The following is a 144,179-nucleotide window of genomic DNA, read 5'->3' on the forward strand; positions in this document are numbered from 1 at the left end:
ATCTGGCTACTCATCAACCAGTGTTTTGTTTATCAGCCAATAAGAGAAACATATAATGACAGTATACAGAAGGACATGCCCTTCAAAAATCCATGGAGACAGACTTCTTTCCCAAACCCCTAACCTATAGGTGTACTTGCATACGTGCACATGAACATACACCCCAACCCACTTACCTAGTTTTATATATGCAAAATTATCCTATAAAATTATGCAAACTAAAAATGTTTTCTAATAAAATTTAATCATCACAACTTTAGTGTTATCATAACAACATGGAAAAGACGTAAATAGTTTTGCTGAACACAAGACACAAATAATTCTCATTGGTAAGTTTTTGTATTTTATGTGACATGGAATGATACTAACTCAAGACAGATGAAAAGTTAAGGAAAAACATAAATGTGAAACAGTACTACAAAATTAATTTAAAGTTAATAAAATTCTTTATAGCAGCTAGAATTCTAAAACTAGCCTATTTTTCTTAAAAATAAATATAAACAAATTCCACCAAGAACCAAGCACGAGTGGGGAAAATTTATTGAAATGATTCCTGATTATATTCATCTATATTCATATATTGGCTCCTAGATCAGTTGTCATTAAATAGGCCTCTTTTCAAAGCTAATGCGAGTGGATACAGAGACCCAGCATTAGGAAGAGAGGGAATCCAGGAGATGGTCTTCATCAGTTCCCTCTTCTAGGAGCTCAGGGAACCCCACAGAAGTGGTGGAGACAGAATTGTGGAAATCAAGGAGAACTAGAAGTGCAAGGTCCACAGAATCATTAAAGCAGGGCACACTGGGTATAGCAGGGACTGAAGAGGCAATCATGCAGACTGCATGGGTCTGCACTAGGTCCTCAACATGTATGCAATGATTGTTGTCTTGGTGTTTGGGTGACTACTGGCAGTGGGAGTGGGGCTGTCTCTAACTTTTTTGTCTCCTTTTAGGACTCTTTTCCTCCTATTGGGTTACCTTGCCCAACTCAGATAAGAAGGCTCGTGCCTAGTATTATTGTATCTTGTTACATCCTGTTTGGTTGAAATCCCTGGGTAGTCTGCTCTTTTTCAGAAGGGTAATGGAAGAACAGTGGATCTTGGGGAGATCAAGATGGGAAAGGAGACTGGGAAAAGTGGAACAGGGGAAAATGTAATTGGGATATATTGTATGTCAGAGGATTAATTTTAAAATAAATAAGTGAAAGGTATTGTATTTTAAAATAGAAGACAACATGAAGGACTAGCTAAATTGAAATATATAAATAACAGTAGAATATAACAGTAGAAAATAAATAACAGTAGAATATTTGCCAATAACAATGCTTTGCAGAATGAAAGGGAGAAAGGATAGAAGGAAGGGGTAGAGGAAGGGAAGGGATTCATAAATATCTGTGAAAGATATTTTAAATAATATTCAATTATGTGAATCTAAGGAGTCATTCTTATTGAAACCACCACAGGTATTAATGGCTTTTGCATTTTAAATGGCTAGAATTAATTTAAAAAAAACCAACAATGATGCATGAAGTTAACACAAAAGCATAAAATGTCAACATGCAGATTTATAAATAAAATTTTACTGAAATATAGGAGAGTGAAAATAATAATTAAAAAATGTCACTCTAACATTAAACAAAGCCAAGAAAAGTATGGTTATAGTAGCATAAGTTAAATCAGAATTTACTGAAACAAATGCTGAAATTGAGCCTGACATTTTGTTATGCCTTACAGAAAATCTCTTCTAAATTATTAGGATAAGAAAATATTTTCATTATGGTCCATGGTAATAGCCAGCCATTTTGTAGGTAAAAACTTGCAGATGGAGATTACACAACAGAATTAGTAAGAGGAGTGAAGTGATTAGCCAGGCTACTCATGTGGATATAATTTGGGAGGCTGTGATATAAGGAGATAAGTGGTTTCTACCTACACAGTTTCTTCAGCTTTGCAAAGATGAGACTTAAAAGTGTTTTATAAATTAAGGGAATTAACTACAGAACTACTAAACTGAAGGTACCACCTACACTACTTGAACACTTTTCTATTAATAGTGCTTGAAGCATTAGCTGCCAAGGCCCTAGAATAAATTATTATGGAATTAGAGTTTGCAGAGATGAGTTATTGCCTCTCACATGCACATTTCTCATAGCAAGAAAATGCCATATTTGGAGTCAATCTCTTGTAAAGTCCAAAAGCTATGAACAGTTACAATGACATAAGAGCTTAGACTTAAAGGCTTATTAATGTTTTATAGAAACCAGGTAGAGGAGATGAAATGGATAATAATTTAAATGAAGGTGAGATAATTCTTCAATGCCTCTTGATCCCGTTTTGATCTCACATGAACTTTTAAGAGTTCAAACAGACAATTCCTGGCTGTATGAGATTCATTATTCTATGGCATTTCTTATTAAGGATGGTGATTATATCTAGAAAACTTTTCAGATAGAGTCACTAAATTTTAATACACATCTGTAATATTGCATAAAAATATGTTTAAGGTCAAGATCATCAAGCCACAACTTGTATAAAAAGTTTAAAATTTACAAGTATCAAACTCATAACAATCCATTTAATCTAAAAGGAAAAGTTATCATCAGACTACAATACAAGAAAAATTCATAGTTCCAAAGGCCTTGTGGACAGTCTAGGAAAATTAAATGAGATCAGTAGTGCAATGATCATCTATCATTGCTTTGGTTGGCTTCCTTGTTCAGACATGCAACTGACCCAGTTCTTCTCATAGCCGAGAAAGACACTTTGGATTTCATGTTGAGACTCCTCACTATCAAAATAAAGACCAAATGCTTAGAATCCAATTAAAGGATCTGTTTGGTACAGCTTATGTCAATTGGGCATCATTATTGTCTAACCACAGTAGATATTTTTACTGTGCTCAGTGCAAGGTCTGTCTCTTTCTACTTCACAGTTACCTGCCAACTGGGCTATGAAATGTGATAAGAAATATCTCAGATAATATCAGAAGTCTAAAAGAAGATGCTCCTCATCTACTAAAACAATATTTTTATTAAATCATTGTAAAATAATCAATATGCCCTGTCTTCATTTATTTAATGATTCTAGAACAATAAAATATGAGAGAGATTAACCTGCCTTATAACATGTACATACAATAAAAGAACTGCTTTTTTTCTTATTACAATACCTTTTCTGCATTGCTTAATTTATATTTTAACTGATATATATATATATATATATGTATATATATATATTCTAGTTTTGTTGTTTATAGTAAAGGGTGTTATATAATATAATATGCTGGCTTAACAAATTCATGCATCATTAAATGTTTGACTCAATCAAGTTAAACATGTTTTTACAAAATATTTACTTTCATTATTATGTGCATTAGTGTATTTTCTTTATTTGGAATTTTCCCCATGTGTGCAGGTCTGTGAGAAGTCTATAAGAGAGTGCTTGATTCCGTGGAACTGATATTTAAGGCCACAGCAAGCAACCCTAGGAGTGTTGTGAACTCAGTTTATTCAGGAACAGCCCGGGTTCTTAATTACTAAGTCAATTTCTCAAGAGCAATTTAGGCCCATTGATCAACCTTCTTTCTACTTCTTTCTGTTTTCTGTCATCTGGTACTCTATCCTTAACTTATATGAATCAACATTTTTTTTCTATTTTTGAGAGATGTGTTAAAGTCTTCACACCCCTCTCAACACATGCACATACAATGATGTTGAGTACAAAGATTCAATGGGAATTTTGATGGTGACAAATGAAGTAAATGTACTCACTTCTTCCTCCAGTGCATGGTATGGAAGAAAACTGAAGGAAACAAAGATTAAAATGAAAGACTTACTGTGTTTTCATAATAGATGACAATAAGGCTTATCTCTTCTTTTGATAGTCTTTCTGATAGTGGAACCAGAACAATACTTTTGTCCTAACATTTTATCTTTGATCCTCATTTCTGACACAAAGATTCTAAAACACTAGAATTAACCTGGCTAATAGGACATCTTTTGTTCTAATGAAGCACGTTTTATTGAATTCTTAGACAAGCACTTAGACAAGTGCTTGATGACTTAGACAAGTCATCAAAAACACTGGACTGTGACTACAAGCTAGGGACTATTTATCTCCAAAATTCTCTGGAGAGGAGAAGGATCAGAAATGAAGTTATCAATCAATGGAAGTTGTAAGATAAGGCCTTGGTGAAATGTACAAATTATGATTGTTGAGAAGCTTCTTGGTAGAAATTGCTTAAGTACTCTGGGAGATGTTGCATCTTCAAACTGCATGGCAAAAGCCTCTATTCCTGTCAGAACCTTGTGCTATGAACCACATTATCAAATGTTATTATAATCTTTTATTAATAATTCAGTAAATGTATTTAATGTCTTCTGTAAGCATTCTCAAGGCATCAATACAGAAAAATATGTTTTTTTCATTACCTTTAGGATAGTACTTCATGTTATTTTAACATCTTCACATTTATAGTGTCTACATCAATGTGGATTTGCTCACTGAGTATGCTATGCCATCTTAGATATTTCAGTGTTTTAATTCCACAGTGAATAGTGAGAGTACATTCATTTTAGAAATATTAAAACAAAATTTCAAAATACAAACTGCTTGCATTCTCATCACAGGAAAACATCAACTGTGCATTCTTCAGTGATTTAGTATCTGTTCTTTTCAAAGTTCAAGAGGGTAGTACAAGTACACACCAGAAGTGTGTGTTATACTTTTTATTTAATTGATGTTGTCAGAAAATCTGCTTTTTAAAATACAAATTTATCATTTTCCTCCTAAATTGTATCATGACAAATATTTGTTTTTCTACTTCAGAGTTTTCATTGACCTAATCCATGGGTATTTTATGTTCTATTGATTGCCTCAGCTAGTGCAGTATTGTACACATAGTTCATAATACAATATTATTGAATTGTACTGTCTCTATAGCCCAGGGAATTAGATGTTCATCAAGCACTGTTTAATGGGCCCTACTAGGAATAGTGCCACAAAAATGATAGAAAGGAAATGAAACTTCTTTTTAAGAAAATTTAAGTAGGCTTTCTTGCTGAAGTGATACAATGTATAACTTATCTGAGCCCCAGTTTTATTAAGGCAATAGCCTAAAATTATTAAAATAAAACAAGTGTGGCATCTCATAAACTCACAGCATATTCCATAAAACCTACATGACAATTTGTATTAGTATAACACTTTTCTTTGTGCTTTACTAGGATATTGTCAAACTTTAATCTCCTTAACTCTCCTTCTCTTTCTCAAAAGAACATTCAACAAATTTTCCTCTAATAATTTTTACACTTAGTATAATTAACATATTTTAGTTATATGTTTGTTTTCCTTGTACATATATATGTGAATCACATGCATGTCCGAGGCTGCTAGGAGCTATATAACAGTGTCAGATACTTTTTAACCAGCATTATCTGCAGTTGCATCAAAAAGTTGGTGCTAAAAACTGAACCCACATTCTCTTCAAGAGCAACTAATTTTCTTAACCATTGATTCATTTCTCCATATCTTGACTTGGTTCAATTTTAGTAAATAGTTTCATTGATTGTGTTTCTATTAAAAGGAAGAATGAAAGGAAGGAAAGAAGGAAGGAAGGAAGAAAGGAAGGAAGGAAGGAAGGAAGGAAGGGGAAGGGGAAGGGAACAGATGGGAAGAGAAGGGATGGGAAGGGAAAAGAAGGAAAAACCTGGGTCAGGGGTCAAGTTTCTACTCAATGAGACTTATTATTTTAAAATTTTAAAAACTTTCTTTGGTAGGGCAACCACTCTTTCATATCTTTATGGGACTTTGAAAGATTTTGTTAGGATTTGGAAGTCCTATTCTGTAAATGAGATATTAAAATCATTTAGTCTTAATTCAAGTTTAGTTTTAATACTTTGCTGAACATTTTTAACTTTTGCCATGTAATAGTCATTATCATTCCTTATTCATTTGTACAATTATTATTTACCAAAATGTTTACTGTATATTTGTAAACTACAGAGAGCAAATGATGCATTAACTTTGCTGCCCTCCTTCTCTAGGGCAATTTCCCTAGACATGTGGCAAGGACCAGCCTCACAGATGAATCAATGATGGCAATCACACAATTTCTAGGTTTTGCAACACAGGTGCTTAGATTGGTGTTGCTTGTCTTCCAGCTATATACAGAATTTTGGCAGATACTGCATGTAAAGAGAAGCGGGGTGGGGGGTGCACATCATCATTCAGCTGACACAAACCTTCTCAGCAATGGGTCTACAGCTTAGCCAGAAATAGTGTTTTCAATGCATCTTAGTTCTGAACAGTGGCCAGGTTCTTAACTCATCTACAAGTTAGAAGTAAACCATTTTGATTAAATTATAGATTCATAAGCTTAATGTGGCAACCTTATACCCCTTGATACAATGTCTTCAACTAACAGAGGAGTGAGAAAACTTGAAGAAATTTTTAAAGTAAAAGTGAAAAAAAAAATAAAACAGAAATACAAACACAAACTGAAGGCAGAGATAGAATTTCCTCCTAGGTTTTGATTCCTTTTAGACTTGAGTGAGGAATCCGTTCCCAAAGAAGCAAAACAAAACGAACAAACCAACAATCAAAAACAGCTTCTAAATAACTATTTCAATTTCAACTAAAATTTAATTATACCTGCCCTCAGGAACATTTCATGACCCCTACATACATCCTCCATGTAAGAGTGATGACAGTAATCTATAAATTAAAAACCTTTTTTTTTTTTTTGGTATTTGGAAATAGAAATTAAAAAAAAAAAAAAAAAAGACAACCAGAATGTAAAACAAGGCTTTCTCTATTTAAAGATGTCTTTCTGTACACCAACTACAACAACGAAAAATTCTGTAATAGCTTACATATAAGCTGTACTTATTTATTGAGAAACCATGGAGGCCAGAATGATAATTCTGCAGTGAGAAAAATACATCTTGACCAGACACAAATGTGTAACTGATGAAGAAATTTCAATATATTTTAACCCTACTCACTATTGCACATATTTTGCCAGTAAAGAAAATGTGGCAAAGGTAAATGTAAAATGAAGAGTAAAGTCACATTGGCTTCTTGTCATCATAATTTCTAGTGCTTCTTTATTTTATGAAAGAGACATACTCATAAACTTAGGTCAGTCCTATTATAATTTTAGGATAGTCAGATATTAAGTGAGGCAAATGACAAAGGAACTTTTAAATATTATACAACTAAGTGAATATAAGTTTTGATTTACTTCAGTGAGTCCTACTGGCTGTTTTCTTTCCTGTACACAATCCTTGGTTGTGATCCCAGAGGTATATACCAGTAAGCATGTGAAAGCTATTTGAGAATGGAACTGATAGAAGCAGGTGTTGCCTCATATTAAAGAACTTCAGAAGAAATCTCTCTAAATGTTCAATTTTTAATAGCATGGTCTTCATATGTCCTTCAGAAGTAGTTGGCTACCCATTTTTTCTGAGCATCAGTGTGAGTATTGAGAGATGAGGAAAATCTTGGGTGCAGCTTTTTAGAATAATCTATTTCATTCATCTTGGTGCTAAGTAATACTTGCAAAACCTATACCACTAGCATTTAGTTATTATGAAAATTTTCATAAGAATAATCAAACAAGTTTGGGTACTATGTAGTGAGATAGTTCTGTGGCACTGACCACGCCCATTGGGGGGGTGGAGCCATGGGCGGGGTGATGGGTGGAAGGAGGTCGGAGGGGGCCAGGAAAGGCGCTCTCTTTCTGGCGTGACTCGGACAGGAGAGGATTGGGTTGAATTTCCTGGTGTTCATCTGTCTAGGTTGTAAGTTATTTCTCCCTGAATAAACATCTATTCGGCATATTTGTTTATCCTGATCCTTATTTACCGCGATATCTGGTGTCAGAAGCAGATTTACCTGGGTTTCCTCCCCAGGCAGCAGAAGCCGCCCCCCCTCCCCTACCTTCCCCAATGGGCAGGGTTTAACCAGGTGGACTCACCACAGCTTTGGGATATTTGCCTCTTCCTTACTGCAAAGGAGATCTTTGCCGCTAAAGCAGACCTGAGAAGGCACTTACGGCTTAACATTTTTTGCCCATTTCCACACGGGACTTTGCATTTGCGCAGAGCCTCTTGGCGGCACCTGCCCGGCTTGCATGGAATTACAAGTAACTCCAAAAGTCCCCTTTTAGCAAAATTCTGCTTGTCATAGTTTGTTAAGAGCCATTTTACAGGGACCAGAATCAGAAGGATCGTCTGCTGCCAGACAATATTTGGCTGCATACTTCTAGGTTGCAGAACCGGGATCAGATGAGCCTCGCCTTGGCAGCTAGGTGCTATTTGGTGACACACCTACAGGCGTAATTACGACAAGCTGAGATATACAACTAAAAGCATCAAAGTTCCAGGACAGCAGAATTACACCTAAGGTAATTGTAAAATTCTTTGCAATTTAAGCTGATATAAAATCTGAGATAAATTGTTCCATAACTATGGCAGATATTTTTACTACGCAGAACTTTAGGAATTATTTTACTTCATATGTAGAAGGGATTTTAGCAGAAGAAACTTATGACTGGACCAATATATACTTTTATTTTGTAATAGCAATGGGTTTCATATTAACATGATATTCTTAAAGAAATGGTTTGAGATTACAGCAAACAATAAGGAACTTGTGCAAACCATAGGAGACTTAGTAACAAGGATTCGAAACATTGAAAATGATAGAATTCAAAGCATAGAGACAAAGATTCGAAACATTGAAAATGATAGAATTCAAAGCATAGAAAGTATAGAAAGAAAGGTTCAGAATATTGAAGATGGCATTGGCGAGCTGAAAGGTATAATTTTTTCATGTCAGATACCTCAATAACCAGAACAGAAACAATGCAATGCATTAACAAACTAGCAGAAACAGCTCGCTCCTGGTCGGAGGAAGCTACTAATATGTTTAAAAAACTGGAACATCAGATAGAAAGACTAGATGACAGAATCTCTTCCATGTCTGAGGATAATGGCAACTAGCAGATAGAACATTGTTTCTGGAAGGCAGTTTACACGCCATTCAGATAATATCTAAGGATGATATGATTAAAAACATGGAATCATTTGTAGTTGGAGAAAGTAAGAAACTGACTGATGCAGTGAAGTCTCTAGAAAGTTATTTGATTCAAGAAGTTCAGACACTCAAAGAAACAATGGTGAATAGATTTCAGGCTTTAGAAGACCTTCAGTCTGATACATCAGAAGAAGAACTACAGGTAACAGGGCATGAAAAAGATTTAAAATTTTCGACACCATTTAGGGTCAGGGGAGCTTTCCCTGTATCTATTCATGAAAAGCCAGCAATGAAGAAACATCCAAAAGGTGTCGTTGCATATCAGTGGGAACCAATACATATGAAAGATTTAAAAGGTATAAAGGATGCAGTAGTCTCTTATGGCATGCACTTACCTTATGTGAAGCAATTAGTAGAATCATGGGCATGGAATAACAAGGTAACCCCTAAGGATTGGGATCAATTAATATCAGCTGTCCTTGAGAGCTCCTCTCAATTAGTGGAGGGCTTCATGGAGAGAGGAAGCAAAAGCTCTTGAACTTCAGGGCTTAAAGAAAGGTTATAAAGCTCCCCAAGATAAAATTCTTGGTGAGGGTCTCTATGCTGACCCAGAAACCCTAGCTGCCTATGATGAACACATCTTGTCTCTATGCAGTACAGCAGCTTTGAATGCTTGGGATAAGGTTCATGAATTAGGAGAGAGGATAGAACCCTATACCAAGATAAAGCAAGAACCTAGAGAACGGTTTAGTATTTTTCTAGAAAGATTATCTAGGGCAGTACAATTAGAGATAGCAGACAAAAATGCTAGGCGAATACTCATAGAATCTTTAGCTTATGCGAATGCAAATCCTCAATGCAAACAGATGCTTTGGCCTTTAAAAATGAGATCAGCACCCTTGGATGAATGAGTTCTATATACAGGCAACATTGAGTATAATGACAATAAGACTGAAGCATGGGTAGGAGAAGCCATATCCAAATGTCAGAGAAGATATCGAGATAACAGAGTTCCTTACTATGGTGACTTAGAAGCTTGGGTAGGAGAAGCCATCACCAAAGGTTTGAAGAGATATCAACATGTCCGATGTTATAACTGAAGTAAGATAGGACATCTAAAAAGAAATTGTAGGCAAAGCTTCCCTAGAAATAACACCCCCAGGAATGAATCAAACAGAAGGCCTCAGCCTCCTGGGTTATGTAGAAGGTTTGGCAAAGGCAGACACTGGACAAATGAGTGTAGATCCACCAGAGACAAGCAAGGAAACCCTTTACCATCGGGAAACTCCTTGGGGGGCCTCTCGAAGGCCCTCACGTCACAGGTGGTTCGAACATTCCCAGTCACAGTGGAAGACAATCTCCCACAGGAGAATTAGAAAATTCTGTGCCTATTATAAAAACTCATACTGCTCATACAAACTAGTGACGGAAGTTGAATCAAATGTGACAGAAGGAAATGAAAAATGTATATTTTGGCAAACCGCTATAAATAGTCATAGGCCTAGATTGATAGTTAAGATGAATAATAGACTGTTTGAGGGTCTCCTGGACACTAAGGCTGATGTAACTATCATATCTAATAAATCTTGGCCTCAAAGATGGCCCCTGCATGAGGTAAATGTTCAATTCTTAGGGATTGGAACCCTGTCTCAGGTAAAACAAAGCACAAGATGGATTGAATGTATAGGACCAGAAGGACAGAGAGGGAGGTTGAGACCATATATGGCTGATGTAGTGATAAATTTATGGGGTCATGATCTATTACAGCAATGGAATAAACAGATTAACATTCCTCCAGTATTAGATAGGAACCATAGACGACCTCATGATTGTGGAAAGAATACTGTTAAGTACTATATCCAGGCAGTACAAAAACAAAATACAAATTCTGAACAAACAGAGGAACCAAAAGCCTTACCTTTAAAATGGCTAACAGAGGAACCTGTCTGTGTAAGACAATGGCCTATGACCTCTGAGAAGTTAGAAGCTTTAGAAAGCCTGGTTCAGGAACAGCTAAATGCTGGACATATTGAGGAATCAACCAGCCCTTGGAATTCTCCTGTATTTGTGATCAAAAAGAAATCTGGTAAATGGAGAATGCTTACAGACCAGAGAGCCATCAATAAAGTTATCCAGCCAATGGGCTCTCTACAGCCTGGAATGCCCTTGCCTTCTTTGATACCCAAAGAATGGCTTATTATAGTTATTGATTTAAAGGATTGCTTCTTCACTATACGTTTACAAGAACAAGACAAAGAGAAATTTGCCTTCACGGTACCTAATTATAATAATTCTCAACTGGTGAAGAGATATTAATGGAAGGTTTTGCCACAGGGAATGCTAAATAGCCCCACCCTGTGCCAATATTTTGTACAAAAACCGTTAGAAATAATTCGTAAACAGTTTCAATAATCCATAATCTATCATTACATGGATGATATATTGTTAGCTGATTCTAAAGGAGAAATACTAGAAAAACTGTTTGAGAAAGTAAAGGAAGTTTTACCTCGCTGGGGATTACAAATTGCACCTGAAAAAATACAAAAAGGAGAATCTATCAACTACTTAGGATATAAAATAGGTCTACAGAAAATTAGACCACAAAAAGTTCAGATAAGAAGAGATCGCTACCAGACTCTTAATGATCTTCAAAAATTACTAGGAGAGATTTCTCAACTGCAAACCATAATTGGAGTAGAAGGGCATGATTTGAAAAACTTGAAAATGGCCCTAAAAGGAGATAAGGACTTGAATAGTCCACGAATACTATCAGTGGAAGCTGAGAAGGAATTAGAATGGGTAGAAAAGAGGATACTAGAAGAACATGTGGACCGTGTGGATCCAAACCTAGACTGTATTCTGGTTATATTACCATCTAGAGAATATCCTTCAGGGATTTTGATGCAGAGAGAAGATATCATATTAGAATGGATATTCCTACCACATAAACAGAATAAAAAACTGAAAACATATATAGAAAAGATCTCTGACTTGATTATAAAAGGTAAATTAAGACTTCGTCAGCTAATAGGAAGGGACCCAGCAGAAATTATAGTACCTTTAACTAATGAGGAAATTTCTTCCTTATGGAAAGATAACGAATATTGGCAGAGAGCTTGCAGTAACTTTTTGGGAACAATTAGCAACAACTATCCCAAAACTGAGAGAATCAAATTCATAAAGAAAACGATTTGGATTCTTCCACGCATTGTAAGAAAAACACCTATTTCTGGAGTTCATACATTCTACACTGATGCAAACAAATCAGGTAAGGCAGGATATAAGTCAGGGAAAATTAGCAAAGTGGTTCAAAGCCCTTACAATTCTGTACAAAAGGCAGAATTGTATGCCATTCTCATGGTACTTATGGATTTTAAAGAACCCCTCAATATAGTTACTGACTCTCAATATGCAGAGAGAGTCGTTTTACACATTGAGACTGCAGAATTTATTCCTGACAATACAGAATTAACTTCATTGTTTATACAGTTACAAGATACTATCAGAAAGAGGACTCATCCTATATATATAACACACATCAGATCCCATACGGGTCTGCCAGGTCCTCTAGCACAAGGCAATGATGAAATTGATCGGTTATTGATAGGAAGTGTGCTAGAAGCCTCAGAGTTTCATAAGAAAAACCACGTGAACAGCAAAGGTTTAAAAAAGGATTATTCTATCACTTGGGAACAAGCCAAGGAAATAGTAAGGAAATGTCCTATTTGCTCATTCTATAACCAAACTCCTTTACCACCAGGCAGTAACCCTAAAGGTATAAATAACAATGAAATATGGCAAATGGATGTGTTTCATTTTGCAGAATTTGGAAAATTAAAATATGTACATCACACTATAGATACATTTTCAGGGTTTCAATGGGCTACTGCTCTGAACTCTGAAAAGGCTGATTCTGTTATAACACACATATTAGAGGTAATGGCCATTATGGGCATACCTGCAAAAATAAAATCTGACAATGCTCCAGCATATGTCTCCAGCAAATTGAAACAGTTTTTTGAGTATTACAAGATAAAGCACATAACTGGTATACCACACAATCCTACAGGACAAGCAGTGTTTGAGAGATCCAATCATACTTTAAAAGAAATGCTCCATAAACAGGCAGGAGGAACCAAAACAGCCAAACACAGATTATATAATGCTTTATTAACATTAAACTTTCTTAATGCTGATGAAAAAGGAAAAACAGCTGCAGAAAGACACTGGACAATAGAAAAAACTTCTGAACTAAATAAGACAGTGTACTTCAAGGATGTACTGACCTCAGAATGGAAAGCAGGATATGTGTTACGTTGGGGTAGGGGTTTTGCATTTGTATCTACAGGAGAAGAAAAACTATGGATACCATCTAAATTAATCAAGATTCGAGTTGAACAAGAGAAACATCTTGATGAAGAGAAATGACAAGTCATCCAACAAATTAGGTCCCATGAGATGTGCGGAGGCCTCTCAAAGGTAGGGGAAGTGTTCTGTTCTTGTTTTTACAGGAAAACAGAGAAAACCTATCTTCAAACAGCCAAAAGACACTGAACATGTAGGTGCCTACAGAAGAGAAGACAGCTCTTCAGAAACAATCACTTAAGGAAGCAGAATCTGATATATGGTAAAAAAAAATATTTAATTGTAGTAAACTATTTCTATATAGAAATCTACTTCTCTCTACTATCTAGTATTCCTGAAGTCCCAATTTTTGTAAACCAATGCTGGCTTTGGAGTTGGATTTGGCTTTCCTTTTCTAAATTCAAGCATGTTGTTAAGATTAAATTCATGGTTTCTTCCTTAAATCAAGAAGCCAATTGGTGTAAGGCAGAAGAAAGCAAAATCTGGGGACTCATTTCTTATGTGCAATTTTCTCTCTGAAATCCTAATTTTCTCACATACTTTTAATGCTTATTGTTGTCTCTCCCTAATGTATACCTTAAAACTTGAAAATTTTACTTTAATATTGATGTGTAACTTTTCCACAAGGAATAATAACAATTCCTAACAACAGTCTTTGAACTCTCCGGAAAGAAGATGGGGCCCCACATCATCGTTTCCACTTGACTCAACCTGATGCATCTGAACTACAAACATCACCCTAAAACTGGTTTGAGACTCTTTTGCTCGAGACAACTCATGACTAGCTAGCTGTAATTGTGCACCTTCTTATTACACCCTGGCCAGAGTTTCAAATAGAACTATAGTCAAGAATTTTCTGCCACACAGTGACTAGCTACATATGTCACAGCCAGTTCTGTTGAGAAATTTGGTTGCTAAAAATTTTCTTCCTACAGGATCCATTGGAGCAATCATCGTCCCATTTCAGCAGGAAGTAATCTTAAGATAACGACGCCCCCTTTCCCTACCCTTGGAATTTTGGGATTATAGTCATCGTCTTTGTGTTGGTTTTAGTTATTTGGGATTGTGTGATGCTTACACTCGGGTTTATCTTTTAGACTTGAATAGGGAATGGTTGGGAAAGGTATGGTTTAGATGGGATATAGGTAGATTAGCCTATTTTCTTGAGAATTTGTGTAAGAATGAGATAGTATTTTACAGCTTACATTGTTGTGTATTCTTATGTGGTAAGCTATGTAAAATTAAGTTTATATTTTGTTATATTGTGTTAAATCTTTCCACTTACAATGTTTTATGCACATTATATTTTACCATATTCTATGTATGTATACTTTTCTTGTATTCAAGATATTTTGTATATTGATACAATTTGGGATATTTATCTTGCTGCCATTTATAGTTCTATCTTTTGTCTTGACATTTATACTCTACCTCTATGTTAGGGATTTACATGTATGTATATGTAAATAGTTATATTGTTTAAGTATTTGTTCCTGCTTTACTCAGGGAAGTTTTAATCAGTCTTTTTAGCTAAATTCCAGAGTATTACAGATTATCTTCACTCACATTTCCTGTACCTATGAGATTAGTCAGATATAGATGCTTAATCTTCAATAACTTCATAGACATGCAGAACATGGCATTTAAATGTTTTAATATTAGTACTCCATTGACATGAGACACTGTTGCTCCTGACAGCACGGTGTACTTTCCCGAAGATATGTTGGACACTGTTGTTGCTCCTGCTGGAGTTCAATCTTGCCTCAGCTAATGGCCTGTTTGGCATAGAATTGCCCCCACCTTGACCACTGATTTGGACATGCAGTCCTATGTGCTTGCAGGAGACAAATATAGAAGACTGCTTTACCTTGCCAAGTCAGGGTAGGACAGCCATTCTACCTCCCTGCTGTTGTTGTGGTCTGTTAAGTTCTCTTGGCCTTAGCCAAATCTGGGTGTACCAACGTCGCTGTGAGACCTAGGGTGACTGTTCAGGTGGCTTGCTGTTTCTGTCCTTGCTGCACCTTTTGGAAGTTGTCCATCCGCATTTCCTGTCTACTCTAGTATTGTTAATTTCCTTCTCAGGTCTTGATGAGGTTGAAGATTAAACTATCACAACTATTATTCTCTCTTCCTAGTTAGATATATTAGGTACTAGACTTACATTTTCCAGCTTAGGACAACTCTATTGTAAACTCCATTATGCCCTCACCCTAGGACTAGATATGTAGGTCATTTTGTTCTCGATTTTCCTTTAATTAGAGCACACTTGTTATTCACTGTTTTGTATAAGTTTTGTATTAAGCCTAAATCTTTTCTTTAGACTAAAAGGGGAATTGTAGTGAGATAGTTCTGTGGCACTGACCACGCCCATTGGGGGTGGAGCCATGGGCAGAGTGACCAGTGGAAGGAGGTCGGAGGGGGCCAGGAAAGGCGCTCTCTTTCTGGCGTGACTCGGACAGGAGAGGATCGGGTTGAATTTCCTGGTGTTCATCTGTCTAGGTTGTAAGTTATTTCTCCCTATTTGTTTATCCTGATCCTTATTTACCGCGTTAGGTACTATAGAAATTAATTTTGTTATAAATAATGAATATATGAAAATAATACATAAAAATTAAAACTACACATAAGATAGGAGAAATGTTTCAAAATTATACTGTGTACCATAGCCACTAAGATAGAACTAACAATTGTTACATTTTAGGATAAATTACTCAGAGACTGGGTGTGCACAAGCAGTATAGAAACCATTCACATTACTTTTAAGTGAAATTCCTAAAACACAATATTTATTTTTAAATTAATTTTTATTTAAATTTCAAAATCTTAATTTGGATGCACTTATGATAGTTCTACATTGAGTTTTCCTTTTTAAATTAAGACAGGGTAGAAGACTTTCCAGATCCTTTTACAAGAGTTCTCTGAATACTAGTTATCTAACTATTGGACGGTGTCTGTCCTAGATTACAGATGACCCAGATTAACATCTTTTCTTCTCAGGTAGTGCACATTTTAGGTTCTTTTTTTTATATCTTCCTAATCAATCAAAAAAATCAATACAGTCTATTAGAATTCATAGAATATGTGCATTACACTATCACTTTCTCCTGATAAACAATATTACTTCTGAAAGTTGAAGTTAATATATGTTTTCCTTGACTTACATTTAATTAGTTACATATATGATTTTGGACTATTAAAATTGTAGTATAATGTTAAACTGTACTTTTGGAAAAACTAATATGTTACCTTTATCTATCCTTTATAATTTTCCTCTGTTTCATTTTATCTATTTGTATATTTTTAGGTGTGTGCATTTGTGTATGTATGTGTTGAGATTGAACATGAGTACAGTTCCTTTACAGGTACTTAGTGAGGCCTTGAATCTGGAGATGTAAGGTGATGGATAGTGTGGGTGTTTGTCAAAACTAAAATATTTTTCAAGAGTTTTACATGTACTTAACAGCTCAACCATCATTGTAATCACATTATTTAATTTATTTTTATGTCTAACATACTTTTGCTATTTCAATATATTATTTTGGTCACTTATTCGGAACCTAATATGGGTTTCACAACAGAGAACTGAAAGCACTTTTAACATATATATTTCTTGTGCACTGCTGTCTGTTTCTGATGTCCTTCTGAATTTTCATAGTATGTTTCAAACAACCAATAGATAAGCCATTTTTTGTTTTGTTCTTAATATGCTCTTTTTAATAGTAATAAACAATAAAATTGATCACAATATACTTTTTTTCTTTTATCTTTGTTTTCAAGGTCTGAGAGCATAGCTTCATTCATTCTCGTAGGCAAATACTCTATCACTGAGAGACATCTAGCCCTTTTGTTGTGTTTTTAACCAGCATTTCTCACTCATTAAGGTGTTCAGATTTAAGCAGAACTTGTGATCTTGTTCTCCACACATTCAAGACCACAGATCTGTGCTATCATGCCTGGAATTGTCTCAACTTATATTGTTTGTCTAAATAATTTTTATTTTCCAGTTATTGTTTGGTGTTTCTTCTATAATATTTCATTTTTTCCTTTGTCTACTCTTTGTATTTTCCTACAAATGCTATGCTAAATAATAAAAGACTTTTGAACACTGCTAAAAATATAAATGTAACAGTAACATTGGAGATCCATTAAGGAAATGTTACTTCCTTTCCATTATAAAACCTGATCTACTTCAGTGTGGAGACATGACATTATGTACTTCCTTAAATATTAATATAGATGGAATAACCAATCACTTGGTTAAGTCACCACCAATCAGCAATGCTGACTCACTTTAAATAAACAATAAAGAGATGAGAGAGGTAATTTATGATTAATTAAATAGTGTGTGAGTGTGTGTGTGTGTGTGTGTGTGTGTGTGTGTTCTCAAGGCTGTTGTAATAGAACAAATTTGGACTTAAAATTATTTCCTCATATTTCACTATATCAAACCAAATTTTAAGATGAGCATCCTATCTCTGTTTTCTTTGGGCTCTAGTGGAAAATAAATTTGTTCGGTTTTTGTTTGTTTGTTTGTTTTTTGTTTTTTTCTGTTCACACTCTTAGCTTGGAGTCATATGGCTCCTTTCTCTGGTAGTAGCCATTGATTTCCCCCAATTAAGCCATTTTCTGGATTTCTTTAAGAGTTTGTTTCATTTCCATTATAAGGAACTCTATCATCTTAATAGGCATGTTTTTAACATTGTTTTCTTGTGCTATAGCTGCATTGTAATATTCAGGTCTTGCTGTCATAGGATAAATGGGCTCTGGTGGTGATAGATTGCCCTGACTGGTGTTGATTGTATTTTTACACAGGTAGTTAGGTGTCTGGATTTGGGATGATTGGTTCTAGTGCCTAATTGCTGAATTTGTCTTGGTTGGATGTGTGTTCAGTTCCTTGGTTTCTCTTTCCGTTTTGTTTTTCTAGTCTTTGTGCGCTGAATTTCAATTGACTGGCATGACATCTTGTCTCTTTGAGAACATCTAAGTTGGTAGTTGACCTTCTGGCACTTGGCTTGACTTTTTTTGAGTAGGGTTTTTCCACCTGCTGCCTAGTCTTGTCCTGCAGCTGTACCAGCCCCAAATAACACACAGAGACTCTGTGTTTGATATGATGATGTTGGCCAGGTACTAGTTTCTTATCAGCTAGCTCTGTCTTAATTATTAACCCATTTCTGCTGATCTATGTATTTCTCTTACCAGGGAGCCAGCCAGCATTCTGCTTTCTCCAGACTCTCCATCTTGACTCCTCCTTCCTCCAATCCTCCTTGTTTCATAGTCCCTCCTATCTTCCTTACCTATTGGCCAACAGTGCTTTATTCATTAACTAGGATGAGAAACACATATACATAATGGCACTCCCATCATCTCCTCTTTTCTGTCTAAAATAAAAAGAAGGGTTTTAACCTTAACATAGCAAAATATATAACACAACAGTTATCAAATAAGAATCAGTTAACAATATTTAGTCCATTAACATTTAGTAAGATTTAAGAAAATATTCCATCATCTATCCTACCTTTGTGTCTAAAGTCTAAGTAACTTATCTTTAATACTAAGGAAAACTATAACCATAACTGTCTTCAACTCCCTCAAAGACCACAGAAGGATAGTATATAAACTCTAGAAATGACAGAGACAACTCACTGCCTGGTCACCTGAAGTTCTTTTGTAATCTTCCAACTTCAGCCCATAGGCCATAGTGTGTCTGGTAGACTCTTCAGCAATGCAGGAAACTTTAATCTGTCTTCTTGTATTGGCAGTTTGTCAGTCACTTTTCTCTGTGTCCTGCAGAATGTCTGGCAGACTCTTCCATGAAGCAGGAACTCTATAGCAATGTCCATCTTGAATCAGCAGTCACTTTTCTGTGGGTCCTGCATGTCCAATTTATACATAATAAAGTCAAACAGTCCAGACAAGAGCATTATCTTGTCCAAATGGCTAGTCTTGCCATATTGAAAGTAAACTCCATAACGAGTTTCTTTGATGTCCATCTTCCTTTCTGATGCAGGTGGTGTTGCCAGAAGCATTTGTGCCTCACTGTTAAGAAAACTCCTAAACCATTTTAAATGCCATATTCTGTAGGTCTTTGAAAGGTTTGAGGAATGTCTGGTGTGGCTTGCAGTTTCTGGCTAGTGTGGCATGCTCCAGAGTAGGAAAGTCCACTTGGGGCTGGGCCCAGCAGTATGGCTGACAAGGAGCTGACATGGGAAATAAGAAAGGTTCTAGGGAACAGCTCTAGCTAATTCAAGCCATGCTCTTTATGTGATAATTCTTGGCTCTTACTATACTAATCTATGATAAGCATAAAGGTATTTAAATCAGCATCTTCTGTATAATAGCTTTTACTATATAATAGAGAAGTGTTCAGAAATTAGGATGTCCTTATCTTTCTGAGCCCACAGGTATGCATGTATTTGCATATGTTCGTATGTTTTTTCTGAGTCCCCCAAAAGAGGGTGTGTATTGTATGTACAAACCCCAAAATCACATTTACATTTATTTTGTAAAGAATTTGATGTAATTCAGAGAAATATATATTAATAGTACTGTTATAAATTCAATCATGTATTCACTTGCTTAAGAAAGCAACTAAAAGATTTTCTTAGCAGTTAAAAGAATGGCTTCACTTTCATGAAGGAAATATATTTTTTTTTAATGTCTGGCAAACTTTGGGTGTGCTATCTTGAGTAACTCAATATAACAGGTGTTTTAGCCAGGACTGGAAATAATCAGTGAAACTTAAAAGGGCATAACAACTAATGGTGTCTTAGTGCTAAGCCCCAGATCTGTTTAAACTGCATCTACATTAAGTCCCAGCAGAAATGCTGTTTGTCTTGGCTGTACTTTCTAACTACAGGCCAAATTTCCTAATTAATATCCATGATTAAATCATATGTCTAATCTTATAATCCCCACAGTCTACTCTCTCTTAACCAAGAATATTCTTGGAGTCTTTCTGGAATGTTTACCTAGCACCTGATACTTAAGAAGATCTAATCCAAATTCTCATTTATCTTAAGAACTGCTGAACCAGTAGACTTGTATTTCTCATATTATACCACCATTCAACCAGTTAACTTAGGTGGAGACCACTGCATTCATTTTCTATGCCCACTGTCTTGGCAAATCCTGTTATCATTAGCTTAGAGATACAGATAACATAGCACCTCTAACTCCTTTAAAGTCCACTACAAGTTGTAGCTACTATCCTTTCTTGCCTGAATTGGTCAAAAGTTTCCTCAACACCCATATTAATCCTCCTGTAGTCTAGACCCTCAAAATCTAGTGTCATACTTTTAAAATACATAATCTTACTTATGTGTTCAAAACTTGAGTGCCTTCCAATCTACATTCCTGTCCTTCTGAGATCATCTTTTACCATCATATCTTGCTTCTCCCAGGAGGCCTCAATTGCCATTTCATCCCTTCCTTTAAAAATTAGTACCTGGGGCCCCTGATCCTGCTGCTCCTGTCTCCGGTCCCCTTTGAGAGCACCCTTGGAGCTCTGATACACCCCCACCCATCCCAACCTCCAGCCTACCCCCCCTACCCTGTGCCCTACCCCACCTACGGTCCTGCCTCTCTGGTTGAGCACTGGGACAGAGGGTGGAGCCAACAGTCCACCCTACTTCGGAGACCTCTCAGAGCAACTCCGAACAAAGGAGACCTGACTATCCACGTGGGACCACCTGTAATTTCCACCGGCTTGGTCCCTGACCCCGCCTCCAGTCCTCTGCTGGAGTCCCAGGCCCCTCCCAGAGATCCCCCTATCTCTGCGGGTCCACTTGGAGTTCCTGCAGGCAAGATCCTTGACCCCCAAATCCGGGCCCCTGCCAAAGAACGAGGTCTCAGCTGGAGAGCGCCAGTTTCCAGTGAGATCCCACTACCCTGCAAAACCTTCTCAAGTTCCAGCCCAGCCCTCGTCCTCTTCTGCCGGCTATTGGCCAGAGAGAAGCCTCCTAGAGAGCCTGGACCACAGAGAGATACAGACATTGAATCTTTGATCCACATAAGCACATCTGGGAAGGACCAAAGAGAGGGGAAAAAACAACCCCCAAACACACAAAAAAAAAAACGGGGGAAAAAAGCAAAAAAAAAAAAAAACCAAAAAAAAAAAAAAAAAAATCCCCCCACCAAAAACCCTAGGGAATCTACACCAACTAGAATGGAACACAACAACAAAGCAGAGGAAGCAGAAGGGTACGACTTAAAAATCACCATCATAAAAATGATAGAGGCCCTCAAAGAAGATATGAGAAAATCCCTTAAAGAAATGGAGGAAAAAACAAACAAAAAAGTGGAAGAAATGAACAAATTCCTTAAGGAAAGTACAGAAAGCCAAGAAAAAACAATTAACCAGGTGAAGGAAACGGTTCAAGATTTGAAAACCGAAATTGAGAAAATAAAGGCAACACAAATGGAAGGAAAGCTGGAAATTGAAAAGCTGGGCAAAAAATCGGAAACCACGGACACAAGCATAACCAATAGAATTCAAGAGATGGAAGAGAGAATCTCAGGCGCAGAAGATAAACTAGAAGAAATAGATTCATCGACCAAAGAAAACCATAAATCCAACAAATCCTTAACACACAATATCCAGGAAATGTGGGACACCATGAAAAGGCCAAACCTAAGAATAATAGGCATAGAGGAAGGTGAGGAAGCCCAGCTCAAAGGTGCTGAAAACATATTCAACAAAATCATTGAGGAAAACTTTCCAAATCTGAAGAAGGACATGCCCATGAAAGTACAAGAAGCATACCGAACCCCAAATAGGCTGGACCAAAGAAAAAAAGACCCCTCGACATATAATAATCAAAACACCTAGCATACAGAATAAAGAAAGAATATTAAGAGCAGCGAAGGAAAAAGGACAGGTAACATATAAAGGCAGACCTATCAAAATTACACCTGACTTCTCCATGGAAACACTCAAGGCCAGAAGGTCCTGGATAAATGTTCTAAAAGTATTAAGAGAACACGGATGCCAGCCTAGGCTACTATATCCAGCAAAACTCTCAGTCAATATAGATGGAGAGAACAAGATATTCAATGACAAAACCAGATTTTCCCAATATGTATCTACAAATCCAGCCCTACAGAAAGTATTGGAAGGAAAATTCCAACCCAAGGAGGGTAACTACGCCCACAAAAATGTAGGCAACAGATAATCCAACTACACCAGAAACCTAGGGTGAAGCAGAACAAATATATTCACAATACCACTGCCAACAACAAACCTAAATCAAACAAGCATCAACAATCAATGGTCCTTACTCACCCTCAACATTAATGGTCTTAACTCACCTATAAAAAGACACAGATTAACAGAATGGATACGAAGACAGAATCCGTCCTTCTGCTGCATACAAGAAACACATCTTAGCTCCAAAGATAGACATTACCTCAGGGTAAAGGGTTGGGAAAAGATTTTCCAATCAAATGGAAATAAGAAGCAAGCAGGCGTAGCTATCCTAATATCTAACAAGCTAGACTTCAAACCAAAACTAGTCAAAAGAGATGAAGACGGTCATTTCATATTCATCTCAGGAGAAATCCATCAACACAAAGTCTCAATTCTGAACATCTATGCCCCTAATACAAAGCCACCCACATTCGTAAAAGAAACACTACTAAAACTCAAAGCTCATATAAAACCTCACACACTTATAGTGGGAGACTTCAATACACCACTCTCAACACTAGACAGGACCACAAATCAGAAACTCAACAAAGAAACAAAAGAATTAACAGAAGTTATGTCTCAACTGGGGCTATCAGACATCTATAGAACATTCTATCCAAAGACAAAAGAATATACCTTCTTCTCTGCTCCACATGGAACCTTCTCTAAAATCGACCACATACTAGGAGACATAACAAACCTCAACAGATACAAGAGAATAGAAATAGTCCCGTGTATCTTATCGGACCACCATGCTTTAAAATTGGAATTCAACAACAATACAAATAGCAGAAAACCTGCAAACTCATGGAAACTTAACAATGTGCAATTGCACCACTCCTGGGTCAAAGAAGAAATAAAGAAAGAAATTAAAGACTTTCTAATATTCAACGAGAATGAGGAAACAACATACCCGAACTTATGGGACACCTTGAAAGCAGTGCTACGAGGGAAGTTCATTGCACTAAGTGCCCATATGAAGAAAACAGAGGATAGTCACATAAATGAATTAACAGCGCAACTGAAAACCTTAGAACAGAGAGAAGCGAATTCACCCGCAGGAGCAGACGCCAGGAAATAATCAACTTGAGGGCTGAAATCAACAAAATAGAAACCAGGAAAACAATACAAAAAATCAATGCAACAAAGAGTTGGTTTTTTGAGAAAATCAACAAGATTGATAAACCTTTATCCAAATTAACGAAAAAGCAGAGACAGAACATGCAAATTAACAAAATCAGAAACGAAATGGGGAACATAACAACAGACACAGAGGAAATCCAGACAATTTTCAGGTCATACTTCGAAAATCTGTATTCCACAAAAATTGAAAATTCAAAGGAAATGGACAAGTTTCTGGATAACTATCACTTACCAAAATTAAATCAAGAACAGACAAACAACTTAAATAGACCTATAACCCGAAATGAAATAGAAGCAGTCATCGAAAGCCTTCCAACGAAAAAAAGTCCAGGGCCAGATGGATTCAGTGCAGAATTCTACCAGACATTCAAGGAAGAACTAATACCACTACTCCTCAAACTGTTCCACAAGATAGAAACAGAAGGTTTATTGCCAATCTCTTTTTATGAGGCCACAATAACTTTGGTACCCAAACCTCACAAAGACACAACTAAGAAAGAAAACTACAGACCAATATCCCTGATGAACATCGATGCAAAAATACTCAATAAAATAATGGCAAACCGAATTCAAAAATACATCAGAGAAATCATCCACCATGATCAAGTAGGCTTCATACCTGGATTGCAGGGATGGTTTAACATACGAAAATCTATCAACGTGATCCACCATATAAACAAACTGAAAAAGAAAAACCATATGATTATCTCCCTAGATGCAGAAAAAGCCTTCGATAAAATTCAACACCCTTTCATGATAAAGGTATTAGAGAGGTCAGGGATAACAGGAACATACCTAAACATAATAAGAGCAATATACAGCAAACCAACTGCCAACATCAAACTGAATGGAGAGAAACTTAAGCCAATTCCTCTAAAATCAGGAACAAGACAAGGCTGTCCTCTCTCTCTATATCTCTTCAATATCGTACTAGAAGTTCTAGCTAATGCTATAAGACAACAAAAGGAGATCAAGGGCATCCAAATTGGAAAGGAAGAAGTCAAACTGTCTGTATTTGCAGATGATATGATAGTTTACATAAGCGACCCAATAAACTCTACCAGGGAACTCCTACAGCTGATAAACACCTTCAGCAAACTAGCAGGATACAAGATAAACTCAAAAAAATCAGTAGCCCTATTTTTTTCAGACGACAAAGAGGCAGAGAAAGAAATCAGAGAAACATCACCCTTTACAATAGCCACAAGCAACATAAAGTATCTTGGTGTAACGCTTACCAAACAAGTAAAAGATCTATATAATAAGAACTTTGTGACTCTAAAGAAAGAAATTAAAGAAGATACCAGAAAATGGAAAGACCTCCCATGCTCTTGGATAGGTAGGATAAACATAGTAAAAATGGCAATCTTACCAAAAGCAATCTACAGATTCAATGCAATCCCCATTAAAATCCCACCACAATTCTTCACCGACCTTGAAAGGATAATAATCAACTTTATATGGAAAAACAAAAGACCCAGGATAGCCAAAACAACCCTATACAATAAAAGAACATCAGGAGGCATCACCATTCCTGACTTTAAGCTCTACTACAGAGCTATAGTTCTGAAAACAGCCTGGTATTGGCATAAAAATAGACAGGTAGACCAATGGAATCGAATTGAAAATCCTGATATTAAACCACGCACCTATGAACACCTGATTTTCGACAAAACAGCTAAAATTATACAATGGGGCAAAGACGGCATCTTCAACAAATGGTGCTGGCACAATTGGATGAGGGTGTGTAGAAGACTGCAGATATACCCATGTCTGTTGCCATGCACAAAACTCAAGTCCAAATGGATCAAAGACCTCAACATCAATCCAACCACATTGAAACTCTTAGAAGAGAAAGTAGGAGGTACCCTTGAACAAATTGGTATAGGAGACCGCTTCTTGAACATAACTCCAGGGGCACAGACACTGAAAGAAACAATTAATAAATGGGACCTCTTCAAACTTAGAAGCTTCTTTAAGGCAAAGGACACAGTTGACAAGACCAAACGGCAGCCCACTGACTGGGAAAAGATTTTCACCAATCCTATTTCCGACAAAGGGCTGATCTCCAAAATATACAAAGAACTCAAGAAACTAGTCAACAAAACACCAAATAACCCTATTAAAAAATGGGGTACAGAACTGAAGAAAGAATTCTCAATGGAGGAAATCAAAAAGGCTGAAAGACACTTAAGAAAATGCTCCACATCCTTAGCTATCAGGGAAATGCAAATCAAACCAACTTTGAGATACCATCTTACCCCTGCCAGAATGGCTAAAATTAGAAACACCAGTGATGACTTATGTTGGAGAGGATGTGGAGAAAGTGGAACACTCCTCCACTGCTGGTGGGAGTGCAAACTCATACAGCCACTTTGGAGATCAGTATGGCGGTTCCTCAGGAAAATGGGAATTAGTTTACCACAGGACCCGGCAATCCCCCTCTTAGGCATATACCCAAAGGATTCACATCAATGCAACAAAGACATCTGTTCAACTATGTTCATAGCAGCACTATTTGTAATAGCAAGAACCTGGAAGCAACCTAGATGCCCTTCAATTGAAGAATGGTTAATGAAGATGTGGCACATCTACACAATGGAATACTACTCTGCAGAAAAAAATAATGGTATCTTGAAATTCGCAGGCAAGTGGATGGCACTTGAAGAAACCATACTGAATGAGGTAACCCAGTCACAAAAAGAGGAACACAGTATGTACTCACTCATATATGGATTTTAGACCTAGATCAAATGATCACCAGCCTATAATTCACATCACCAGAGGAACTAGGATACAAGTTGTATTCTAAGAGATTCATATAAAGTCCCTCACAGAACTGGGAAGGGACAAGTCCCCCAGACCTCAGGTATAGTGGGGGAGGACAGCTAATGGAGAGAGAAGTAGGAGAAAATGAGAGGGAGGAGAGGAAGGCATGTGCGACCAGGAGGATTGAGCCTGGTTAGGAATGGAAAATAGGAAAGAGAGAGAGAGAGACAGAGACAGAGAGAGAGAACATAAAAGAGGGAGCCAATATTGGTTTGAAGATAAAGTTGAGCACAAAGAAAGGTCGAGGGAACTACAAGGCTACTCCCAACTAACAATCTCAGCTTCCGTGGAAAGGCTATCATAAATGCCCTTCCCGGAGAGTGAGATCAACTACTAACTTCTCCATGGATTCCTCAACTAATGCCTGTTGAAAACAGGAGCAAACACCCATACATAAACACTGAGTCAAACTAGAACCCAGAAGCAGATGGAGAGGACAAGACCATGCAATAGAAGTACATAGAGACAGCTTACCTGAACAAGGAGGAGCTAAGGGCCACTAGACTGATAGCTGGGAAGCCAACAGGGGATTAACTCGGACCCCCCTGAATATGGGTCTCAGCCAGAAGGTCTGAGCAGTCTAAGAGACCTCAGACAGTGGAGCCAGGATGTATCCCTGGTGCACAAAAGGACTTTGCAAACATATCCCCCATGGAGGGATAACTGCCTTATTCTAGAGATAGGAGAGAAGCCCTAGTCCCTACTTCACAGGACCTGTCAGATCTACATGACCCCAACTGGATGGCATTCCCCTACATATTGTATTGTGGTGGGGGGTTGGGAGGGGAGGGTGTTTAGAGTGCATGGGAGAGGGTAGAGAGGGCAAAAGGGAGGGAAGGAGGGAGGGAGGGCTTGGGGGGAGGGAGGGAGGGAGGGAGAGGGAACTGGGATCGACATGTAAAATAATAAATTAAAAAAAAAAAAAAAACGCTTTGACTCCAAAATATAAGTTGAAGAACAAGTTACTGGGGAAAAGTATTTCTATTTTTGTTTCCACAGAAAATGAAAAGATGTGGATTCCTCCCAGACTAATGTGGTTTGGTCCCCCCGGGCCGCCTGAAAGGGGGGAGAGGGGGACCTTCAATCCCAAAAAGCGGGGGAAAAAGGCCCCCCAGCAAAAGCCAGGGAATTTGGAATTTTTCTTGACCCCCCCGGGGGGGGGCCCCCCCCGCGGGGGGGGGAGGGGGGGGGGAGGGGGGGGAAACCCAAAAAAAAAGAATAAAAAATTGTTTTTTTTTATTAAATTATATTATAAAAAAAAAAAAAAAAAAAAAATAAAAAAAAAAGAAAAACATATTAAAAAAAAAATTAGTACCTGAATTAACCATTATCTGACCGACAAGTCATTTAATTTATCATACACATCTTGCCCAACTACAAATCTCTATTTGCAGTTAGCCAAAACTATATTTAGTCATTGTTTTAGTTTTATATATTAATAAAATATTTTCAAAGCTCTATGTTTTATATTTATGTATCTCACACCACTAAAATATTGGTATTAAGACTGAAAAAACGCTTTTTATCTATAAACATTGGGTGGGGTAAGTGCCTAAAATACGAGAAGAAAAAAGTTGACCCAAAGGATGTGCAATGCCAAGGGTGGTTATTTTCAAAATTATATAATCTACTAAGGTAATGTGAGATTTTCAAAGTTTAATTTTGGCTTGTTCATTTTTGGATGCGGAGATGGGAACACTCCATTTCAGAGTCATGATTTCCATGACCTTGAGAAAGACAATATTTGCAGAGTGGCAAAACTGAGAAACAGTTAAGAGAAAATGTGAACAATTCTGTATGAGGTCAGCAGAAGTTTTGAAACAATTTTTCCTCAATTAATTTATGAATAAAACACTCAATAGCATTAACATGTGTTGATGACACATCACACTACTACTATTGCCATATCTGGTTCTAATGTAACATATATCAGAAGAGGTAAGTAAATTTCTATTTTATAACTATATGAATATATAATGAATATATATTCCATTTATAAAATATACTACATCATTTACATTAATTACAATGCTTACTTAGATGATTACCATATGATCTCCATATTCTTTATCTCACTTTCTATTTTCTACCATATGTAGACATTTTGTAAATATCTTTGTTTTACTTCAATGATGGAAATTAAGAAAATCTTTGTATCAATGAATGACACAGTACTTTTCCTTTGCTGTAATAAAGTACCATGATTGCCATGCATTGATGGTGCATGCCTTTAATCTGAGCACTTGGGAGGCATAGGTAGGCCAGCCTGGTCTACAGTGAGTGTTTTAGGACAGGTTCCACAGCAATACAGAGAAACCTTATCTCAAAAAACTGAAATAAATAAATAAATGAATGAATAAATAAATAAATAAATAAATAAATAAATAAATAAATAAATAAGAAAAGAAAGTACCGTGACCAAGGGAACTTGTAGAAGGACGCATTTATTAGAGCTTATGTTTTGAGAGGCATACCAGTACCCAGTTAGAAACATGGTATCAAGTAGCAAACATGGTGTCTGTAACAAGATATTGAGAGTTTACATCTTTAAACACAAGCACAAAGAAGAAAGGTTGAACAAGAAATATTATGAGGCTATATAATCTCAAAGCCTATCCACAATGACACACTTCCTCCAGCAAGGTTATACTTCTTAAACCTCCCAAACAACAATTGAGGATCAAGTTTTCAAACATCTGAGCCTGGGAAAGGGGCAGAGCATTCTCATTCAAATAACTATATTTTCTTACCAGAAAAGGTAGTCTCCCCATTTGTAGCAGAGTGTGCATCTCAAACATATCCCTCCCAGTATTGTTCTTTCCATCGTTGCCTGAGAAAATTGACCCAATATTGTTTACTTCACTCAAAATTACTTTCCCTAAAGGAAATACTAGGAAAGACAACACAGATGTACATTGGTGCATACTAAGTGTAGTCTGTAGACCTTTAAGGAGACTTAGCAGGCCTCTAGGAATGATGTCTATGAGGTGCTCTATATTATTAAAGAATTAAATGAGCTTTCTAATTCATTCAAATATAGGTCCAGGGAATATCCATGGGAATGGATCTGAATGGTGTGGGATAGTGGTGGAAGGAACATAAAACTGGATCAGGGTGAGATTACTGATATTGACCCAGTGAGTGCTGATTTCAGGTTTAATATGGAAGCTTTCGCAGTTAAAAAAAAAAAAAAAAAAAAAAAAAAAAGAATACCAAAGGTTTATATGGTAGACAGGCTGTTGTATTTCTCAAATGATATTCTACATAGATGGTATTGGACATACCTGCTTTATTTTGGCATATTGTTGATGATGGGATTTTTAAACTCAAAGATTTACAATACTGGAGTAGATAAACTGTGTAAACTCTAATCCCTCTAATCTCACATTGTGAGAGCCAGGAATATATACCCTTTTCCTTGTGTCAGATTTTAGGATGGAAAACACTGCTGTTCAGTGGATAAACTATTTGTAATGGGTTTAATTGGGCCCCTGTGATGCAGAGGTCAAGTTACATCACTGAACTGTCAAAGGCAAGACAAAGCATAGGTACTTGAATGGGCAGCACAGACAAAGCAATGTATGTAAAGTTCTGACACATAGGTACACATAGTAATGAAACATGGTATTACTAAAGAAAAAATATATGGAATCCTGTTAAGTGTTTGTTTCATCTATAGAAGGAGAAAAATCTCTAAAAAAAAAAAAAAAAAAAAGGCAAAAAGGATAAATCGGATTGTTGAAGTAAGGAATCTCTCCCTGCCTGCCAATTTTCAGATTTGAGCAAGTTAGTAGATCAAGAATTCTATGAAGGTGAGGGAAGGCCATACAGGACCCCCTGAGTTACGATTAGTTTAACATACTGAAGAGTTTTATTATTAGCTTTTGTCCTGTCCTTTTCCAGAAAAACCTATGGCTTTTTATTAGAATAACTATGCTTGAGGAAAAATACAATCAGATTTGCATGGTCTATTGAATACTGATTTTTAATTGAAATAGATCCCAGGAAACCCACAAAAGTAGGCTCCTTGCTAATGGTGGAGGAAATTATAAAATGGCTAGCACAGAAATGTAGTCATAAATACTGACCAGGATCAGTTTCAGAAATGATTGTAATTGATATGAGTTCCTGTCTTATTATCTTGTGTACACAGATATTTGTGCTTTCTTTCCTCTATTTCTTTATCATGCCCTGTAACCTTTATTGAGATAATGCCATCGGTTAAGTGTTGTAAATATGTATTATTTTATTTAAATTTAAAGACACTAAATGTCTAAGCATTCTTCAAGGGACTTAGCTAACTATTCTAAAATAGATAATACATTTACAGTTGTGCATGGGATGGTATTAGAATGTTAATTATGACATGATTATTGGTTTATTTGGAAATGAGCAAACTAAAGGTAATGCATCTATATGCCATGTAGACAAGGGGTGTATTGGTAATGATTAATACTCATCTCAAATTTATGGTATCAGGAGTCAGCTGATTTGAAAGCATCAGGAAGCTTCTGTGAGTGATTTTTCTCAATCAGGTAATTTGAAACAGGAAGACCATCTTAAATGTGTGATGCATGTTATGGTGGTAGCATAGATCAAAGGACATGGAAAGACATTTTATATTTTACCAACTGGCCTAATACTTGAAGGTAAATTTTTCTATCCTGCTGATCTGACTTTTCTTCACTAATATTTACTAGAATCTACTTTGAGATATCAAGGTTGACTCAAGACCAGAAGTTTTGTAGGATTTTCCAGGCTTCTAGAGCCTAATTACAAAAACTGAGACTTCCAATTTTGTATATTGAACAATATTCATATTCTAGGCCTCTCCATTGTGAGACAGCCATTATTTAACTACTAATATATATGCCCTAAGCCACTCATATAAATTCCTTTCCATTATATGCATTCATTCTGTCTATTCTGTTTCTGTAAAGACCCCTAGTACATATGCACTTTGTCTCCTAATGAACTTTTCTTTTTTGTTTGGCAGTGTGAAAGGATGATAATTAATATGTTACATTCAGTATATTTAGGCAAAGCCCTTTTCATCCTACAAATCTTTCTTTTCAAACAATTTTGCAAGGAGAATTAGTCCTGTTGAGTATAGTTTTGACAATCATGCAATGAAATTTCACTGTTGATTTTTTTCTTCCTCAGGAATGTGTAGATTGTCCTATTTATTAGGCATTTGACTAACTGTGTCATAATTAAAATTATATTAATAATTATCAAGTATATTATCATATTGACAAAAATTAATTGCTATACATTTTTAAAATTATCCTGTCATTATAGCCATTGGCGTATTATTTTTCAAAAATCAGAAAATAAAACAAGTGTATTTTTAAAGAAAAAATATTTATTGCTTTAGTTCTTGTATCTCCATATTTGACCATTAATCCACTAAAAACAGCATTTTGCAGTATATAAGTAATTGATAAAAATAATGTTCTAAACTGCCTGGATTATCTATACTTACTCTTTTATAATGTAAGACATAATTCCTTGTCATATTTTGAGACATAAATAAAAAAAATCTGTCTAAAATAGGCAACAGCTCTATGGTTTTGTTTAATGATATAGAAATAGTTCTTCATGTATTAACCCTACAGAGACTAATGTGATATGTAATTTAGATTTACATACCTTCAACTTGTGATTAATTTAAATCAAACATTTGTTTCACCTGTGAATCTGTACAAAGTGCAATATGCAAGAGTTCCTATACATGGATTTCTGCTGTCTCTCCCCCTCCCCACACACACACATGCGCACACACACATACACCACAGTGTGAAGGCAAAGGATTTTCTCTTAGAAATCCCATGGTTTCTTTGGCTATGGAATTATTGGACGGGACTGTTTCATGTGAAAAGTTATATTCAGGATGATGCCTGAAGCATGTTTTCTTATGCGTGATAGTCATATTTTATTTCACTATAATCTTTCCCAGACACTATGGCTCTTATTTTTCTTATTCTTTCTTGCCTCTTTTTATATTAGTAGCAATTATTTTGTTGTTTTAGTATTTCATATTAACAGTAGTTTTATAAATAAATTGTAGGAAACACTGTATAAAATATGACATCCAGTGTTTCAAAATCCCATTCAGTTTTTCAAAGTACTTTTATATATGTGGTTCTGAATATATGGGAGTGAATAAAACCATAGTATGTAACAGTTAGTAAAAACTGTAAAGTTATTCAGGATAATAAGATCAGAGCAGCACATTGTATTAATATACACATAATTAATTCTCAAAGTTCATATTCTGTGAATTAATAAAACAACTTCTAGTGATTCGGTTCTGAAACATTAGGTAAAATACAAAGTGAAAGATGTGAGGAATCGATATTGTCCTCTGGCATTTCTCTCTCTGCTGTATAATAGCACTCTTGGTTTATGTGGAAAGAGCTACTGGTATTTTGCCTTCATCTACAGGAAAACGAACGTTCTATAAAGGGTAAATCTATTAATTAGAGACCCATACAACTCTCTTTCTTGCTAGTATAATCGTTAAATTGATTTTTCCAGTCCATCATGTAATTGCTCCAACGATGGAATCCTGCTTTCCACTTCTGTTCTGTTTCATCAATATTTCCTGTAAAACATGTAATACATTGCATTAATCTAAAGTTTAATCTGTGTTTACATGTCCTGAAAAATAATTCTAATTATAGATGATATTTTCTTCAATTATATGGTATATCAGGGTTTTATTTTTCATTATTTATTATCAACTTCTCTTACTACTTTTATTAATGACCTCTTTAAGGATTACAAAAACTTCATAATACTAAATGTACATACAGAAAGGCATTGGGATATTATTCTTAGTCAAAGTGCTTATATGTAAATATCTGCTAATCTATAAAGAGAATATTGTAGTTATCACTCCATTCAGATTTTTATAATCACTAAAATATACTTTCATTCCATATGATGCTCAATTGTTTACTCTGTTGACCATGAGAAGGCAACTTAATATTTCTTTTGTAAAACAAAAAGGTAGATAAGAAAATATTGGCCTTTAAGTAGCGTGTGAGATTCATCTGATGATTACACCATTAATCATTATTCTACAAGTATAAATTTATTAGTGTGAAAGGGAAAAAATGAAAGATGGAATGGCTAGCACTATAAATTGTGACCATTTAGAAAAGTAAAAAAAGAAAGTAGGAGGTTGTTCTTAAATTTATAATAAATATTGGTAAGTATCATTAAATATTGATTTTCTTCAATAAAAATTTATCTATGTATGTCTTACATTTATTTTTAGAAAATATTCTAACTTAGAGATATAATTATAAATAATAACACAATTTTCCTCATTTTTTGTTAAGGTGGCCATACTATATGATATGGACATTGTGTTGAGAAAGAGCATCATAATATAATATATAGAATAACTACTTTTTGTAAAGAAGTTAAGTCTATTGAAGAGCCTTCCCTAGAGTTTTGTGTAGAGTATTTGTAAGGATCCTCTACTCATGCCCTATAATGTTCACTAAATAAAGTATATGTGGGAAAATAAACTTGTTTCTTTTGTGACATGAAGCACGGTGAAACAAAGCATACTCCCTCATTCTCTTCAGTTTGTCACTTTCAATAATATACATAAAGTAAAGAAATGCAGAAAAGTAAAAAAAAAAACTTACATGAATATGCAACATATTAAAGGGAAAAAAATCTTACAGATGTGAGTAACAACCATAGAACTAATTAGGGACAAGAACTTTGCAACAGTTCACTACGAATAAGATAAAAGTCATCAATATCCATAAAATTAACAGTACTCATGTTTTTTTTTTTTCCAGGAAAGATCACATTGAATAAGTGATATTAAGTGGAAACATCAAATGCAGAATTTTAGGCATCTGTATTATTTCTTGAATAGCAAAATGCCAAATGCCAATCAGAGGCAAATTTAACATTAAATATTTTTATACTAAAGAAAAATGTGTTTGAAATACAGTTTAAAATTGAGTGTAAATGAAACATAAAGTACAAATAAAATGAAAATAGCAAAGTTGGCATGTTGTTGATAGGAACCAGCAAACAGAAGCAGCACAGCCTGAGTATTGGAGAGACTGTGGGGATGTGTCATAATGCAGCTACAGGGGAACCTTGCATGCAGTGAAATCTAATACACCCAGGAATCAACTACCAGGACCTGTCAGACCTCCACTTGAAATTACTAAGCAGCTGTGCTTAAGTTAGAATTTAAATTCCTTAGCATGTTGTATAGGACACTTTGTCCTGTGTCTATGGTTATCAGGCTCCTCTCTCCAGGATGCCTTCCTATTAAGATTCAGTGCAGGTGTCTTCTTTTAATAGCTTTTCATGATCCTGGACTGTGCCTCTGCCAATTCACTGTGAGTGAGCTTGCATCATTCTTATGAGGGGCTTTATGGAGAGCACAGTCCCTTCCTAGGTTACTAGAACAGAGCACACTCTCTGTAAACAGTTATCATATTAACAGAGTAAAATGAAAAGAAGGGAAATCATATTTCTATCCAGTTATACTAATCAAAATTGTGCAACAATTTGTTAAATGCAAACCATGTAGAAATAGTAATCTACTTAAACATACTACTTATTTAGAAATTTATCTCTTTCCAACTTTTAACATTTTATGCATAATTGATCATGTGATTTTTTTGTTTTGAATATAAAAATGTATATTTTGTATTAGTCAATGTTTTTAAATCCACTATCTTCTTGAAAATTATTTTTATTTTTAAGGTTATAATGAAAACACACAATTTCACCCTTCCCTTCCCTTTCTCCAAATACTCACAAAAGCTTTTCCTTGCTAGTTTTCAAATTCATGGCCTCTTTTTTCATTAAATGTTATATACAAGTATTTATGTTCTGCTAGATGCCACCCAGATACCCACCAAATAAAGCATCCTGTTCTGTTTTTTAGCAAGAATGTTAGGTGATACTCTGAAAAGAGTGCTACACTGGAATTAATCATACCAATATACAATTGAACAATATTGATATCTTCAAATGTACATAAAAACATTTTATACTAAACTGGAAAAAAATTACTCATAAATTCTAATTAGAAATGAATGACCAAAATTAAATTCAATGAAGTTAAAACTGTTCTTATGCAATACGACAACAAATAATTCCATATTTATTTTCTAGACATTAGATGCCTAATAATAGCATTAAAAAAGCAAAGAAAACTTGAAGTTATCATAGAATTTGCATAAATAAATTCAAATTAAGTGATAGTTTTGACCTGATCATTTCTTAAAACCAGAAAAGTTCTTTATAAATAAGTTAACAATTTCCATATTAATTTTTGAGGTATACTAATAGGACATAAATATATATAATGTGAATTTACATGTATAAATATAAATCAGCTTAATTGTTTATGTACCTTGATACTTAACCTATTAATTTGCTACCTAATACTAAAACATTTATCTATGCATTTATTTATAAATGTGTTTTAATTTTTTAAAAATTATGTACATTGATTGTAGGTCTTTGTGCTGTGACTGGAGTACAAGTAGCAAACAGAAGCCAGTATCCAGTCTCTTGGATCAGGAGTACCAGGCAACTGTGAATTTTCCAACACAGGTGATGGAATCTACATAGGGTCCTTTGCAAGAATAGCATACTCTCACCTGCTGGGTCCACTCTCTAGCCCTTAATTTAATTATTATAGAATTTTGTTTTCTGAGTGATTTATCTAATTTTAATTTGCTTCAAATAACACAAATATTTTTCTAGATATAGAACAGGAACATCTTGCTTTATTGGTGTACTTGGGGCCTGTGGATGGGTTGGAAGATATAAATGAATAATGTTTTTTATTTATTTGATGTTTCACAGAGGGGGTGGGTGGAAAAAGAGAAGCAGAAGCAGGTATTCATGGGAAGCTGTATGGAAATCAACTTTTTTTCAATTTACTTTTCATTATCGTTGTTTCTTCCCACATTTTTGTCTCATCTGAAAGTACCAGGTTCTCTTTTCTATGAAGGGGAACAGTCCTCTTTGTCTTAAAAAAGAAACCATGGAGGGATACTCCCTTAAACTAGAGAGAAGCTGAAGGGCCTAGTCCCTTCTTCAAATGACTTGACAGATTTTGTTGATCCCTACTGGAAGGCATCACCCTCCCTGGGGAGTGGGGAGGGGATGGGATGGGATGGGAGGGTGGTTGGTGCCACTAGAGGGAGGAGGGATGGGTGGGGGAATGGGGATTGATATGCAAAATAAGAAAAAAAAAACAAAAACAAAACAAACAAAAAAAGAAGCAGAATGAGGAAATCTAAAACAAAACTGAAATTCTTTTGTTTAGACAAAGGAAAGGGTTAGTGTTTTGTGTCCCTTGGGATATAGTACTCTAATACAATTGAAACTTATATCCTGTATTTCTGAGGGAAAAACCAAAGCTTTGTTCACAAGAGCTTTGCTGAGGATTTTGTTCCTAGTCATAAGTCACAGTCTCATCATTGTGTTCTCATACATATAGAAACTGAGAAATTATGTCAGGCTTTTATTTTTTTATTTTGTTTATTGTGTTTAATAAGAACACTCACTAATCCCACAGATGAAGGATCCATGCTCCCAATCTCATGAGTTCTGAAGGAGCCCTCTTCTAGTTCCATCACCCATAGAATTAGGATTTCAATACATGAGTTCAGTATCCAAATATTCAGCCTACTGTCGGGAATGAAAAATGGGTGAACTGTCCCAAATTTCTAGTAGAAACAAAGCAGAGGAATTCAAGTTGACAGACAATGCCTTTGCTGCTTAAAAACAGCAGTCCATGAATTCAACAGAGGCTCACTGAAAGGCTACCAAGCCTATTGCTGCCTTCCCTAAGTTTAAAAAGTTACAGACAGTATTAAAATAATAGATAATTCTTTATGTGGTAGCTGTAAGAATTATGTTTTTCTGTCATAATTTGGGTGTTGAATGAGATGCCAGAGTGAGTCCTATGAGAATGGGGTTGGGCATTGTGAAAATTACTATGGTAGGAAGTTAATCATGATAAAGGTTAATCATGAAGTAAACTTTTGTTTACTTATTTTTGTTAATGATAATAAATACAAATTTTGATAATGAAACTATTGTGGTATTTTTTTTTTCTGCATCACCTTTCCATGGTCTAATCTTTAGTTGTTAGTCTTACTAAATTGGAACTATCAACTAAGTTAAAGATTGAGCTATTTAGGGTTTTTCTTCCATTTTCATACGTGTGTGTGTGTGTGTGTGTGTGTGTGATATTTTTCAAACCACCAGTGTAGCTCTCCCGCCTGTTCTGGGGATCCCCTGCCTCCACCTTCCTGTACTGTAGTTATACTTACATGGGTTTAGGGAATCAAAACACTAAACAGTTCATCTTTTCCACAGACCTCTAGTGCATTTAAATGTATATGGGCAAAGGAACATGCTCCATGGCTAGTCAATCATTAGTCAAGAAATCACTGTATCTAATGTGTTTCCCTAGTGAGATAATGTATTTTTCTTTTAAATATTATCTTATATTTTTAATAAGAGACTATTTCTGTCATTGATAACAAGGAAAGCATAATTTCTGTCTCCTTTTAAAAATAGGTATGGGGTACTATAATATTCTCAGGAAAAATATGAACCTGAAAATTTTGATACAAACACTGAACATTTTATTTCTTGCACATGCATCCAATAATGGCCAGGCATAGACTGAGAATAGACTAGAAGTGAAGTGCTGGATTCTATGTGTTTAAACAAGTGTTAAGAATCACTGAATTTGAGAACATTTATTGCTCTAATGTAAACTAGGGCTGAAGTGGTACTTAGAAAGGTTTAATGACTTTCCATGTGATATAAAGTAAGTATTTCTTATTTCAAGAAAGGCTGTCAGTAGTAATTCTGAGAAATTTACTTTGGTTTGTAGATCTAACTTTGAAAAAATTAAATTCAGCCCAAACCTTTACAAATTTTAACACCTGAAAAATATGAAGTATGGCTTGAATATGATCTTACATACAAAATCATCCAAACATTACCTATTTATAGAACTCCAATATTGTAACCTCAAACTTGGCTAAATCTGACAATTTTAAATTAATACATTATTCCAAAATGATGTAATTTGTGTTACTTAAACTTCAAAATATGTGTGCAGATTCACTGTTAATTTCTCTGTCTCTGTATGTCTCTCTGTCTGCATCTCTGACTCTCTGTCTCTCTATGTATAGGTAAATATGAGTGGATACATTTCTATGCCTCATTAATTGAGTATGAACAGAGGAAGGTCATATGTCATATGTCATATATAGATTGATGTGGGGGTGCCTTCTTAAAACCTTCAATCACTTCCTTTATATAAATAAATACAAACATACAGCCACACACACACACACACACACACACACACACACACACATATATGACACAAAACCACTCATTCAAATATGAGGTTGTTGTTTCAGTTTCTGTTAAGCTCAATGCCCAAAGAATCCCCCATCTCAATCTACTTGTCTCTGACCCCATTGCTCAGTGATAGGGTGGAAGTTATCATCCTCAGCTTTTCAGTCCTCCAACTTTGTCTTCCCTTATTTCTTAGTTTGTTTCTATTATTCAAAATTAATTTTATTTACTTCTTTTGGGAGCATGAGGCAGTTAAGGCAGAGAATCCAAACTCAGGTCTCCCTGCTTTTGCAGCGAGTATTTTACCCAATGACTCTTCTTTTCAGCCTCAAAAATATATATATTTAACCTGAAGACATTTTTAGTGATATTCAGAATGCATTAGAAATATAAAACTTAAGTAAAAAATTATATTTCAAGATGTACTAAATCTATCCTAAGGCAAATTAAGATGTGTTGCACAGTTTTGCTTAAATTGTAGAGATGCTTTCTGCTTTTGGAAACAGCCTCAGTTGAAAAGAAAGTTTTTCACATAGACATTTTTTGCATCCTACTTTCCAAATTGTTGGTACTCCAATTATGGCACATTAGTAAGTAAATTACCATGGATTCCTTGTGTTTAAATAATAACTGTACTGCCTTTTAATAACCATATCACTTAAATTTATATCCTCGCTCTCTCATTAATTTTTTTCAACATAGAATGCAACCTTCGTATTTAAACTAATCTTTTGTAGAGATTAGAATATGTGGATTGTGGTATGTTCAATCTGTTTGGGTTTCTTGGCAGATTAAGTGAGTTACCTCATTGTTACTCACACCCGGGGAACACAAGGACAGCACTGTTGCTCAGCCAAGGGACACAGAAACTCATCTCTGGATATATATTATGTCACAGAACATTTAGTCACACTCAGAGCACAGATATATCATTAATAGATGAAGTACACAATTATAAGTGTGATAATCAATGTCTGATAATCAAAGAGCATATTAAATATCCTAACATATCTCTGAGATGTTTAAATTTTTTAAACTAACCCAAATTCTCTGAAAAAGAATTCAACAATGTGCATTACTTTTTCATATCTAACACTTACTTTGACAATGCAATTTGTAGACATGGCCTGCCATGTGATGGCTAGCTAAAATCACTGTTTTTAATTAATAAAAGGTGTCCTCTTTTCTATTATACACAAATCATTTAAGATATTTATTTATATTACATGATTATTAAGTTACAATTCTACACATTTTCAAATTAATTCTCACCAAAAAACATATTTAGGTGGCCAAATAAAACTGAATAGTTTAAAATTAAAATTGACAATGTTATCTTCATTTTTTAATTAATTAATGTTCTGTAGCTACACAAGAACAGTAAATTAAGTTTAAAACAAAATAATGTCTATAAAATGAGTGCAAAATCACGAAAATATTAAACTTAGCATTCATAAAGAATATACACTACAGAACTAGAATGGTACTCTATAGCATTCTCTTTGATATGTAGTAATAAAAAAAGTAAAAACATAATTATAATTTCTGGAGACAATTAATGATCTAGGCTGACAAATATACCTAGTTAATAAAGCATTTTGGAAATATAAATACTAAATACTTTCAAAGACTAAAATTAGTGATTATACTTAGATAACTAAGTCAATAACTCCTTCACATTTAATTTTAACTTCATTTGAGAAAGTATACATAGTTTTTTCTTTGTGTTATGGGTATGGTTTAATGTGAGAAAACACTGTACTCTTTGAGTTAGGTTCTCCCACTAGACCTGGAGGTGACTGACTCTAATCTACTAGTTTAGACTAGCTGAATTTGTTCCAAAGATGTTCTCTCTTGGATTCAGAGAACTGCTATTACAGATACACCATTACCACAGCCCAGGTGTTATGTGGTGCTAGAAACAAAATACAAGTTCCCATGTTTGCATAGTAAGCACTACACAGGTTATAAATCTTTAATTTTTGAAAATATTTTATTCATATTCATATACTATATTGTGACCAAAGATTATATCGTTAATCTCCTCTCACAACCTTCCCTCTTCCCAACCAATGCAAATGTAGCATTTTGTTTCCCTCTTTCTGTTGAGAAACTATCACCTAAAACACAGCATTTGAGCAAAGATCAAGTAAAGAGTATCTCAAAATTGAATAGTCCAGTTTTCCTTAATTTTTCACAACCCACAATAAATTAAATAAGCAAATGGAAGAAGCACATACCTGTCATTTCCACAACTTTAGGAAAAAATAGATTCCAAAATTGGCATTGTGGAGCACGAAGTTTAGAATTTATTCTTGATTTTTCTGTGTTCAAGGCTAGGTATTTTTGTTCAGTACTTGTGAAGACAGGCCACATTGTGGTATTGTTCTGGGTCCCATTGGGATGTCTAGATAATTAAAGAGAGATTGATAATTTTTATTATTTATTTATTTATTGATTGATTTTTTGAGGGTGAGATGCTTTAATTTCTTTGAATTTCCAGGAACTACTGACAGTGTCTAATAGATGTCACCACTGTCTTTTTGACAGAAACCAGGTGAAGGTTGTAAAATACTACTTTTTTTTTTTTTTTAATTTTACGTGTTGATCCAAGTTCCCTCTCCCGCCTTCACTCCCTTCCTCTTACCCTCTCTGCCCCCTCACATGCACCATGACCACCCTCCCCTCCCATCCCCCCACCCCAATTCCAAATGTAGGGCAATGCCATCCAGGTGGAGTCATATAGATCTATCAAGTCATTTGAAGTAGAGACTTGGAATTCTCTCCTGTCTCTAGGTTAAGGCAGTATCCCTCCATGTGGGATGTGTCTGCAAGGTCCTTTATTGCACTAGAAATACATCCTGGTTCCACTGTCTGAGTTCCCTTAGACTGCTCAGTCCTTCTGGCTGAGATCCATATTCAGGAGGGCCTGAGTAAGTCCTATGCTGGATTCCCAGCTATCAATCTGGGGGCCCTGCTATCTCCTCCTTGTTCTGGTCAGCTGTTTCTATGTGTTTCTGTAACTTGGTCTTGTCCTCTCCCTCTGCATCTGGATTATAGTTCAACTCAGTGTTTAGGTATGGGTGTTTGCTTCTGTTTCCAACAGTTACTAGATTAGGGCTTCATGATGGTGGATAAGTTAGTTGTTGAACTCACTATCAGGGAAGGGCATTTATGGTAGCCTTTCCACAGTTGCTCAAATTGTTGGCAGCAGTATTGTAGGTCTCTCTCTCTCTCTCTCTCTCTCTCTCTCTCTCTCTCTTTCTCTTTCTCTCTCTCTTTTTCTCTGTCTCTCTCATTCTCTCCTTAGTCTTCTATTCCTACCCTGACTCAATCTTCCTAGTTGCACATGCTTTCCTTTCCTCCCCCTCTCTCCTACTTCTCTCTCCATTCACTGCGCCCCCCCCCACTTCCCCTGTGTTGTGGGGGACTTGTCCTTTCCCACTTCTGTGAGCGACTTTATATGAATATCTTAGAATACACCTTATAACCTAGTTCCTCTGGTGGTGTGAATTATAGGCTGGTGATTCTTTCCTCTAGGTCTGAAATCCGTATATGAGCGAGTACATACCATGTTCCTCTTTTTGTGACTGGGTTACTATGTTCATAGCAGCATAATTTGTAATAGCAAGTACATGGAAACAACCAAGATGCCCCTCAACTGAAGAATGGATAAAGAGTATGTGGCATATCTACACAATGGAATACTACTCTGCAGAAAAAAATAATGAAATCTTGGAATTCGCAGGCAAGTGGATGGCACTTGAAGAAACCATCCTGAATATTCATTGTTATTAAATCATTGTTAGAATAAAATGTTTCTTTAAAATTGCTAACAAATTTCAAACAATATTTGAAAATAAAGCTGAGGCCATATTTTGATGATGTCAAGAAGAAATTAACAGGGTTTTAAGATGTCATGCATGAATTTCATTTTTAGTATCTTCATTAACAATATTAATGAAAGCTACAAAAACTGAAATTCAGTACGTGCACTTATGTGATTCATAGAAAATATTTTAAGTCTTGCAAAATATTTCTTTTTTAAGCATATCATTTTTTACTAACTTTTTGGGAATTTAATACAATGTACTCAGATCACACTTGCTTTCCATTCCTCCTGGCAATGAGATTTTGGGCAAGTTAAGAAAAGTAAATAATAATAAAAATAATAATAATAATAATAATAAACCTAAGCCACTAAGACACGTGGGAAAGTAAGAGAAGTAATAGAGTTAATATAAAAAGTGTATATTGAATCTGTTACTTAGTCCAAATAATAATAAACAGTGCCTTCGAGGTTCAGAGCAAAGAAGCTAGTTTAAAGTTAGGATATTAGTGTTGTCACATTTATATATGACAGCCTAAGAAAACAGTGGGATTGTGCCTGTATAAGTTTACTGTTCTTCAAAGGATTTGTGGCCTCATTTTTGATGTGGTAATGAGAATACTATGTAAACCTAAGTGGTACATGCTTTTATTCCTATAATAAAGAGAGGATTCAAGTGATAGAAATAAAAAATCCTTCCTTCTCCCAGCTTTATTCTATGCAAAATTACTGAAGAAAATTTCTAGTTGAACTTTCTACAAATAGTAAGCAAGGCTCCATCATTCATATAGCAATTGTAAATGGTTGTTAGATAGGAATTACAAAACTTTGACATTGAGAGGAAATTATGATAAGAAAGTTTGGAAGAATAGCTGGTGTTCATCCAAAATAGTTATCTAGAGGCAGATTGCATCAAGAACTTGTGTTGAATAGACATCACAAATGCACATTTCATCCCAGGCACAGGCATACTCAAGCATGAATTTAGAAGCATCAGCAAGAAATAGCTTCCCGATGGCCTAGTTGATTTTGTGTAGAAATTGGATGATTTAGAAAGGATTATTAATAACCAGAGTTATTTAAGCTAAACCAGTATCATCCTTAGATTGAAACTCCAGCTTGAGGGTATTATTTGAAGGAGGTCAAGGGGAAAATGTGGTTTGATCACAGATGGCACACAGCCTGGGAGAATCATGGGATCCTTTACCTTTCTCTAAATGCTGTAGAAACTAACAGGTCCAGCTGCTGGAGGCTGGATGTTAAATGAGAGGAACCAGTGGTGCGATGCAGAATGGCAAATTTGTGTTGCTAAACTGCTCACTTTCCCTCTAATTCCTCTCTAATTAACTTATGGCAATGTGTTAACCACACACTCCTTCCTGGCTGATACAATTGGTGGCTGAGACAGAACTGACTTGTTTAGGGGTTCAAAAGCAGGACACTAATGGTACCATCAGAGTGCGTTTAGCAAACTTTGTCCTTTGACGTGACTTATGATGTCTCACATTATAACTTAGGGGTAATAGATTCGTTGTGCTTATGGATGCAGATATGATTTTCAAAAACATGATTGAAGCAGCTATTCAAGCAACAGACTATTTTACACCGTAGTTTGAAGAAATCTCCCAAGAATTGAAACTTGAAAAGAATACAATTTCTTCTTATCTTTATCAATTAAAAACTTGTGAAATGCAGTGTATTTCCCAGACACCCGTTTCTGAAACAGGATGTAATTCAGATCTCACTTATAAAACACATTTCAATATCTTGAGTCTGCTATTTCTATAAAACATTTTCTTCCTTTGTCATAAAACAAAGAGTGTAAAGCGATTTTAACATATAAAAAATCCAGAATCTTCTCCTACATTCTTATTGCCAGATCTTTTTCACTTTGAGATATACAAAATGTTTTAAAGCTTATTTATCACATTCTTCCTACGATGTAGGTCTGAAAGATTATGTGACAAATTTTTTCAAGTCTATGGTATAGAAACATACCCAGATTTTTATAAATATCTGGGCAGATATTTCCTGACTTCTTTATGAAATACATTAAGGAAACAACATGTATTAACTTAATCTATCCTGGTAAGAAATAGTGGAAATATAGTTTCCTCTTGCTGTTTCTTAAAAATACGATACTAATCTTTCTTATTTTAACAAAGGAAATTAAGGTATATAAGTTATTGTGTAGGGAAATGATTCCTAGTACAATGCTCATTCCACAAACACAACAAGCTGAATTTATACCCCATGTCTATGTAAAAGCTAGTTGTAGTTGTAGCAGCTCTTTTGTAACTTCCAGTGCTGAGAGGCAGGAGAGAGAAGCCTGCAGCACATTGCCGAGGAGTCTAGCTGAATCAGCTAATTTCAGGTTCACTAAGAGATCTGTATTGAAATAATGTGGAACTTGACTTTGGAGGATACTTAACCCATATGAGAACATGTATGCATGCACATATGCACATACCTGTATATAAAACATTCAGAATACTAATTAGCATATTTTAAACTAGACTGGGTAGCTAACTTTAGGGAGAAAAGTTTGGAATGTGCTTTACTATCGCTGAAATGTAATCATTGTTATGAAATCATAGTTATGAAATGAAGAGCAATTTGAAATATTTAGTTAGATACTGGTTAAATATTTGTAAGGCAAAAGTGCCAATTATTTATGTCTTCATATTTCAAAAACATAACTAAGCACAGTTCTTTCTTAAAAACTAGAGGATCTATTAGAGATTTTGAGTCCATTCAGTCATTCAAACAAATATTTTATTAATTCTAATCATTCACTGTGTCAAATATTACTTTAATCATTGGATATTGAACAAAACAAAATAAGAAGTACTGAATTTCATAAGAAATAGAGACAATATGATACATAAATAAAATACATTGTATATTAGACATGTCTTAGATATGACTATAAATGGAGACTGGAAGTTACAGAAAAGAGTTTTGGAGTAGTAGGAGGCAATGTAAAATAAAGACTGAACTACTTGTTCTAAGTTTAAACTGACATAGATATATAAATTTCTTCATATTATACATCGCCATTTCTTCAAACACTTATCATTTACACAATTAAAATCTTGCTAACTACTTAAAATCCATAGTGCATTAATTTTATTTGTAGTTACCTTATATTTTTGGACTCTCCTGCTATATCTGATACTTTATACTTATGACTAATGTGTAAGTAATCATATTCAGGTGATAATTTTGGTTAATAGAGTGACTACCTGTGAGGCTAGCCATAGTGATAATTGGAGATTTGGAATTGATTGTGAAAAAAAATAGTTACTCATTTAAAGAGCTGATACTACCACTCATGTGACAATCAGATTCTTAATGAAAGGAATGGGTCCAGCAACATGAGCAAAGACAACATCAAAAATTTCTGTACAATGAAAGGGAACACGACACTGTGATTCCCAAGCTTAAGAAAGATTCCGTGGTTGTTAGTTGCTTCTGTCCATATTTCCATAATTTAAGTGTGAATAATGCATCTCTGAAGACAGTTTGACCTGTTGGCACATCTGAACAGATAATCATGACAGTCTTATTCATGTAGGAAGACTTAGCCTGAAATTGTCCAGCATCATTATCTAGTTGGGCCCTGGACAGTATAAGAGTAAGAAAAACTGGTTGGGTTCTAAGTTGGGTTTATTTCTGTTTACTTCTTACCACATTTGAGCTTGGGTTTGAGAGAACTATCAGTGTCAAGCTTCTATGACAATAACTTCCCCTTGAATTGGAAGATAATTGGTCTACCCCTGTAATCAGATTTATTAATACCCCATCTATCATCATAGAGCCCTCATGCAGTAATTGATGGAACAAGACACAGAGATCCACAACCAAGAACCAGGTTGAGCCTTAGGGAACAGAATCCAGTTGAAGAGAGTGAGAGGGGAACATATGAGCAAAGTAGGTCAATATAATGATGGAGAAATCTACAGAGATAGCTGATCCAAGCTTAGAAACTCATGAACTATAGACTGACAACAGTAGAGAATATAGGGGACAGAACTAGGCCTTACATAGGTAGGAGGCATTTGTGAAGCTTAGATTATCTGAGGGGCTCCCAGCAGTAGGACCATGATACATGTTGGAGCCCATTCCCTGTGGTTGGATGCCATGCTCAGCCTTCATGCATGGGAGAGGAGCTTGGCCCTGCCTTGACCTATTGGGCCAGACTTTGCTGACTTCTCATGGGAGCATTTATCCATGAGGAAGAGTGGACTATGGGTGGGATGAAGGGGAGGAAAGGAGGGTCAAGAGAAAGCATGGGAGGGAGACCTGTGGTTGTAATATAAAATGAAATTAAAAGGAATAAATATTTTCAAAAAGTTGCTTTTGTCAGAATATTTTGTCACAACAACTGAAATTAAGCTAACACATTTAGAAATAGAAACAATATAAACTCTCATTTATAGAAGAATGAATAAAACAAATATTTCATATATATGTATATACTTTTATATATATATATATATATATATATATATATATATGGAAATTTTGTTTTAACATTAAAAGAAAGATATTCTATTAATTCTCAAAAATGGAAGGAGGTGGAAGATACTACATTATGTAAAATAATTCAGACACCAGAAGATAAGTGTGTTATATTCTTTCTTGCATGAGCATTCAACTATAGTATGATATCAATATAGAGTTACTATGTAGAACTAAGGGTTGGTTTGAGCAGTAGAGAGTCACTAGAGGAAGGTTTGAAAATAAGTGTATAGAAGAGCAAGCGTGAGGACTACGCCTTGCTGTTCTACAGTGAGGCAAGGTGACCATTGCTTACATACTACAGAGGCTATCAATACCTACAAGTGTAAAGCTAAGGATACCTGAATACCCTAACTGCCTCTACATGTGCACAGATTCATCACAATGCCACTCTTATATTAGCTTTAAGTTTAAATCATTGGAATAATAGTGTCCATTATTTAATCATTATTTTATGTTTCTTGAGTTATAATATAGTATCCTAATATGCATAACTTAAATGATAACAAATTTAAAAATATCAAATGGCAGCAAAGATTTACATGCTATGGTTACTTGTTTATGAGATAATTCTGTATTAAATTTGAAATCCAAATGGAGATGGTATTTATGTAGGTAAATTTTAGTGATTAACCTTTATTTACTGACAGAACCTTTACATTCCAAATGATTCCCATTGTATTTAATATAGAAATTTCCTAGAAACACCCAATAAGTCAATGTGTTAATTGAACACAGGCACTGTATTTAACAATGCACATTTTGTAGTTTGCACAGTCTCTGTTTTCTTCAGGTCATTTTTCAAATCTTTCCATCTCAGATCCTCAGGGAGTCCTTCCCTAATAATCACACTGACACAGCCACTTTTATCATTTCATATTGTTTTATTCTATGTTCCCCCTCCCTTCTTCTGCTGTCCCGTGGCTTTCACCTCTGCAGTGTTTCTCCTTTTCTTTCTCCCTCCTCATCTTGCTCTGTTTCTCTTTTTTTTCCCTCTCCTTGAAGCCCAAGTCTTATTCAAGACATCATTTGATTTTCTTAATTCCAGAATGAAGCTATTCCTGAATCATATGAAGGGAGGAAGTAAGAATAGGTTATTTATATATGAAAAGCTCAGAGCAGTTACTTTAATCAACACCTTTTAACAGATTTCAAGTGTAAATGATCTCATATAAAAACTACAAACAGAAATCTTCATTCCAAACAAGATAATTTCTCTGTAGAAAGGTTCCAGTTCAAATAGAGAATTCTTTTTCATAAAACTGTGGCTTCAGATAGCCTTAAAATATTTCCCATGATAATTTTATATTTACATAAGAATAATTGATAACAGAAGATAAAGTATGTCTAAACTCTCACCTTTACAAAGTGATACACTGAATTTCATGCCGTCAGGAATAATTAGAGTCTAATTGAGCAAAGTGAGCATGAGAAAATAAGGTATTCATTTCTCGATTAGCAGAGTTGCCAGCTAATGAAAACGTTCACACGTTGTTTCTGTTATTTTGACATGTTTATATAATGAGCCAGCAAAACAATTTTCACATAGTAAATAAACTCATGTTCTATTTTTAAACACATGGCAAAAATAAACACATAGTATAATCTGCTTCAGGAACAGAGACCCCAGTCCTAGTTTTCTAGAACTACACCTGAGTAAAACAAAGGAAGGAGGAAAGATTTATTTGAACTCATGGCTTTGAAGGTTTCATCTTATGACCAACTGGATCCATTGTTTTGAAACTGGTCCATGGTAGAAGACAACTGTTTTGAAATCAGGCGGAGTATGTGACAGTGAATACCTTGAATCAAAAAGAGTGTGGACCAATAGCAAAGGATGGTCTCTCAGGTCACATTAACTAGACTATTTCTCCAGTGCATCTTCTTCGTATTTCTTCATATCATTCTCTTTCCCCACTGCAGTTACTTGACCAGTCATGAATGGATTAATCCACAGATGAGGTCAGAAACCTCCTGATCCAATCCCAACATGAAATCCAAACAGTGAGTAAGACAAAAACTTTATGAAGACTTTTGTGCTCTAAACATGAGTGAAACACTAAAGGATAAACCATAGAGAAGAAGAAATAAAAATTTAATTTTCTTCAAGACCATATCCTAGGCTTCATTTTGCATTAGCATAATACCTTATGTTACATTCGATCATCAAGTGAACTTTAAATTCTTTCTAGGAAAATATTTTCTTCCTGTGATATCTTTATAAATTCGATCAGGTTTTATCATTGTTTTCATATAATGAATTGTTCTAAAACATTTTAAATGCCTAAAATATGTCAAAAATTTCTTTTTTTTTCAACTTAGTGAACTGTTACAATTATTTTAATTACATACTCCACTAAAAAATGTTTAACACCCTGAATCCTTTTAGCACAATTTATAAAATTAACCCGTAAATGAATCACCCATAGTTGAGAAATGACCTTTCCATTTTAGTCCATATCAGTGTCATAGTCTTGACATTTTTTGTATTTTGATCTAATGGCATTTCCAAACTTACTTTTAAAGCATCTAGAATGATTCTAATTCTTTATTTTTTTGTACATACAAATGTACACCAATAATTAGTTTGTTCATACTGCACAGCAACCAAGTATCACAAGTATGAAGCCTAGAAATGTTAGATCAAGGAAGTGGCAGATATACTGTTCTTCATTACTCAAAATCTGGCTCATATTCATTTTCTGGCTGTTTTTCCCACGGTACATAGGAAGGGGTGCTGGTCTTTCTATGGCACAAAGAAATCAATTCTATTCATGAGAATTTGGTCTACTCTGCCTAGCACAGTTCCATGGGCAATTAGATTCTGACATGTGAGTTTAGGAGAGGAAACATATCTTTCAGTGTATAGTAAGGAAAAAGCCATAATTACAGACTGTCTTATACATTTATGGATGTGCTCACTCTGAAGTTGAGTATTAGATATATAAAATGTAAAATAGTGTGTAACGTTTAATTAACATTTATCAGATTAGTGAAGTACAATGCTACAATGGACAATTAAGTAAATAACAATTATGTTTTGAGATTTAGAGCAAATCACATCTTACTTTCTTGTGTATGCTCAGTGCCTGTCACATGTCTAGGCAGAAAATACTAATCAGAGGCTTTTTGCCATAAGATCTGAGAGACTGACCCGCAAACTTTAGCACTATTTTTAGTCCATTCAGCATCATTCACCAAACAAAATAGTTTTTAGAAAATGGAAATGAAACATCCCTTTATTCTCCATGTTTGAGTGGTGTGTTAGAAATATACTATTCTAAAATTAATTAAAAATAAAATGGAATCCTTAAATAAGTCTTGATATCTGCATTATTTATGTTGTAAAATACATTGTTTCCTATGTCACATATGTGTTTTAATCTTGTTCATTCTTTTTTAAATGTATTATTATTATTATTATTACCTATCAATCCCAGTTTCCTCTTCGTCACTTCCTCCCTCCTACCTCTTTCCCACCCTCCTATGCACCCAGACCATCCTGCCCTCTCAACCCCCCCACTCTAAATGTAGGGTGATGCCTTCCAGGAGGGGTCATTCAAATCTGGACTAGGCCTTCTTTCCTGCCTCTAGGTTAAGGGAGTATCCCTCCATGTGCTATGTGCTCCCAAAATCCTTTAGTGTACCAGGGATATATCCTAGTCCACTGACCGAGGTCCCTTAAGACTGCCCAGTCCTTCTAGCTAAGACCCTTGTTCATGGGGTTGAGGCTGTCTCACGCTGGATTCCCAGCTATCAATCTGGAGGTTCATTAGCTCTACCTCGTTCAGGTCAGCTGTCTCTATGTGTTTCTATAGCCTGGACTTGTCCTACTTTTGCATTTGGATTCCAGTTCGGCTCACTGTTTAGTTGTGGGTGTTTGCTTCTGTTTCCATCAGCTACTAGATGAGGGCTCTATGATGGTGGATAAGTTAGTCCTCAATCCCATTATTAGGGAAGGATATTTATGGTAGCCTTTCCATTGTTGTTCGAATTGTCTGTTATGGTCAGTCTTGTAGGTTTCTGGACATTTCTCTAGATTCAGTTTTCTTTTCAATCCTATAATGGCTCCCTCTGTTATGCCCTCTCTCTCTTCCTCTCTCTCTCTCTCTCTCTCTCTCTCTCTCTCTCTGTCTGTATGTCTCTGTCTTCTCATCTACTCCTCCCTTGGCTCAATCTTCATCATCTCCCCTTCTTTTAAAGAAATATTATTGACATTTATTTATGTATTCATTTATGTATTAGTGTGTGTCACACCACAATGTGTGGATATCAGAAGATAGCTTATAGGAGACATGTATCTCCTTCAAAGGCTTTAGCACAGGGATTGAACTCATTCTGGTAGATTTGTCTTTCAGGTACCTTTCTTGTCTAAGCCTTATAACATCGTTTTCAAATGAAAACTTGATTCAGTTTTTTTCAATGCCTGTTTACATTCCACTATCTTTGCTCACTATACTATATACAGCAGAATTGATGACTGGAAATATTTCCTTCTTGGTGTGATAATGACAAAATTATTAGTTAAAAATAATATCTAGATTGCATAACAATGCATGGGTTCATGGGAATTTTGGCAGGTTAAAAACTAGCAAACTAGATTATAGTTCATAGGAATATCTACACCTAGCTCAATTACTGGCAACATAGATTATAGTTAATAGACATATAAACACTAAGCTCATTCTAAGTATTTTTGCCTTTATATATCCATGTATACCTATTGCAAATTGTGGGAACAAGAGAGAAAATTATTGAAAACAACTACCTAAATTCATTAACCTGTTAGGTTCTTTTTTAGTTAAACATTATGGGTTGTTCTAGTCAACAATCTCATTTCTCAAAAGAAAAGAATTGTAACATTAAAACCTTACCAACTTGCCAGTCCAAAATTCACTAATAGTTACTTTTGCAGTCTAATTATATTACGAATAGAGCTCACCTTTATATTGTTTATATTTTTTTGCAGTGGGTTCCCATAAGATGGCTCAGTAGTTAAAGGTACTCTATGATGAGCCCCAAAACCTGAGTTTGATCTTAAGAATTCACATGGTAGAGGATAGGAACAATTCTCCATGTTGTCCTCTCACCTCTGTATGTGTGGTGTGAAACAGGTGTATAGGCCCACACACATTAATAGAGCAGTGAATAAATGTAATGAGACTTTTTAAAATTATTGGATGTTATTCCTAAAACATTTTAAAATTCAATGATGAATTAAAATACTGACATTTAAAAGCAAGAGAAAGAAAGAGAGTGGAAACAAGTGGGGAGTGCAGTAAAGAAAGATGCAGAAAATGTCAAATAAAAAAAATTAACTATTATAATCCAGTTAAATAACATTATCAAAACACAGGGATCATCAACCTGCCAAACATTCTAAGGAAGGAAAATGAGGATTCATTCCATTGACTTTACTAAGAAAGAACAGGTTCTGTTAAATTAAATGTGTACTAGAAAAAATGTTTCTTTAGCTGCACATTGCCTTTGAGTTTGAAGGGAATTAATAGCTACAGATACTGATTGCATAAAAAACATCAAATTAAGTTTTATTGCTGACCATAAGCAAACAACTAAGCATTCACCCATCAAGAGTGCAGAGTTGCTCATCTCTACTATGAAGCTCCTTACCTGACTATATTCATGTTTTCTTTTTTCCTTGAAGCTACCAGTAAAGTCTCACATGGATTGTTAATTACTGTTGTCTAAATCAATCTTGTTTCAGAAAATCCACTCCCTTCAACAAGAATAACACATTTCTCTTTATAGTTCAAGATAAAATCTACACAAAACTCTGACCCTTCCCAAGTACTATTTTCATCTCAAGTATGTATCTGGAGATCACATGCCCATTTTAAAATACATTTTCTCTATTTTGTGAGAATATATAAACCTTAACTGGCATTGGAAGCCATTTATATAAGTATTTTACTGACCAAAATATTCAGCTAAAGTAGCTGAGTTACAAGCATCCTGAAAACAAACTGATGTCTATGGCTTATTGGTATTCACTTAATATTGGGATGTCTTTACAATTGAGATTTGCTCATCAGCTGAATGGACAAAGCCACAGATCTCAAGGATCTTTACTGTATTATTCGAATAGTGGTTGCACACATACTATGGCCTGTAAATTATTGTTTTTGCTCTTTTTGTCTATACTGCTTTGGAAAGAGTTAGTTTTATTAGCTGGACAGTTAAAAGGAGAGTTAAAAAGGAGTATTAGGCAGTTTAGCCACTCAGACTCTCCAGATAAATTGGACTGAATACTAGATCAACTAGAAAATAAGCAAAATTCTTCTCTACTTTCTTCTCCCCTACCATTTTCCTTCTTCCTTTCTCTTCCTCCTTCATTCCTTTCTTTCCCTAGTCCTTTCCTACATTCTCTTTCTTCTTCACCATTTCCTTCCCTTTTCAATAACTTGTCAAGTATATCCAGATTAATTAGCTACTTTCTGAAAGTAAAAATGCATGGCTTTGGTGTCCACTGAAGTTTTCCAGCGAAAGCAAAGAAAATGTCAACATCTGGATGTAATTCCATGCTCCAAATGAACTCCAGTCCAGTGATTGACAGTGTTCTAATGCCACTTTTACTTAACAGCACCAGGGCACTTATTTAATAATAGGGGAGACTTTGCATTAAATTTAGATAAGAAAACAACTGCACACTGAAACTGGCTCCTCTTCAGAGTCTCCTGGTTCTTTCAGATTTGCTTTCCATGTCTCTTTGTTCTAGTCTGTGCCCTAAAAGTGATAGCAGTTTCAGGAACAAGTTGAGAAACTGCCAGGAATATATCCTGGAAATTTTGTCCTAGAGTTGGAGATTATCATTCTAAATGAATGCTGGAACATTCTGAAGTATTATGGGAAACTGAATTCTTTCAGAAGAGATCCAAATGAAAATATGCTTTAAATGAGAATTTGGGCATATTATATCATTTATTTTGAAACAAAAAAAAATTATCTGTTTGTTTATCTTTCCTATCCTTTCTCCTTTTCTTCCCTCCTCCCTTACATCTCTCTCTCTCTCTCTCTCTCTCTCTCTCTCTCTCTCTCTCTCTCTTTGTGTGTGTCTTTGTGTGTGTGTGTATATGAGAGAGAGAGAGAAAGAGAGAGAGGGACCGTGTGAATATGTGTATGCCTGTGTGCATGGTGTGTGTGCACTTTAATTAGTGGAAGGACATTATAATAATCTGATCAACTTTTCTAGACAATAAAAGGGGCAAAAGCAGTTATTATATTTCATTTGTTCTTGTGTTCGTGTCCTAGAACAGTTAATGCTCAATACTAGGCTGCTTCACACAAATTTTATTGGCCATCATACTTGTGTAAGTAAATAGGCCATGAGATTTACTGTTTTGAAAAGAACTTCAAAGTCTTGGATTATATTAAATAACATCATGAACCAGAAAGGAGGTAACAGTGCTTGAAACTAAGCCTAAAACCACGAGTTCTATCAAAGAGAACAATGTGGAAAGAATCTACTCCTGCAATTTGTTCTCTGACCTACATGTCTTCAGAGTGGAATGTGCACAAAAGAATGTACACATGTACACATGGAATAAAAGCACTATAAATTATTTATACATTATAAAATCTAACATTTACACTCTGTTTATTCCAAGGTGAAAAACTATTTTTCTCTCAAACAACTGACATTTTTCCTGAATATGGTGTACTTTGAAGATATGTGAGGTCTACATAAAAAGTGTATAAATGAATAAGAATGGTGTACTTCAACATCTAGATTTGAATTTTTATATTTTAGAAATTTGTCTATGAATTTTTATTTAAAAAACATTTTTTTAAATTTTTGAGATTCTTTTGTATGACAAATCTCTCCCTCTCCTTTCCTTTTGCTCCCTTCAAGTCCTTCCATATACACCACCCCTTTTTCCTTCATGGGCTGAACTATTTTTTTACTAGTTGTTATTTGTGTGCGTGTGTGTGTGTGTGTGACTGTGAGTGTATGTGTATGTGTTACATTCATTCCTTACAATATTACTTGTATGTTTGTTTTTAGGGCTGACCTTTTGACAGTAGACAAACACCTGGCACACTCATCCCTAGGGAAAAACACATCTTTCACTCTCAGCTTTCTTTATTTGCCTATCGTTCTTTGTGTGTGGTTGAGGCATCATAGGCTTATCCTTATCCACTTTTGTTTGTCCATTAATGCAATCTTTGTTCACCTTACATTTGGGCAGTCATATTGGTAAGAGTTAATGGATGTAGCTTCTGACTTTACTTGGAGACACAATCTCACAGCAACATCCCTGATCCTCTGGCTCTAACAGTTTTCTATCCCTCCTTCTGTAATGTTCCCTGAGTTTTTGATCTCAGAGTATTTTGTAGAGGTATTTAATGGGAAAAGGCTTGACAATTCTGAATTTTGATTGGTTGTGGTTTTATGTAGAGGTCTTCATTTGTTGCAAGGAGATGTCTCCTTAGTAAGGGTAAACACTACATTTATATGTGGATATAAGTACAAATGTTTATTGATTGTTGTTAGGAATTACACTGGTTTAGTAAATTAGTGGCCATAGATTCTCTTCTAACAACCATAAACTGCATTGAGTAGTTAACTAGGTGTCCAGTACTAGGCATAATTTCTCTCTTGTTGAGAGAGTCCCAAGTCTAATTAGAGAGATATTGGTAACCACCAATGTATGCATTATGCTGCCAACATGTTTAGTGCTATTGTAGCATCGTGGCCATTGATGTGGTCATAGGCATCAATGATAATTTTAGAGAAGCTGCTATGCATTCTATACAGAATGTTATTTTTCAATTATTTTTCTAATCTACAGATAATTGTCTTACTAATTAACTAATGCTAATTAGTTAACTGAAAGTTAATTGATCTCCATCACATCCTATTGAAACTTTGACATTCCATTTTAGATTTGTTATTTCCCAACAAACCTGTTTTTATTCATATATACTCTAAATATTTAAAAAAAATTAAAAGCCTTGTTGTTTAGATTTTTTGAACTCTAACGATAATATTTCTTGTATCTTTTTGTGAGATGAAAATACTGTACTTTTGCTCAAAAAGAGGTTAAAACCTTTCCAAAACATTAGCAGTTTCCTTGAATGAATATATCTAAATATACTACCCAGTGTTTCATTCTCTTTACAATATCATCATAAAGTTTCTAGTTTCAGTTAGCTCATTATCCATAGTGAGATGTATATAAGTTGACAGAATTGCTCTAACCATGAGCAAATACATTCATTGCATATTTATACTCTACTAGAAATTTATGCACCAAAGGGTTGCAGTTGTTATAGTATTTTTTTTCCTGATAGATTTTAAAAAAAAAAAAATAATAATAATTAGCTCAAACTCTCTACTGATCCTGACAAGCAGGTCTAACTTGTCATTGATGATATAATTGTAACAGATCTACCTGGTATTAGGAGCACAACCAAATACCTTTACAATTGAAAAAAGATACTGAGTCATAGGCAATAATCGTACCCCTAATAAGAAGAGGACACTGTAAGAGTTCACCTTTGTTGCTGGTTTTGGCTACAGCTTCTTGCCTGCTCCACTGAAATATGAGAAGATGAACACACTGGACTTGCTTCCTCACACATACTAAATACAGCTCAGATAGCCCCTCCCAGGGTCTTCTTTAGAGACAGTATTCAGTTGATTTCTGACTAACTTGCTAATTAAAGTTTGCTAGTAAAGTCTACCTCACATGTTTATGTCAAATAAAATTACCAAAATACTGTTTTCTTGTGTTCAAGGCAAATATATCATAAAAAGAACTGTAACTATAATTCTTTTGTAAAAGTATTATTTGACAACGTATGGATTTAAAGACAGTGTATCTTAGAAACTAGCCATGAAATGTATGCAAAATTATCTAGGGAAATGGCAAAGAAATAAAAACATATTTGCAATTAAATTTTTATTGTTTTATGATTAAAGCTATATAAATATTCTTGCAGCTAGGCAATCCCCAACATATTCTAAACATAGTGATAGAACATGAATAAAACATGAGTCATAAAATATAAATAAAGAGTATCTTTTTCATTGGAAAACTTAAATTAGCTTTTAGTGTGAGACATGATATTGGAGACAGAGCTTTAGTAATTTCTGGTAACAGCATATGTATCCAGTGTTTAAGTTCCATTCAGATTAAATAAGACCTAGTGTGTTCCTGAAGAATTACTTAATTTATATGTACGAATATGCTGCTTGCATGTAGGTACATGCAACACAGGCCCATGGTAATCAAAAGTTGTTGACCCCTCTGAAACTTGAGTTAGAGATGAATATGAGCCACCATGTGAGTGCTAGGAATTAAAGTCAGGTCCTCTGCAAGAACAATCCATGCTCTGAAAAACCTAGCCATTTCCCTAGGTCCTGGAATGTTATTTTATGACACAGCAGATTAGATGCAATTTTTAACTGAGTTGAAGTCGTATTTATTTCAAATTAAATTCATTACATATCTTTTAAAATTTAAATAGACTATTAATCTGTAGTTTTATTTGTAAAGCAACATATATTAATAATTTTATAGAACAATTACAAAGAAATAATTTTTAACTTATTTTTTTAATTTAGAAAAATAATTATATTTTGCATATCAATCCCAGTTCCTTCTCCCGCCCATCCTCCCATATCCCCCACTGACCCCCCATCCTATCCCACATCTCCCCAGGGAGGGTGAGGCCTTTCATGGGGGATCCTCAATGTCTGTCACATTTGGGGGAGGCACTAGGCCCTCCTCCTTGTATCTGGGCTGAGAGATTATCCTTCCATTGAGAATGGGCTTCCAAACTTGATTTGTGCACTAGAGACAAATACTGGTTCCACTGTCAGAAGGCTGGAGAGACGGATCAGTTGTTAAAGAAGTGACTTTATTTGCCAAATATTTAGAGCTTTTTATGAACTTCCAAATAGTTGATAAGTGTACTTTATAATGATGAATGTAAAGAAGTTGGAGATCAGAAGCATTTAAATAACCATGGCTATCAATCCTGCACCCCACAGTTATGATAGCAATTGCTTGCAGACTTTCATGCACATACTCACAACTGTATGCATCTCCATGATATCAAGACACTTCCACGAAAACATGTGATGTAGATGTTATAGCATGCACAGATATAGGATTAGTGTGCTTTGCAAATGTGGTAATAATGTCTTTCAAAGTGTTTCTTTGTCTAATTCCATGCTGTCCCCAATTGAGATGGAAATAGGAGCAATAAATGTATACATAAATTGTGCTTAGATCTTCTCTATCAGTGTGAATGACTTCAATGCTACTGGGATTAAACACTACCAAAAATCAAGTATCACTATGTTAAAAGTTTATTGAATTATATATGCTATTTTGATTCAGTCCTTCAATCATTCAACTACAATTGAATCATCTCATTTTTTTATTTTTTGTACAGAAATAGACATGGTAGATTTTAATTAAATCATATTTTTATCTTTATGCTCCTTTTTTACTTTTATTGTTTTATCCCATGTTGTTAATCACTTTTGATTGGGTAATTAATGTGGTGATATATTACCTATGATTTCATAAAGCTTGCTTGTGGATTGAAGATACAAAGCCTCTCACATGCTGTAGAAGTCAGGCAACAGGGATATATACATTTAATCCCAGAAGACATACTAGCTAGTCATAGAATCCAGGCCTTGGTGGCACACACTTTTAATCCCAGGACTGCTGAGACAAAAACAGATGGATGTCTATGAATTCCAGACCACCCTGGCCTATACAAGAGTGAACAGTCTAAAAGAGATTTATAGGAGCCTAGTGTCTCTGGATACATTCTGATGATATTTTTTTTTCTCCTGTCACGTTGAGGAGGGGCAGCAGTCTGAAGTTTGGTGGAAAACTATTGAAGCAGGAGCAACCCTTTCAGCCTGAAGTAGAGGTAAGAGATAGTGCCTTGGATGCTCTGCTTTTCTGATTTTGAACCCCAATATCTGTCTCTAGAAATTTTATTTTTAGTGTTACAAATTAAAACACATTTTTATTATATTTCTACTTCTTATGCAGATGACCATTATTCTAAGACGATTTCTATACTTCTAGTTCCTAGGTACAAGAAAACAAACAAACAAAAAGAATGTAATTAAGTAGGAAAACAAATTAGCGAGTTAGTACTTTTGTCAAAAGAACAACTATGCTTCAGACTTTTCCAGAAGTCTGACTGACTGCCTCTAAGATCTTGTTCAAAACTGATCAAATGATTTCTGCATATCATCCTTTACTAAACCTATGAAAACCCACTGTGTTCTCTGCTCATGCTATGTTACCAGATTACTGAACTGTTCTTCTTGCAAACCAACCATGTGCATTTGTTTTCACTACTGAATAATATCAATGGAGAAGGAAATAGGAATGGTAAATAAGTGATAACTAACAGCCATGCAGAAATTTCTGACTAAATTAGTTCCAGAACTTTGTATTTTTCCCTTACTGTAGTGATAGACATTGAGGAGTGAATCCATTATAGACATTTAAAACTTTAAGAATAACTGGAGATTTTGGATAACAGGAACATAAAAGTTATTCAAAATCAGTGTCACATATCCTGTTCCAGTGTTCCACAAATAATACCTTGGTATGGAAGTGTTGTAATGAACAGCTATGCTAAAACTATTTCTTTTCTTATATGCCCACTATCTTAAAAAGCTTATCATTTCTAGTTTTAATTATTTGTCAGTGGGAGTTCACATGACTCCACAGTATTTCTTGCAAAACACTTTGAAGCCTCTAGTCATGAACTTATAACTATTACATTTAGCTGTTTTCTTCTACACTATTGATACACTCTCACCATTCTGATACATATGAAACATGTGTGTTCTTCAATGTTATCAATGCCTTCAACTTCTTCTTCAAATCATATTGCCACCCAGGTATGAGGGGTTATGAGACATACTGTTCAGAATCACAGGCATGGCCACAATACTGTTAATTAAAATTGAACTTGCATGATTGATTCAACTTCTCATCACCTACATATTTTAATTTTCATTTAGTAATATAATGGAGTAAGATTGCAGGAAAGTGATGAACAAAGGGAAAATCGTCCCAAGCAATGCATATAGGCATTTATTAAATACACAATGAAATGTAACAGGAAAATTATTATATAGGAAGTAATATATTTGGTTTAATATTTAAAAATATAACCTCAATAACAAAGAGTAGCAAGAGTGAGAAAAGAGAGGCTGACCCTATTCCAGGTAAAACTGTAATATACCACATAAAATTGTAGATTGCCTTTAAAATAAGCCAGGTGACTGTGAGTAGAGTGAGGCGTAAATTATTTTGCTATGCATTTTGGAGGCAGAACTGATAACATTTGCTGATATTTTTATAGGAAAGGATTAAAACACAGCAAATATTGAGTTGTAAGCTACTAGTAAATGAGACATTTACACAGCAATGGATAAATTTATGAGTTTACATATGATGTTTTATGCCATTGCAATAAAGGTTACTTAAGAGAGAATACAGTGGAAAAAATCTGAAAAGGACACACTGAGAAGAATAGGAAATCAGAATCTATCAATTTTTAAAATTATTTTTCAATAACTACTCTTTACATACATATATTGTAAATATTGTAAAGCGGTACACACACACACACACACACACACACACACACACACACACACAGGAATTAAAATATAAAAGCAAAACAACAGCAAGAAGATAAGAATGTGGTGCTTTTAGAGTCCGTAATAGATCACAGGATTTCCTGCAGCTGGCCTTTTAGGCATCTGTAAACCATGCTAGTAAATGAAGTCTTCAAGAGCTACAAGTTCTCTTAACCTCCAAGCCACCTATATCTCCAGCAGCTGAGAATGTAAATGCTAAGTATGTAGAAAGTTACAATAAAGTCTTACAATTCATTACATTTGTTTTATACTATATTAAGAGACTCTAGCATATGCATTAAATACAAGCATTTGGGAGGCATAGGCAGGCAGATCTCTATGAGTTCAAGGCCAGCCTGGTCTACAAAGCTACACAAAGAAAGATTGTCTCAAATTTTAAAATAGAAAGAAAAGGAAAAAAGTGCAGTATTATTATATATTCCAACATTTATTTCCCAAAATGAGAAAATTATTCCTACTTAGATATACAACATCGCCACATCTGATAAACTGTAAACTCTTAAATTTGTGTAACAGCCAGACTATACTATAATATATGCAGGGAATACCAAAACTATAAGCATGCTGTTTTGAGGAGTTGTCATTTTAAAAGCCAAGTAAGCATAATTTACTGAAAACCTTGCTTGCTGTAGAAATAGATAAATTGGATCATCAATGCTCATTCTTATATTCTTGCTGTTGCTTTGCTTTTGTATTTTAACTCCTGTGTGTGTGTGTGTGTGTTAGTGTGTGTATGTGTATGTGTGTGTGTGTGTATACAGCTTAGAAGAAATATTGTGGTAGTTATCCTTCTTATGCCACACTGTGTATCCCAGAAATTGGACTCAGGTAATCATGCTTGGTAGCTGGAAGCTTTATACAGTAAGACTTCTACTGGCCCTTGGTTTATGCATAAGGAAGTAAAAGAATAGAGTTGCTTATGAGATAAGGAAGACATATTAAAAGTATGTTTTAGATATATAAAGTTTGACACATTTTTTAAAAATGTTTATAACTCCTGGGTTTCAGAAAGAAATCCAAGCTGTGCTATAACTGTAAATATCATCAGTACTTACATTGATAATAGTGAAGTTGAAATACCTTTCCTTTTAAATAAACATGTAAATAAATAACAAGGAAAATGTCTAAGGAATGAACTTGACTTTGTACATATTAGAGATGAGAGGAAGGCAAGAATGGTAAAGGAAAGATTTTTAAATGACTTATTTTTTATTTGTGTGTGTGTGTGTGTGTGTATGTGGTGTTTGTGTGTGTTCACATGCACATGCTTTGTACATTTTAGAGATGAGAAGAAGGCAAGAATGGTAAAGGAAAGATTTTTAAATGACTTATTTTTTATTTGTGTGTGTGTGTGTGTGTGTGTGTGTGTGTGTGTGTGTGTGTGTGTACAGCTGCCCACAGAGTTCAGAAGAAGGTTATCAAGAACCTGTCACTAAAGTTACAGATGGTTATGAACCACCTGTTCTGAACTGCGAATCAAACTCAGGTCCTCTGGTAGAGCAGCATCCTAGTACTGGAATGTTAAGCTGATGGGAGATGTCATTCTGTAAATATGTTTCTAATACTAGTTAATGAATAAAGACCTGTTGGCCAATAAGAAAGCTAGATAGGTGGGACTAGGAGACGAGGAGGAAAGAGGAAGTAGTGAGGAGAAGTCAACATGGAGAGTCGAGAGAGCAGGACACTGGCTCTCAGTAAAATGAGACCACGTGGAAATACATAGATCAGCAGAAATGGGTTAATACTTAAGACAGAGCTAGCCGATAAGCAACTAGTAACTGGCTAACAGCATTATATCAAATACAAATTCTCAGTGTGTTATTTGGGGCTGGCATGGTGGCAGGACAAGACCAGCAGCGGGAGGAAAAACCATACTCCTTACATTAAGCAGAAATGGAATGTGAGCCTGGTGACTTGGGATGGGTTCTGTATCTACTTTGTAGAAAATGATTCAGGCAGTAAGTATGAGTGTGCCAGAATTGAACACTGCTGATAACCAAGAACCTGAATAAGTAAGATGACTGGTCAAGTGATTGGTAATGAAGAAATGACTCAACACTATGAGACTGTGTTACATTAGGTGACTGGGTTAGTGGACTAGTTAAAAGGCAGAACAAGAAGACAAATACAGGTAATGGGGGTGTGATACTGAATTTTCAAATTTTATTGTCAAGAAGTAAAGAGAAATGGGGAATGAGAAAGAAAATTATAGAGTTTTCATATAGTCTTGGGAGATAGGGCTCCACAGAATCCTACCTGAATGTAGATATGGAGAGAAAAGAATAGGGTCAAGAGAACTTGAAACTAGAGTGATGTAGAGATTTGTACATTTGTACATTTTTTTTGTTTGTTTATTTGTTTGAGGTAAGATTTCATACAGAAAAAAATATCTGACTTCAAATTATCAATGCAGCTGAGGATGATCTTGAACTTCTGTTCTTCCTGAATTCAAGTGCTAGAATTATAGGTCTCTATATCATGCCTGGTTCTGGATAAAATATGGGTTGGTTTATTTGTTAAAGTAGTTGATTCCTAGATGTTATTTTGGATGTTAATATTGGCTTATTGTTGTGTCTTTGAGTAGTAGTAGTAGTAGTAGTAGTAGTAGTAGTAGTAGTAGTGTGTGTGTGTGTGTGTGTGTGTGTGTGTGTGTGTGTGTGTAGTACATTACAAAGGTTAGTAGAGAGCGTGACAAACTGACATACACTGGGACTTGAGTTACAGGTTTAAACAATCTCACATGAGTGCTAGGATTGAACTCAGGCTTTCCTGCCAAGAAACAAAAACTTATCATCACAGCACATCACTCCAGTCTGGTTTGACTTTCATATAAGAAGTAGGTTGTTAATTAAAAATGTGACTCGAGGAAGAATTTATGTACTATGAAAAGTGGTTATTAATATTTTTTAGTATACTTTAGAAAAGATAAAAAATTGAATTGAGTAGGAACCTTTGTGAGAGTGACATTAGAATTACTTGCCCCAACCCCTTCTCTCTGTTTGTATCCCCCCACACCACCGTGTGTGTGTGTGTGTGTGTGTGTGTGTGTGTGTGTGTTTGATATCAGACAAATTGGTGATTTCATATTTAGATTTCTTTCTATTGTGGTTCCTTGGTTTAAAAAAAATGATAAAAGAGATCTACGCTTTGGATAGTTTATTGCATGAACTATAAAATAAGTTCCTACATGATTACAGGAGATAGCAGAGAGAAGGATGCTGGATAGTAGCATTCTGCAATGAATGAGATATGTAGAAGTAAATGGTGCAGTCACATAAAATTAAAGAAAGATAGGAACTGTATTTTAGGAATAGGAACATTCCTTCAGGAATGGGAACATTACTTCAGACATATATAACCATGAAGTCATGTGCAAGTGAAGGAATAAAGTCAGCTAGAAGAACATGAAAGAAAGCCTTCAGGAAAAGCCAGGTTGGGTAAAATTGAAGCTTAAATTTTTTTTTTTAAATATTTCACTAGAGTGAATATTTCTGCTATAGTAGGAAATTTTTCCTAGAGGAAATCAATGAGAGTTTTTTTTGAAAGTTTAGAAAATATATTTAATTAGTTCATAATTTGGTATTAGATTTTTAAAACAATAAGCATATCTTTCCAAAAAGATTTTATTATTTTTCTTAATCACATTCCTTGTGGCCTAAGATGTTTGTCACACAATATGCATAAGTGATATGAAGTTTGTGCATTCATACATATTTGCAGATGTATAAATATTTCTCACCATAGGAGTTGCCAAATTTTAAAATAGAGCTAGCCAAATTGGCAACCGTGACCTTAATCAAACATATTCAATGGGTTTACAGTTCTAACATTTCCAATATATTAAATTTCTTTTTGAGGAACTTATGTTAATTGTCTTCAAAAATGCATGCATTATCATCATCATCATCATCATCTTCCACTTTACTTCCTATTCATATTTTCAGTACTCCAGATTTTCTTAAGTCATTAAAACGTACTGACTTGCTGAGTCATATTTTAGAATACACTCTGTGGTCCTCCTTTCCTCTTACTGTCTCTCTGCTTACCTAAGGAATTCAAAAGCCCCATGAACTGCATTCTGTGAGGCACTCCAAACCATGCTTGTCTTGCCTTTGCACTCTGAGTATGCCCTTCACCACAGAACATTATCATTGATGTCCCGAGTCAGGCAAGAAGTCTCCAAGTCACTGCCTCTTCCACTTCAATTGTTGTGTTTTCTAGGAAATTCCCTCTTTGGCAGACAAATTATTTTTATCTGTTCTGCAATTGAATTTGTCAGCATTTCTTTTTAACAATAACTAACAAAAAATTGTTTCTACATGGCATCCTTGATAGGAAATTTTAAACTAGCAAAGTTTATATATCCAAGGTATGCTTTCTTTGTAGTTATCCAGATTTGTGTTTCCACATGCCATGCCTGCCTTATAATATTTTCTTCCTCTATCTTTTCTACCACTTCATGAAATTGCATGTACAGTTTCATCTTCAGAAGGGTTTTTCTTTTGATCTTCCTAAAAAAGTTTCTCCAGCTTCCAAGTCTACGTCAATGTTGCTCATTTTTTTTGTGTGTGTGTGTGTTTCTGTAGTTTGCCCAAGAACAATCCTTAGTACACTGGCAAACTGCTCATTCACCACTATATTTATGCACACAGCATGCCATGCAGCTAAGTACATGACTTATAAATGACACTCTCTAAATATTTGCTAAATTAATTAAATTATAAAATATTATGCAGATGTGACATAAGATTTAATATGAAATTGCTTTATAAATGTATTTGTATTCACGATGTTGGATAAAACAAAGAGACTACAACCAGATGCCCAAATAATGATATAATTACATCTTTATTATAATAATTATGTACTTCATTTTAGTGTGTTTGAATAATAGTCAAAATGGAAAAAATATTGTTCTGATCATATTAATTACCAAAATGGGTCCCTTTAATGTTAGAGTTGATTGATTATGCAAAATTCCATTATTTAATTAGGAAGGGAAGAATAGCATGAGTAGAAATCTGTAATTTAAATAAGCAACTATAAATAATGCCCTGTCACTGAGCTCATATGGTAAATAAATAGAATAAAATCCTCCATATTTTAAATAACTGTTTTCCTTTAAGTCTTTTTTCTTTCTCTCACTCTCTCATTTTCTTGTGATGAAGAATGGAGAATAAAACTTTGTTAATAAACTGAATTGAAAGGTGACAGAATGAAATAAATGTGAGACTATATGAGGTCATTAGGTATCAGATGGTAATTAAAAGCATCCACTATCTGGAATATTTTGCAAATTTATAGAAAAGCCTAAGTTCTTGAGTTAAATAGTTGTGATACATTGTCTGCATAATTTTGCACATTACACATATAATTTCGTCCTGCAGTCTCTCATGATAAATACCACCTTGCTCTCATGTTTTCCTGAATTTTTTGTCTAATATGAAATGTATTTCAGTAATCTCCATGTGTAGAACAAATGCATTTGAATATATTAAAATGTATTTTAGCTGTTTGTAAACTTAGCTGATGGTGCTGGAAAGATGACTCAACAGTTAAAACTCTTCCTCAGGACCTGGGTGTAGTCCTCTCTGCAGGACAGACTGAAAGCAGAAGTGAAAACCCTGATATTAGAGCGAAGAGATCTCAGTGATATAATAGAATCAGCTAGGACATGGTTTCTATGTCATGTTAAATAATTTGACCTTAGCCAATTTAAGTGTGTATGTGTGTGTTAATTTATAAATCATATTTAATTCTGAAATTAAATAGGTGAAGACATTTTCTTCAGGACTAGATATTTGCTTAAGATCAGTTTGCTTCTCCCTCTTCTTTCCTTCCTTTCTCATTTCATCTCTAGCACTTCCTTTTAAAGTATTAACTTCAGTGGTTTAGAGTTTCTGCAAGTGGATCCTACACACTGTGAACACAGATTTCAGGAAGAGACAAAGAATTCTGTCTTGGGAAAATAGCCCTGCATTTAATAACAATGACTATTTTAGCTTCCAACGTGGACCGAAGAATTTTTACTTAAAACTTGATGAAAGCTTAAAAAGGGGTTTTAAAAACAAAAGAACAGAGAAAAGCAAGGCTTCTTGGTAACAGCATTTTTCTCAGCTGGGCTCTGTTTTGCAAGAGACAAGCACAGATTTGCATGGCTCCTTTAAGGGAGATTTCCTGACTCAGCACAAGCAGAAAAAAAAAAAAAAACCCACAAGGCTTTTAAAGAGCTCTGCTAACAACTTAATGGTATGTATGAGAGCTGGCAATGGCAGTGACCACATCTACAAACTGGCAGCATGCTGCTGGATGGCAGCTTAGACCAAAGCAGTGAGCACAGATCTCAGTTCTGGTGGTAAAATACCTTCCACCATCCATGATAGACATCGGCTAATATAGATGTGGCTTTTATTTTAGCAATGTTGTTTACCAGATAAGAGGCTTATAGCCAGAAAGAGATAAAAATTTACAATAAAGACAGATTCTAAGAAAAACCTCTAAAGGTTTACAGTATGTTTTAAAATATACGTAGGCTTGAAAGAGAAAAAGAAACACAATGAAATGGTTTTTAAAAAAGAATAATAAAAAGGCAGAGAGTAGCTGAGTGTGGTGGCACACACCTTTAATTTCAGCACACACCTTTAATTCCAGCACTGGGGAGACAGAGGCAAGCAGATCTCTGTGATTTCAAAGTTAACCTGATATACAGAGTTAAGTCCAGGACTGATAAAAGTTACACAGAGAAATCCTGTCTCAAAACATGAAAAAATAGAAGTAGAAGAAATAGTGCAATAAAAAAAGCCATGTAAAGATAAAAAGCATAAAGAGAATCTGGACACTGTATGGTATTAAATTGTCTTTGTATCATTGACTTCTGAGGAAGTAACAAGAACTGTTAAAAGAAATGCTGCTGGATTAATTAAATTTATATATTTTAAAAAATGCTTTGACTCCAAAATTTAAGTTCAAAGACAGGGTACTGGAGAAAAAGATTTCTATTTTTGTTTCCACAGAAAATGAATAGCTGTGGATTCCTTCCAGACTAACATGATTTGATCAAGCCAGACCCCCTGAAACAGCATCCCAGGTGATCCAACATTCAAAATACTTGGGATGAAGCAGCCTTGCAGACCACTACAGCCAGGATTTCTGTGTCTCCTAAGATCCCCATGACAGTGCCCCTACCAACAGAAAGCAGGTTTGAAAGAATGAAGCCCAAATTCCCAAATATTGGTTTTAAATGTTTATTTTCATTTAAATGGGGTTGGTTTTAAATGGTTAATGACTACAGCCAATGTCTTTAAAGGTAAAAAGGGGATTATGGTATAGATATAAATACTTTCTTTTGGAATAGATTTTCTTTTACTGATACAAACTTAAGGTCAATTTTATGATATGTATATTTCTACTCTTGTTTAGGTATTGTGTTTATACAGCTCATTTGAAAATGTAGTATATAATTTAGTACAGATTATAGATAGCTACATATAATAGTCAAAACTTACAGTTAGGTGAGTTAGGATTTCAAGATATACAGAGATGTATTTGTGATAGATAAGCATTTTTCAAACCATTCAAAGATCTACAGAATATTTAAAATGGTTTAGGGTTTTTCTTGACAGTGAGACATAACTGCTCCTGGCAATATCACCTGCATCAGAAAGGAAGATGGACATCAAAGACCTCTTTACTTTCAATATGACAAGACTAGCCATTTGGTCAAGATACTGCTCTTGTCTGGACTGTTTGACTTTATGCTGTATAAACTGGACATGCAGGACCCTCAAGAAAGTGACTGCTGATGCAAGATGGACATTGCTACAGGGTCCCTGCTTCATAGAAGAGTCTGCCAGACAGTCTGCAGGACACAGAAAAAAATGACTGACAAACTGCCAAAACAAGAGGACAGTTTAAAGTTCCCTGCTTTGCTGAGGAGTTTACCAGACACACTATAGCCTATGAGTTAAAGATAGAACATTACAGAAGAAGAACTTTGGATGACTGACCAGGAGAGTTGCCTCTGTCATTTCTAGAGTTTATATACTATTCTTCTGTGGTCTTTGAAGGAGTTGAAGACAGATAGTTATGGTTATAGTTTTCCTTATTTAGGATTAAAGATAAGTTGCTGATAGGCCTTTAGACTCACAAAGATAGTATAGGTAATAGAATATTTTTTTAATCTTGCTAAATATTAATGGAATTAATATTGTTAACTGTAGAATATTGTTAACTGTGGCTCTTATTTGATAACTGTTTTGTTATATATTTTACTATGTTAAGGTTAAAACCCTTCTTTTTATTTTAGACAGAAAAGAGGAGATGATGGGAGATGTCATTCTGTAAATATACTTCTCATACTGGTTAATGAAAAAAGCACTGTTGGCCAATAGGAAAGCAAGATAGGAGACAAGGAGGAGAGAGGAAGTAGTAGGGAGGAGTCAACATGTGGAGACTTGAGAAAACAGAGGTCCGGTCCAGTAAGACCACATGGAAATACTAAGATTAATAGAAATGGGTTAATATATAAGACAGAGCTAGCCAATAAGAAATGCTAGTAGCAGACCACAGAATTATGTCTAATACAGTGTCTCTGTGTGTTATTTGGGGCTGGGGCGGCGGTGGGACCAGACCGGAAGGGAAAAACCTACTCATAACAAAATTTAGGAACTAGAAACTACTTGGAGGAACCTCCTCATTCTGACATGTCTTGAAGGGTTTATTCTTTTCTCTGCACCTTACTCTCTGTTTATTAGTTTGGTTGTATTACTTTCTCCCCAGTATCAGGTTTTTCCTCACCATGGCACAAACAATGGAGCCAAGTGACTATAGACTATAGCCTTTGAATCTGAGCCTGAAGGATATTCCATATAGCAGGGGTTCTCTGACTTCTGATTAGACGCAATCCGCACCCAAACACAGATATAGCCTTTATTAAGCAGGGAAGAAAAGTTTAAGCAGCTGTTTTTACACAGGCAGAAAAGCATCAGCAATTGTCTTTGAAGCTATAATTTTTAAGAGGGGAAAAGAGGAGGTCTATGTTAGAATGAGCTAGGGGATGCAGTAGGATATTTTGATTGGATATGTTAATTATGTGAACAAAAGGGTGCTTCTGAATACTTTCATAGTTGGATTTTGGTAGTCAGCTTTGAAAGGAGGAAGTGCCCAAATAACGAAATAGACCTTTGGAGCTAGCTTCTGAAGTACATTTTAATGTTTTTTTTTTTTTTTTTTTTTTTAGCAAGGCAGAGGGAATTGGGGGGAAGGGTAAGACCAGAGCCACATGCTCAAGTGGATTAGTGTCCTTTTCAAACATTTTCACTATTTCCTAAATTGTTTCACTCAGTACTGAGAAGGTACCAGTCTCTCTAGGAACTTAGCCTAACTATGTAGGACTACAGGAGAGAGAAAACTGTCCTTTGGCGTTTGTTATCTATGTGCTCAATATTGTCCAAAGGAACATGGTCCTGGTCATTTACATTGGATGAGTTCTTCCTGATTACTGTCTGCTACTACTGAAACTGTTCCTAATGTCATACAAATGTTATGGGACTTCCACAGCTCTATAATTCTCTATTTACTTTCATTTGCAACCACTCCATGAATGTTCTCAGCATCCAGTGTTGTTATAGCAGTTCAAGATTATGATGTTAAAAATTAAAATTAAACAAGGTAATAAAAATTAAACAAGGCAAATTAAAGTTAGACTCTAGTGGATTAAACAACAAAAGTTGCAAAGTTTTAATACATCAGTTCTCTATTTTTGTTAAATGATATAATCTAAAGTTTAAAAGATACTTAAATGTATCTGTGAGAACATTCACAATTTTAAGTTTGAAGTGATTAACATGTGGGGCATTACAGGGTAAGCCATGAACAAGTGGAAATACTTAGATTAATAGAAATGGGTTAATCATTAATAGAGATTTGGCTAATGAGAAGACTGAGCCATGGCCAACAATTTACAGTCAATATAAGTGCCTATGTGTTTATTTGAGGCTGAAGGGCAGCAGGGGCAGGGGGAACAGACACTGTCTACAGTTCCTTGCGTTTCTCACTTTACTACAATCACGTGTATTCTGTTTGCTGTTTTTCCACCTGTTTCAGTGAGTACAGTCCAGTATCTAAATAAAATGTAAAAATACATTTAAATTTTTAACATGTTATTATTTTTCCTCTATAAATATGTGTTTGCATGTTTAGTTCTCTATTTTAGTCACTATGAGAATATTTCATGCAACATATCAATAAAGTGTAAAATTAACCCTCTTTTAAAAATAATGGTTAATGAATCTTAGTTATAATGAAATATGGCTAGCAATTCATCATAATATTTTGTTTTTGTCTTGAGACAGGGTTTCTCTGTAGCTTTGGAGCCTGTCCTGCTCTGAAGGCCAGGCTGGCCTCAAACTCACAGAGATCCACCTGCTCTGCCAGTTTAGTGTTGAGAGAGCGTGTGACACCATTGGCCAGCTGATTCTAGTATTTTGATTAACATATTTATACCCAAATATCTACCAGACCCAAACTGGAAGAATAAAAGACAATAAAATTGCATTTATTTTCCAAGAAAATCTCAGTTCATATTGAATGGAAGAGTAATGAAAAAAATTTTAAATTAATATTGAAAAGTTAGATATTATTTTCAATGTAATCTCATATACTTGTTCATGTATGCTCTATAGCATACAAAAAATAAAAGAAAAAATAGAAAATAATTAATGAATTTTAATTTATACCTAGTTCATTACACGCCTAAGAAATTAAAGGAGTATTTGAGATTCAAATGGGTGAAGACAATATTAACATCTGTGTATCATGAAAACTTTCACATTTTTGCAAAGGCTTTTTTTTTAACATTTGCAAATATCTCCTTTTAATAAATGTAGGTGGCTTTCTATGCTACAAGGTCTGTGTAATTTGTTTTCCCAGAGCCCAACTTCCTAAGTAAACTGTGCACTATGTGGTTAATTTTAGGAACTGATTGTTTAAAAATGAAATCCATATCTGCAAATTCTAGTAGGGGTTAGTCTAAATATTCTGCAAATATTTTGGTCTCTGGTTTCTGTTTTTCTCTCATTCTCTATTTCAAGATTCAACATCTTTTAAAAATAACTCTAACATATCTTTCATTTCCAAGGAGTTATCTTTTCTGAAGTAGAAAAGAAAAGAGGATTCCAGAAACAAACACATTCACAATTTGACAAGCTTAAGAAACTCCAGCTAATGTTAATCGTTCAGGTTATTTTGCTCATCAGTGTTAATTGACCCTTCTTTCCAATGCTCCCAAGACTCTTTGGAAATCTGAACTGTTCATGGTGAGAGCTGCAGAGCCCCTGGGACCATCTTGTGGAACACACTAACCAGCAGCACTAAGGTTCTGTACCCCTCAGGCCTATTCTTCTACCACTGTTTGAATCAATTCCCATTTCAGTGTCCTGATACTCATTTCTCTTTTTCTCGCCAATCTTTGTGCCCTTTGTTAATTTTCTCTTTGAAACTTTGCTTAGTTTTTATCAAACCCTTGTTTCTAGGGACGATTTTCTCTTTTATCTGCACTATTAGCTTAAAATTGAGCTTATCAGAGCTGGCAAAACCCCGAAACAAACATTCAAGTAAATGTGAAGGTCAAGTTTAAGTATATAGTTAATGGTAGAGTACTTGCCTAATATAAATGGCAACCTGGGTTTAAGCATAGCACTACAAAAACCAAACAAACAAGCAAAGAAGGAGAGATGGTAAATATTTTTACCATGTGACACTAGTTATTTTTTTTCATGTATTACATATTATCTATCAGTCCTTGGTCAGTGTATTTAGCTATATTCATCTATATATCATTTTGTGGTGCAAAATATTGAATCTATAGCCACTAGAATGCTGTTAACACTCTACCACTAATGTCCTCTAAACAGAAATATCAAAAAAATATTAATAATTACATGAGGACTAGACATGACTCATTCTTCTAACTACAAAGCAAGGAAACAAGATAGTAATGATTCTCTGGTTACAAGGGTGAACTGTAAATCACAGCCCTTAGCAATCTCTAAGCACTAAGCAATAGTATCTACTTGAATTTGCCTGCCATCTAACAAAAATATACATATCGTAGGTTTAATTCCAAGATGAAAGGTGTGAGACCATTCTATCAATGAATAGGTTTAGACATACTAGCTATAAAACTGGTTCTATTTAAATCAAGCATATCTACTCAGCTACCAACAATTCAAAAAGCAATTTTAAAAATTGTATTAGCCTTTGATTTTGAGACAGCTTGCTGTGTTGTTTGGACAGGCCTTGAACTCACTATGTAGCCCAAGCTAGTCTAAAACTCCTGATACTCCTATCTCATACTTTGGAGACTGAGGTTAAAAAATGTATGCCTAATGCCTAGCTGACATTGCTATTTGGGAAGTATATATAAAATACTGAGAAGGGACCAGGAACAGGTAAAACGCTGCAACCATATTGACCTCTGATAACATATTGGGCAACTTCTGTGACATTAGCACAAAATCCCATTTTCTTACACAGTCAGAATCTGCACTGATGCTTATTTTTCAGTATAAGATGTTCTGTGAAGAATTATGAGACATTCATTTATTAACACCTATTCCTTTTACCTGTCCTTTATATTTAACCAGATTTGTATATTTCATGTGACAATTCCACTTAAGCTGGGATAATGTCAGGTATTTTATATATAATTTCTCAAATATGCAAAAAAAACCCAGAAGAGAGGAAATTAGTACTCCTATTTTAGAGAAAAGGAAATTAAGGTGAAAATGCATGGAGTGGTTACCTCTTTCCCTTCCCCCAAATGATACAAAAACAAAACAAACAAACAAAAAACAAAAAACAAACAAACAAAAAATCTTTTGGAAAAAGAGCAAAGTTTAGAGAAGATGTACCTTGTTTTTCCTGCTGCACACAGAATTGAACTTGCAGCACTGGTTTATCCTAAGAGCTGAGCAACCTTGAGCAATCTAGGCTTTTAAGCCTCATTCTTGCACCTGCTGGTAGCTATGGATGAGTGCTGCTGTGATAAGGAGATGAAGTACTAAGAAGGGAACCAGGGTGTGTCAGCAGCTAATACACAGTAACTTTTATTAGTGATAGGAACAATGCTATATCTCAAAATGATTGAGTCAAATGTTCTTTGTTCAGTGTGTTCTTGAGCTATGTGTCTTCACGATAAAGTAGATTGTGTTTGGGTATATGTGAACTGAAAAGCACCTTCATTGATGACAAGGCTTAATCATAATCATATTTATTCTACTTTAAAACATTCTCTAAGAGACATAATATTATCCTGAATGTTTAAGTATACGTTAAAGACTATATAGTTTGTGGTTTTTGGACCAATATCCTGTGCCCACTTTAACAGCAGTATATGGATGATGGTATATTTTTCCCCAGCTTCATTTTTTAACTTTGTATCTTGCTCTTAGTTTGAGACAATTCAAATGTGGTGTAATGTTGTTTGTCTTCCACTTTGGTCTACACTGACAACTATTAGTTTGCTGTCTTTACAGTTACTGGGAAGTCAGAAATGTGAGACTCTGCTGGGATCATAAGTTCAATACTATCTATTCATAAGTGGTATTTTGCAGTGGCATCTGGTCTTGTCAGTGAACCTGAATAAGTAGCTACACACTTTGGGTGTGGTTTCAGGTTCATTGCAATGCCAGATTCCACTACAGTAGTCTATTTCAGAATAAAAGAAAATAATAAATAGTCACAGATATGAACTTAGATTTTAGGATATGTAAAAACTCCATGGATCACAGTATATTTGTTTCCTCTGGAATAAAATGTAAAATAAATGTTTCTGTCATTTCTTGATGTTTAGAATACCTGAGTGCTTTGTTTATTTTATCTTGTGCTGCTCATTTATCTTGTGTCTGCTCATTCCTATCTTCTATACTCTATATAATCCAAATTACTGATTGTTTCAGTTCTACTTAAATGTCTTGCATTTTATCTAAAAGTGTAATTTTGTAAATGTAAATGATTAGAGAAAATGAGGCAGTTGGTTATGGTAATAACATGAAACTAAATTAATTACATTAATTTTACAATTCCTGCAATACACTAATGTGCTGCTACATTGATAATATGCAAATGGAAACAGAGAGGTTTCCTGACTGCATTTGTCCTGACATCCCTTGATTTGACTCCTATGCTTCAATTAAGAAAAATCTCACTGAAGAACTTGAGAAAAGTTGCAATGGTTTCTCACATTATTTATTTTAGAACGTCACTGTTTTGGTTCCATAAACCCCATCAAAATACATACTAAGATTTGCTGGTCACCTTCTACATTTTGTACAGTCACTCTTTCGAATGGTGAATTTATTTGTTCATGGTAAAAATAATACCCTATTTTTTACTCCTATAATAATGTACCTGAAGCCAGGCAACCATATAAGAAAGTACATGTATTTTGCTTATAGCTCTGGAAGTTTCCAAGAAGGAGCTAGCATCAGCTAAGCTCTTCAGTGTGTGCTATCAGGAGGATGCTCTTATCACCCAGGGTAAGATTGCTCCTACAGTTTCTACTCATGAAAACTTCCTAAGCTTCTGTGATGACAGGTTGAAAAAGAATACCTGCCCAGGAGGTTCTACCTCTTGAAAATTCAGGTATACTTAATATTGTCAGATTGAATATTAATCCTTAAATCTATGAGCTCTCAGAACAATCTTATCAAATCAAAACCAGTAGTACTTTATTCTTCCATGTCTCCTTCTAGCCCTTCTGATAGTTCTATTTTTTCTCTGTTACTGTATTGTCTCTCCTCTACCCTTCAAATATGGAGTTATCAAATATCTGCTTAATTAAATAAGTGTTAGAAACCTGTTTTGTGGCTTATTAGAAACTATATTATTTCTCCCAACTCTTGCAAATTTCAAAATTCTATGTTTCTTTGTTGTAGCAATGATTTTAATGATTCATGCATCTTAAAGTGTCTAAAATGAAACTTTAGATTGTACCATCTCAAATGCATCTGTCCAACATGGCCTCCACTAAATAAAAATACATCTTTGTTCTTTGGTGGCATTTTAATTTTTTATGTTTTTATATCCTAGATTCATTTCAACAGCAATTCCTGTTGGACTATTCTTTAAAGTATATTCTGAATCTGATCATTCCATTCCACTTGTATGCAATCCAAAATACAGTAATTTCTCACCTGGATTGGCCCTATAGTTTTCTGGTACTCCTGTATGTCTCACTGTGCTTCACTGGCATTTTAACTATCCACTAGACTCTTCATTAATGTTGCATTAAATGATGTCTAATAACTATGCAAAGTTATCATGCAACTAGAACTGCATTTTAGACATTTATCAAAATTTTATTTGTACAAAAAATGTACCCTGTCATTCTCTGACCTTATCTCCTACTTCCTGTTCCTCACATACTCCTTACAGCCATACCAGCTCTCTTCTCCCTGAAGCATTCTACATTTTTTAGCCAGAGGTTTGGTTCTTGTTTCCCTTTCTTCTGAGACATACTTTCACCCATGTAAACATGACTAATTCTGTCATTTGACTCTATGTAAAATTACCAGTAGATTTTCACATGGATTAAGATCTTTGCCCTTAACTTGTTTTAATGTTTTTACAGAGATCTTACCATTGTAAGGTATGCTGCAGTAGTTTTTGTTTTATCCATGGGTATTTTCTAAGAGCCTGAGTTAATGCTTGGGGTTATAGAGAGTACTGAATCCCGTAACCATTTCTCCAAATACATACATTTTATTATGATGTTTCAATTGTAATTACGTACAGAAAGACTGAAAAGTTAATTTTTAGGGAAATATTATTTTAAGGTGTGTGACTTTTATTTATGGTGCATTTGTTTAACTATTTGAAGCTGTGTTACTGTGCTCATCTAAAACAGCTGGTGGTCTTAATACAGAGATTAACAGTCAATAGTTAGGCAGGAACAAGGATAGGTGATGCTGGCAGGCAGAGAGGATAAATATAAGAAGAAACGTGGAAGAAAGACATAGGGGCAAGCCACTGAGCCACCAAGTCAGCCAAGGTTTAAGAAAGAAAGTGAGATATACAAAAGTGAAAAAGATAAAATCCCAGAGAAAATTAAAGGTAGTTGGGATAATTTAAGAAAACCTGGCTACTAAACAAGCCAAGCTAAGGGTGAGCATTCATAATTCAGAATAAGCCTCCATGAGTGTGTTATTTGGGAGCTAGGTGGTGCCCTGCCAAAAAAAAAAAAAAAAAAAAAAAAAAAAAAAGTTCAGATGCAGAGAGGGTGGACAAGACCAGATTGCAGAAACATCTAGAAATAGCTGACCTAAACAAGGAGGAAGTAATTCGCTGCCCAGATTGATAGCTGGGAATACAGCATGGGAATGACTCAGACCACCTGAATATGGGTCTCAGCTAGAAGGACTGAGCAGTCTAAGGATCTGATACAGTGGCACCGGGATGTATTCATGGTGCACAAAAGGACCTTGCTGACAAATCCCACATGGAGTGATACTCCCTTAACCTAGAGACAGGAGAGTAGTCCTAGTCCCTACTTCAAATTACTTGACAGATCTACATGACCCCACCTGGATAGCATAGCCCTACATGTGGAATGGTGGTGTTGGCATGGGAGGGGAGGATGGTCAGGGTGCAAGTGAGGCGGGAGAGATTGTCACAGAGAGGGAGGGAGAGGGAACTGGGATCGACATGTAAAATAATAATATATATAATTAAATAAAAATGCCTCAAAAAAAAAAAAAAAAGAATAAAACACCACACACAATTCAATGATATTTTGATTTCCTAAAGCTCTGAATGTGATGGCTATTATCACAATTAATTATGGTACAGTAGGAAATAATAATAGCTAATAATAAAGTAACATTTTTATTTAATAAACAAATTGAACATATAATTGACTGGTCTCTTTTGAAAAATCATCATATCCATTTTTCTTGTTATCTCCATAGTGTAAAAAAGTGAGGTAGACAACTCTGTCTAAGCTATGAATAGAAGGCATCCTTAAAACTACTGGTCTTGGTCAATAATTCCAAAAACTGAGTAGGACAATAAAGGACTACTGTGGAGATAAAAGAGCAATTATTCTGGGCACTTCAAACATGAATGACATCTTTAGTAGAACAGAATACCATGACATTAGCACTTACATTTTCAATTAATAGTTATTTTTTTTTAATTTTTCCACTTATTTTAAGGATTCAGGTAATTTTGGTTGAATCATATTGCACAAAGTGAAATCTTAGATAATATCTGCACATAATGATTTCCTGTCTTTTATCTCCCCAGTTTCAGTTTCTAAGCTGAAGGTGAGAATTGTCTACTTACTGTCCTTACTGTGTTCTGGTCTGCATATTTCTTTTTCTTTTGCCTGAAATTATATTGTTTCAGAGATACTTGATGGACATAGGCTTTTAAAAAATTTGATGAAGGATTAAATGCAAGATTCAAAACACAAATATAATGTCACATGATTGTACAAAGAAGTAACATGATTAGTTATGTCTCTATGAGAAGACATATTTATGTCAAAAGTATTTTTGAATAATTTTGCAATTTTTATACTTTCATAAATCTTATTTTACTAGAAAAAATGTGCCTAATTTTACAAACAAATTTGTATAATAAAGGAAATTTATACCAAACCCATAACAAATATCTACTGAAGTGGAGAGAAATTCAAAGCATTACCACTAAAATCTGAAACATGACAAGATTTTTATATCTCCATACTTATTTAATATAGTACTTAAAGGCTTAGCCAGAACAATAAGACAAATGATCAAAGGGATACAAATAGAAAAAGGAGTCAAGGTATCTTTATTTGTAGCCGATTACATTAGTAAACAGTGAAATTCTACTGGGAAACTTGAAATCCTGCTAAACAAATTCAGCAATGTGGCTGTATACAAAATTTACAGTATATTTCCTATATATAAATGGGCAAATAATAAAGAAAAGAGAGAAATCAGGAAAATAACATCAGTCAAAATAACTTCAACTATATGTAAAGTAGTTTGAGGTATTTCTTACCAAACAAATAAGATACTTGTGAGATTAAAATGTCAGGTCATTGAAGGAAGAAATTGAAGAAGATAAAAGAATATTGAAAGATTTCTCATGCTCATGGATCAGTTGTAATAACATAGTAACAATGATTATCTTTACAAAAAGCAATCTACAGATTCAATCCCATTGGAATTTCAACACAATTACTCAGATCTTGAAAGGATAATTTTTAGGCTCATATGGAAACCCATATAAACTAAGATAGCTAAACAATCCAGAATAAAGAAAGAACTGCTTGAAGTATCCTGTATTACTGGTTTAAAGTTGTACTATAAAGCTACAGCAATAAAAACAGCATGCTATTGGCATAAAAGCAAACACATTGATCAATGGAATTGAATTGAAGACCCAGATACATGTTCACATACCTACAGGTGCTGGATTTTTTTTTCTATAAAGAAAGCAGAAATACACAATGGAAAAAAGACATATCTTCAACAAAAGGTCAGGATCTCAAAATGCAAGGCTGTATGTAGAAGAAGCCACATAGTTATATATTCAATTGCTCTGAAAAATCCTCAATTCAAAATGGATCAAAGACCTCAACATAAAAACCAGAAACACTGAACCTGAAAAAATGAAAGTAGGGAGTAGCCTTAAACACAGGAAAAGAGGACCATTAGCACAAACACTAAGAAAAACATCAGTTGAGAAATGGGACCTCATGAAACCGAGAAGCTTCTATAGCAAAAAACACCATTATTCATTGAAATCCATAGCCTGCAAATGGGGAAAGATTTTTACCAACTTCACATCCAATAAATGGTTAGTATCTAAAATATATAAAGAAATCTAGAAACAATATATTAAGAAAATATATAACCAATTAAAATACAGAATGTAGGTCATATGTAAAATTATCAATAGAATAAACTCGAATGGCTTAGAAACACATAAAGAAGTGGCCATATCAGTAAAAGGCAAATCAAAACTACTTTGAAATTTTGTATTACACTTGTCATGATAATGTAAGCTAAGATCAGCTAAGCAAGTGACAGGTCATACTGGTGGTAAGGATGTGGTATAAGAGAAAACTCATGCATTACTGGTATGAGTGCCAACTCATACTGTGGAAATCGCAGTAGCTGTGAGTTGAAAATTGTTCTATTTCAGTAACCAGCTACATCACTCTTGAGGATATACCCAAAGGATACTTTATCTTAATACACGGACACTTGTTCAATCATGTTCACTAGTGATAGTAAGGACAGTCAGCATGGAGAGAGGGGAGAGAACAGAACTGCCGGCCCCTGCTCTCCAGTAAGATCACGTGGAAATACATACAAATGGGTTAATAATTAAGACAGAGCTAGCCGATGAGAAACTAGTACATGGCCAACAGCATTATATCAAATAAAGAGACTCAGTGTGTTATTTGGGGCTGGCGCAGTGGCGGGACAAGGCCAGTGGCGGGCAGAAAAGCCTTACTCCTTACAAGTGATATCTTAATAGCTAAAAATTGTAAACAACCCAGAAGCCCCTCATCAGAAGAATGGATATAAAATTTACACAATGAAGCATTACTCAACAATTAAAATAAGTAACATCTTATAATTTTTAGGCCAATGAAGCAAGTAGAAAAAATCATCCTGAAAGAAGTATCCCAAACCTAGAAACAAAAATGCATTCATTTATATGTGAACATTAGATTTTAAGTTAATAATAACCGATTTACAATCCAAAGAAAAACAGAGGATAGGTATAGAATAAGGAATATGAGGGAACTGATAGTTGTAAATATGTAAGGAAAATAGAATAGATATTTATGGACAGATAGGAAGTTTGAGTGGGGAGGATCAGTGGGAATGGGAAGGGGAGAATGGGTGATGGTGTGGAATATGGTGTACTTGAAGGGTATTATGGAAACCTAATTCAGTATAACCCTCCTAGAATACATGTATATATAAAAGTGATCTAAATGAACTCACCAAATAATAAAGGGAAAAAAATCCTAACTGTCCATCTCTTTACACCTAAGGAAGCATCCATTATGGATATTGGGTCACATCTAATTGAATTATTGGCCAAAGGGACTCCAAAGGAATTCCAAAACGTTCTAGGCCATGACTAATACTATGAGTTGCTCTGCAGAAATTGACATCAAGCCCACCACATAGTTGAAGATCACACTTATTTTACTCATTGAACAAGGAGCTGTAGTGGCTACAGAGAGCCATCACTTTTATAATATAGCATCTTTGTTACAGGAAGGTATTCTGAAATCTATCAAAAGAAAATTGTAAACACCAAGCCAGCCACAAACCCTTTATCTGTAATTCCATAGTTCCTGCAAGATATAATAGGACAAGGATGGCACAAAGATTGTGGAAGTTACCAATCAATAACTGATCTGATGTAAGGTGCACCCCAGAGGATAGAACCCATACCTGAAATACAACCAAGAATAAATAGAGACTAAATAGAACTGTGACTTGTAGAACAAAATAATAGTGATCTTAACAGTGTAATAATAAAATGACTCTTAATGATCTTCTCTATTTATCGATTAATGCCTTGTTCATCCATTGTCACAAAAGCTTCTACAGGCAGTAGATGTTAACAAATATAGATACTCACAGACAGATAATATGCAGAGTGAGAGACCTTGGAACACTCAGCCCTATGTGGGGTGTTTCTATTCAAATCTCTCCCTTGGAGTTCAGGGAACTCCGTGGAAGAAGCAGAAAAAATGCAAAAGCCAGAATAGATGCAGCACACCAAGAAAAGAAGGTACTCCAAATCAATTGAGCAAAGCTCATTTGAGCTCATAAAGCCTGAAGCAGCAAGTACAGAGCCTGTATATATTTGCACAAGGTCCTCTGTGTATATATTATGGCTTCCAGATTAGTGTTTTTATGGGATTCTTCAACATGCAAGCTAGTGAGTCTTTGACTCTTGTGTGTTCTCAGGCACTTATACTTCTGTTTGTCTGTCGTGTTTGACTTTGATGTGATGTTTTTTTTTTAACTTATATTTTTACTTTGTTTTTAAAAATTAATAAATTAATGTAAACCTAGCCATGTAAATTGATATCTCTATATCTATTGAGAGAATAAAAATCAGTTTTCTCCAATGGAATGACGCTACATTTATCAAGAACTCCAGTGAAGATATCATGTTCATGAGTAGTTAACCAACCAAAAATGGACTCCAAAGTTTTGTTTTGTTTTCTTTCTCTCTCTCTCTCTCTCTCTCTCTCTCTCTCTCTCTCTCTCTCTCTGTGTGTGTGTGTGTGTGTGTGTGTGTGTTGTGTGTGAGTGTGAGTGTGTATGTGATGTGTGCATGTGCTTTTATATGTTTTGATTAAGATTTGGAGTGTTTTACTCTATGTTTTCTTTTCCTATAATTTGAATGACGTTATATTTTGTTTTCTAGATTTGGAGTGTCTGTTGCAGTTTTGTATTAGGTTTTGGCTTTACTTTTTGAGAAAACTTAAAGGTGAGTGGGTAGGAAAGAGGAGATAAGTTAGGAGAACTTAGGGGAGGATAAGAATATGATCAAAATATATTTAAAATTTAAAAAGTACAAAAAATGTGAAATTATAATCCCCGTTAATATTAACACTTTATTTATAAAAAACAAGACAATAGTTAATGCCTCCAGGTTAATATAATATCACCTATCACAATAACATAATGTAAGAAAGAATCCATTACGTTGGTAGACTTAAAACTCTTTAGAATGCTGATCTTAGGTTTCACTGACTAGAAGAGAACATGGCAGAAGGAAGAATTTCTTGAAACTCATCAGTCTCATTAAAAACAGTTTCTATAGATCTGCCAGTTGGTATGTGTGCTATTATATACAATAAAATATTTACAGTGAATTGTGGCTATTGAATTTCTTTACATATACTACAAAAAGCTATCACTTTGCATATACCTGATGTTCTGTAATCCATGTGTATGTACAATCATCAAAGAATTATTTCTAAAATATATCATTAATTCTAATATTAAAAATAATATATGCACAAATGTGCTAAATGTTATATACTTTCAAAAACAGGCAATATTTGGAGAAATATAAAAAACTGATCACATTATTCCAGTAAATAGACGCAACAAATGTTGGTTTCTGGTTTAAGAGGTCTTCTTATAAGAATATAGCATGTTGCCCTACTGCACAATAGTGTATTCTGAAATATTTGTCGAAGCATGTTTTATTTTATACCCTTCTTCATGGATTCAATCTCTGGAGCAGGGAAACATCCAAGTCAACCTTTCTTATTCTACTATTATTGATGGTAAAATAGTGATTTTCTCTGAAATAATTCTCCAGGCTATTTAAATTGTCCTATAATATAATTTGTCCTTTTCAAATAAGTTCTATTAATGCATCAGAGCTTTCTTTTTCTTTTCTTCTTATTTCTTTTTTTTTTTTTTTTTTTTTTTTTTTTGCCTACATTTATATTCTGTTACAAGAACTTCCAGGAATGCTGCAGGTGGCATATATCGTTTTATCCACTTCTAAATGTTTCATCACCTAATTCCTAGGGAAAGAGAGAGCCAAAATAGTAAAGCACCCAAGCTGTCAATGTAGTAACAAAGTATATCCATAGAGATTTCAAAGTTGGTCTTTCTGCAAAAGCACCAACATGTTCTTTTAGGGTTAATTATGATAATATACCACAAATAATGATAGAATCGGAGGGTAAGGAGATTTTCTTCAGTCTGGAAACCACAAGAACTATTATCTATCACAAAATCTAATTATAAGTTTGGTAAAAATTGTGCTAGATGGCCAGATGACAGCCGTTCACAAACTTAAACTCATCTCCACATCTCATAATGTCTAATTTTAGTCTATTCTCTGTCCTTATCTCTGGAATATTAACAAGGATGGCAGTAGCATGCTAATATGTTAAATTATAAGTCTGCAATCAAATACATTTTATAAGCCCACTTAATGACTGCCTTTAATAATTCATGGTAAAGGTATAACATGAGAAACTGAAAGTATTGGTTCAATTTTGTTCAGTTGCCTATTAGCTCCAGCTCACACTTCTCCCACAGAGTACAATTTTTTTTTAAGTCTAAAAATTAGGAAGTTTCACGATTTCATTATTTCTCCACAATAACACACTCCACACCCTGTGAAGTTTATGCTACCATTCCATTTATCTTAAATTAATTAGTTTCTCTTGTATTAAAGATACCTAATAAGGTTTCATTTTGGTGTTTTGAAAGGAGTTCTAGAATATATATTGTTTTAGCAGAAAAAAAAACAATAATAATCAAGGCAAATGTGATTACAGGACCTTCATTGTGCATGCACGCTAACACTCCATCCTGGGGTAGATGGCTTCAGACTTCCCCTCAGCTTCCCTATTTTAAGTTAACACTGTGAGCTATTGATTGAAGAAAGCAAAACAGAACACATACAAAAAGGCTCCAATTTGCAAAATAAGTGGAAAGACTAGCTTAGTTATATCAATTACGTTCTTATATATAAACTAATAAATTAAAAAACAAAAGAAATTGAAGTAGTTTCATGTTACAATTTTTGGAAAATACAATAATATGATTTCCTCCTGGTAGTGTATATGAAGACCTCTTTCTGTATGTGTGTGAGGTGTGTGTGTGTGTGTGTGTGTGTGTATTTGTGTCTATGTGTCTGATTGTGCACATGTGTATTCATGTGAAACATCTTGGAATTACAAAACATGTTTTCACTTTCATCTGTCAAATTTTTAATTTCTAATATTATATTGGTATGTAAAAGATTGCTGTCGTGACTTGAATGAGATTAGCCTTCTTAGGTTAGAATATTTGAATACTTTTTCCCTAGCTTGTAAAATTATTTGGAAAGCATTAAGAGGTCTGGTCTTTGTGGAAAAAGTGTGTCACTGGGGATAGGCTTTTAGGTTTCAAAAGAGCATACCATTTTGAGTAAGTGATCTCTCTTAAGCTTGTCTACCAGATGTAAGTTCTTAGCTAGTTCACTAGTACATAGCTGTCTGCCTGCCTTCAGCAGTGCTACCCATCAATGATGGCCATGGTCCCTAACCCCCTTAAACTCTACCTCCTAAGTAAACTTTTTCTTTTATAAGTTGCCTTCATCATGGTGCCTGTAAAAGCAATTACTAAGACAATTGCATATTTTATTTAAGAAAATATGGTTTTAAAATTTAATTTCACCATCTTCACATTAAAAAAAATCAAGAACTGTTCCTTTTCAATTTTTTTCAAAACCATATAAATATTAAGAAATACATTTTACTGCTATTTAATAAATTATTTCTTCAAATGAACTTCCATGTAATAAGACAGCACAGCAGGTGAGTAAAATGCTGTGCTCTGTGACAACCAAAAAGCATGCCTTGATAAATTTTAAATGTACTTTGTGAAGTACACATTTGGTCCCGTGATTCTAAAGTATAAAACAATGATGGTCCCCAGGGAAGATGAAGCCTTCCATTGGAAGTTTTTAATGTCCATCATATCATTTGCAGCAGGGCCTAGGCCATACCTCATGTATCTAGGCTGAGGGAGTATCCCTCTATGTGGGACGGACTCCCAAAGTTCATTCATATATTAGGTATAAATGATGATCCATTACCAGAGGCCCCATAGACTGCCTAGTCCTAGTAACTAACACCCACATTAAGGGAGTCTGGGTCTGTCCTGTGCTGGTTTCCCAGCTATTATACTGCAGTCCAGGAGATCCCCCTTGTTCAGGTCAGTAGTTACCCTACCTACGGAGCAGAAAGGGGATATATAGGATAGGTATTGTTGGGGGGACCAAGGGAGGAAGGAAGGTTGCTGGAACTGGGATTAACATGTAAAAAAGCTTGTTTCAAATTTAACTAAAACATTATAAAAAAGATATAAAAAGAAAATAATGTTTATTCAGAACATTGATTCTTAACAACAATCAGTTGGGGATAAGTTGTTATTGGTGTTTCTAATTTTAGCCATTATGCTGTAGAGGATGTGGAGAAAGGGGAACACTCCTCTACTGCTGGTGGGAGTGCAAACTTGTACAACCATTTTGAAGATCAGTATGGTGGCTCCTCAGGAAAAGGGTAATGAGTCTACCACAGGACCTGACAATCCCCTTCTTAGGCATATAACCAAATGATCAACATTCATGCAACAACAACTATGTTCCTAGCAGCATTATTTGTAACAGCAAGAAACTGGAAGCAACCTAGATGCCCCTCAACTGAAGAATGGATAAAGAAGATGTGGCACATCTGCACAATGGAATACTACTCTGCAGAAAAAAATAATGGAATCTTGAAATTCACAGGCAAGTGGATGGCACTTGAAGAAACCATCCTGAATGAGGTAACACAGTCATAAAAAGAGGAACATGTTATGTACTCGCTCATATATGGATTTTAGACCTAGAGTAAAAGATCACCAGCCTATAATTCACACCACCAGATGAACTAGAATACATGGAGGATTCTAATAGATTCATATAAGGTCCCTCACAGAAGGGGGAAGGGACAAGTTCTTCAGAGCACATGGGAAGTTGGGGGGGGCAGTGAGTGGAGAGGAAACTAGGAGAAAGAGAAGAGGAGGAAGAGAGGAAAGTACATAGGACTAGGAAGATTGAGTCAGGGGAGAAAAGAAGAGAGTAAAAGAGAGAGACAGAGAAACAGACAACAGAGAGAAAGAGAGAGAGAAAAAGAGAGAGAACAAAAGAGGAAGAACAAAAGAGAAAATTGAACCTAAAGAAATGTCCAGAGGCCTACAAGACTGACCCCAACTAACAATTTGAGCAACAGTGGAACATAAGGCCCTTCCCTGATAATGAGATCAATGACTAACTTATCCACCATCATGGAGTCCTTATCTAGTACCTGATGGAAACAGAAGCAAACACCCACAACTAAACACTGAGCCGAAATAGAATCCAGATGCAGAGAGGGAGGACAAGACCAGGCTGCAGAAACAAATAAAGACAGCTTACCTGAACAGGAGGAGCTAATGGGCCCCCAGACTGATAGCTGGGAAGCCAGCATGGGACTAACTCTGACCCCCTGAACAAATATCTCATCTAGAAGGCCTAAGCAGTCTAAGGGTAATCATACAGTGGAACCAGAATGTATTCCTGGTACACAAAAGGACTTTGCGGGCACATCTCCCATGGAGGGATACTCCCTTAACCTAGAGACAGGGGAGAAGTTCTAGTTTCTACTCCAAAAGACTTGACAGATTTAGATGATCCGTCCTGGAAGATATCACCCTACATGTGATGTGGGGGGGGGGGGGTTGAGGTGCATGTGAGGGTGAGAGAGAGGGAAAGAAAGAAAAAAATCAGTTGGGGAAATACTGACTTCTGTTTATAAAACAAGGAAGCAAGAAAATTAATGGATTTTGAAGTTTTTAATGTGCTTGAATATAAAACTGAATAATTAATTAGTTCTAAGTTAGGAGAGTTAATATTTGTTTATTTGGAGGGGGACATTTTTAATATAAGAAGACAATAAACATGTATTTTATGCCTAGTAGAAGAAATTTAAATTTTTATACAGAAACTACAAATGTAAAACCCCTGTTAAAAATAAAACATATGTTTAATATGCCAATGGGGTGTGTTATCTGCAATTTCCAGTTTATATGGAAAAAGTATGTAATTTAGAAATGGGGTTAGAAGTAAGTAACCGTACTTGTGATAGATAAAGCCTAAATGATTTAATTTGTTATTTTGTAATGAGTCTTTAACTAAATTTGACTTGGTATTACTGTTCAGAGTTATAATAAAACAACTTTTAACAACATGTTTTCTCAAGAAGATAACAGAAAATGGAAAGGTCTCCCATGTTCTTAGAAAAGTAGGATAAACATAGTAAAATGGCAATCTTGCCAAAAGCAATCTACAGATTCAATGCAATCCCCATCAAAATCCCAACACTATTCTTCACTGACCTTGAAAGGAGAATACTCAACTTTATATAGAAAAACAAAAGACCCAGGACAGCCAAAACAACCCTATAAAATAAAGGAACTTCAGGAGGCATCACCATCCTGACTTCAAGCTCCATTATAGAACTATAGTCCTGAAAACTGCTTATTATTGGCACAAAAATAGACAGGTAGACCAATGGAACCCAAGCAAAAATTCTGATATTAACCCACAAACACCTGATTTTTGACAAAACAACTAAAAGTATACAATGGAAGGAGGAAAGCATCTTCAACAAACGGTACTGGCATAACTGGATGATGGTGAGTAGATGACTGCAGATAGACACATGTCTATTGCCACACACAAAACTTAAGTCCAAATGGATCAAAAACCTCAACATAAATCCAGCCACACTGAACCACTTAGAATAGAAAGTGGAGGTTCCCTTGAATGAATTGGTACAGGAGACTGCTTCCTGAAAATAACACCAGTAGCACAGACACTAAGATCGATAATTAATAAATGGGACCTCCTGAAATTGAGAAGCTTCACAGGACCAAATGGCAACCAACAGAGTGGGAAAAGATCTTTACTCACCCATATCTTACAGATGGCTGATCTCCAAATTATACAAAGAACTCAAAAAAACTAGTCAACAAAACATCAAGTAACCCTATTAAAATGGGGTACAGAACTGAATAGAGAACTCTCAATAGCAGAAATCAAAAAGGCTGAAAGACACTTAAGAAAGTGCTCAATATCCTTAGCTATCAGGGAAATGCAAATCAAAACAACTCTGCCATCTTACTCCTGCCAGAATGGCTAAAATTAGAAACACCAGTGACAACTTATGCTAGAAAGGGTGTGGAGAAAGGGGAACACTCCTCCACTGCTGGTGTGAGTGAAAACTTGTACAGCCATTTTGGAGATTGGTATGGTGGTTTCTCAGGAAAATTGGAATCAGTCTACCGTAGGACCTGGCAATTCCACTGTTAGGCATATATCCAAATGATCCACATCTATGCAACAAAGACATCTGTTCAATTATATTCATAGCAGCACTATTTGCAATAGTAAGAACCTGGAAGTAACCTAGATGCCCCTCACCTGAAGAAGGATAAAGAAGATAAGGTAATCTTTAAATTCTTAGGCAAATATATGGAACTTGAAGAAACCATCCTGAGTGAGGTAACCAGTCACAAAAAGAGGAACATGGTATGTACTCACTCATACATGGATTTTATACATAGAAAAAAGGATATCTAGCCTACAATTCACAGTGCCACAGAAGCTAGGATACAAGAAGAACCTAAGAGATTCATTCAAGTTCCCCCACAGAAGGGGAAAGGGACAGGATCTCCTGAGCATATTGGCAGAGGGCTGGGGAGGGCAGTGAGTGGAGAGCAAGTTAGGAGAAAGATAAATGGAGGAGAGGAGAACATGTGGGACCAGGAATATTGTGTTGGGGGGGGGATAATAGATGAGAGCAAGAAAAGAAATAATGTAATTCAGGGAGCCATTATACCTGTGAAGGAAACACTTACTCTAGAGAAATGTCTAAAGACCTACAAGGATGTCACCAACTAACAATCTGAGCAACAGTGGAGAAGGCTACCTTAAATGCTTTTCTTCAATAATGAGATTGATAACTAACATATATGCCCTTATAGAACCTTCATCTAGTAACTTTTAGAAACAGAAGCAGACACCCACAGCTAAACACTGATCTGAACTCCTGGAATCTAGTTGCAGAGAGGGAGGAGTGATAAGCAAAAGGGTCAAGACCAAGGTACAGAAACCCACAGAGACAGATGCATGAACAAAGGGGAGCTCATGGCACCCGAGACTGATAGCTGGAAAACCAGGGCTGGACTGGCCAAGAACCCCTGAACATGTGTCTCATTTAAAAGGTCTAGGCAGTGTACGGGACCTCTGGCATTGGAACCAGGATGTATTCCTGGTGCAGGATAGACTTTGGGAGCACATTCCCCATGGAGGGATTTTCCCTTAGCCTAGAGGCAGGAGGGAGGTCCCAGACCCTACTCCAAATAACTTGACAGGATTTGATGATGTTTCCTGGAAGACCTTACCCTCCCTGTGGAGTAGGTGGGGAATGGGATAGGAAGAGGACTGGGAACATGGGAGGATGAGAGGGAGAGGGAACTGGGATAGATTTGTAAAATAAGAAATAATAATAATAAATCATTATACAAACTTGTAAATACTTTTAATTAAAAATATTTCTCAAAAATATCTTTTCTCGTTTTCATAAATCTTTGACAAAATTATGTCGGGAGCTAAAAAATCCTGGAACTCCAACCCTGCTAATAACCTGCTATACTGTGTGACTCACTACTAGCTGTTATAAAATCTTTAAATGTTAGAGTCATGTTCAAGTAGCTGAATGCCACATGTAAAGATATGTTGTTGGGTTTCACTTATGATGGATAGATTGCAGTTCAATTAGCCTACCTGTAATCAACAATTATAAAACTAATCAAGACAAAATAATCAATGATTTTCAAGAACTGAATAGTAGGTAGCCCAAACATTTTGAGAAAAGGAAAACTCCAAGGCAAGTCCATATCTGCCATAGGTCCTTCCTGACATGTGGGGAGAATGAGCTCAGATCAGTACCTCATTCTAATAAGATAGAGAGACTGTAATTACATGTAACTTGAGAACTAGTGTCCACAAAACAGAATCCTAGAAGCAAAGAGACATGTAGACATCCAAGATTTGTCAAAGGGAGCTCCCTGTAGGACTTGGGTAAGTACTGAGTTGAGTATGTACAAGCTATTCGTGTGTAGCCAGGAGTTTTTGGCACAAGAATTTAATTCCAACACTTGGGAGGCAGAGACAAGCAAATCTCTGTGAGTTTGAGGCCAGCCTGATCTACAGAGCTAGTTCCAGGACAGGCTCCAAAACCTCACAGATAAACTCTGTCTCGAAAAACAAAAAAACAAATCAAAACAAAAACAACAACAACACAAGTTATGAATATGAGGGATTAGTCAAAGACCACACCAAAGGAGAGAAAAGAGAAATTAAGGAGAACTGGAAAAATTTTTGAATGCTAATAAATGAATTTTGAAAAATTGGCTTTATCTCATCATTCCACTAATACTTAATATTTAATTGAGTAGAATACTTACAGTAGGAATATGGAACCATTGTGGTAACAAAACACCATTGAGGCATGATGTCTTGTTATCACAAAATATCTGTAAGACCAATATCTGTTATATACTCTATGAGTGTTATCTTTTTAAAATTCAATTTCTGTAAAGTTGATAAATCTATAAATTTCCTAATTTTATTTGGATTCACTATAATAAACTATACACCAAACAGCTTTATTTTAATAAGTATCTGCCAAGGGACCAAGTATAAAGGCTCTTTTGCTGACATATGCCATGAGACAGTGCTAGAAACTTTAGCAGTTGGATCAACAGAAAGGAATTTCAATACTAGAGGTTTGGGTTACTATATATATATATATATATATATATATATATATATATAAAACATAGTGACAAACTACTTAGCAAAATGACTTGAAATAACAAGGGATGAATCTTGTTCCTCATTTCAGGGAAACCAGTCCATGATCACAGAGCCCCAAACAGGTGAGCAGAAAATTGTGACACTGTAAATGTGCAGTAGATGAGAGCTTAAACTTAAGAACAAAGCAGAATCAGAAATATAAGAAATGCTGACATCCCATCCATTTTCATAGTGTGCTTAGTCTGTTCTTATTCACAGCCCATGAGGTGGTACAACCTATATTTATCATAGGTTTTGCTCTTCATTTAATCCCGTCTGGAAACCCTCTCAAGAACACACCCAGAATTGTGCCTCAGAAATTCCCTTTGTGATTCTAAATGCAGTTAAATTGAAAATGAACACTAACTGTCAAATCTTAAATTGGGAGTTGGCACTGAAGCTCCCTTTTTTCTATCATTTAACTTTCTCTCTCTCAGAGGAAACTCTAATTTACAACATGTTCCACCCCATGATATAATGCCTTGCTATAGTCCCCAGAGCAACAAAGCCAACTCATTCACCAAAGCAAGTCCTCCGTGTAAGATGATTATTTCAGATATATGTCACTATGATGGAAAGATAGACACCTAACTATGACACAAATGAACACATATTATGAAAGAAAATGAGTTTAAACATTATTTGAACTGTATATTAAGTAAAACTGAACATTCTAGTGGACACACATTCTTCCAATCTTGATAAAATGAAATTTTTCCTACATAGAAATTAAAACTATTTTAAAATTTAAAATTATAGTGGATGAGCTTACCCTCACATATATACAGGTAACAACACTAAGCAAACTTGGCAACTGGGAGAGAGAGAGGGAAACAAGACAGAGATAATGAGACAGAATAAAAGACAAAGAGACAGAGAGGCCCACATGCAGAAAGAGAACATGAACTTGGGTGGGAAATGTACATGATGGAGAGATATTGGAAGAGTTAAGATGGAGACAATGGGGGATGGATTTGATTAAAATGATTCATCAACAATCAAACAATAATATTAATTTTTAAAAGCAGAAAATTACTCAGGGCTGATCATACTTATCCACAAAGGAATATGTTACAATAAGAAAAAGAGGACATGAACTTGAGAGTGACCAGGGAGGAGAACATGGAAGACGTTAGAGAAAAAAAAAAAAATTGGAAAGACAAATATCATGTAATTATATCATAAAGTTTGAAACTAAAAACATTATAAATACAAAAAGAGAAAATTACTAAGAAAAATTAAAATAGAAAAATAGAAACTGACATAATAGCTAGATACTGAAAAACAGACAAAAATGTTAATGAAATAATTTAAGATATTTAATAAATAAAGCACATTTCTTAAGTAGCAAGCACAACACTCCTAAAGTAAAGTAAGAGTATATAATTTAGTCTCAAAACTAAACTTAGGTGAAATAAAGGCATAACTAAATAAACAATGGTACAGATAAAGCATAAGATTCAGTGTTCTTGCACAGAAATTAATATCACATCTGAAAAATAGAAATACAAGTGAAGTACCCTTTGAAGCAATACTAATTATCCCAGGATAAAGACAATTAGTTCTATAAGGATCTGGGAGTGAAAGGAGCTCAAGATATAGCTGATAAAGTTTCTCATCAAAGCATCGAAGTTTCTCATATAGGACCTAAAATAACAACTTGGGAATAATTTCATTGTACCTCACCTCCCATTAATTCAGACCTTGATATCATAGATGAAATATGGAAAGTCAAAGATAAAAATAAAATATCAGTGCCAAAAAAAAAGCATTTTTAAGGATCTTTTCTATACAAAAGATGACAACAAGCGTACAGGCTTACTTCACACACAAATAAAAACTAAAAGAAAGGGCCTGATTTATAATGTGTGGTAGACTGAATAGGTATGGCCCTCGTAGACTCATGTGTTTGAATGATTGGCCAATAGGGGAAGGCACAATTTGGAGATGTGGTCTTTTTGGAGTGGGTGTGGCCTTGTTGGAGAAAGTGTGTTACTCTGGGGGAAGGCTTTGAGGCCTCATAAGCACAAGTTAGGCCCAGTGTGGCACACAGTCTTTTTCTACTGCATGAGGATCAAGATACAGAACTCCCAGCACCTTCTCCAGCACCATGTGAGTCAGGACACTGCCTTGTTTCCCCCTGTGGGCTTAGCCTCTGTTGTACAAAGCAGCCACAACTACATCTTTTCCTTTATAAGAATTGTCATGGCCATGGTATCTCTTCACAGTAATAAAACATTAACTGAGCCAGAATTCATCTCCAAACTGATCAAAACAAATAAGTAAATAAAATTTGATATCCTCAAAAACATTTCTCAATGGGAGCAAAACATGAGTAAATTAAAAAAAAAAAAAAAAAAAAAAAAAAAAAAAACTGGGAGCATTGATAATACTAAGCCAATACATAAAATGAAATAATCTGGAAGGCGTTCTTTATTATACCAGAAGATATTGTGCCAGAACCATTGAATCTATGTGGAATTATAAAGAAACATCAAAATGGAGCGTATTTGAATGAACATAAAAGACTATTCTTACAGATTTACTTATGTACAAATAACTATTTAAAACATATAACATTTAAGGATATTCTTTAACATTATTGCAAACATGTAAGAAGAATAAAGGGAATAAATGATGAATACACAGCATTAGTTTATATGCATCTTGCATTTGTGAATTTATGAAAATGAATGAAATTATTAAGATGAATGTTAAAAGGAAGCATTCAATTGAAATGTTGCTGTGAATTTGAAAGGGAACCAAATTTTAATATAATCAGGCAGTTATCAGAAGCAACTGTTTGCCCCAAAGCAAATATTGAAAATATCTAAAGGCCAATTAAAAAGTCAATAAAAAGTATAATATTAAAAATATTTACTGAATTCAAATAAGCTACAAAGATATAGTGTGGATGGATAAAGTTAGATTGATGATTACATTAACTGAAAAAATTTAGTCAGACTATATTAAAGTCTATTTTAAGAACTTACCTATGTCATCTTTCTAAATATTCATTCATTTTTAATATCCATGAGTGTGTGCCTGCATGTAAGTATTCACACCATGTGTGTGCCAGTGCCCACTGAGAACAGAAAAAGGTGTCAGAACCCTTGGAAACAAAGTTAGAATCAGGTTTAAGCCTCTTGATATAGTTGCTATGAATTGAACCTGGGTCCTATTTCCAAGCCACAAGAGCACTCAACTACTGAGCCATCTTTCCAGCCCTCAAGTAAATACTTTTAAAAGATATGTAGAGATTGAAAATTAAATGATGCAATAAAATATGCTATAAAAATGCATTCAAATCAGTTTACATGTCATATTATTAAACTAAAAAGAGGACTATCAAATAAAAGCAAACACCGAGTCAGAGATGTAATAATAAATGTTCAATAAGCTTGTATCATATATTTGTATTCTAACATGAAATTTATTAATAAAACTTTGCTTTGTGCTCTGCTATAGCTGTTAGTAAGTTAATACCATCCCGTGGTATTAATAATCATACACACTCTATAGCAGTAATACACATAAAATAAAAAATAAAAATTCATAGCTACAGTGTCACTTACTGCAAAGAATAAATGGTTGTCACATTCACAGAGATTTTGTCACCTATATTTCAAAGTCATTAAATAAGCAAAAAAATAGATGTTATCTTTTTTGCTAAGAAAATAGAGATTCTGAATATTATATGGAAATAAATAAATTATAATTTTCTTTGCTTCAAACTGTCAAGAATCCACTTAGTAACTGAATTCAAGATATAGGCTAAAAGAAATTATTAAAACACTCAGACCATATTCACTAAAAATATGTTAAACAAACCCACCTAACACAGACCCTTGTAGTTTTAAGCTCAGTGTTTAACTTGGACTCCAACTGAGAAAGTGAATCTGTTTCCCTGCACCACATCAGGTAGCTCACAGAAAACCTGTTCCTGTAGTTCCAAAAGGTCCCATGACTCTGACCTGCATAGGCAGTTGTATCTTGTACTCAGAAAAACATGTACACATAACAGAGAGAGAGAGAGAAAGTTAAACCACTATCTATGAGGTTCTGGAACAGAGCTAATAACTAGAACAGAAAAAAAATCTGATTATTCCAAGGGTCCTTGAGGATACAGAATACTGGCGACATGAAATAACAGCAATCTCTGTGCTTCTTCATTCTCCAAAAAGATAAATATAGCATAAAGTGTTAAACAAAGGCATTCACACAAACTATTCATAATATTCCTGTATGATCCATGAGAAACAGAAGTCAGTTGTACATGAAGAAAGGAGCTGTGGATTCGGTTCTGTGGTTAAAAACACTTCTTACTCTTAATATAACTACAGATCCTTGTTGCTGATGCACTCTTTTGGTCTCCATGATCACAAGGCTATGTTAGACATATATATGAGGGCAAAACACTCCACATAAAAAAATAAATAAGCTACTTACAAAATTAATGATTAGGGCAAGATCCTTGACCCCCAAAAGCAGGGCCTCTGCTAAAGAAAGAGGCCTCAGCTGGAGAGTCCCAATTTCCAGTTAGATCTCACTATCCTGCAAAAATTTCCCAAGTTTCAGCTCAGCCTTTGTCCTCTTCTGCCAGCCATTGGATAGAGGTGAGTCTGGGCCCAATCAGGGCTGCCTCTCCACTACAAACTCTCCCCCACCCCAATGCCTGGTTTGGCCCCTGATCCCACTGCTCCTGTGACATATACCCATCAAGAGCACCCATGGAGCTCTGATACACCCCCACCCAACTCCAACTCAAGCCTGCCCCCCTACCCTGTGCCCTATCCCGCCCACTGTCCTGCCACTCTGATTGAGCACTGGGATAGAGTGGGATAGAGGGTGGAGCCAACAGTTCACCCTACTTCAGAGATTTCTCCGAGCAACTCTGAACAAAAGAGACCCGCCTGTCCACAGGGGACCACCCTTAACTTCCACCTTGTTGGTCTCTGACCCCACCTCCAGTCCTCTATTGGAGTCCCGAGCCACTCCCAGAGATCTGCCTATCTCTGCAGGTCCACTCTGTGTTCCCACCAGCAAGAACCTTGACCCCCAAAGCAGGGGCTCTGCTAAAGAAAGAGGCCTCAGCTGGAAGTTCCAGTTTCCAGTGAGATCAGACTATTCTGCAGAAACTTCCCAAGTTTCAGCTCAGCCTTTGTCTTCTTACACCAGCCATTGGGTAGAGCTATTGGCTACTGGCATCTTCTACTGGATCCTCAGCCCTGACCACATCCTTGGGTCCCTGTCTGCAGAGAGACCTCCTATAGAGCTTGAAACACCCAGAGCTACAGACATTGAATCTCTGACCCACATAAGCCCACCTGGGAAGTACCATAGAGAGAGGGGGAGACCCCACCAACAGCTACTGGAAGAAGCTATGGGAATAAGGCAATACAAGAAAACACCTAACAACAGAAAGACAAGCATGACACCACCAGAATCTAGGGAATCTACATGAATTAGAACAGAACACAACAACGCAGAGCAAGCAGAAGGGAACGATTTAAAAATTACAATCATAAAAATGATAGAGGCCCTCAAAGAAGATGTGAGAAAATCCCTTAAAGAAATGGAGGAAAAAAACAAACAAAAAAGTGGAAGAAATGAACAAATTCCTTAAGGAAAGCAAAGAAAGTAGAGAAAGCCAAGAAAAAAAAAACAAACAAACAAACAAACAAAAAAAAAAACAATTAAGCAGGTGAAGGAAACGGTTCAAGACTTGAAAACTGAAATAGAGAAAATAAAGGCAACACAAACCTAAGGAATGCTGGAAATAGAAAAACTGGGCAAAAAAAAAAAAAAAAAAAAAAAAAAAAAATTGGGAACTACAGACACAGGAATAACCAACAGAATTCAAGAGATCGAAGAGAGAATCTCAGGTGCAGAAGATAAACTAGAAGAAATAGATTCATCAAACAAAGAAAATCATAAATCCAACAAATCCTTAACACAAAACATCCAGGAAATGAGGGACATCGTGAAAAAGCCAAACCTAAGAATAATAGGCATAGAGGAAGGTGAGGAAGCCCAGCTCAAAGGTGCTGAAAATATATTCAACAAAATCATGGAGGAAAACTTTCCAAATCTGAACAAGGACATGCCCATGAAAGTACAAGAAGCATACTGAACCCCAAATAGGCTCGACCAAAGAAAAAAGACCCCTTGACATATAATAATCAAAACACCTAGCATACAGAATAAAGAAAGAATATTAAGAGCAGCGAAGGAAAAATGACAGGTAACATATAAAGGCAGACCTATCAAAATTACACCTGACTTCTCCATGGAAACTCTCAAGGCCAAAAGGTCCTGGATAGATGTTCTAAAATATTAAGAGAACACGGATGCCAGCATAGGCTACTATATCCAACAAAACTCTCAATCACTATAGATGGAGAAAACAAGATATTTAATGACAAAGCCAGATTTTCAAATAATTAACTATATATCCAGCCCTACAGAAAGTATTTGAAGGAAAACTCCAACCCAAGGAAGGTAACTATGCCCACAAAAATGTAGGCAACAGATAATCCAACTACACCAGAAACCAAGGGTGAAGCAGAACAAATATATTCACAATACCACTGCCAACAACAAACCTAAATCAAACAAGCATCAACAATCAATGGTCCTTACTCACCCTCAACATTAATGGTCTTAACTCACCTATAAAAAGACACAGGCTAACAGAATGGATACGAAGACAGAATCCATCCTTCTGCTGCATACAAGAAACACATCTAAGCTTCAAAGATAGACAATACCTCAGGATAAAGGGTTAGGAAATGATTTTCCAATCAAATGGAACCAAGAAGGAAGCAGGCATGGCTATCCTAATATCTAACAAGTAAGAAGTCAAACCAAAATTAATCAAAAGAGATGAAGACGGTCATTTTGTGTTCATCGCAGGAGAAATCCATCAACACAAAGTCTCAATTCTAAACATCTATACCCCTTATACAAAGGCACCCACATTCAAAAAAGAAACACTACTAAAACTCAAAGCTCATATAAAACCTCACACACTTATAGTGGGAGATTTCAATACACCACTCGCAACACTAGACAGGACCACAAATCAGAAACTCAACAAAGAAACAAAAGAATTAACAGAAGTTATATCTCAACTGGGGCTAACAGACATCTATAGAACATTCCATCCAAAGACAAAAGAATATACCTTCTTTTCTGCTCCACATGGAACCTTCTCTAAAATCGACCACATACTAGGAGACATAACAAACCTCAACAGATACAAGAGAATAGGAATAATCCCCTGTATCTTATTGGACCACCATGCTTTAAAATTGGAATTCAACAACAAATCAAATAGCAGAAAACCTGCAAACTCATGGAAACTGAACAATGTGCAATTGCACCACTCCTGGGTCAAAGAAGAAACAAAGAAAGAAATTAAGGACTTTCTAATATTCACCGAGAATGAGGACACAACATACCTGAACTTATGGGACACCTTGAAAGCAGTGTTACGAGGGAAGTTCATTGCACTAAGTGCCCATATGAAGAAAACTGAAAATAGCCACATAAGAGAATTAACAGAGCAACTGAAAGCCTTAGAACAGAGAGAAGCAAACTCACCCCATAGAAGTAGATGCCAGGAAATAATCAACTTGAGGGCTGAAATCAACAAAATAATAACCAGGAAAACAATACAAAAAAAAAAAAAATCAATGCAACGAAGAGTTGGTTTTTTGAGAAAATCAACAAGATAGACAAACCTTTATCCAAATTAACGAAAAAGCAGAGAGAGAACATGCAAATTAACAAAATCAGAAACAAAAAGGGGAACATAACAACTGACACAGAGGAAATCCAGACAATTTTCAGGTCATACTTTGAAAATCTTTTTCCACAAAAATTGAAAATTCAAAGGAAACGAACAAATTTCTGGATATCTATCACTTACCAAAATTAAATCAAGAACAGACAAACAACTTAATTGACCTATAACCCTCAATGAAATAGAAGCAGTCATCGAAAGCCTTCCAATATAGAGAGCCACCGGTGCCATTCCCGAAGATGGCGCTGGTTTCCTGTCCATAAGCCAGCAAGGAGTGGTTGTTTTTGACAATGCGAATGAGCCATCCACATCATGGGGTGACTGTTAAGAGTGTTGCTGGCTGCACCTGTCCATTTAGGACACGACTCCCTAAAGTATATATAAGCAGTGCCTTTTTCCTCCTTCGGGGTCTTCCCTCAACTTGCTGTAATGAGCCGTACAATAAACATAGCTGCAGAAGAATCCTGTTGTTGAGCGTCGTTCTTGCAGGAAAGGTGATAGTGTTCCACAAGTGGTGCCGAAACCCGAGAACCTGACATCAATGGCATACGGGGGACCCTTCCTGAGGCTGGAGAGGATTCAGAACTGTGGCACAAAGGTAACAAATAAGGTGAGTTCTGATAGTCATGCTACTGTTTGGGCTTGATCCTGCCATTGAAGGGTTGATTATTGTGCATTTGGTTGCCTGCTTGTTTTTACTGTATTTGTTTTGTTTTGAGGAAGCACATGATGGGCAGCTAAAAGCAGGCACTAGACCATTACCAGATTTTCAAGAAAGCATGTCAGAAGCAGAACATGAAGAAAAGATGGGTGCACGTAAAAAGAAAAAACATAATAAAGAGAACGTGAAAGGGCCCTGCGAGACGGATCCATCTCGTGGAGGAAAGAAAAAACATCTTTGTCCTTTAGAGGAATTGGAGGCTTTAGAGCTTTCCAGTCACCCCTCGAAAGAGGAACTATCACCCTCTGAGGAGGAAGATTTGGAGGAGGAGGCTGCACGAGTCCATACCGCGCCTCCTCCTTATGCAGAGAAGGAATGTAAATACTCCTTTTGCTCACCTGAAACCAGACATGAGATAACCCGGATGTTTCCTGTGTTTGAGGAAGATGGGAATTGTGCCCATCACCCTCTTGAGCATAAACAGGTTAAAGAATTGGTAGAGTCCATTTGCACTTATGGTATCAGCGTGAACTACACTCTGTTGCCAATAGAAAGACTGTCCACGGTGGTGATGACTCCCTCGGACTGGATATTTGTTGTGAAGGCTTGTCTCACTATGGGACAATACTTAGAGTGGAAGGCCGTATGACATGATTTGAGTCAATCACAAACCCACGCTAACGCGGCAGTGGGGCAGCCCACTTGGACATTTGAAATGCTTACTGGACAAGGACAATGGACAAATAATCAGACAGTGTATCCTTTAGAGGTCTATGTTCAGATTAACACATGTGCTGTTAAGGCCTGGACGGCACTACCTAATAGAGGGGAAGTATCAGGGAACCTTACAAAAGTCATTCAGGGAACAAATGAACCATTTTCAGACTTTGTAGCACGTATGATGGAGGCAGCAGGAAGGATTTTTGGAGATCAAGAACAGGCTATGCCCTTAATAGAACAACTAGTTTATGAACAATGCACCAAGGAATGTAGACAAGCCATAACTCCTTGGAAAGGAAAAGGCTTACAAGCTTGGCTTAAGGCTTGTAGAGAAATAGGAGTTCCTTTGACCAATGCAGGGCTGGCGGCCGCCATTTTACAAGGACAAAGAAAGGGCAATATGGCGGACAAGAACAAGACTTGTTTTCAATGTGGCAAAATGGGACATATACAAAAGAATTGTAGGGTGTGCATGTCAGGACCTAAGAGGATGCCAGGAATCTGTCCCCGATGTAAAAAAGGCAAACACTGGGCAAATGAATGTAAGTCAGTCAAAGACGTTAATGGTAAACAGTTGCCTGAGCCAAAAAATGCCCTGCGGGGCCCCCACCCACAGGGCCCTCTAATATATGGGGCAATGAGCTCCCCCCTGAGCCTAGAAAGGAGGAAGCCCCATGGAGAGCCACTGCAGGTTCTGCAGGTTTGGATCTGTGCCACCACTAGAATTGTCTTGAACCCCCAAATGGGTGTACAACCTGTTCCCTCTGATTTTTCAGGCCCTCTGCCAAAAAACACAGTAGGACTATTACTAGGAAGGTCATCTACCACCCTAAAAGGTTTAATTGTCCATCCTGGAGTTATAGATCAAGATTATGAGGGACAACTCAAGATCATGTGCTCATCACCACGCGGGATTTTTCCAATCTCCGTGGGTGATCACATAGCACAGTTACTTATTCTTCCTAGTTGTCATGAGGATTTTGGGGCCATTAAACAAAACAGAGGGGCAGAAGGATTTGGCCACTCAGATAAATTTGATTCTGCTTATCTTGCAGCTGACATTGATAACAGACCAACATTAACATTAAATATAGAAGGAAAGAATTTTCAGGGAATTTTAGACACAGGAGCTGATAAAAGCATCATTGCCACCTCCTGGTGGTCTTCAAAATGGCCAACAACCCAATCAGAACATTCATTGCAGGGACTAGGGTATGAAGCCACTCCTGCTATCAGCTCTAAATCCCTATGATGGAAGCCACCAGAAGGTCAGTCAGGGTTGTTTACCCCCTATGTTCTTCCCTTGCCGGTAAATCTATGGGGAAGAGATATTTTAAAAGCTTTAGGATTAAAACTAATGAATGAATATTCCATCTCTGCACAAAATATGATGTTAGATAAGGGATATATACCAGGGCTAGGGATAGGAAAGCAGTATCAAGGCATTAAAGAACCTGTTCAAGTCATTTCAGAAAATGATCGTGCAGGATTGGGTTTTTCCTAGGGGCTGTTGGGGAAGGGATGCCCTTACCATGGATAACTGAAGCGGCAATATGGGTACCTCAATGGCCACTTTCACAGGAGAAATTAGAGGCCGCTTTTCAATTAGTAAAAGAGAAATTAGATTTGGGACATTTGGAAGGATCCAACTCTCCTTGGAATACTCCTATTTTTGTTATCAAGAAGAAATCTGGAAAATGGATATTGCTTCATGACCTCAGAGCCATTAATGCACAAATGCAACTGTTTGGCCCAGTCCAATGGGGCCTTCCACTTTTATCAGCTTTACCTAAGCATTGCCAAGTTATTATAATAGATATTAAGGATTGTTTTTTCTCTATTCCATTGTTTGAGCAAGATAGAGCTAGATTTGCCTTCACTTTACCGGCCATTAATCATGAGGGACCAGATGAGAGGTTTCAATGGAAGGTATTACCCCAAGGCATGGCCAATAGCCCCACCATGTGTCAACTTTATGTACAACAGGCATTAGCACCAGTTAAGGAAAAATATATTTCTCTAAGAATTATTCATTATATGGATAATATTCTTCTTTGTGGGAATAATGAGAAAGAGATTGAAAAGGCTTATGCAGATTTGGTAAAATGGTTGGAGAAATATGGTCTGAGCATAGCTACAGAGAAAGTACAAAGGTCGGAAGTAGGACAGTTCTTAGGGGCTGTTGTGCGACCAGAGATTATACAACCTCAAAAGATGGAGATTAGAAGAGATCAACTTAAAACTTTGAATGATTTTCAAAAATTACTAGGAGATATTAATTGGCCATGGCCTTATTTAAAAATATCCACAGCAGAGTTAAAACCATTGTTTGATGTTCTTGAAGGGGATCCACAATTGACTTCATTAAGAACCCTATCTCCTGCATCTGTGGAAACTCTCCATAAGGTGGAGCAAGCAATCACTGCAGCACAATTAGTTAGAATCTCAGCGCAAGAGCCTTTTGATCTTTGTGTGTTACAGACCGCTTTGCTGCCAACTGCAGTCTAATGGCAAAATGATCCATTAATTTGGATACACCCTCAAGCTTCCCCAGCAAAATCTATAGAATATTATCCAACTGCTGTTGCAAAAATTGCCCTGAAGGGCTTAAAAACGGCTCTTACCCATTTTGGGGAGTTTCCTAAGCAAATTATTACGCCTTATAATATGGAACAAATTCAGACCCTATGTGCTATGAGTGATGATTGGGCAATTCTTGCCTCTACCTTCTTGGGAAATTTGATAACCATTATCCCAAACATCCTTTATTAACATTTGCTAGAACACATCCTTTGATTTTTCCAAAAATGGTAGGTGCCACGCCTCTCCCTGATGGGGAGATAGTGTATACAGATGGATCAAAAACAGGAATAGGGACTTATGTACATGAAGGAGTTGTTACCAGTCACAGATATGCACCATACTCCCCACAAATGGTGCAATGTAACATAGTTTTGGAGGTATTAAAGGTGTTTCCTGGACCTTTGACTGTGGTCTCTGACTCTGTTTATGTAGTCAATGCTGTTAAAACCTTAGAATTAGCTGGATTAATTAAGCCTTCTAGTACAGGGGCTGAGATGTTTAAGAAGATCCAAAAATGTTTATTAGCAAGACAATATCCTGTTTTCATTACCCACATCTGTGCCCATTCAGATCAGCCTGGGCCAATGGCACAAGGGAATAATCTGGTAGATTTGGCCACTCGAGCAGCAGCTTTTGCTATTTTAGATCCTATAGAAACAGCCACTAAATTTCATTCATTATTTCATGTAACATCAGAAACCCTGCGCAAGTGTTTTTCGGGAAATAGTCTTGCAATGCAAAAATTGTTCTGACTTTCTTCCAGCACCTCATGTGGGCATTAACCCACGAGGCCTTCAGCCTCTACAAATATGGCAAATGGATGTCACTCATGTGTCATCTTTTGGAAAAATGAAATATTTACGTTTCTGTGGATACCTGCTTGGGTATTATCCATGCCTCCCCACTAACAGGGGAGAAGGCCTCTCGTGTCATCCAGTACTGCCTCGAAGCCTGGAGTGCTTGGGGCATGCCTCAAATATTGAAGACAGATAATGGACCTGCATATACTTCTGAAAAATTTAAGCATTTTTGTCAACAGATGGGTGTCAAACACCTCACTGGTCTACCTTATAATCCACAAGGGCAACGCATTGTGAAACGCGTCAATCAGACACTCAAATCTTACCTAATAAAACAAAAAGGGGGAATAGAGGAAATGCCCTCTCTCCCACCAAAAGCCACCATATCTTTTTCACTCCTTACTTTAATTTTTTTAAATTTGCATTTTAATGGTCATTCAGCAGCTAATAGACATGGCCTCTGGCTTATACCTCCAAAAGAACAAGTCAAATGGAAAGATGTGCTCTCAGGTACATGGAAAGGCATGGATCCTATCTTAATAAGATCCAGGGGAACTATTTTTGCTTTTCCACAGGACAGAGAAAATCCAATTTGGGTACAAGAACAATTATGTCGAAGAGTGACAGCCATCCCTCAAGAAGATGCTCCTGTGGTTCCTGTGGTTGATGATACTCCTTGTGAATCCCAACTCTGCCACAAAATAGAAACAGAAGGTTCATTGCCAAACTCTTTTTATGAGGCCACAATAACCTTGGTACCCAAGCCTCACAAAGACAAAACTAAGAAAGAAAACTACAAACAAATATCCCTGATGAACATCGATGCAAAAATACTCAATAAAATACTGGCAAACTGAATTCAAGAATACATCAGAGAAATCATCCACCATGACCAAGTAGGCTTCATACCTAGAATGCAGGGATGGTTTAACATACGAAAATCTATCAACGTGATCCACCATATAAACAAACTGAAAAAGAAAAATCATATGATTATCTCCCTAGATGCTGAAAAAGCCTTCGACAAAATTCAACACCCTTTCATGATAAAGGTCTTGGAGAGGTCAGGGATAACAGGAACATACCTAAACATAATAAGAGCAATATACAGCACACCAACTGCCAACATCAAACTGAATGGAGAGAAACTTAAGCCAATTCCTCTAAAATCAGGAACAAGACAAGGCTGCCCTCTCTCTCCATATCTCTTCAATATCGTACTAGAAGTTCTAGCTATTACTATAAGACAACAAAAGGAAATCAAGGGGATCCAAATTGGAAAGGAAGAAGTCAAACTGTCTCTATTTGCAGATGATATGATAATTTACATAAGCGACCCAATAAACTCTACCAGGGAACACCTTCAGCAAAATTGCAGGATACAAGATAAACTCAAAAAAATCAGTAGCCCTATTTTTTTCAGACGAAAAAGAGACAGAGAAAGAAATCAGAGAAATGTCACCCTTTACAATAGCAACAAGCAACATAAAGTATCTTGGGGTAACGCTTACCAAACAAGTAAAAGACATATAGAATAAGAACTTTGTGGCTCTAAAGAAAGAAATTAAAGAAGATACCAGAAAATGGATAAAGCTCCCATGCTCTTGGATAGGTAGGATAAACATAGTAAAAATGGCAAACTTGCCAAAGGCAATCTACAGGTTAAATGCAATTCCCATTAAAATCTCACCACAATTCTTCACTGACCTTGAATGGATAATAATTAACTTTACATGGAAAAACAAAAGACCCAGGATAGCCAAAACAACTCTATATAATAAAAGACCTTCAGGACATATCACCCTTCCTGACTTAAAGCTCTACTACAGAGCTATAGTTCTGAAAACAGCCTGGTATTGGCATAAAAATAGACAGGTAGACCAATGGAATTGAATTGGAAATCCTGATATTGACCCACACACCTATGAACACCTAATTTTTGACAAAACAGCTAAAATTATACAATGGGGCTAAGATAGCATCTTCAACAAATGGTGCTGGCACAATTGGATGAAGGTGTGTAGAAGATTGCAAATTGACCCATGTGTTGCCATGCACAAAACTCAAGTCCAAATGGATCAAATACCTCAACATCAATCCAGCCACATTAAATGTCTTCTTAGAGAAAGTAGGAGGTACCCTTGAACAAATTGGTATAGGAGACCGCTTCCTGAACTTAATTCCAGGGGCACAGACATTGAGAAAAACAATTACTAAATGGGACCTCTTCAAACTTAGTAGCTTGTGTAAGGCAAACGACACAGTGGACAAGACCAAACGGCAGCCCACAGACTGGGAAAAGATTTTCACCAATCCTATATCCGACAATGGGCTGATCTCAAAAATATACAAAGAACTCAAGAAACTAGTCAACAAAACATCAAATAACCCTATTAAAAAATGGGGTACAGAACTGAAGAAAGAATTCTCAATAGAGGAAATCAAAAAGGCTGAAAGACACTTAAGAAAGTGCTCCACATCCTTAGCTATCAGGGAAATGCAAATCAAAACAACTCTGTGAGATACCATCTTACTCCTGCCAGAATGGCTAAAATTAGAAACACCAATGATGACTCATATTGGAGGGGATGTGGAGAAAAGGGTAGACTTTTCCACTGCTGGTGGGAGTGCAAACTCATACAGCCATTTTGGAGATCAGTATGGCAGTTCCTCAGGAAAATGGGAATTAGTTTACCACAGGACCCGGCAATCCCCCTCTTAGGCATATACCCAAATGATCCACATCCATGCAACAAAGACATCTGTCCAACTATGTTCATAGCAGCACTATTTGTAATAGCAAGAACCTAGAAGCAACCTAGATGCCCCTCAATTGAAGAATGGATAATGAAGATGTGGCACATCTACACAATGGAATACTACTCTGCAGAAAAAAATAATGGAATCTTGAAATTCACAGGCAAGTGGATGGCACTTGAAGAAACCATCCTGAATAAGGTAACCCAGTCACAAAGAGGAACATAGTATGTACTCACTCATATATGGATTTTAGAAAGAGGAACATAGTATGTACTCACTCATATATGGATTTTAGACCTAGATCCAAGGATCACCAGCCTACAATTCACACCACCAGAGGAAATATGATACAAGGTATATTCTAAGAGATTCATATAAAGTCCCTCACAGAACTGGGAAGGGACAAGTCCCCCAGAGCACAGTGGAAGTGGGGTGGGGGTCAGTGAATTGAGAGAGAAGTAGGAGAAAGTGAGGGAGAGGAAAGGAAAACATGTGCGACCAGGAAGATTGAGCCCAGTTAGGAATAGAAGACAGGAGAGAGAGAGAGAGAGAGAGAGAGAGAGAGAGAGAGAGAGAGAGAGAGAGAGAGAGAGAGAGCATAAAAGAAGGAGCCAATGTTTGTTTGAAGAAAAAAATTGAACACAAAGAAAGGTCTAGAGAACTACAAGACTGCCTCCAACTAACAATTTGAGCTTCTGTGGAAAGACTACCATAAATGCCCTTCACAGATAGTGAGATCAACAACTAACTTATCCATGGAGCCCTCAACTAATGCCTGTTGGAAACAGGAGCAACACCCATTCATAAACACTGAGTTGAAGTAGAACCCAGATGCAGATGGAGAGGACAAGACCAGGCTGCAGAAACACATAGAGACAGCTTACCTGAATGAGGAGGAGCTAACAGGCCACCAGAGTGATGGCTGGGAAGCCAGAATGGGACTGACTTATGCCCCCCTGACTATGGTTGTCAGCCAGAAGAACTGAGCAGTCTAAGGGACCTCAGACAGTGGAGCCAGGATGTATCCCTGGTGCACAAAAGACGTTGCGAACACATCCCCCATGGAAGGATAACTGCCTTAATGTAGAGACAGGAGAGAAGCCCTAGTCCCGACTTCAAATGACCTGTCAGATCTACATGACCCCAACTGGATGTCATTCCCCTACATATGGAATTGGGGTGGGGGGATGGGAGGGGAGGGTGGTTAGGGTGCATGTGAGAGGGCAGAGAGGGTAAAATATAGGGAGGGAGGGATGGAGGGAGGGAGAGAAGGAGGGAGAGCGAGGGAACTGGAATCGACATGTAAAATAATAAATTAAATTTAAAAAAAATGCTTTGACTCCAAAAAAAAAAAAAAAAATGAAAAAAGTAATGATTAATCAACACAACAGGAAAGAAGTGAAGAAGGGTTCTGTAAGTGAGGAGGAAAATAAATACAGAAGCAATAATGCAGGTAAAACTGGACTAAGGAAGTGTCATAAGGAATCATTCTATTACATACACCTAAAAAAAAAAAAAAAAAAAAAAAAAAACCTATAATACAGGGCTGGAGGGATGGCTCAGTGTTTAGGAACACTGGCTACTGGCTATTCTTCCAGACTGCCCTTCTTGAGGATTAAGTTTCCTTACCCAGTACCCACACAGCAGCTCACAAATGTCTGTAACCCCCATCCTAGTGGACTCTCACAACAATGCATACAAAAAATAAACTGAAATCTATTGTACACATACACACACACATGTAAAATGAAGCTTTCTGTTGAGTGGTTGGTCCTATTACAGGCATATTGGACAGAGCAGAAGTTGTCATGAGAAATGAATAACAAAAAAAAAAATCATGCAAAATGAACAGGGTTGTAGGATGATGAATTATAGACATTAGCCAGAGTTTATTGAACTACATATGAAAATTACATACTGATGAATCACATAGGCAACACACATATATTAAACTAACCTGCAAGAGTAATTGATTAGAACAGTGGTGGTAACATGAAATCCTTCTTCCTAAATGATAATTACAGTTTCAATTCCTACTCCACCTCTCTTTAATATAGGATAAAACATGAAGTTTAATAGAAAGAAAAGAGCTCAGATATCCTGAAGGTGTAGGGTTTTAACTTTTCAAAGAGCCACAGCCTACTTTTTCTTTGTTAAAAACATACTTTGGGAGTGAGGGGAATGTTCTCAACTGTGGTGTTTCTAACGTTTTGAAATAGTGTTTGTTTGGAGAAGTGTCCTAGGCATTTGGGTAAGTGTCCCCAAAATAGGCTCCAGACAATATTCAATGCCCTCTACATTCAGCAGGGTGACACATGAAGCAAAGTGCCCATCCTTGAGAAATTCAGAACCAAATCATGTCAACCTAAGTCTTGATTCCCTTGCCTCCACTGAAGTTACTTGAGATTACCATTTGTTTTCAATTGAACTGGAAACATGCATGACATATTTTTCCTTTGTCTGACTACAAATATGGACTCTGAGAAAAATTTCCTTATCAATGACATGTTGGTTATCCTACTTTGCAAGATTATCTTAATATTTTTGATGTGTTTTATAAGTTTCATCTTATATGTTCCACATTATAATTAATATGTCAGCTTTCATTTAGTTCCCATAAAATAAACCTATCAGAGACACACTTAGTTAGGGCTAAACTATTACATTAAAGGTCAAAGTGTCTTGTCTTTGATCTGATGCTGTGTGTGTCTTAAATAAGACATTAAACATATTCTGTTGACAGTTCAATATGAATAGTGGAAATATAAATTTCTTAATGATTTTAATATGAAAATATGAACTGCTTTAAAAATTACAGACATTAGTGGCAGGAAGGACTTTTTATGTTTAATAATTCATACTTTTTAGAATTGGAAGAAAAAATAAAAACATATGCAAATGGCTCACTGAGGACATAGCCTTTGGAGGGACAGAATGGGACTTAAATAACTCTAACACATCCTTTAGCAAAACATTAGGATCATATTGAGTATCCAGATAATACAGTATAACTAACATATCTGAAAAAATTCAAATTATATTACTAGGTCTCATTCAGCAATTAACCTAATATTTATTGTGGTATAACTATTCTAATATTTTAGTGAATATCCCCAGAAACAGACTTTTTTTCAATAATCCAATTTAATATAATTTAGAAGGCTTACCTTATAATAAATGACCATGACTTCTGTGAGAGTTACATATATCTAGAGCAACTGCTCTTGAAAGCAAATGCAGGCTAGGTGAACCAGTATATTTAGTCTGGACCTATCAATAAACAGAACCTGTACCACTGAGGAGTCAGAAGACTGCCAAATGACAGCCATATGCTACAATGAACTTTCCCAGCTTAGGTGTTCTTAAAATACATGGATTATGAGCAGCTAATTCCTGTTGGCTGAAACACATGGTAAGGAGAATGAAGAATGTAGAAGTCCCTTAAGTCTTAGCAGGAGCACTTAAATTTTACGAAGGGTATATAGACTGATACAGTAGTGGGGGGAATAATTACTATTAACTGATATTATAGGAGGATGCACAGCATCATGGAATGTAATGAAGTCTAAATTGAGGATAAAAATGGGAACTGGAATTGGGCAAGATGGCCCAGGAGATAAGTGCTTAGCAACCCAACTTGATGAACTCAATTTGATCCCTATGACTCATATAATGGAAGGAAAGAACTGACTCCTGTAAATTGTTTTGAAACCTCCACAGATGCACACAAGGGAACACATGCATACACACACAAACACACTCACAATCTAAATAAATAAGAATGTAATAAAAAGAAAATAAATAAATTAATACTATTGTCAATACTCTCTTAGCCTATAGAAGTATCAATTGTATTATCAAATCTATATAGTTACAACTGACACAGGTACTCATTTCAAAAATATATTTTTATTCCTAACTTTTAAATTTAGATTAACATACTCAGTTATTTGATATCTATATATTTTATAACCAAGTTTTTTTTTTACACATGAATACACATTTGAAAATATATTCCTGAAAAGGTATGGTAGTATACTTTCTGTAAACCCAGCATTTTTGAGATTTAGACAGAAAGATTATGAGTTGAAGGCTAGCTTTGAATTATATACAGAAAGCCTCTCTTAAAAATTAGAAAAAAAGAAACAGAATTGCAAGAGATTATACATGCATTTTGGTTTATGATGGAGTAATCTTCTCATAAATATATTTCAAGAACAATACTGAAAATAGACTTAAAGGAAACAGTGTGGCTTTGCAAGATAGAATGCCAGGAGTGTGGCTGTTTGCTTTGCTGTGAAGTGTGTGGGCTGGAGCTGTGTTCTCAATGCCAGCTCTGTCCAACATCCTGAGAGACTATGATTCCTCACATCACTAGCTAGTACAGAAAAATTATAAAGATCCAAAGTATGATTTCTAGTGAACAGAATAAACTCTGAAATATCCTACTGTAGCAAAAGCCTTAGTGAAACCATCTGCCACTAGGGATTGACATGTATGCTAGCTATTAAGACTCCAGAGCAACAAAGGTGAGATGGAAGCTGGCCACAAAACTTTTCCAGTAGAAAAACAATTTAGGTAAACATGGGGGACCTCAAAAGTCGAGTGAAGCAGGTTACCTAAGAAGTCTGATAAAATCTGTTAGAGGAAAATGGTAAAATTCTGAGAGCCATGAGTTTTTAGAATAAGGGGGGAATCGAAATCCCTTACCTTCTTGCCCCACTCATATTCCTAAGAAGGTCATGTTTACCCCTTTATCAGATGCCACTGTCCCAGGCTTTAGACAATGAGAAGAAACATTCCTCCTCTTAAACCTGGTAACATTAATAAATGTGTGGGTTGAAAAGCATTTTCATTATTGTAACTCTGATACAAGCATTTATTTCTAAACTTTAGTTAACATCATTAAAGTATTTTGTACCATTTTGGAAATGAAATCAGAACGTCATTTACAGAAAAATTCTCAGCTGATTTTTCTTAAGCACAGAGAAAGAGCTGAAATTCATCACATAATGAGACACAAAGGCAGCTTAGATACAAAGCGAAAAAACACTTGAAATGTTTCAATGTTTTAATGAAGTCTGCAGTAGAGGTCAAGCAAAGTTAAGCAAAACCAGGTAACAATTATAGAAATCAGCACTTACCCATATTTTGCAAAATTTGCCCACAATTTCATTACGGATCGACTCAACATTTCCTCAGCTCTCGTATAATTAGCTCTCCGTTCCAGAGGTAAGCCAAAGACAAATTCGATTTCATAGCCATGCATCACTCCCATCCATTCAGGCCAAGGAACTTTGGAAGATCGGTGTTCAAGATAGTAGAAAAACGCATTGTTTTCAAGGTCTGAAAAAGTCTTAGTAAACTCCAGTGCAGGGCAAATGATGTTGTAATCTCCAATAACATCGTCCAAGGCATCTCGGTAAACTTCCGGTGTCTGGTCACCTAACCAGTCCACATAGTAAAAGAGGATTGCTTCCTTGCTCAAGCTGCTCACTCTTGGGAAATACATATTTAAACCTTCTTGAAATTCCCTCCGAGTGATGAGACTGTCATTGTCTTTGCTGAAACCCGGAGCACCATATACTAGAAAGGATGTCCCTTCATCTTTGTTAACACCCACTAAGATCTGAGTTTTTTTCACTTGTCCAAGTTGAAGTAGTGTGTGGGGCATATCAGTGAGAAAATCACCATCCACCATTGGACCAAAATTTATCGATAAGAGGGAATCAGAAGGGAGAACGAACCTTTCATTCACAAGAATTTCCTGAGGTTCTTTAGTTTGAAGGCATTTAATCATCTCTGTGTCGTTCTCCTTTGAGCAGCCAGTCAGTTTAGCTAAGGCCAAAGTTCGATTTCTGGCTTCCTCGGGAGACTTTACTGCCCAGGGGGTATTAGAGGATCCACTTTGCAGAATGGCTCTGGTAAACAAGGGGTAGCTTTGGGGACAAAGCAAATGCAAGCTCACTGAAGCTGCTCCTGCACTTTCTCCAAAAAGTGTGACACTTTTAGGATTTCCTCCAAAGGCAGCTATGTTTTTTTGGACCCACTGAAGTGCCAACTGTTGATCAAATAAGCCCATGTTCCCTGGAGCTTCAGAATTTCCGGGTAAAGCTAGAAATCCTAGGGCTCCTACCCTATAGTTCATTGAAACTACAATAACTCTTTCAACCCGTGCTAGAAATTTCCCATCATAAACAGGTAGAGAGGCTGTCCCAGTTTGAAATCCACCACCATAAACCCATACCATCACAGTGGCATTTTTAGGTTTGGGTGCTGGAATCCAAACATTCAAATACAAACAGTCTTCACTGAGGTTTGTGTTCGGATTCCACATTTCTGACCCAGAGAAGCCTGGGAAGGTTTGATCTATGTTCTGATAACACGAATTTGCATATTTGGTGGTATTCTGGATGCCAGTCCACTTGCTTAATGGTTGTGCCTTTTTGAATCTTAGACTACCAAGAGGAGGCTGTGCATAGGGGATTCCGAGAAAGGCAGTCACTGTGCCTCCCAGAACAGGCAGGTTCAGCCCCCGTACTCTTCCGTTCTTAGTTGTGACTATGAAGTCTTCTTCAGTGTGTGACTTCCCACAAAGCATGCAGAGCAGAAGAAAGCTCAGGCAGAACCGGATCTGCGTGATGGTGGTGCACTGGGTTTGCATGTTGCTAAGAGAAAAGTAAGTAAAATATGTTAAACGTCCTGCAGAGGCTGTGTTATGATCTAATGACGATTCTTTGCTAAAATACAGTAGTTCCTATCTAGCCTAAACTTATATGACTTAATGTATATGTTACCAAACCAAAGATATATGTTAAGTACTAAGAAGAAAATGGATTTCTCTTCACTTAAAAGAGAAAAATATAGCAAGGAAAATATAAATGATCTTGCCTTGGAAAGACCATTGTTAGGAATCTGTAAGAAGTTTCAACACTATAAAAAGGTAGTTTTCCCCAGGTACATTTGATATCATCCATGACACATAACATATCAAATATGGAATAGCTAGTAGCAGACATGTCAGGAATAATTCTACGTGACTTGGGGACAAAATGCAAGAGTTTTCTGAAATAGCATGGCTGGATAACAGACCACTAAACTCTGAACTCTGAAGGCTATTAAGAACATGGAAAAATCTGGAAGTGTGGATCATTTTCTGTCTTTCTTTGTCCCATGGTTCTTTTCATAGTCTTCCCCTCCCCCCACGTTTTTTTTTTCTTTTTCTTTCTTTCTTTCTTTCTTTCTTTTTCTTTTTTTTTTTTTTTTGTACATTTTACCTATATACAATCTTAGTTTACCCTTAAACGGGAATTGAGACAACATTTTGTAGAATGTTAAGAAAAAATGAAGTAATCGTCATTTAGTTACGGGTATCAACACTAACATGCCCGTTTTCACTCTGGTTATTAAAACACAGATGGCTGGGGTGTGCTATCAGGATGGTTCAGAGAAGATCTCTGAAACTAATTTAAGGTCAGCTTCTTCTGCCTAAATCAGTCTCCATTGTGGGAGAGCCAGTTGATATTTATGTGAGATGATACTGGTTTAGAAGGAATTTTTACATAACTAGTAACATTTAATTTGTAAACTGATTACAACACATGTAAATAGGTAAATATGTCAGCAAAGTCATGGATAATCATGTTTTCCACAGTGTACAAAAATCATTGAAGTCAGAGGACCAATGCTATGAAATTACTGGGATTAGTGGAAGAGGCGATAGTAACCTTTGTAAACTACAAAATGAAATGTACTTAATGTTGTAGTGTAGATGATATTTATTTAAGGTCATACAGAGACTCGTTGGAGTGCTCACAGTTTATTAAAATTCATAACATCAACATGAGCTTCTGAGAAATAAGACTTTCCAAATTCCATGTGATATAAAAGAATATAAAAGCATAATGCAAATATCATTAAAAAGAATCAATGGCTTTTTATATAGTTGCAAGAAACACAATGAAAATATTAACAAGCACTGCTTTCACCCACATAGCAATGGCCAACACTAACAAATACATAGTCCTTCTGTTACTTTTTCTACTGATCTAATTTTAGTCCAACCTGCCTGCTCAGGAAGCTAATACTATCATCTGCAATCATTTGCTATGGATTTCTGCATGTATAATCAAGTTTATTTTGGTAGACAATGAGAAAGAAAGAGATGTTAGAGCTATGTTTTCTGATCACGACCAATATATTTTTAATTTACTTACATTTATTGGGGAGGGGGTTGGGACACATGTGCACATGTGTAAGTTGAAGATGAGAGGACAAGTCAGAATTTCCACCCTTTACCCATAAAGTCCTCCTTCCACACTTTATACCTAGAAGATGCTAATTTTGAATCAACATCATTTATCTCTGCTCACAGGAAATCTAGGGAACAAATACATAAATAAATTAAATATATAGTACTCACTTTTGAACCCAATACTTAATGCCCACATCTCTGTATAATTTTATCAATATCAATGTCTATCCAAAATAGACTTTTTATGTAAATAACTATGCATAAGTTGATTGCTATAGTCATAAGTTCAAGTTTTAAAATCAAGTCACAGGATTTTATTATATATAATATCCTCTGTTTTGATACAATAGGGTATTTGCTAAAATCCATTAACTGTAATAATGAAACATAATACTGTATGTTTGTTTCATAGGACATTTAAGTATCTACTCACTGTGGGTGTAATTTGTAAGTAATAATAAGAAAACTACATGAAATACTAAAATAAAAGTCTGGGAACCTGACATTTACTAAGGCAATTTTATATTTTGGACAGGAAGTATATATTAATTACTGTTGCTCATAGCTTTTTATACTTTTATCCCTGGTAATTACAAAGCCCTTTCTCTTAAATAAATAAAAAAGTCATGTGGAATTTCTTTTCCTATTTTGGAACATCAGCTTTGTCAAGGGAAAATGACAAGCCATGTACTTGATCTGTCTGTTCTAAGCACACTTCAGTAAGTTTGCCTAGGACCCCTGGGACCCCTTGACTGCTTGTCTTTGTGTGTATGGAGTAGAGCAGGTTTCCTCTCAGTACCCCATAGTTGTTTTTTTTTTTTTTTTTGATTTAACTTAAATATTCTTATAAAAATTGAATTAAATTTTAATAATTACTAAAAGTAATTTTTGGTAACTTAAAACTTTAGTTCAGAGGCTGGGGAAGTTCCACAGTTGGGAAAGGGTCTGCTGAATAATCAGAACTTGTGTTCAGATTCCCAACACCCACATGAAAAAAGAAAGGTGGGATGGTGGGCCCTCTGTGATTTCACACACTTCAGGAGACAGAGACAAGCGGTGGTCTTAGGGACTTCATAGTCAGACTGTCAAACCAAATCTGTGAGACTTGGGTCTGTGACAAGTCTTGGATCTGAAAGAAAAGTGGAAAGTCATCAAAGAAGACACTTGGTATGAACCTTTGGCCTCACAGACCATGGATAACATCTGAGCATACAAATGCACACACAAACACACTACACATAAACACAGATGAACATGTGCACAATTACTTACATACAAACAGGTCTTCAACAATTCCTTGTAAGTAAATATAACCACCTCTATTGTGTATTTGCTTGGAATAAAATAAACAGCCACTGCATTTTTATAGTGTTCCAGAATAGCTGCTATCACACCTAAAAAGTTCAAGTATTGTCCACATTTCCTATATGTATGCTCATAGAATTTACTTCTGTAATTTAATATCCAATTTCCCCCAATGAACCTTAAATTTCCAGAGTACTGTCTTTATGAATTAGAATCATATTCTCCATAATGACACATATGAGTTTTTCTTGTATGCAAAGTAAAATATAACATAAGAAATAACCACCACATGCATATATTTATGTAAGGATAACAATTCAGTTCTTTCTCCCATGTTACCTGATGAGGAGTTATAAATCTGCAGTGCCTAATGAAAATATGCCGATACTACCACATTCAGTATTCTAAATTTGTTACATTTAAATCAACATCATTCCATTCTGTTCAAAATCTGACATTTTTATGATACTATGTACTTCTCTATTAAAGACATATTTAACATGCATTAATCAAATACTTAATCAAAAGAAAAAACTTCAAAAAGAATTTAAAAGCTTTAATTAAGCTTTTAAAATCCTATAAAACTCCATTGCCTTTCACATTTTGTGGTGCACCTGGCAAAACTGCTAAAAATAAAAGATTAAACTCAGAGAAACATGTTTATCATAAAAAATGAGGTAAACTTTCAAAGTGAATATGTCTATCTTAATGTAGACAAGCTCATTCTTTGAAATAGTAGTTAATGTTTCAAAGAGATTAGGATATTTTACTAATGAGGCAAAAGTAAATACATACTAGAAGTGGGAAGAAAAAGAATTTCAAGATAACAAATTCAAGTTTAATAAACACTACCTTGATATAAAATTTTACAAAAATAACGTTTAATTTAAATTTGAAGTCTAAATTCCCCAGAAAATTTCATGGGAAAATATATAGCGTCATTATACCTTAACATGTGGATGTGTTAAAATGAGTTATGTTATAACTTATTGATGTGATGATAATGATATGTTTTTCAAATTTTTAAAATAGTAGATTAGCCTGTCAATATTAAAAAAAAAAAATTGTAAAAAGGATCTCTATGGTGTTCTCTCAGTATCATGGTCTGATTTTTCAAACACCACTAAAATCTGCAGCTGTCATCTGGAAATGGTGATTCTTTAAATGTGTTGGGAAAGTGCTATCTAGATTGTATTGGAAGAATATAGAAGCAGCATTAGGATTCTATTAGACCAAAACAGCAACATCTCTGGCCTGCCCCTGTTACCTGGCAGAGTGCACCCAGGCAGTATTCTGGCCAGCCCAGGGTTCCATGAGTACTGGTCTGTACGCAGGTGTAAAGGACCCATTTAAAGACCACCACTTACCATCTATTTTGCTCTTTGCCCTCTACCTTCTACTCTCTCTCTCTCTCTCTCTCTCTCTCTCTCTCTCTCTCTCTCTCTCTCTCTCTCTCTCTCTCTCTCTCTCTCTCTCTCTCTCCTGCTCCCAGTGTCTCTATGTCCCTTTACCTTCCCCCTCATACCCTGCTCTAAATGAACTTCTCACTTAAGCTCTGTCTGCCTGGTGTGTTATTCCTCCCACTCCCCCACCCCCGCCTCCGCCTTGGTCACCACCCTCACTCATTATGGAACCCACTATGATCTCCCACGTTGTCCTTTACCTTGGGACCCCCACGCAGGACATTACCCGCTCCCCTTCTCCTGCTTTATTCCTATAACTATAACAAAAGAACAACAAGTTTCTATATCAAATCAAAAACAGGCTAAGTGAAGTGGGATATCGAAGAAATCTGTTCATAAAAGGACAGCGACCTGGTCTTCCCTCGAACTTTGAATGTCTGTTGAGACACCCAAGTATATAGTAGATGACAGATGAGTTTGGAGAACTCAAGATCTATTTCTGATCAAACGCACAATGGATGTTCACAATATTAAAGTGACACTTGGTTCTCTCACTCTGACTATCATACTGTCAAAACAATGGAACCCAGAGAAATGGGAATTTCCCCAGGAAAAGCATGTTTTAAGAAGAAAAAGTACATTTCTAAAAGAGATTCCGTACAATTCTCACAACTTCTAGGACCACCTTTTGGCATAAGACTGAGGCATAGACAATGATAGGTCAGTGCTAGGTAGGACCACACCTTAACCAGGACTGCTTGGATGGGCACATTCCTGGGTACTGTTAAAACTTTAGTCTCATTTTGGGACCCTAAAGATTGATAGTGGGAGGGAAAGCTTTGTCCCTTTTCCAAATATAGTTACATGGAACACATCTCTCTTTTCTACTTTCCACTATTAATTTAGTTATTTACATTAGTTTAATAAAGAGCTGGGTGGCTTAAACCAAAGGGAATGACCTCCAAATTTGATAACAAAATAGTCAGTCAATTTCAGTAAGAATAAGCAGAGTTTGGCAAAATATCAGAACAAAGAATCGAAGTGTAAATTGCATTATCACTTGTGATGAAGTAATGCATCAAAGGCTAAATTTATAAAGAGGAATATATTCATAGATCCTGTAAGATCTTTTTCACTTATCTTTTATAAAACTGTTACATGAAAGAGATTTCAGATTTCTTCTTAAAATTAAAGATGCAGAATATATATATTTATACATACATATATATATATATATATATCAGAAATAACTGAATAAAACATGTCTTTTAAAAGATAACAAGAGATTATATTTGGCATCTTAAGGCAATGGTATTTTGTCTACAAAAACTCCAGAGTTATGGTTCAAATAATTAAAATCCTGCTAACGTCAAACAACGTGACTTTATCAAAATGAATTGTGGTCATATTTACCATAAATATTCTATTGTCCACATTAAGAAAGCATTGAATTTGCTAGTTGGAATATATTCCTTCAAATACAGAATACCTATTCATGCAAAGATGATACTCATAGAAGTCTGATAAAGTCATTTTGTTTGTACCTTAATTTTCTTTTGTTCTCATGAATTTTATAGTCAATAACTCAAGAGAATCTGATGCCCTAAAATAATGACAGGTTTTCCAAGAATCCAGGATGAGTCAAAACTCTTTATTTGCTTAATGTTCCTATATAAATAAAAATAATGGTAGCAGAAGATATTTTACTCCAGATTAAACACTCAAAAGTGGTCAATAATGAAGGAGGGGGTATTTGTAGATCAAATTAGGAAATAGATTTTCTTGGACATAAAAGGAACTTTGCTTTCTGCTTACCAGCTGATGTTGTGAAAGTTTCAGGGGACAAAATGTTGAGTGATAAAAGTGCCCTGTTAAGTAATAAGAGAAAATTAAACCATGCCATCCCAAAAGAGATGGCATTGCGAAAAAGTCAAGGTTGTCCAAACAGAACTTTTGTTTTTAAGAAGGGTTGATTAACCCTGCATTAGAGGGTAACCAGAGCCTAAAATAAATCTCCTAACAGAGAAAATAAATAAGGAAGAGACTCCACAGGTGCTGAGTCTCTTCATTCAAGGTTGAACAGATTAATCATTTCCTCGACAAGAAAAGGAACTGAATTTGTGTTTCTGGAATAATAGAAAGCTCTGATGCAGTGCCTGCTAGCCTTTCTGCTCTGTCCCACTTGCTAATCAGGGACTATTCCCAGAGGAGCAGCAAAAGGACTCCGCAGCAAACAGTGAAGATTTCCCTTCCTCTCTCAGCCCGATCTTCGCGGGAACCTTCTCATTAGGGGTGTAAATTCTGAGCAACTCACCGGAATCACTGCAGAAAAGGATGATGAAGTTTGCAAAGTGGCAGTCATCTAATACTTCGGGGAAAGGCGGGATGCAGCCGCGGCCCCGCCTGTGAATTGCACAGCTCTGACATTTCAGTCAACTCTTACTGACAAAGCTCGCGAGAGCTGGCAGCAGCAACTCGATCTGGCGCTGCTGGCCCTGCTTCACTGGCTGACATCTGTTCAGAAGCTAATGGCATGAAAACAGTGACGCCTTTAGAGACTGCTGGGGGTCTTCCTCTGCCATCTCAGACCGGCTTCCTGGAGAGAAGAAAGGGCAGGGAGGCGCCAGTGTAATAGAAAATGAGCTAGTTTTACACCATCAGGACTTTAAAGTTTTGTGTTTTGCTTTAACTTGGGTTTTTTTTTTTTTTTTTTTTTTTTTCCCAGTTAAGAGTTTTACAGCAGTAAACATTGTGCACATTATTCTAAAGAAATGTTTGGAAGCAGGTGTACCTTTAATCTGTGAAAAATCGTGTGGTCATAAAGCCTCATAAAAAAACAAAATAGGGAACAAACTAGATATAAACAATGAAAATCAAAAGATTGTTTACCTCTGACTATAGTCCTTATACCCTGCACCTCAACATTTATTTAAACACTTAAGATTTCACAGTTCCTAACAACTTCTCCAAAGTCCCTGCTAGTTATATAGGAAAAGGCACGGTTTATAATACCTTAGAAAAGTCCGAAGTTCTTCAGCAAACAGTAAAAAAAGGCATTTCCAGTTAAGCACTGACAGTGGTTCTGAACATACATTTTATGTCTCAAACTTATTATGCTTTACATATGTATTTTGCAAAAGAACAAAAAATAAAGCAAACAACTTTCAAGAAATACTTTAATAGCTGTTTCTCCATACAGTTGCACTTTTAACTTTTTGTAAATGTCGGCTTTCAATTTTAAATCTCAGTTAACTGCCCACTACAAATTAAACAAGAGTACCTTGATCAGTAGAAAAGCATGTTTTTGTTTTCCATAGTATGCTAATATTTCAAACACATTCATATAAGAACTTGTACTTTACCTCTGGCCAATGTGGATCATGGTGACTCAAATTTACTTATATTAACCCAATGAACATTAGTTTAACATGATTAATCAAAATTTCAGGTCATGAAATTTGATCTTTAAAGTTTCAAAATCTAGGTATGTTACTAGTCATAAGTACTTTTGCAGTTAAATTTTTGAATCATGCATTTTGACACCATTTTATATAAAATGCTTCCTAAATGGTAAACACTTTTATTAACTGAAATTATCTTTTCTCTGGAAAGTGTTACTTAGGCAATATTGATTAAATACCAAACATTACAATCACAAGCATTCACAATGTAACAATAATATGCTTCCTTTGTAACCAATGGCCAAAGCCTTAAAAACAAGTACAATATTCTTTTCTTTAAATGCTGTTACATGGTTATTTGTATATACATACCTATTTCTAAATATATAAGTACAGTCTGCTTAGTCTGTATAATGTTACTTGTATGTGTTTTCAGAGTTGACCATTTTAGTGTTGCATAAGCAATTGATGTGCTTTTCCCTGGGGAAGATATTTCTCCCACTTTCTCCAATTCTTAGTTGTCTGGGCTTCTTGTGTAGGGTTGAAGCCTCATGGACTTTCCTTATTCTACTTTACAACACCTATTATCATTGCTCTTGTTCATATTTTTTTAGGCAGTCATATTGGTGAGATTTTATGGGTGTAGCTTCTGATATCATTAGGAGACAACATCACACAGCTAACTCACCCATTCTCTGAATCCTATGATCTCCCCACTCCCTCTTCTGTAATGAGCCCTGAACAGTGGGTTTAGAATATTTTGTAGGAATATTCTTTGGGGATGGGCTCCACAAATCTACCTCTTGGTTGGATTTGGTTATGAATTTGAAAGCATAAAGGTGGGATGTATTAGGGGATTGGAGGGAGGAAAGGAAAGGGAAAATGACATAATTATATCTCTAACAATAAGAATTAAATTGTAAATGTATACTGTAAATTTACAATGTTTTAAAAGTTACGGTAGTTGTATTTAAAAACACAGTAACTTGGGTAGCCCACTGAATAATTCACTAGTTTAGGAAGCACTATTCTTTAAGATTTTATTTGTTTTTACTTATGTATATTTGTGAATGTTTTACCTATATGTGTATGCATTTCTGTTGTTCTCAGAAGTTAGAAATTGTTGAATGTCCTAGAACTTTAGTTTCAGCTTGTTACAGGAATCACAGTGGTACTAAGAACCAAACCTGGGTCCTCTGAAAAAGCCACAAGTACTACTAATTGCTGCAAAATCTCTCTAGCCCCTAAAATGTGTGATTTTTGTTGTTGTTGTTTTTAAAACCAAATGTCAATACTATTCTTCCAATACCAGTTCTTTCATTGCATTGTTTTCTGTAGTAGCATAAAAGTAAATTTAAGCTCAAGTCCTGATCTTACTGAGTGAATTTATCTGATATGTTTGGATCCTGTTCATGTCTACTCCATGTTACATAATATGTGTGTCTTTTAAAATAGTGATGAACATAAGAAAATTGCTTACTAGAAGATTCTAATGCATGTTTAAACCAGCTAGCCAGCTACATTGGGTGACTATATAACTACTTTTTTGTTTGTTTGTTTGTTTCTGCTCAATAATTTACTTTAGTGAACAAGTTGGGTTCCATGCTCATTGGTTTCTTTGTGTCTTGGTTTCTCAGCCGTGTTACTTGGCTAAGCACTACTTTAGCTTATTCCTAAAGCATTTTTTCCCTGAGTTGTTGACCTTTGCCTTGTGGCTCAACATGCAACAGGTGCTTTGCTTCTGTGCTGTCATCTTTTTTCTCATGCTTCCAGTGAGATGTTATTGGTCATGTGCCATGAGTTTGTTGAGTCAGGTGGCTAAGTTTCATGCTGTTACCTCATAGCCTGGTATTTTGTCAACACTACTGCCAAGTGTTCTGTACTAGTTATAAGTGGTTCTGACATAGTACACCAGAACTCTTGACTTCTCATTATTGATGTTCAGGTTAGCCATGTCAGCTCCCTTCAGGGAACACATTTTTGTAGCCAGTCATAAAACCATTCAGGTTTAAGATAGTATCATAATTCAGTTATGCCTGGGTTCACTGTTTTCTTGGTAGTAGCACTGAAGATTTGAGAGTGTGTGATTCATTTAATTACACAATAATCTTTTTTAGGCAATGCCACATACAAAAATGTTCTGATCTTTACCTTTAATCTCTATATTTTTGTTGTTCTTTACTTTTAGTAACCTCACCATGAATTAGGTCTGTTTATAGCATTTTACAAACAATTTCTTTTGGTTGTTTCTCTCTCTCTCAATTTTATTTGTTTTATTCTTTTCTTTTATTTTAAATTTGAAACAAAGTTGTTTTACATGTTAATCTCAGTTCCCTCACCCTCCCATCCTCCCCTATCACCCCCATCAAACTCTAGCCCATCCACTTTTTGCTCCCCAGGGAGGGTGAGACTTTCCATGGGGGTCTTCAAAGTCTGTCGTATCATGTGGGGCCCTTCCTCATGTTTCTAGGATGAGGAAGTATACCTCTATGTGGGATGGGATCCCAAAGTCCATTCCTATACTAGGGATAAATACTGATCCATTACTAGAGGCTGCCCAGTACTCCTAACTAATCCCCACATTCAGGAGGTCTGAGTCAGCCCTATTCAGGTTTCCCAGCTATCAGTTTGAAGTGCATGAGCTCCCCCTTGTTCAGTTCAGCTGATTATGTGTGTTTCTCCAGCCTTGTCTTAACCCCTTTGCTCATCATTCCTCCTTGTCTGTAAATGGATTCCAGGAGTTCAGCTCAATATTTAGCTGTGGGTCTGCTTCTGCTTCCATCCCCTACTAGATGAAGGCTCTAAGATTGTATAAAAGGTAGTCATCAATCTCATTATCATGGACAGGCATTAAAGGTAGCCTCTCCACTATTGCTTAGGTTGTTAGTTGCGTTCATCCTTTTAGATCTCTGGGCATTTCCCTAGTGCCAGATTTCTCATTATCTATAATGGATCAATATGTAAAATGAGAAATAAGAAGAAGAAGAAAAGAAAAAAAATCCCATCATCAGCAGAAAAAAATCTATAATGGCTCCTCTATCATGGTATCTCTTTTCTTGTTCTCCTCTATTCTTTCCCTGGCTCAATCTTCCTGTTCCCTCATGCCCACATCTCCCCTCCTCTTCTCCTTTTCTTCATCCTATCTCTCTCTCCCCTCCCTCCATCCTCCCAATTTGCTTAGGAGATCTTGTCACTTTCCCCTTCTCCAGAGGACCATGCATGTCTATCTTAGGGTCCTCCTTGTTTCCTAGCTTTTCTGGCAGTATGAATTGTAGGCTGTTACTCTTTTGCTCTGTGTCTAAAATCCATATATGAGTGAGTACATACTATGTTTGTCATTTTGTGACTGTGTTAGAAACATGCCCTGGACCCCATATTAGGACAAAATCAGGCCCTTTCCATAGTCTAGGGCAAGGGCATTCCTTCTCAAATACAGCATGAGTCTGAAAATAGTTTCCTCCTCAGCCTTTAAATTAGAATTGCTTCAAGGAAACAGGGACAGCTATTGTAAAAATATCTGTAGGTGGTGCCTTCGGTGAGGATATCACAGATCTTTTGAGATTGGGGAAAATGAACAAGTGGGGGGGGTGGAATGTGCTATTTTATGTGTGACAGTAAATATAGTGTAAAGGAAGTTCTGGAAATAGATTTGAAGGTATCAGCAATGGATAAAAGCCTGGCATACTGAAAAGATAACCAGGAAGCCCCCACAGGCAGGCCACAGGAAGTTCTTTATACAAACACAAAAGTATAGGAATAAAAATCTGACAATTAACCATGAAACTTGATTGCTTAGGATCTGAAAAAGATGAGGAAGTCTTTTGTTTCATGTAAACATTGTAAAAGAAGAGGGAACACACACACACATACACACACACTTCGGGGTGATATATTGTAGTATTTTAGTTATAAGTTTCTTTTATTGGCTTAAATTTACTGGGACAAACTTTTGTTAGTCTTAGGGTTCCTGTGTCAAAGTATTCATTAGTCATCCATACAGTCAAAGTTCTGGCTTGGCTTCAGTAGATCTGTTCAGAGATTCCCACATTCCCAACTGGCCTCCTGTGACTGATTGGGAAAACTGCAGACTCTTCACAGGATGTAAAATATTAACCAGGCATATGCTTTATCTGTGATTTATATTCAGCTAATTTGTAGTGATGTCATGTTGACTCTTCTATGATCTAATGTCACATAACCCACCTTAAGCTTTTTCAAAACACTATCTGTTTTAGTTGGGGTTTCTATTGCTTCTGTGAAACACCATGACAAAAATCCAAGCTGGGGAGGAAAGGGTTTATTTGGCTTCAATTTTTATATCACTGATCATCACTGAAGAAAGTCAGTATCAAAACTCAAAAAGGGCAGCAACCTGGAGGCAGGAGCTGATGCATAAGCCACAGGTGGGTACTGTTTACTGACTTGATCCCCATAGTTTTTGACTCCTGACTTTTTATAAAACAAAGGAACACAGGTCAGTGATGGCACCACTGACAGTGGGCTGTGCCTTCCCCATCAATCATTAATTAAGATAATGCACTATAGTCTTGCATATTGACCAATCTTATGAAGACCTATTTTTTGTTTGCTCTTTATTTAATTTTACTTTTTATTATTATCTTATATATTATACCTAAATGCACTCCCCCTCCTTCCCCTCTACTAAGATTCTCTTCCTCTTCCCTCTCTCCCAAAGTACACTCTCCCATCTCCCCTCAGAAAAGAACAGGCTTCCTATGGATAGTAATCAAACATGGCATAAAAAGTTACAATAAGACCAGTAACATACCCTCATACCAAGGCTAGCCAATGCAAATCTAGGGGGAGGAAAAGATTGTCCTTGTCCCTTGTTTGCACTGTTAGGAATCCCACAAGAACACCACGCTATACAGCTATAACCTGATATGCAGAGGACATAGTTCAGATTCCTATAAGCTCCCTGATCTCTATTGGGCCCCATAAGTCCTGGTCAGTTAATTCTATGGCCCATGTTCTTTTGGTCTCCCTGTCCCCTTCAATTCCTCCCATCATTCATCTTCCTCATCTGCAGAAATTTCCAAACTCTGCCTAAAAATTGTCAGTGGGACTCTGCATCTGCGCCCATCAGTTACTGGATGAACTATCTGTACTCTTTGATAACTATTTTTCTTGGCTGTGTTTCCAAAATATTCTACAGGTAGAACAAACTGTAGTTCGAAAGTTTGTGTTTGGGTTGGTGTCCCAATACCTCCACTTGAGGCCTTGCTTGGTTACAGAAAATGGCCAGTGTTTCCCATTATGAGGAGTCTTCGCTAGGGTTACTCTTTTGGATTCTATGAAGCTTCCATTAACTAAGTTTCTAACTTGCCACCCCCAGAATACTCCAAATTCCTGTCATCTCTCTCCGTATTTTCTACCTCCCCAACTGATCCCTCCTGCTCATAACTCCACTTGTCTGCAGTCCACCTGAAAAATTTGTTTTCCCTTCTCAGGGTGATCCTTTCATCCCTACTGAGCCTTCTATGTCACTTCTCCGAGTTGGTGGATTGTAGCATGATTATCTTTTACTTTATAGCTAATATCCACTTATATGTAAGTACATATCATGTTTTCTTGATGGATCTGTGTTACCTCACTCAGGATGACTTTTCTACTTCCATCCATTTGCCTGAAAATGCCATAATGTCATTGCCGTTAACAGTTAATACTATGTAAATGCACCATATTTTATTTATCCATTCTATGGTTGAGGTATATCTAAGTGGTTTCCAGTTTTTGACTTGTGTGAAAAAAAAAATCTGCTATAAATATACTTGAGCTAGTGTCCTTGTGATGAGATAGGGCATCCTTTGGGTATATACCCAAGAGTGGTATAGCTGATGCTTGAAGTATATCAATTCCCAGTTTTCTGAAAAACTAACTGATAGAAGAAAGTAAGGAATTGAACTTATTGGCACAGGAGTCAACTTTCTTTAGGATGTGGAGCAAGGTGAACACTGCTCCACGGCTGGTGGAAGTAAAAACTTGTAATGCCACTTGGAGTAATTGAGGTTCCCTCCTGTCAGTTGACCTTATCTTGACAAAATTATCCAGCACAATTGACCAGTTGTCACCTTGGCACATAAACACATCATTGTTTTGCCACAATCCTTTCTTTCTCATTCATCCTCAAGATATCACATTAAAAAACATAATTAACTTTAAAAGTCTCATAGTCTTTACAAAATCAAACACAATAAAATTGTAATCCATTTAAACTATACAGTCTCTTTAAAAAAAACAAAGTAACTTTTAATAATTCAAAATCTCTTGAGTGTGGACTCCTGTAAAAATTAAAATTAAGTGCTTTCTTACTTAAAGTTGGAAGAACCAGAACAGTCACAATCTGAAGAAAACAAAACCAAGAGTATAAATTATCCAATATCTAAGATTTACTTGTGATTTTCTCTAGTTCTTTCTCTGCAGCACATACAGGTTGTCCTCTAGGCTGTGCCTGGCTCCACCCCATTGCTGCTGCTGCCCTGGGTGGTCACCCAGTGGTACTGGTATCTTAAAACTGCAGCGGTCTCTTGCTGTAACAGGATTGTACTTTCACCAATAGCTTCTCATAGGCTCACTTCAGGAACTCCAGCCCTGCCACACAGTGAAACTTCAGCTGCTCTCCATGATCCTCATATGCCTTCAAAACTGGTACCACCTGGGTGACTCCTACACCACCAAATTCTGCTGGCAGCACAAGGTACAAACTTAGCAGCTTCTGGAACACAGCTTGTGTGTGCTAACCCTGAGGAAACACTTTCCAGATGACTTCAACTCAATGATGCTAGTCTCTTCTTAATCACTGCTAATTTCTTAGCTTGGAATAATCAGCAGCAGTTTTCTCAGTAATGCAAAGGTATCACTTCAGTGCTACTGGTCTCTTCTATATCATGGCTGACTGTTCAGCCCCAGCTCACCAGAACAAGAGAATCACAATTCAAAATAGAGAAAGACCCTCAAAGACTATTTAAACTCCCCTCTGAAACTTCACAAACCATGCCTCCAACTTTTCCCAGTCTCCCAACATTCATCTCTTCCAAGTGCCTATAAACTATCCCACTGAGTTTTCAACATTCAATGGCTTTTCTAGCTTAAAGTTCCAAATTCCTTCCACAATCTCAAAACCATAGTAACTGTAATATTCTACTATGACAGAACCAAATTGTTTTAGTTAGGATTACTATTGTTGTGGTGAAACTCAATGACCAAAAGCAACTTGGGAAGAAGAGGGTTTATTTCCCTCACATTTCTAGATCACAGTTCATTATCAAAAGCAGCAAGGGCTAGAACTTGGAGGCAGGAGCTGATGCAGAGGCCCTGAAAGGATACTGCTTACTGACTTGCTCAGCCTGCTTTCTTGTAGAACCTAGTTCTGCAATTCTAGGAATGGCACATCCCAAAATGAGCTTGTCCATCCCATGTTAGTCACTAATTAAGAAAATAGCTGAATCTTAAGAACACATTTACTCAGTTTCTCCCTTCTCTCTGATGACTCTAGCTTTTCTCAAGTTAATATAAAACTAACCAATCCACTATAAAATATTTTTATTTCATTGTCTGCTTATTAACAGGTTAAATAAATACACTTGTGGTAGTTTGAATGTAATTGGCCTCTACAATCTCACTAGGAGTAGCACTATTAGGAGATATGGCTTTGTTGTAGTGGGTGTGGCCTTGTTTCAGGAAGTGTGTCTTCCTGTAGGGTTGGGCTTTGAGGTTTCCCATACTCAGGATACTATCCAGTATCTTAGTTGACTTCATTTTGCCTGCAAGATATAGGACTCTCAGGTATTACTCTGACACCATGTCTGCCTGCAAAGCACCATCCTACTTGCCATGATGGCAATGAAATGAAACTCTGAAACGGTAGGAGAACCATATCAATCAAATGTTTCCTTTGTAAGTGTTGTCATGATTATGGTGTCTTCACAGCAATAGAAACGCTAACAAAGCCCTTACTATAACTCATCTAATCTAGTTCTTTTACAAATGTAGACACTTCTCACAGAAACAGTAATACAAATACTAGCATTTGGGATGCAGGAGAATCAGGAGTTCAAAGGCAGTCTTGTGTATTTAGTGAGCTTAAGCAAAATATAGAGCACATGAAGCTCTGTGAAAAGGGCAGAAAAATATCAAAATCCCAAAATTTTGTTTACCTACTTTTATGAAATAATAAATTAAATCACAATTGCCTAAAAGGTATGTATGCTTATGGATAAGAACTTTATGATCAGATATGTGTGTGTGTATGTACATTAAAATGAATAAAATATACAGTATAAAATGTTAGAAACCTTTACACTAGACATATAAGAAAATGTATACCTTCTTTGGAAAAACATTTTTGTTTAAATATTTTCATTCTTCATTCTTGCTTATTCAATACAATGTAACTTTTAAATTTTATTCCTTATGATCAAGTATGTTTTGTCTATTCATTATAATCTATCAGGTTTTGATGGCTTTATAACTTTTATGAAGTTTACATATATATAATTTCAAATTTGAAAACATTTTAGGTAGTATTTTTAAAACTCATAGTCATTATGCAGATTATTCACATGGTGATATTTTAATAAATTTTCTTTATTTTTCTGTCTTTGTGTATAAAAATATTTGGAATATTTGCATATAGTCTATGACAAATTGCCATGACTTTATCTCTAAGATATTTATACCTATTACTATAAAAGACTATATATAATACTTTTTTAAAGATCATGATGAGAAAAAATGACTGTACATGTTTAGTGAAATTCAATTTTTTTTTTTTTGTGTGTGGGGGGTCATGGTGTTGAGATAGGATTTCTCCGTGGCTTTGGAGGCTGTCCTGTAACTAGCTCTTGTAGACCAGACTGATCTGGAACTCACAGAGTTCCGCCTGTCTCTGCCTCCCAAGTGCTGGAATTACAGTTGTCCACCTGGCTCCAATTTAACTTTTAAAAGAGATGCTTTGATAATTGAGGACCTGAATCAGCAGATGAAGGACAGAAGCCTGATTTTTGTGTGTGCGTGCATGAGTGTGTTTTTGTGTGTGTGTTCTCTGTGTATATAAAAATATGTACATGTGTTTGCAATAACATGAAGCTTATTTTTAAACATTGCAAAAAATATAAGGATTTCAGGTTTTATCTGGCTGAACTATAGAAAGTTAATTCAATCAACAGTCCAATAAACAGATTATAAAACAAAATTGTCTTGCTATTGAGGACAGCTCTGATTTTAAAGGAAGAAAAAGTGTAGAAAGAACATGGTTAGAAACAAGGATTCATAGACTTGATTTAAAAAAAAAAAATACCAGGTATGTGACTGAGGGAGCTGGGCTGACAATCCTGAGGAATTATGCAGGCTGATTCAGAATTCCACAACTCAAGCAGAGCCAATTAAAGATATGATACACTAGTGTTAGGACCTACAATATTAGGCATACATTGTTATTTAATCATAATTCACTAGAACTATTCATTTATTCATTCTTGAGTTTTAAGATTCAAATTTTATTTATATGAAAAATAAGCAACTCACAGTTGCAATAGGGTAAAAGTAGTGAAATATTAGTTGTGTAGCTGCTTTGACAAAATATTAACTATAAGATCAAGAAGAATGTGTGGCTTATTGTGAGGAATAGATATGGAGAACATTTCTATGGTCAGTTTTTGGAATTTAAAATTAAATTTAAATTTTATGAATATTAACTCATAAAAGAATAATTGATATTACTTTTTAAAAACATATCAAGAACTCATGAAGAATATATCCCATGATTGTATGTGGATATGTACACACACAAACACACACACACACACACACACACACACACACACACACATCCATAACAGCAGTGGACTTGGTTGTATAGTTAGTACACAGAGACAAATATTTGCTTCTTTGTTTTACAGCTCCCAGCAATGAAAAGCATCTTTTGCATAACCATTGTTTCTACATATTGTGAACAAACCCCACAGATTTTAATTAAGGCCATCTATAATTAGATGACCTTGTATGTGTTATGTGACATTTTTATTCAAAATTATGAAAATGGTTAAATTTTATCTTGGCAAAGTTGTCTAGTTCACACTACTGAAATGATGCAAATGTCCAGCAAATCAGGTGAGGAACAATTGGAAGCAAAGAAACATGTTGTGGAAAATTATTTTAAGGTGTGTTATTTTTGTTTATACTGTGGAGCATTTGTTTAGTGATGTAAGATTGTTGTGTTTTGTGTATGCTGCATTTGTTTGACTTTATGAAGCTGTGATTCTTTGCCTGTCTAAACCACCTGATGTTCTGAATGGCCAAGGAGAAAGGTAGGTGGGTCTGGCAGGAGGAGAGAATAAATAGGAGGATAAATCTGAGCAGATGAGGAGAAGGAGCAAGATATAACAAGGACAGGAAGATGTGAGGGACCAGCCACCCAGACAGCCATGGAGTAAGAGTGAAAGTAAGATATGCAGGAAGAAAAAAAGGAAAAATCCCAGAGGCAAAAGGAAGATGAAATAATTTAACATAAGAAAGGATAGTTAGAAAAAAAGACAAGCTAAGGCCAGGTGTTTATAAATAAGGTTTTGCCTCTGTGTTTGATTTATTTGAGAACTGGGTGTCAGGCCCCCGCAAAAGGCCAAGAGCAAAAGAATAATAAAACCAACAAAAGAAACATGAAACAACGTAGGCTTGTTAAAGGTGTACAAAGTGAGACAGACAACCTTGGATGGGAAAATGGTTAACCATGAATTATTAACATACAAATGTTTATCCTCCAACTGTTAGGCATCCCAAAAATTAGATGTGATGCATGGCTATGTGTATACTAAAAACTTTGGGGAAGTTTGATGGTATGTAGATCTCTCCTAACAATATTCAGTACTTGTGGTGAAGTTTTCAACAATTGTGGACCAGGTGTGTATACAGTCTGTGTGCCCCTGTGAGCACCTTTGTGTGTCCACATGTTTGAGAGACATTGGGTACATGCCTATTCAAGGTTGGACCTGAAACCCTGGAACAAATCAAAAAGCATTGAATTTTACTTAGTATAAAGTGAAGTGATTAAATGATTATGTTTGGAAAGTGGGGAATAAAAGCATTTGGGAATCCTTATTCATTTTTGTACTTTGAAAATTTGAAGAGGTAATACAGTAAATTTAAGTAAAACAAAACCCATATAATAAGTTTTTTATTTTGGAGCTCTGCTGTAATTAAAAGTAGCACTTTTTATGTCAGAGACTCATCTTCAAAACAAAGGTAGCTTGTCTCTTCAGATGGCTTTTCTTCCTGTGACAAACTCTCAGTTGTCAATGGCATGTCATCATTACAATATATCCAGATGTATGTCACTCTGTTATTTCATTGAGATTTTATTGGATTACCTTTAAATTGACTTTACAAATGTATTGCTTTGTGGAAGGGATACAAAGTAATATTGTCAAAGAGTCAGTGATGTGAGCTTCTTTAGAGCTAAAACATGGAGGATGTGTTTATCACCAGACATTTCACTGAATACTGGGTTGCAAGGACTTTAGCACTACTAAATATAGCGACATACATTATAATCCAATTCTGCTCACAATCTGTCACTTGACATTGTTTGTCTTTCTCTTCCCATTTGTTGATTATAGTCAATGTTTAAGTTAGATTTATTCTTAAATGTGTGCATGTTACTTTACTGATGACAAGACAACAGCACAATCATTTGTTATTTCCAAGTAGTGGTTTTAGTTTGAGAGGCATCTCATGATACCTTAGCACTCTTTTGGAACTCTGGCACATTCAACTCATGTGTGCACATGTGAAAGCTTATAGTCAAATAAGGTGTACTTTACCACTCTGTACCTTAGTTGTTGATACAAAATATCTCACTCAACCTGGGGCTCCTCTTTAGTCTAGTATGACTCTCCACAGAGTAGCTAAGATATGCCTTCATTTTCCCCTAAGCTCTGGGGTTGTAGACAGTTGTCAGAATGGGCTTTTGTATGGGTAACAGAAATTGAATTAAACAACTCATTTAATAAGAGTAGTTATAGAAACACACAGCCAAAACACTAAGTGGAACAAGAAGAACCTTGCAACTGTACAGAAAGGGTGTGGGGAGAATTTAAGAAGCAAAGGAGTCAAGGACACTAGAAAGCCCACAAAATCAAGTTAACAGGGCTTATTAGGATAACAGAGACTGAAGCAGCTATCATGGACCCTGAATGGGTCTGAGTTAGGTGCTCTGCATATATGGTATAGTTGTGTAGTTTGGTGTTCTTGATGGACATCTAACAATTGGTGGGGAGGGTGGGCTGTCTCTGACTCTCACCTGCTCTTGGGACTTTTTTCCTCTTACTGCCTTATGCAAACTTGGTATGAGAGTCTGTGGGTACTCTTATTGTAACTTGTGCTGTGTTCATTAAATGTCCCTGGGAAGACTGTTCTAACTTTAAGAGAATTGAGGAGGATGGAATTAGGGGTAGAGGCAATGTATAGGGGAGGACTGTGTGGAATAGATGGAGGAAAACTGTAAGGTGTGCGGTTTTTCCTCCCGCTGCCAGTCTGGTCCCGCCGCTGCGCCAGCCCCGATTAACACAATGAGACTCTGTATTAGATATAATTCTGTTGTCCCGGTGCTAGTTTTCTTATCGGCTAGCTCTGTCTTAAGTATTAACCCATTTCTGCTGATCTATGTATTTCTCTGACCAGGGAGCTGGCCGGCATTCTGCCTTCTCCAGACTCTCCATCTTGACCCCCCTTACTACTTCCTCTTTCCTCCTTGTCTCCTAGTCCCTCCTATCTTCCTTTCCTATTGGCCAACAGTGCTTTATTCATTAACCAGTATGAGAAACAAATATACATAATGGCATCTCCCATCATCTCCTCTTTTCTGTCTAAATAAAAAGAAGGGTTTTAACCTAAACGTGGCGAAATATATCACATAACAATTATCAAATAAGAATCACAGTTAACACTATTTAGTCCATTAACATTTAGCAAGATTAAAAGAAACTATTCTATTATCTATCTTATATTTGTGAGTCTAAAGTCCTATATGTAACTTATCATTAAGCTTAACAAAGGAAAACTATAACCATAACTATCTGCCTTCAACTCCTTTAAAGACCACAGAAGGATCATATATAAACTCTAGAAATGACAGAGACATTTTGCTACCTGGTCAGGCACCTGAAGTTCATTTGTAATCTTCCATCTTTAGCGCATAGGCCATAGTGTGTCTGGCAGACTCTTCAGCAAAGCAGGTAACTTTAAACTGTCATTTTGTATTGGCAGTTTGTCAGTCACTTTTCTCTGTGTCCTGCATACTGTCTGGCAGACTCTTGAATGAAGCAGGAACTCTGTAGCAATGTCTATCTTGAATCAGCAGTCACTTTCCTGTGGGTCCTGCATGTCCAGTTTATACAGCATAATGTCAAGCAGTCCAGACAGGAGCAGTATCTTACCCAAATGGCTTGTCTTGCCATATTAGAAGTAAACTCCATAACGAGATTCTTTAATGTTTATCTTTATTTTCCTTGTTGACTCAGGTGGTGTTGCCAGGAGCATTTATGTCTCACTGTCAAGAAAAACCCTAAACCATTATAAATGCCATATTCTGTAGGTCTTTGAAAGTTTTGAAGAATGCCTATCTATCTCAAATACACCTCTGAGTATCTTGAAAACCTAACTAACTTAACTCTAAGCTTTGACTATCATAGGTAATTATCTATAATCTGTACTACATTATACATTACATTTTTAAATGAGCTATATAAACACAATACCTAAACAAAAGGAGAAATATACATATCACAAAATTGACCTTAAATTGTATCAATTAATGAAAATCCATTACAAAGCAAAGTATTCATACCTATACCATAATTCCCCTTTTACCTTTAAAAAGATATTGGTTGTGATCATTAACCATTTATAACCAACACCATTTAAATGAAAACAAACATTTATAAACAATATTAGGGAATTTGGGCGTCGTTCTTTCCAAACTACTTCCTGCGGATAGGGGACACTGTCATGGGAGATCCTGAGAAGAGGCAGAAATCCTGGCTGTAGTCTGCAAGGATGCTTTGTCCAGTTGTTTTGAATATAGGATCACCTAGTACTCTGTTTCAGGGGGTCTGGCTTGCTCAAACCACATTAGTCTGGAAGGAATCCACAGCTTTTTATTTTCTGTGGAAACAAAAATAGAAATACTTTTCCCCAGTAACCTGTCCTTAGACTTAAATTTTTGAGTCAAAGCATTTTTAAAATATATGAATTGAATTAATCCAGCATCATTTCCTTTAACAGTTGTTGTTTCCTCAGCAGTCAAACAATACAAAGACAATATAATATCGTACAGTATACAAATTTTCTCCATCTGTGGCTTTTTTATTATTCTGTTTCTTTTCTATTTTTTGAGACAGGGTTTCTCTGCTTATCTCTTATCTGTCCTGGAATTTACTCTGCATACCAGGTTTGCTTTGAAATCACAAGATCTGCTTGCCTCTGTCTCTCAAGTGCTGGGATTAAAGGCTTGTGCTACCACACCCAGTTCCTCTTTCTCTTTTTAAAACCATTTTTTTTCCATGTCTACCTATATTTTAAAACACACTGTAAACCTTTAGAGGTTTTTCTTAATATGAATCTGTCTTTATTGTAAATCTTTATCTTTTTTCTGGCCACAAGTCTTTTATCTGGTAAACAACAACATTGCTAAAATGAAAGTCTTTGTTGTTTCTGCCGCCGTTATCAAAGATGGCAGTGCGTACCTTTACCGCCAGCAATGAAAGCTGTGGTCACTGCCCTGGTCAAGGCTGCCATCCAGCCACATGCTGCCGGCTTGGAGATGTGGTCGCTGCCATTGCCATCTCTCATACACACCAATAAATTGTTTAGCAGTGTTTATTAAAAGCCATGCGGCTTTTTAGAAAACTGTGGTTTTAGTTTTTTTAGAAAACTGTGGTTCCTGTATAATTTATAATGTATGAGAGATGAATAAAAGAAAAAAAAATAGAGATCAGGGTAGCATGACAAGCAATTTACCTTCTAAGCCGTCTCCCAAAGGGAGATCTCATTTACTTTGAAATCAGATCCTTGCCTCTGTTTAAGTGATCAAAGTACCATAAAACATGCAGATTGATGTTTCATACCATACAGTCATCAAAAGTGCTCCTGTATAATACACATCCACATCTAATTTACATTTATATGTACATTGATAAAGCTATGAAGTTTTAGGGTTGGTAAATCAGCATCAGTAAACTTATAAAAGATTTGAGTGACCAATTGTTTATATCAGTTGAGATAATGGACACCCTAGCCTGAGAAAAACAGGACTTCTGAAGTATGAATAGTGATGTTTCCAGATGAATTTAGTATTTGAACCAGGAGGCTAAGTAATGAAGATTCATGCCCACCAATGTGAACTGAACGTTCCAATCCTTTGAAGGAAGAATATATATCCTAGTATACTTGAGCTGGAATTTTTGCTCTCTGACAACAAATATTAAAGTTCCTCGTTTTTAAGTATTCAGTTCTTTAACTTCCTTCTAGAAATGACTAGATCATTCACTTTTTCTGAATTTTAGGACTTCATAACAGTGTGAATTATGCAACTGTATTTCTTAGCTCTGACTTGCTGATGACATGTTGTCTGACTTTTCCATAGTCAAAAGAGTCTCTGAAAACAACTTGAAAATAACTTTTTTTCATAAATACATGTCTCTATAGATATTCAAATGAATATATATGTATAGACAGATACATAGATAGATAGATACTCTTGTCCTATTCTTGTGGTGTACCCAGTGCAAATCCCATAGTAGGAACATACATTTTATCTTTAGTATTTGATTTAACGTTAGGAAAATTATGTGAAGTCATGCAAGGAAACTTGTTATAAATTATAGTTGCACTTGGCCACATACTCTATGGTATCTGTTGCTATATATCTTTTCCTTAGTTCTTATCATGATTGTGCTGTCAGGAATCTGTCATAAATTGCTTACTGGAGGGGGAAACTCTAATTTAGGATTTAGTCTTTTAATGATACATTTACATTTATATATCAAGCTACTAAAGTTCTTTCTTCCATGCTTTAGAGGAGTGAGAAGATTTTAATTTGTTGACATTGTATGGTACTAATTCATTACAATAAAATCATCTTAGTTTTCATGTGTTAAGAAATCGAAAGACTTGAAAAAAGCTATGAATTAAACTGAATGAGGTTTCAGTAGAGCCTTTTCAGTATGAACTATTTGCACTGATTTGAAACACACAGAGAAACACACAGAACTACAGACACATATACACACACACATACACCACACATATACACACACACACACCTACAAGCAAATCTACTTGAACACTAACAAGTAGGAAAAATTCCTTTTTTGCCTTAGATATAAATAAAGAAGCTTGTGCCAAAAAACAAAAAACAAAAAAAAAAAAGCATGAGACACTAGAATGTATACATCCTGTGAAACTGGAACATAAAAGCTAAAAAAAAAAATGCTTGTAAGAAACAATTCCTAGACAATGAAATTACAGAGACTCTAGGGGGAAAGAAACAAAAACACAAAATGTTTCTGCTTAGGAAGGCTCATAACCCAGTCCACAAAGAAATCCCACATAAAGAAAAGTCCAATAATAAAAACACCAAGAGTTGCTAAAGATAAAAGGTCAGAGTTACTAGAGGAAGTCTAGTGTTGGAAGATCTGCCAAGACAGTGGGTGGGAACTGCAGTTACAAGGAAGAAACTCAGAAGGCAAAGATAAGGGCATATATCATAATAAAAGAAAAGAATGATATGACATTATAAGATGTGTTTGTGAATTTGTGTGTGCAAGCGTGTGTATATCCCATGGCTTCATGGGCAGGTCAGAGAATAACCTTAGGTGTTATTCCTTGCTTTCTTTCTTATTTGAGACAGAACACACACACACACACACACACACACACACACACACACACACAATTATTTTTCTGCTCTTTATTATAGGCCAATTAACTGAAGAAAGTCCACAAGTTCTCCTTTTTCTATTTTCCATATCAGCACCTTATCATGGGAGAGCAGGGATCCTACTATCATCTCATTAATGGACAGTACAGTTAAAGAATCATCTGTGATTACAAACAGCTATCATATCTTGTTTTGGAGGTGGGATCTGGGAATTGAAATTCAGAATTTCATGCTGTATGAGAAGCAATTTACCAAATAAACCATCTCCTCTGGTGCCATATATGAAAATTTTAAAAGAATAAACAAACTGTACTGATGGGAGATGTCATTCTGTAAATATGTTTCTCGTATTGGTTAATGAATAAAGCACTGTAGGTCAATAGGAAAGCATGATGGGCAGGACTAGGAGACAAAAGAGGAGAGAGGAAGTAGTAGGAAGGAGAGTCAAGATGGAAGACAGAGAAAGCAGAATGCCAGCCCCTGTCTCTGGTAAGATAAGACCACATTGAAGTACTTAGATTAATAGAGATGAGTTAATATTTAAGACAGAGCCAGCTAATAAGTAACACTAGTAACAGGCCAACAGAATTATATTTAATACAGTGTCTCTGTGTGTTATTTGGGGCTGGCACAGCGGTGGGCCCAGGCTGGTGGAAAAAACATACTCATAACACTGTGTACACACCCACACCCCCCCCACACACAACATTGTTCTAGAGATATAGCTCAGTGGCAAAACAGCTACTGATTTTCATGTACAAATTTTTGGTATAAATCTCAATAACAAATGCACACTCAATAACAAATGCACACACAAGGGAAGGAAACAGGAATGAAAGGCAGTACAAAAATAAAATCCAAAGTGGTAGAAAAGCAAATTATATACAAGGAGATGATTTCTAAGATGAAAGATGATAAAGGGGCAGAAAATGAAATGTGGATATATACATGTTAAATTTTGGAAACCGAGGTTATCTTTAAAAATGATTAAGCATGTTGAAGCCTTGAATCAATCTTGTAATGTAATCTCACAAGGTTTTCAGAAAGAAAATTTGAGCAAGAAGCTAAGAGGCCAAAACAATATTCCAAAATGAGTGTGAAAATTAAATTAACACCTATTTTGAAAAAGAAGATGCTAGGGAAGAAAAGCAGAATATTTTTATATACATGCAAAGCAAAAAATAATGCAACTAATGGTGCAATTATAAGAAAAATAGATAAAATGGTCATGTGTTTTAAATTGTAGGTGGTGATAATCTAAATTTCTACACTCAAATTTTAAGAATGAGATATTATAATAATATTAATAAAATGTTCTGCCTTTTGTTTTCAACTTTGCAAATAGCAAATGTAGATACATTACAAATAAAAATTAATGTTTATAAACACTAAAAGTTACCAAAAAATATTACTATAGTTGGAGGACAAAGTAATTTGACCTGAATGGGTGATAAAGGAAGCAGTCATTGTCTGTCACTTTCTTTGTTCCTAAAGATATTTTGAAAAATTTTTAAAACACATTTTATCATTATACAAGCTTATAATTTTGATTTATAATCATACTATATAAAGAAAATGTGCTATCAAAAGATATACAGGGGAATGTGGGATCCTCTGAAGTCTTGTGACCTGTAACTCCAGGTAGAGCTCTCCCAGAGCTAGTCTGCTACCCTATCCCAGCTAGGAAGCCTCACTACTACATCCTGTATGGGGTCTCTGATTCCAGACAGGTATCATGAGCCTGGCATTACTCACATAAACCTGATGAAGGTGTGACATATTACACTCTGTCTGTGCAAAATACTATCCATTCTCACTCTGACTCTAATACATGGTACTTGCAAGCTTCTTATAGAACCTGATAAACCTTCTCAAAGTTCTGAAGATAAACATAAAAAAAAAATCTTCTAAGGTTAAAGAAGGTTTGCTTCTAGACTCAGGAATTGCAGTTATCCCTAACTGATCTGCAACCTCTCATGAAGTCCCCTACTGCCAAAAATCAATTTATAGAATCAATGCAATCTCCATCAAAATGTAATGTAACTCTTCACAGAAATTGAAAATAAAATTTCATTTGGAAACACACACACACACACACACACACACCAAAATGAAACAGGCCAGCCAAAACAATGCTGTACAATAAAGAATTACTAAAACTATTACAATCTCTGATTTTAGGATATTTGATCAATATCTAGTAATTAAAAATAAAGAATCTTGGTACTGGTACAAAAACAGATACATAAATCAATGTAATATAATTAATGACCTGTGTTTGTCTATCTAGTTATAGCTACTGATGTTTGATGAAGAGGCCAAAATTATACACTGAAGAAAAGTCTGCTTCTTCAACAAATGGAGGTGGTAAAAATGAATAGCTGTACATAGAGGAAGGAAATTAGATTCTTATGTTTCACCTCACACAAATGTTGGTCTTCACAACCAAAGGTAAGTGTGGCTCTTACTCTTGTGAGGAAAAGGTCTCTTTGGAACAGATTGAGACTATAATAGAAAAAATCACAACCAGTCAAAACAGAGTTGTGGAGATCAGTCCTGATGGGTTCATCTACAAAACTCTTGACACATGAGATTCAGTAAGCCATGTAGGATATGGACTGAGATGCAGAACATGAGGGAATTCGCTCTGAAACTTTCTCCCAGTAACATCAGAAGTTATACCTTTATAGTGTCACCAATAAAGTCATGAGTACTTAAGTATGAGCTGAACAAGGACTGCAGCAATAAATACACCAAAGAGAGAAAAAACAACAAGATTTCTCTTACAGGCCACTAAGGAATTCTCTGAGGAGAAGATATAATCTTCTTGAAGGGAGAGCACATCAATTAGTTATCCAATACAAAATGATCAACCCTGAAAATATTCATACATGTAACATTATACAGTCTAATCAGGTTATATTTATAAATATGTATATGTAGATAAATATATGTATATAATAACAATCATTAAACAAAACTATGAATTTAAATGGAGAAAAAGGAGGAGTATATGGGCAGGTTTAGAGGAGGAGTGGTAAGGTTGAAATTATGTTATTACATTATAACCTCAAAAATAAGAGAAAAAATGAAAAAGATAAAGAAAAAACCTCAACTCCAAATGAAGCAACAACCACAAATGTGTACCTGATACCCTGAATCTGATAGAGAATGCATTATAACTCATAGGCGTTCTAAGAGAGCATTTCACAACAGGGTCTCTCAACACAGACATTAAGACCAACAGTTCCTGTACAGTAAAGGAAACCATCATTAAAGTAAAGAGCCTATAGAATGGAAAAAAATCTTTTCTAGCTATATACTGGACACAAGGTTAGTATCTAGAATATATAAAGAACACTCAAACTAAAAGCAAACAACCTGTAAATCTATATAAAAAGAAGGATGGCTCAAAGCATACATCTACAGCATAGCTCCTGTGACTGTGCCTCAGGGCAGTACTTGTAGAAAGGGTGTAAAGAGCCAAAATAAGAGAAATTCAGATATGAAACAGTCTTTCAGAGAAATGGTTTCATGTGCAAGATCTAAACTATGCTAATATCGTCACTCATTCTGATGAGAAAGGGATTCTATTTTCCATGGGTTTCCACCTGCAGCCAAGTAGCTACAGACAAATATGACTGCTGTGAGAGGACATAGTCAAAATTCCAGGGATGAGCCCATAATTGGTTGTCCAAAACAAAGAGACCATCCCTGAAACCATATACACACAAACAAAATCAGTTCAACAGATTGCACATGTATATCTGTACACACACACACACACACACACACACACACACACACACACATTAATAATCAGAGAAGAAGAGACTATCACTTTTAGAGTGGTGGTGAACATAGAAGGAGTTTGAGGAAGGTGACTTGGAAGGTGCTGAAGGGAAAAAAGGGAAAGGGGAATGAGATCGGAACAATATCTCCTTGCTACCCTTCATAGCACTTGATGTTATGCATGCTACTAGAAGAGAAAAGTAATCATTAATCTTACCCAGCCATGAACCCTATGAGCTATAACTCTCCTGATAAGAAATGCTCACTTGCACAGTTGTAGAATTCATAGGAGGGGAAAGTAGAAAGGGCAATGTGGGGATTGATAACTAGCACTAAAAGTATTTTTAAAAGCCATGTATAAACTATTGTAGGACCTTCCTAAAATGTGTACAAATATAAAGAATTTCAATAGAGTTGACCTAAAACAGGAGCGAATTCCTCAACTAGACACCATATGATATCAAATAATAAGTATAAAATCAGGAATGAGTTACCTCTTTTTGGGTTGTTGGCTCTTGGGTTCCATAGACCCACTAATATTGAAGGCTATTGCTCTGTTCTTGACTACACTTTAGAACTTGAGAATAAGACCCTATTGCTAAAGATATCAGACATTTGAGTCATAAATACATGAAAAATTAAGGGCATGCTGATGTAGAAGTATTATTCCTCCTGGCTAGCTTCCATAGTGCTGGATGATATGATACATGTTACTGGAGAAGAAAAATAATCACTAATCTTACCCAGCTGTGAACCCTGTAAACTACATTAACTATCCTGATAAGATGTGCCCACAAATGCAATAGTGTAATTAATGTTATAAGAATAATTTGATTGGACTTCATGAGATGGAACTCATGTTTGGTACAATCATATAAGCCAAGAACTTATGGTTAAATAGGTAATAATTCCCTTACAAAGAACCTAATAATGAGAGGGAGGGAGGAAGGGAAAGAGGGAAAGAGGGAATGAGGGAGAGAGGGAGAGAGGGAGGGAGAGTGAACTGGGATTGATATGTAAAATAAGAAAATACACACACACACACACACACACACACACACACACACACACACATATATATATCAAAGAACCTAATACTATTATTTTGCTAAATGAACATAGTGTTAAAACAAGTCCCAGTGACTTACCATTACATCAGTAGATAATGTATCTCTCAAACCTCATAAGAGATGCTGGTTAGATTTTGCTTAAGAAAGAGAGATACCCACAACTGGAAAGAGCACATAGATAAGAAATTACAGAGTACTAAAAGGAATGTTTATGTCATAGCCCTCCTTCCAAATTCAGGAATAGTTGTGAAACAGGGGTAAGACTGAATGTAAGAGGCAGAAGTAGAGGATGAATTCAAGAAAACCATCTTCTAAATACAACATAGCAGATGCACAAATGTACTCAGCAACAATATGAGAGCATGCACAAAAACTACAAGCTTCAGTTAGACTAAATCCTGTCATGGAGTCCAGAAAGCAGGCATGAAGTCACTTACACAGCTGAGGGGCTAGTAATAAGTGATAGTTCCTGGGAGTGGGAAATTCAGTTTTCTTTAAGGGTCTGAATCCTGGAGATTAGACTACTTTCTAGTAAACGTCACAAAGTCATGATTATTTAAGAAACACAAATTGCAGTTAATGGATCTTGAGAGAATCCGAGAGAAAGGGGGGAGAGAGAAAGATAGAAAGAGAGAGAGAGAGGAGATATATCACACTGATTTTATTTATTTTTCCATTGAAGGGTATCTAGGATATTTCCAGGTGTATAGAGTAAGGTTTTTCCTCCCACCACTGGTCTTGTCACACTGCTGCGCCAGCCCCAAATAACACACCAAGACTCTGTATTTGATATTATACTGTTGGCCAGTTACTACTTTCTTATCGGCTAGCTCTGTCTTAAGTATTAACCCATTTGTGTTAATCTATGTATTTCCACGTGGTCTTCTTACCCGGAGCCAGCTGCCTCATACTGCTCTCTCCAGACTCTCCATCTTGACTCTCCTTACTCACTACTTCCTCTTTCCTCCTTGTCTCCTAGTCCCTCCTATCTTCCTTTCCTATTGGCCAACAGTGCTTTATTCATTAACCAGTATGAGAAACATATATACATAATGGCATCTCCCATCATCTCCTCTTTTCTGTCTAAATAAAAAGAAGGGTTTTAACCTTAACATAGCAAAATATATTACCCAAAAGTTATCAAGTAAGAATCACAGTTAACAATATTTAGTCCATTAACATTTAGCAAGATTAAAAGAAA

The 144,179-nt window shown here is 35.8% G+C and overlaps 1 protein-coding gene across 1 annotated transcript; it reads right to left on the reverse strand.

The window, feature by feature from the left end:
* Positions 1-31,858: 31,858 nt before the first annotated feature.
* On the reverse strand, positions 31,859-113,463 carry Bche (butyrylcholinesterase). The gene is made up of 3 exons (XM_051198824.1): positions 111,944-113,463; positions 41,189-41,355; positions 31,859-33,165 (listed from the first exon to the last, which is right to left on the reverse strand). The coding sequence occupies exons 1-3, from the start codon at positions 113,461-113,463 to the stop codon at positions 33,041-33,043; spliced, it is 1,812 nt and encodes a 603-aa protein (XP_051054781.1). The 3' UTR covers positions 31,859-33,040.
* Between the last annotated feature and the right edge of the window lie 30,716 nt (positions 113,464-144,179).

The sequence above is a fragment of the Phodopus roborovskii genome, unplaced genomic scaffold (genome assembly GCF_943737965.1).
Source record: "Phodopus roborovskii unplaced genomic scaffold, PHOROB, whole genome shotgun sequence".
Taxonomy (NCBI): Eukaryota; Metazoa; Chordata; class Mammalia; order Rodentia; family Cricetidae; genus Phodopus; species Phodopus roborovskii.

Excerpts from the sequence above, each read along its gene's own strand:
- Bche (XM_051198824.1), bottom strand. The coding sequence starts at position 113,463 with ATGCAAACCCAGTGCACCACCATCACGCAGATCCGGTTCTGCCTGAGC. Across the intron at positions 41,356-111,943 it reads GCAAATTTTGCAAAATATGG|ACATCCCAATGGGACCCAGA; the intron begins GTAAGTGCTGAT and ends TTAATTATCTAG. Across the intron at positions 33,166-41,188 it reads TAAAGTTGTGGAAATGACAG|GAAATATTGATGAAACAGAA; the intron begins GTATGTGCTTCT and ends CATGTTTTACAG.